Source organism: Corvus cornix, chromosome 20 (genome assembly GCF_000738735.6).
Source record: "Corvus cornix cornix isolate S_Up_H32 chromosome 20, ASM73873v5, whole genome shotgun sequence".
Taxonomy (NCBI): domain Eukaryota; kingdom Metazoa; phylum Chordata; class Aves; order Passeriformes; family Corvidae; genus Corvus; species Corvus cornix.
This window is the reverse complement of record NC_046349.1, coordinates 5,283,658-5,423,339: the sequence shown is the minus strand read 5'-3', so window position 1 is coordinate 5,423,339 and position 139,682 is coordinate 5,283,658. Positions and strand designations below refer to the sequence as shown.

The window sequence follows — 139,682 nt, the reverse complement described above, 5'->3', positions numbered from 1 at the left end:
ATTGCTTCTTGCTTACGAGGGACTGGCCCCTACTGCACATCCACAAGGAGGAATGCTGTCCCTGGGGAAGGATAAACTGGCACAAACACCCCTGTAACACCCATGGTGAGGGGAAGGCAGACCTTGAGGAGGTTTGGTCTTTGCAAAGCGGAGCAGGGACACTCACTAAAGTACTGTCAGCAGTTTCCCAGTGCTCCCAGCCAGGCTCAGGGGCCTGTGGAGTCCAGCTGCCTCTGTTACCTGGCTCAGGGAGCAGGGTGGCTTCCCACTGCCAGCACGGGCGGTGGGAGCAAAATTCAAGATGGCAAATGAAAAGAGGGCAGCTTTGGGCCCCCGGGAGCCTTGCTGGAGCTGGAGGCTCCCTAAGCCAGTCCATCTGGAGAGGAGAGAGCCAGGCTCTGTAGGGATAGCCGGAAATAACAGCAATTTATGCAGCTATGTTTCCAGATTTTTTTCTTCTAACCATCAAATAATACCGTAAGGAAAAAATAAAAAAAAAAAAAAAGGAGAAAGGAGAAAGGAAATAGAAAAAGCAATATAGCGACCAGAGCTTTTAATCCTCTCTGTGTTCCCAGAGAAATCCAGGGCCTCTTTCCACCCTTTAACTCACTCCTGCTCTCCATTAAAGCCTCCTCCAGTAGACCCAGGGAGAGGAGCCCAACTGTTCTGCGCACATTCTGGGACACCTTTTCCCTGTGCAAAACCTGATCCCTGCAGATTTTGGGGGTGACAATGGTGGCCCTTCTGTGGCAGGTGACATTTGCAGAGCCTCACATGCCTCCAGCCTGGCAGCCTTGGGAAAGCAGGAGCTGGTGCTGGGTGATCCGTGTGAGCCAAGCACCGCTCCTGGAGCAGCTCGGAGATCCAGGCCTCCCCCTGCCAGGAGGATGCTCACTCCCAGTCAGACGCGGCGTTTCCCCGGGTGTCTCCATCCCGACTCGCCGGTATCGCCACGGCCCCGCTGTGCTGCTGAGCCGCCGGTAGCTGCAGCTCTGCACGGCTGGGAATGGCAGGAAAACAGTTCAGAGAGGGAGGCAAAGCCTCCCAGCCCCTGCTGCAGAGCCGTGTGCTCGCCTCCGAGTCCTGCACAGCCTGGGAATGCTGCAGGCGCTCCAAGAGCTCGGGAGGTGTTTTGGCCCGGAGCAGAGCCCTGTTCTCTCTGTTCCCTGCGGTCACCCACCACCCAGCCCAGCCCAAGGGGTGTGCCCAGGTGCCGGGTGTGATGGCATGGAGCTGCCTGGACCTCCAGCATCCTGCTTGGAAGGAGAACACAGGGGAAGAGCAGCTGGGAAGGCAGCGAGGCGGAGAGCCCTGTGAGCGCAGAGCCCCTGCCGTGCCACACATTTGTTTTCCTTGATTTGGGGAGCAAAGGCCGGGGCAAAGGTGGGTTGTCCAGACCACCCACAGCCCCTGGTGGTGACAGGGAATGATGAGCCACGAGGGACACGCCATCGCCTCCAGAGCAGGGGACGCAGAGGGGATGAGCACAAGCTGCAGCACGGATGGATTCCTGTGATGGTGCTTGGCTGCTCCCAGCAGCCTGAGGATGGGTGAGGGCCTGGATTGCCTGGAGAGCAGGGTTAAATCCGATAAACAATAAACAGCACAGTCTGCTTTTCCTCTAGCATAGCATCTGGAAATGAGGTGAAGAAAGTATTTTTGGGTGGGTTGAGCATTCCCATTGCACCTATCAGATTGGGAATCAGGGAGAAGATGGATAACTGCATCCTCCCACTTGTCAGGCAGAAAATAAACGGTGCTCAGAGAGCTGCTGGGGCTCTTGCCTGTGACACAGATGGACCAGGGTATGGGTCCTCTTGCTCAAATCTCCTTTTTGGAGACTGGTGAGAGTATTTAAGTGAATGGAATATCCCAATGAAAGCCTTTTCCTAAGGCTTCTCTCTTGCTGGGGTAGGAGGATGTGGTACCCAACTAGACTGTCCTGATCAGTGAGGAGAGGAGGCCCTGGGAATGATGATTTCCTGCCTTAGCCCTGAATTAAGCAGCAAATAGTTTTTTTTCCTTTTCTTGGAACAAACTGGGAAGAGAGTTGTGCTGCTTCCAGGAGAGAGCAGAGCCTTTCAGCGTGCTCATGCATCAGTTGGACTCGATGCCCAAAGCACAGTGCAGGATTTCTGGCATCACCCAGGCCTGCTGGACGAGCTCCCCGAGGGACAGGCAGAGCTCAGGGTGAGCCAGCCCCTGTCAGCACAGACCCCCCTCGATGGGTGCAGGCAGAGGACATGCAGCCCTCACACTGTGCAAACAGAAGAGGATCTCTCTTGGCACTGGAGCTGTTTTCCCTTCCCAGAGTAAAATGCCCAAGTACTTGATATATTTAGACACTGGGGTTTTTTAGGAAACACAAAGAGGCTTGTGTGAAGCTCCATATTCACCTCTGGAGATGGCTCCTGGCCTCTTGACTAGGGCTGGCTCCAAAGCCCATCGTTGCATTGGTGCCAACCCCACATGTTCTTCCTGCCCCACCAGGCCTCCCACAGGCACTGGGGGTCTCTGAAATGCCCTTGCAAGCTCTGTGGGCTCTGACCAGCCCCCTTTTCACATGGGGAAAGGCTTAGGAAAGCTGGCAGAGGGCCAGAGCTGCAGTGGGAAAGAGCGACAGCGCCTGACTCCAGCTGTCACCCAGCCCTGGAAGCTGGACGGCAGAGGGCACTGAAGGTGGCAAAGCCATCCCGTAAGAAAAGCTTCTCCAGCTTTCAAAGTTTATACCTTGAGAGAAAAAGAAAAAGGTTGCATTTTTGACTAAGTTAAAGACCTGCCACCGCTCCTCGGGGTGCCCGGGCTGGGGTCCCCATCCCCATCACCCACCGCAGCTGCAGGGCAGCCCTCCCTCCAGCGCTCCCCTTTTCCAGCTGGATGGCTTCCCAGCAAGGAGCAGCAGGGGAAATCTTGGCTCCTGGAGGGGAAAGGCAGCCAGCGGCAGGGAAGGGCAGGGAGGGAAAGCGATGCATTTCCAGTGCTCGAGCGCACCATCCTCGCAAGCATCCCCGTAATTGCAGCCACATGCTGGCTCCCACAGCCCTCGCCTCCAAGCCCCAGATCCCCTTGTCCGCTCCTGGGGCTGCTGTACAGCCCTCCCCGACCCAGACATGCCTTTCATCTCCTGCTTTAGGCCAAGAGAAAGCTGCACCCGTTCTGCATCACGGACCTGTAAACCCAGAGGGGGCAGCGGGGAATTTCCAACACGCCCTTAAGCCACAGAGAAAAATGACGGACCCTGGATTATACCGGTCCCCAGGCCCTTCTGTCTCTTTCTTTCCTCCCTCTCTCCTCCAACATGAATATTTATCCCCTCGTCTGGGCTGTCTTCTCGCCTGCCGTCGCCATCGGCATTCCTGCAGGAATTCCTCCTTCTCCCGCCACCGAGTGCAGCCCGGGGCCGGGGCGAGGGGGAGGCAGCCCTTTTCATTTCCAATCCCCCCATCCTCGATGGAGAGTAAACATTGTTCCTCTCACAAAGGCGGGTATTGTGGCAGGGCGGGGGGGAAGGCGAGAGGGAGGAGGCGCGGGGGAGATGAAGTGCGAGCTGGAGGGAGGGAGGGCACGGGAGAGCCCCCTGAGAAGAGGGCGAACGGGATGTGAATATAAATTCTGTAAATATTTTCTTTAAGGTGCTGCGTGTAATCCCAGGAAATAGATCCAGTTTCACGGGAGAGTGGGGGGAAGCGGGACTGACTTTGCCACGGGTTTCTCCACGTCGATTGAAACCCTGATGGAGAGGTGGGGGGAGCACCCCAGGCAGCTCGGGAGAGCACCAGAACCTCCCTCTGCCACCGTCCTGCCTCCCCTCCATGCCCAGCCAGCAGCCAGCAGTGCCTTGCCCCGGTGCTGTCCCCACTTGCACTCTTCAGGCTCTTCTCCCTCAGGATAACACCTGGCCAGGCTGGTAAAGCACAGAAAAATGAGTTTTCCATCCTGCAGCAAAGGGTTTAGACTCCGTCAACCACCTCACCCTGAGCAGGGACGAGGTTCTGAGTCGAGGTGGAGGCACGTGGCACCCAAGGGAGGTGTAGGGACACCTCAGCCTGTCCATGACCCAATAAGTCAAGCACAAGGCTTGAGATTTGTCCAAAGAGGACAACCCTGGTGATGGTGTGCACTGGGCAGCAGCTGCAGCAGCCATGGGACAGCCCCACCATCCCCTTTCCTGCCCAGCAGCTGCTGTGCCCGTTCCTCACCCACCCGGACCTGCTGCCCTTTGCCAGGGAGAGGACAGGAGGTGGGATGCCCCAGACTGGCAGTGCTGGCCATACCAGAGGGGACGCTGCTGCCTGCCCGCCTCCCTCGATGGGGTAGCGGCTTTCCCAGCCCTCCCGCAGAGCTGCTCCGGGAGGATGAGCCTTTGCCCCGTTCCGGTCGGACGAGCCATTGAGTCTCCTTCAGAAAAGGATTACCAAAACATCCAATTATGCTTTCCTTTCTGCCTGTCTCCCCTCCTTTTGATGGTCTTTGTCATTGTATGAAACAACTGTGTCCAGAAGTCAGGCTTTCCACAGACACTTGCTTTAATGGTGATTCTTCACATGCCCAGGTCCTTCTCAGGAGCCCCATTTACCTTCCTGCAGGCACAGCTGCTCTCCCCACCCCACAACCCGCTTGCCTTAGGGCTCTGAGCAAAAGCACCCACTGCTGGGCTGGAGCCAGGACCATCTCTGCACCCCATCACTCATGTAGGAGCTCATCCACAGCCTCAGTTCAGGCCTCTGGGGCAGAGGACCTCCCAATGCCTTTGGCTATTCCACATCATCCCCCCACAAAGGGCAGAGGCTGGGACCCACCATGCTCCTACCTGCTCCCTGAGCCATGGGCAAGCACAGAAATCCCTGATTCTAAGGCATTTCTAGGAATTCAGCAGTTACTCTCTATAATTATTATTATCTCCCTTGATCACAAGGGATCCCTGCCACCACCAGCTGGTCCCCCACGGCCCCAGGGGAATGCACACCGTGGTTGCAGTCCCGTTTCACCCGGGGCACCATGAAATGTGACGTTTGTGGTGGGGCAGTGGGGAGGTCAGAAGTGTAACTGCATTGCAAAAGAGATTAGAGTGGTTCAGGGAGGTCTTGGGGGGCTGCAGGGGGCTGACCCGGAGCTGTGCCTCACCCTTTCACTGCCAGGAGCATCCTTGCACACTTACTTCATCCCTCCTTTCCCAGTTCCTGTTGCTGGCTCAGATTTGAGAGGCGATGTGGGGCTCCCCAGGCCTTTGATCTGCTCCAGCACAGCTGTTCCCAAACCTTTATGTAAGGGACAAGAAATGTGACTGAAATAACCAGCAGAGTGAACAGAAGCAAGTGTGAAGGGCTATAAATAAATATGACACAATAGCTGTGGTCACTGCTAAGTAAGTTTTAAATTGAATTGATGGTATAAATAGAGTTGAAAGCGAAGATGCCACCAGCAGGTGACATGGGTTTGAGGTGGGGAGCGACCAGGGTGATGCAAGTGCAAACACATGGAGGCACCATGAGTTCTCATTGCCCTGTCCATCCTTGCTGTCTGTCAGCCATGGAAATGGTTGTTTTGCCCTCTCCTGCTTTGCAGGGGATGTTCAGCAACAGCCAGTACTTGGCAGTGAGTCCTCCTGAGGGCATGAGTGCCCATGAGAGGGGTACAGTGGGATGGGGAAAAGCCCGTGGGACCCAGAGGCTCCTCCTTCCTTACCTCCCCTTGGCCATGCTGGACCTGGATGATCCAGACAGGGTGGGATGTGCCAGCCCAGCCCTTGAGGTACATGAAGAAGGATGAGCCCCTTTGAGGGATGTAGTAGCTCGGGTCCCTCTTGCCACCCTCCCAGAGCTCCCCTGGACAGCCGACAGTCTCACATGTGGCCTCCATGCAGCCATTAAATGGAGTTCACATTTCACTTTCTATGTTTAAAATCTCTTCTCCCTTTCCTTTCCCTTCCCCAGCAGATGTGCTATCCCTCACTCCAGCAGGTCCTGGCCCTTCACGGGGCTGCGACACTTGGCAACAAGACCTGTGCCTGCATTGACTCCCTTGCTGGCTGATGCAGAAGCCTTGTGAGCCCCTTAAACCAGTCATTTTGCACCTATCCCTCAAATTCCAGAGGCACAAATGCCCGGGACACCTCGATCTCAAACCCACATAAGAGTGCAAGGGCTGCATCTGGTATAAACACTGCAGCTCCCATGTAACCAGGGCACCATCCCATGTGCTTGGCCACAAAAAACAGACCAAGAAGCAGAGCCAGGGGCTTGCCTCCCCTTGGCTGACCTTACTCTTCTGGGCAAAGCAGTTCATCAACACCCCAGAGAGCTCAGCAAATGCTGAACACTGAGATCAGCCATGGGAGATCCTGGTGGGAACAGTGATGTGCTGCTGTCCAAGCCCTACCCCAAAGGGGCTCACACTGCCAACCTCCACCAGTGCCAGCACAGGATGCTGCCAGCTCCACAATGCTCAGCAGCACGTGGGAGAGGACATCCTGCCCGTGGCTGGTAGGGCAGAGACCTCTTCTGATTTCATCCATGGATGATTTGCCCAGCTCAGATTCACAGCAATCCTGGCAGGCTGGAAAACTTCCCCACTCTTTTCTCCCTCTTTTCCACCTTCCTTGTTGTGGGTCCAAACCAATCTCTCTCCCAATTAATATCTGGGCAAACACCCCCCTTGGTACAGAGCTCCGGGCTGGGTTCAGCTCCGTGCAAGGGCGCAGCGGGAGAACAGGGGGGAACGTGTGGGAAGGGGCGAGGGGCTGCAGATCAGGGCTGATATGGCCTGGCATTTTGGCAGAATTTTCTAGGACAGTTTGTACAGTGTCTTCCCCATACAATGGTTATGTCTAGCCGCCGCGCTGCAGCTCTGATTTCCATGAGCAAGGAATTCAACCGAAAAGTAAACAGGAAAAAACGTTACATCTCACAGTTTATAAATATATACGGAATTATTTAGGCAGTCAGGCCAATTTGCACAGATGCCGCATATATGCTGTGACAGATCTCTGTGTTGTTTTGGAGCCACCCCTTGTGAATGGGAAACAGGGCTGGTTTCTCGCCATGTCTGCATGAAATATCGGTATCCTCCTGCAAGCTGGCTGCCAGCAGCGAGTGCTGCGGCTCTTGGGAACAGCTCTGGGAGCTGATGTGAGCTATTTGCACGTAGTGCTCACAGACTCGAGCCCCCACGTTTCCAACTTGGGCTGCATAAGGCCTTGGGAAGAGGCAGGGGAGCTTTACCTGGGGATTGTGTTGGGGATTTCAGCCTGGGATCTGATGGGACAAGCCATGCCTTGGTGGGATGGGGGCAGGATTGCCCTGGCACACACATCTCCACAAGGGTGAGTCAGCATTCTGGAGTCCCAGTTCCCTGTGTCTGACAGGCTGGAGCCTCAGGCTCCCAGGGGGGCAGAGATGGGCACAGGCAGGGCAGATTTGCCCCCAACTCCACACTGCCCAGGGGAACACGGGACCTTAGCCCTCATCCCATCACCCTCCTCCACAGGGAGCATCCCACCATGCCTGAACCTGGAGCACAGTTCAGATCAAAATGATGGGACTGGGATTCTTCCCTTCCTCCCCCTCTCACACCCAGCCTGAGCCCAGGGGTTTATTCAACCTGACAGCCGAGTGACTTGATCGTTCAAAGCGATGTCTTAATTACAGGACATCCTCCATGGTGTTTTCTGGCTATGGCCAGTAAAAGAAACTTCTCTTTGCTGTCCTCCCTCTCTGCCCCAGCACCACTGGGTTGTGCCGAGCCATGAGAGCTGCTCAGACAGTGGGGATATTGTTTTGGCCATTGCCTGGATGGCCCAGCCTCCTCAGCTGTAAAATTACCTAGAGGATAACTAAACAAACCCCAGACAAACACTTCTTTAAAGGCACTGCTTACTTTGCAGCAGCCATTTCCCCCTGCCTGCCACATGTGCTCACGCTGGGTTTTCTTTTCCTCCCTCTCTCAAGGGTGACACGGTTGCAATTGCATGGGGAAGGAGGGACAGCGAGGCATGGGGAGAACATGGGGGATGCCACGGGCTCTTCTGGACCCGGCTGTGCTCAACCCAAACCCAGGAGATGGAGACCTCGCAATGCTGAGGCACTCAGAGCAAACAGGGAGGCAGAGAGCAGCTGCTTGGGCTGGTAGATGTTGGAGCTGGGAGGAGGATGGTGTTTCTAAGGATTCAGCTCTGACCCATTGCCTGCAGAGTCTGGGGTTTTTCCCAAAATAGCACTGCTGGTTCACAGGAATACTGGTCCAAAGTCCACTGAAGTCAATGGGAAAGCTGTCCCAGACTCCAGCACCATGCACGACCCTAGGGGGTTGCTGAGCTGCTGGGGACAAACCCAAGAGTTAAGGGATGATAAAACCCCTCTGGACTGTACTGGTTAAATGGGGAGCTCAACACAGGTCCCCTCTGGGAGGTTTTGCTGTTTTCCAACTATCCCTTATAAATAGGAGAAAAGTTCTGGCCAAATCCTCCTTCAGAGTCAATCTAAGAATTTCCTGAGTCGGTGTTGATTTCACAGATTAAAGCTGGTCAAAAACAACCTGGTTGCAATCCAGACAGCATTAATTTTTGGAAAAAGACCTTGAGGAATTTCATTCGAGTTTGTTCCGAGGGTAGGGGCTGCCCTCTTCCCACCCAGAACCTTGTTTGCTTTTGGAATACGTGCAATAAACACATGAATACCGAAAGCAGAAAGGCTGCCTTCTGCTGCAAAGGCATTATTAAATTTTTTTTTGGTAAAAAATATGAGTTACTAATCAAACTGAGGTTATGTCTTTAATTCCAGGTCTGCCAGTGAGCCACTAACCCAAAGTATTATAACTGCACCCAAGTTTCCATGTTCATGAGGGCTGCAGTAAAAGCCTGGGTTTTGGCATGGGGAAGCAAGAGGGGAGTTTAGGATCAAAAATCCCATTGATCCCAAAATAAAGGGATGTTAAATAAATCCCTCAGTATTCCTGCAGCCTGTCAGAGGGATACTTTCCTTTCTGGTGTAGTTGACCCATTCAGAGAGAGTGTGCCCTCACAAAGACAGGGCTGGAAACGTAAAACACAACACCACAGCGTGTGCTCTGGAAATATGCGCAGCCCAACTGAGGCAGATCCCAAATTTTGGCAGATTCCTAAGATCAGGAAATTCCTTGAGAGTTCGGGAAATTCTCCAAGACTGAACCCAAGCTATTTCACTTGCAGAAGATATCAAGTTCTCCTCCTGATTTTTTTTTTTTGTTGGTGATGGGTCAGTGGGACCTTGGCGAGCGCACGTTGCTGTACAGTGAGAAAGAGGATCAGCGAACGCTGCCGAGGGCCAAGCGCAGATGCAGGGCCTGCAGGAACAGCTGCTTGCAAAGGGAAGCGGGTGAAGCCAAATATCAGCCACGAGGTCCCAGCTCCAAGCAGGTCTGGAAGGAGTCCAAGCTGGTATCAGTTACGCTTTCTTCCCTGTGCATAAATAACCATCTGTTATTTACGGCCATTCTCATCGCACCCGCGTGCCTGCGGAGTCACCTCAGAGGATGGGGCAGAGCTGGCGGCAGCAACGGGACATGAAGGGCCCCTCTTTGAACCCAAAAATAACTGCCACTCATCCCCTTGCCTCATATGACGTGGATGATGGCAGGGTTTCAGCCCAGCTGTTCCCACATTTGGTATATTCAGGGTCGCCCAGTGCTTGGGGACATGTGGGAGCTGTGCTGCCTGTGGCTTGGAACAAGCAGGTCATGACCACAGCCAAGAAAAAGCAGGCCTCAGGTATGGGAACACTTCCTGCTCTCCCAGGACCCATCTCCAGGCAAAATGTCCATGGCTAGGCAAAAATATGCACAAAATAGAGGAGGAGATGTGCAGGATGACTTATCCCAGGTTGGCTGCTCTCCATCATTCACCACAGAAACACTCATTTGCCACTGGGAAAATCCTCATCCAAGCAGGCTGTTGGTGCATCCAGGGAAGTTCTCTGTGGCTTGTGCCTCTAAATGCAGGAGACAAGGGAGAGAGGACAACCCTCAGGCTGCTTCTTCAGAGAGCCCTGCAGCAGCCTCTGCACTCGGCCATCACCCCTGTGGGCCCACCAGTATCCACACCTGTCCCTCTCTCTTGCTGGAGTCACCCCAGCAGACCTGGCGCCCTGTCCTTCCCTTGCCTGCAGGAACCAGGTGACTGTGGGTGACTTTAAAAGAAAAAAATAACCTAGGAAGTCTGTTCGTATTATTGCCCTTCAATATTCCCCACATCCCAAAGGAAAAGTATTTTCTTTCCGCTCTTGTGGTGCTTTTCTTCCACTGTGTGCAGCAGTGAGGTCACTGAGGAGAGGTTTTGTGACTCAGTTGCTGGGTTGCTGCCATCATCTTGTTCCCAGGAAAGGCAGAAGGTGACTCAGCTGGACATACAGCTAAGGAAGAAGATGGATCTTCCTAAAATCCGAAGGCACAGCTCTGCAAAAGCTGAGCCATGGAGAAGCAATCAAACATATCAGCTGGTTTGGGTTAGAAGGCCCCTTAAAGATCATCTAATCAGTTCTGGGGCATTTCTTTAAATGAAAAGCAGTGAAATTGTTTCTTGCACCAGGGACAGTCCCTAGAGAAGGACATTGACACAGGATCCCCGAAGCCACGCAGTTCCCCAAAGCCAGGGCTCCTCAGGCACTGCAGACAGCAGAGTCTGTAGGATATGTTACTGTTGGAGATGAGCTGGCACCAAGCCCCTCTCCCAGATCCACAGGATGGGCAGCTGACACCTCATCTCATGGCTGATCCTCTGTGAGGGCATTGCACCAGGGAGTCCACAGTCTCAGCCAGGCTGAACAAGCCCGTGACCTGCTGCCAGAGCCCTCTCCAGCAAAGCCAGGATGGACAGGAATCTCCTTGCAAGGACCCCTCCTGCCAAAGCTCCCCAGCTGCACCTTCCCTCACAGACTGCTGGCTTCAGTCCTTCTGCCAGCACAGCTCTGTGCCTGACACAGCCTCAAGCCCTCACTCTGAAAGCATTTTCCTCTCCTACCACTTTCCTTTGGCTTCAGGGATATGCTTTCAGGTAGGCAGGAGCTGTCTAACTTTTTGCTTGCCATAGGGATCCCTCCCAGATCTTTACCTGCCCACAGAGCAACCTTTTCTCTCATACCCTAGATACAGGAAACAAAACCCCTACTCCTCCCTAGCCCTGGGCACCAGCCTTTTATAGCATTCCCAGACTCCTGCTCAGCTGAGCCCAATCTGATAGGAATCAGCTGAGACCAGGGCTGCTCCTCTTTGGGGCTCACAGGCCCAGCCACCCAGCCACCACAGGTCCCCAGTGCCCCACCATCAACATGCTGGGGTTTACTGGGAGTGTGTCACCTTCTCCTTTCCTCACTCTTCACCCTGACCTGTGTGCTGCTGAATCCTGGAGCTGCTCCATCTCCAAGGCCGTTGCCTGCTAATGCTCTCATCCCTGGAGTCCTGGCATAGCTGGGAAAAGTTTTTTAAGCACGTCACCTCCTGCCTGCCCCTCATCCTTGCTAAATCTCCCACTGCCAGTCTCCCTGCACATTTTTCTGAAGGAAAGACGCTAATGGATATATAAATAAAGCAACCTGTGTATTCTTTTCCCTGCTCAGAGCTTGTATAACCTGTGGTTGACCCCTCCTAGTCCTCCCCAAACCACAACCCCAGTATGTGCTGCCGCCGCTGCTGCTGCTCTGGCATTTTTATGAATGGCTGTGAGCCCAGGGAAGAGATGTGAGCATGGATTTGGAACTGCTCCATCTCTTCTACCGCACGCGCTAATCTTGACAAATGATCAGCGTGTGGCTTTCGAAACCAGAGATAAGGCTGTCTGACCACTTCAAGTCACTACACTTTCCCACGAAGAAAGGGATTTTGTTCTCAGCCCCCGGCCGCAGCTTCCTCCGGAGCCTGGGCAAGCCCCGGTGCCCCCACCCCGTAGTTTGGGGGACACACACTGCAATCACACCCCTGGGACTGTGGCCAGGGGCTGCTTCAGAACAAAACCTCGGCAACCTCCAAACAAGGCAGATGTTGTGACCTTGCCTGGGTTTCTGATGCACCAGGGATGCCTCCTGCCTGCACACCTGCATCCCCTTCCCATCGAGACCAATGGGAGAAGTGGCCCATGCCCAGCAAGGAGCGGGGATGCAGCAAAAACATGTGCTGGGAGCCAGAAAGAGCTTCCAGTCCTGCAGCTGAGCCATGAGCATGGTGGACTTCCTTGAGCTCAGTTTTAGCTGGGAACTGGAGCACCTGCAGAACTATCACTGTTCTCCTTGAACTCATATCCCACTGCACTGCTGTGGCATTTGGGATATGCATCCTGCCTGCCAGTTTGGACAACACAGTGTCCCCAGTCCTCCCTGGGGCTGGGGAAGCAGTGTGGGATAGCTGTGGGATCTTCCCAGGGATTATGAGCCCTGAGTGGGTCCCAATGGATGGGCACCTGGGAAATCCAGGCTGTCCAGAAGGCTCCCTCTCTCATACAGACACAGACCCGCTGCCAAGAGAAAAGGCCTCTGTGAGTGCCAGTTCAAGGAATGCCTTTGATCCAGTGGGAATCACTAGGGAGAAACTCTGCCTCTAAATAGAGCTGTTCTCTTGCCTTGCCACTTTGGGAAATGAATTTGTACTTGGAAAAACGCAGGCTGGGAGAGCTTTTGGGAAGCCATCCAATCCATTTCCCTAGCCCAAATTGGTCCTGACAGGTTTTTTTTTATCTAACCTTTCCTTTAAAATCTCCAGATGGCTCAATACAGTCTTCTCCGGGGCTATATTCTTTTTATTAGCAGATACTGTTTTATTATTAATATTCTACTTATATTTCCCTTGCTGCAATCTGCTCCTATCCCATGGCAACAGAGAGAGAAACTGCCCTCTTATTGCCCAGCATGGCCGGGGGTTTTCCACCCGTGGTACCTATTTAAAGCTCGGCATTAGGGTGGGCAAGGCTGGTCCTGGCCAAGATCAAGCTGAGTTGCAGAGTTCCTGGGCTGTGCTGTCACTTTTGCTGTCACTGTGCCGCCTGCTGAAAAGTCTGGTGGTACAAGAGTGCACACCCACTGCGCCCTGTGCAGGCACCAAACCTCGTACCCAGATGGGAACGGGAGGTCAGGGGCTGCTGGCTTGTTGACCCATGAAGGGAGGCAATTACTCAGCTGATGAGGCCATGCAAGTGTTAATTAAAAAGCATGGGAAGCAGAACAGGTCACTGTTTGGTGTCAGCCGCTCGTGAAATTAGCCTCGTGGTGGTTCCCCCAGCCCTCCCCAGGAGTCGGAGCAGGGGAGTAGCTGCCCGTAGTGCCTCTGCTCTTGCTCTCATCTCCTCCTGCTCAGCTCCTGCTTCTGGCTGCCTCCTGTGTCCTGCATAATGTCCTCTGCTGGATCCTTAGTAGGGAAAAACTTCTACCTGTTCATTCCTGGACTAGCTTGGGGCACAGCTGTGCAGGGGGGAGAGGTAGAACCAAAATAATCAGTTCCTGGCAGTCCAAGTGGAGAAAGGAGCTCCCTAGGCACATGCTGAGCCATTATAGGGTGTGCTCATATGGAATCACTGGTGGACACAGCCCTCCAGGTTAGGCACCCCTGCGGGCAGGGTTTCCCCAGCATCCAGATTTGAGCAGCAGCAGCAGCTCTGATCTGATCCCTTTTACTCTCCAGGTGAAGCCAGGGGAGAAAGCAGATCTTTCCTCTGGGAAGCACCAAAGGCTGGTGCTCCCTGACCAGACAGCAGCTCTGCAGAGCCTTTTGGCTGCAGTTCAGTGTGGCAAAGCCCTTCCATTCTACTGGAGAGCTCAGTGCTCAGCATGTGCTTCACAGCTCTGTGAGACGGGGCTTGGCATCCTCTCTATCAGCCCTGGGATGTGCCCACATTGGGAGGATGCCCTGGAAGGAAGGAGTCTCCTGTTTTTTCTCCACATGAGACCTCTCCAAAGCCAGGCTGCCATGCCCAGCTCCCCACAGGCACCCCCCTGTGCCCGGCCAGGGTTTGCAGTGTGGTGGGGACTGGCAGCAGCACAGCTGAGCACCAAGGAGTCCAACCTGAGCTGTTCCCTGAGAAGGGCAACTTAACAAATCCCAGTTTCCTGCTGCTCTGTGTCTCATGGCTGGATTAGCTCATGGCTAACGAGGCACATGAGAGGTTTTCCCATGGTTTGGGGCACTCATAATGGCTCTCTCCTGTATGGATTCCTTGATGTCTTATAAAAGAGTTGATGATGAATCCACTTCCTCAGTTGGGACCTAAGTTTGGCGCTCCCTTGTCTACTCAGATGTCTCTTTTCATAAACAATTAGACAATACAACAAGAAAATGGGATTCAGTCTCTCTGAGGATCCTGCCTCACTCTGAAATCTGACAGAAAGGGATCTGGTGCTTCCAAGGTGGGTTTAGAGTGCAGTGACAGGCAGACAGACAGACACATCCACCCAAGAGCAATGGCTCCCATCTCTTTCCCTTCCCCAGCCAAGCTGGTGAGAATGGATGGGCACTTTTAACTCAGCCCCGTTGTACCCACTCAGCACAGCACAGGCTCAAAGGCCGGGGCCAAGGGCTCTTTCTGAAGCTGTGCAACACCAGATGTTTTTTTCCGGAGGCCTCAGACACACACGTGCAGCATGCTGTTATTAGAACTGGCTCACACTCCCTGTGCACAGGGAAAAAAAATTAAGGCTGTGCTCAAGCTTCGTTCTCCACTTTGGCATCCAGCATTAAACCAGGCAGGCTCGGTCGGCTTTTGTTTGTTTTTATAGAGTTGCTTATGGACCGTCCCTCCTGCAGCATCCCAGCGGAGCGGAACAATTCCACGCACCAGCTGGATGAGGATTGCTTCATGTGCTGCCAAATATACCACGTACAAACCATGCTGCAGCACCTCTGGGGTGCAGCCTGACAGGCACATGGCAGCTCAGCAACACCCTGCAGCAGCTTGAACCGAGAGGATGCACTGCTTCATTGCTCAGGCTTCCTCCTCTTGGTTTTCCGCCTGGTCTGTCCAGCTCGCCTCTCCCAGCATGGCCCTCTGATGGATTTTTCTTCTCCTGATAATGTTTCCGTCCTCACCTCAGACTGAGCCAAAGACTCATTTTAACTGAAAAAAGGCCGTTTGTCTCAGTATCTTATCATCTCTGTCTCAGTGTCAGCCCAAGCCTTGATGCCTCCTTCCCCCAGCAGCAGGTTTCACTCCTTCATTTGGAATTTCACCCAGCCACCTTTTCTCAGCCACCTCTTGTTTTCCTCCAAGAGTTTCAGAGAAGCACTGCACACCTTGTCATGGTGCTTCCCTGATTTGAAGCTGGCTTCTGCCAGCCAAGACAGGAGCCTCATCAAACCCCTGGTAATGTTTTGGTGAGACTCCCAAGGGTGTAACTGTCCGCATATATCACAAAATTTCCTGCTCCCTGGCATGGCTTCACCTCTGCAGGGCTTCAAGAAGACCTCCACTGGGTAGCACCAGGGATGGTGCCCCCTCCCAAAATGCCCAGTGCCCCAGGTGGGGGTCCTTTCCCCCCCTACCCAAAAGCTGTGGGGTCTTGAACTGCTGTGGTTAATGGTGTGGAGCCTGGGGAGGGCTGGCAGGGCAGGACAGGGTGCTCAGGGCCCAGGTGGGTCACCTGTGGGTGGGGGCATCGGGGTGCAGGTTAGCAGGGGTCTCTGCAGGGCAGGATGGTGAGGACACACGGACATGCCTTCCAGAGCCACGGAAGATGAAATGTGCTTGGCTATGGGAGATCCAGGGAGCTGCAGGGAAAGGCAAGGGATTCCCCCCTCTCTCCTGGAGCCTGGATCCAAAGCCAAAATCTGAGGAGGACTCCAAAATAGCACCACATTCTTGTCCCCTCTTCCTGCAGGTTCTGGGTTCGCTGGGGGATGCTCGATGCACCAGGCTGGTGCCAGCCATATGATTGACAGCCGCCAATCTCCAGCAGCACAGATGTCCTCGGGGGCAGAGTTAGGGCCGCTTCAGCCTTTCTCTCCCCTGTACTCTGGGATGAAGCAGAGCAGAGCTGGGGACTGGGGGGAACCAGAAGCCAGAGGGCTCCAGACCCCGCTGCACCTGCTACCCCGTGGGGGCAAACGCCCGGTGCGCAGGGAGGGGGCATCGGGAGAAGGGGCGAAGAGGGGGCCGGGGCCGGGAGAGGGTGCGAGCCCCGTCCAGCCCCCGCCGGGGTCGGCAGCGCGCTCCGCCCGGACTGCGCCGGGGGCTGCAGCACCGCTGGCGGGGGCTGGACGGGGGGAGAAGGGGGGTCGGGGGGCTTCTCTTTGTCTCCCCGCCCGCGGGGCCGGGGTCGGCGGCCGTGGGAGGGCGGGAGGAGGAGCGCGGCCCGCCCCCGCCGCCGCCGTACAAAAGGGGACGGGCGGGCGGCGGAGCGGCGTGTGCCGCCGGGCAGGGGTAGGGACAAGGACAGGGACAGGCAGGGCAGGGGCCGGGCAGGGCGCAGCGGGCGGCGCTCCGGTCCCCTCCGCAGCGCTGTCCCGGCGGGGCCCCGCGGCCGCCCCGTCCCGCCCCGTCCTGTTCCATCCCATCCCATCCCGTCCCGTCCCATCCCGCTCCGCCGCCGCCGGGCCGGGACCATGCGGCGGGCGCGGGCGCTGCGCCGCCGCGGAGCGCTGCTCGCCTGCCTCTCCTTGGGGACGCTGCTGGCCCTCGCCGATGCCAAGGGTGCCTTCTACCCCCCCGCCGCCCCCCTGCCCTACGGCGGCAGGTACAGCCTCTACACGGCCGGCTCCAGCCCGCAACTCGGCCCCGGCAAGCCCGTGGGCAAGCACAAGTAAGCGACCCTCGGCCGCGGCCGCGCAACCCATGCGGAGGGCACCGGGAACCGCCGCCCCCGGGCACCGAGCCGGGTCTCCGTCGGGCATCCCTTACCGGGAACGGACCGCGGCCAGCGGGCACCGGCCACGCGTCTGGGCTCTACAGGCAGCATCCCCGGGGGATGGGCTGCCGCGGGTACCCAACCCCCGGTGCCGGCCATGGGTGTCTTCCCCAGGGTTCGCCTGCGGGCATTCCTGGCTGGGCAGGAGTCCCTGGGTACCGGCCGCGGGCATCCCTTGCTCCATATCGTGTGCCAGGTACTGAGCAAGGGCTGGCGGCAGCGTAGCAGTGTCCGTGTGTCTCGGTGCCCCCCCTCCATCTAGAGGAGGGTCCGGGAGTTGTGTTTCCAAGAGGGAACGGGCTGCGTGCGGTGGGGACATGTGTGCTACGGTTCCGTGCGGGACGGGGCTGCAGGAGGTGGGGATGCCCGTGTGTGGTTTTGGGGTAGGTGCATGTACCTGCTCTGCGTGACATGGGCGCGGGGGGTCAGGGGTGATGTGCAGGAGGGGAGGAGGGCAGTGCACAGACCTATGTGTGAAAACACAGGTTGGTTTGGAGGGAATTTGCTCATTTGCTTGTAAAATACATACATACTGGAGTTTAAGTATTTTCAAGAAACCTGGAAAGCTCAGGCAGTGAGGAATGTGGTTTTACACATACTGTAGACTTTTTCCGTTCAGTTGCATAAGAGCTGTTACATTGGGGGTGGAGAGGGGGGTGTCGCTTCCCTCTCTGCTTGTTTGCTGGAGCAGTTTCTGTCGGGCTCCTTTGAAAGAGGGAGGATGTGGGGCTATGAACAAGCTGAAATGAATAAAGTAACCCTCAGGACAAACAATACTGGCAGTGCCAGTGAGAGCTTTCAAAAACCCGTAACATTTTCCAGCTGCTCACTCTAAAAACATCAGGCTGGAGCTATAAAACTGCTTGCCACAGGTGAGCGAGAAGGGAAGGGGGTTCTGAGAGGGAGAGCGAGCCAGAACCACACTAACCCAAGCAGTCGCAGGTAGGCAGTGTTAATTAGCAGTGGCTAGTAGATCTGCCTGCACTGGCTACTAGCTAACTTAGGACAGTTGTGGTGTGTTTGTAAGCAGCTCCTGGATTTATGGATTGACGGTGATCCTAAGTTTCCACATGCACACATGAACTCCTTTGCCTCCAGCTAAGAGAAGTGGCTGCCCTTCCTTCTCCTGCGGTCCTGTGCACGGATGAATGACTCACTTGTGCAGGAGCAGGGAGCAGCACAGGGCCCTGCTCACGCTCTGAGCCTGGCAGCCCCTTGCCAGGGCAGAGCCACTCAGGTCTGGGCAGGCTGGAAATGCCAGTCACAGCTGGGAGGTGTGTGCCCATCCCAGGGGATCAAAGGGAGCCCTCGGTGAGGGGCTGGGGTGGATGTGCTGGTGCAGCTCCTGGGGGGAGCAAGTGGGATGTGCTGGGGGTGTGGGATCAGGGGAAGGGAGCAGAGAGAGGCTTGGAGGGAGGATGACCCTGCTCACACCTTGCTGCTTCACGGAGGGAGCTCCAGCCCCGGGTGGGCTGTTGGAGATTGAGTAGCCTGCTCAGGGCCTCTGGACAGGGGCACTGGGAGGCAGCTGGGGTTGCTGCTGCTCAGCTGCCTGGCCACAGGCTGGGATGCAGTCGGAGTTCCCTGGCATGGCCATAACATGGCTTGTGGAGAGCAGCCTCAGGGCTGAGCACAGAAAAGAGCTGCAGAGCCTCAGCCCAGCTCTCATGGGCTTGTCATGATGGTCTGGATGATGTTGAGACACCTCTGGCAGGTGGAGGCAGAGGAAAGGGACTGTGACAGTCAGGATGGAGCAGAAGGATTTGGTAAGAAGGGCTTACCAAAAGTAAGTGGTGTCTCCTGTTCGAATGTGTGTGTGTGCATGCACAGGGTGGGTGTGCACAGCCCTCCCCCAGCCCCACCATGTCACACTCAGGGGCCAGAGCAGCAGGTCTTTGGCTCGCCCTGAGTGGGGAAAGATTGATGAAGGAGGGACAAGAACTGATGGCAAACAGGTGAAGACAAAGTACATTCTCTACCCATTCACCCCAAGCCCCCCAGCTGGCACAGGGGAAGCCATGTCCTCCCGCCTCACTGAACACCTCCCTGCACCTGCAGCTTGCGCTGGCCCATCTGCTCCATCCCGCTGACCTCACGCCTCAGCTCTGCTCTGCATGGTGGGCCTGTGCCCTCCTCTCCTCCCGCTCTGCCGTCTGCCACATCCCCCTGTCCTTAATCCCTGCCTCACCACACATCCCTGCTGTCTCTGCCCCTGTGGACCAAGTCCATCTGCTCCTGCCGGCAGCCCTGCCTTCAGCTGGAACAGCCTTGGCCTCCATCTGTCCTACCAGCAGTCCTGCATCCTTCCCACATACCGCCTTCCTCCCAGCCAACTTATCCTCAGCACCTGGATCTGCTGCTTGGCTCAGGAGAGGTTCTGTGGCTGGAGCTGGCTGGTACCTGTGGCACCCAGCTGCAGGTGGATGGCAGGAGGGATAAAGCTCTCTGTATTGTCCCAGACATCTGAAGGGGTTTCCAGCCTCCATCACAGATCTGCTCCACATCCCTGCCTCCAGGGATCTGCTCCTCCATCCCTGCCCATGATGCTGCAGCCCTACAGAGCCACATCTCCTTTCTGTGCCTGTGGTGGCACCCAAAAGCACAGCAAGGGCTGAAGGCTTTGGGTTGGCCCCTGTGCTGGCAGCACTCCACGAGCTGCAGCAGGACAGACCACCCCTGCCAGGCACTGCTGGAGCTATTTCTGGGGTGCTATTCCCACAACTGCTGCTGTTGGGATTCTGATTGTCCTCACACAGTCTCACCACACAGTCCATGCTGTGCCAAGCACAGCCCAGCTCTGGTGACACCACTAGCAGTGGTGACGATGTGCCTGTGCCTGTGGCTGTGACAGGAACCCTGCTCCTGCAGCGTGGCTGTGATGCCCTTACCCAGCAGCTTCCCAGGCTGGGGGGGCTCCTTCCAGCTCCTGCCACCCAGACCTCGCTGGCAGTGTCCGGCAGTGCAGGCACTGCTGTCAGCTGGGCAGGGGGTGACAGTGTCTTGCTGTGTTTCCCCCCAGGAGCTACTGTGCCTACGTGGTGCAGCGCAACGTGACGTGCACGCTGCAGGACGGGGCCGAGAGCTACGTCAAGGCCGAGTACCACAAGTGCAGCTGGGGACCCAAGTGCCCGGGGAAAGTGCTGTGAGTATGGGGGACACTGGGGCATGCCTCCCTTCCCCTCCCAATGACCTCTCTCTCCTGAGACCCTGTGCCACCTTTCTGACCATGAACCCCCACTTTGCAGGGGCATGGAAAGGAGTTGAAGGACTTTTCCTGGATATGGGAGTTAGTGGCAGGGCCGTGGTGTTGGGAGGAGGCAAGGTGGGACCTGTCAGGAGGGAGAGGGAGCTCTATGCCTCCTCAGAAACTGTCAGGGGAGGTTTAGATTGGATAGCAGGGAAAGGTTTTCACCCAGAGGGCAGCTGAGCACTGGAAAAGGCTCCCCAGGGAAGCTGATCATGGCACCAAGCCTGACAGAGTTGAAGAAACCTTTGGACAATGCTCTCAGGCACATGGTGTGATTTTTGAGAGTGCCCTGTGCAGTTGTTGGGCACAATGATTCTTATGGGTCCCTTCAAACTCAGGATATTCTGTGATTCAGAAATCAATCAGGAAATCATGAGCAGTGGTCAGGTGCCTGTGCATGTGCGTAGGAAAGCAGCTTGTCACAGACCTGCAATGTGGCAGAATGACGGCAGCTCTGCGAGGACCTGACAGAGAGGATGAGGAAATGGAACCCGTGGCTGGGGATGGCTCAGTGCTTCCTGCTCCAGGAAAATACTTGCAAAACTCTTTGCCACCTCGTCAGTGCTGAAGGGAAACACTTTACTGTGCCACAGCCAGATGCGCTGGCGGCGAAGGGCAGACACTGGGGCTTTGTGCTTCACCACCCTCCAGGGATGCTGCTCCATGCGGAAAAGCCATTCTTCTGCATCCTCTCCAGGCCTGAGGAGTGGAGCAGAGCTGAGCACAGAGGAAAACTGGGATGAGGGAAGTTTCTGTCGGAGCCTGGTGCCCGTCCTATGGCAGCTGGCTGGGACTCTCCATGTGCCGGTGGTGCCACGGGCTCTGCTCGCAGCCTCTGCTGGCAGAGACGGGCAGTCAGACCCACTCGCTCACTTGTTCTTTCCATCACAAGTGTTCTAGCAGCATTCGGGGCCTTCAGGACATCCTGCAGCTGCTGGTATCCACGGAGGATATCCCCAAAGCCTCTCCCATCTCCACAGTGTCCTCTGCTTGTCTCCTTCAAGCAAAACCATGGTGAAACCAGAGTGTTTTCTGAGGGCAGATGGACCCACAGCTGAATTTTCTGCAGAGCCTCAGATGCTGCATCCGTGGACTAAAGGGAAACACGGGTTTTCCATGTGCTGGGGCTATCAACTAATGTTTGTGCAGCTGGCTGCAAATACTTCCCCTCGACATGGTTTGGAGCAGTGGAGAAGGAGTTGGAGGTGCCCAAGGGCTTTGAGCTCCTCTGCAGAGGCTGGGATGACACTGAGAAGGTGCTCTGCCTTTTGGAGGCCATCCTCATCCTTGCCTCACCCCCTGACTGTGGCTGGAGCAGCAATCTCCTGTGGTACACCTGGGCAGGTTTCTACACACTACAACAGAAGAAAAGATCATTGAAACTCTGCAGCACCTGTGAAGAGGAGTAACAAGAAGAGCTTGTTTTGAAACTGTCCCTTTGGGAAATTGGTGTTGAGAAATTTTGAAGAGATTCAAAGAGCAGAAGATTTGGGGTTGCTTTATCCCCCTGCCCTGTGGCGTGTATGGAGGTGGCTGTATCTCGCTGGGAGTCAGTGGAAGCAGCATTGCCGGGGGCTGCAGCCTGGGCTGGGGACTCTGTGGATTCGGACAAGGATGTGGATGACAGGGAATCAGCCCCACGTGCTGCCCTGACCAATGGATAAGTGCCTAATGCAGCCCCTCTGCCGCACAGGTGGCTGTGCTGCTCTTCCAAGACCTTCTGCTGAACGTGCTGGAGAAGAACAAGAGGTTGATTGTGTGTGTTGTTGCAAAACAGCAAACTTCAAGATGTTCAGGCCCTGGTAAATTCAGATTGGAAGTTTCCAAAAGACAGGCTTAAAGCACTGGTATTTAGAGGTGGTGAGAAAAGTGCCATCTTCAGCCCTGGATGGCTCAGCTCAGCTGGTGGGGGAGCACAGGTGCCAGCAGGGTCCTGTCCCATCCCTGCTACCCGACAGGGAAGTGCCACAGGAAAGCAGGGAGCAGCTGAATCCTCCCTCATGACTGGTGGGACCCCATTCAGAGCAAGAGCAGAGGGCAAGGTGTGAGGTGGGCTTGCACCTTGTGCGCTGGGTAAGGGAGGATCAGTGCTGTAGTGCCCAAATTCACGATGGAGGGCATCCCAGCTGGGGCAGGAGGCAGTGTAAGGAGCCATCCCTCTGTGCACATCACAGCATTACCCTGGGGACCCTCACCAGGCCAGCCTAAGACCCTTTAGGCTTCCCAGCAAACTGATGCCCTCCACACAGAGAGAAAACACATTTCCAAAAGTATTTCAACCCTCATGGGGGCTTCCAGACAGGATTACTGTTGAGAAGAGGATTTTTTGGATCCCACTAGGTCAATTCAAAGTGCAAAACACTTCTACAAGCAGTCCACTTCCCTCTTGGAAGTGATGTGAGCTTGCAGGGCTTTTGAAATCAGTTCCATCATTTCATCTTGTGCCCTGCTGGGCCAGAAGTCGCCAAACAGTGTGGCATCTGTCACAGTGGTCACCTATCAGGCCAGGGACTGCAGCAATACACTTAGAGCTGCAGTTCTAAATCAACAGCATCCTAGGTTAAAAAATACTCGACCAAAACCCCACTGTAATGCTACATTGAGCTATGGTGCAGCAAGAGCTCTTGGAGAAGGTGGGCCTTGGTCTGCAGGTGCAGCACAAGGGTTTCAGCCGGGCTTTCCCATGTGCCCAGATCTCCCACATCCAACGGGACCGTGACCCTGCTCTATTGCTTGATGTTGAGCTTGCTTCTCTAAACTGTCTTCTCCCTCCCTCCCCTCTCCTGGAAAGGTACCGCACCTTCTTCAGGCCCAAATACAAGATTGGATACAAGACAGTGACCGAGCTGTCCTGGAGGTGCTGCCCGGGCTTCATGGGAGAAGGGTGCCACGACAGCCCGACGGACCAGCCTGGCCTTCTGCCCCAGCATCCCAGCCCTAAAATGCCTCCCGGGCAAAAGATGTTCCCAATGCCCAGACTTCCTCCCTATCCCAAAAGCCACCCTGACCTGTTTCCAGGACCAAAGAAGAACCAATATGGTGAGATATCACTCCTGCTTCATGTCCCCAGGTCACCACTGTAATGCATTCAAACCTCCAGGTTCTCTCTGTTCCAGCAGAGAGCATGAATTTAGCAAAAATTCAGTGGGTGACGTTTTCTATCAGAGACATGACATTTGATTGCTTTGAGGACCACTTGCTTTTAAAATCTTGTTTCTTTCAAAACATGCAGCTTCAAAATTGCCTTTTCTCATTGCTTTAAAGCATTTTCCCATTAATTATGGAGTTGATAGGGTGCATCTCAAGATAAAGCACCCCTGGGATGTTATCACCACCTGCTGTTGAACTTGGGAGCAGAGGGCTGGATACCAAGAGGAAAGAGGGTTTCCTGATATCTTAAGGAGAGATGTGGGCTGAGATTTTGCTGAAATGACAATAACAGAGGGCAGGACACATGGTCATTATGGGAAAGGACTTGAAGGAGGGAAGTTAAAGGAGCACCAGCCCTTACTGTTCCCTCTCTATTTCTTTCCCTGTGCAGGCAGGAAGCTGCCCGGCCTCTTCGGGGACCGCCTGGATCGGCTGGAGGAGGAGGTGAGGCGCCTTTCCCAGTCCTACAACAGCCTGCACACCATGGTGAGTGGGCTGGGAGACCGCCTGCGGTTGGCCATCCAGGAGGACACCACCAAGATGATAGGCTCCCTGATGAACAGCCCAGGCACACCAGACTCATCCGTGGGCTTTGGCATCATCCCCGACGGCCTGGTGGATGTGGCGGACAAAGCTGACATCGCCACGTACCCTCCCGTGGGGGAGATCCTGACCAAAGTGATGGAGGTGAGCGACGTGCTGAAAACCAAGGCAGATCTGCTGCACGAGGTTCGGGGCATGGTCCTGGACCACGACGGGCAGATCAAGCACCTGCTGGAGTCTGCCCGGCCCTCGCCCCTCACCTCCATCGACCTGCTGGAGGAGTACGTGGACACGAGGCTGAGCAACCTGCGTGGAGAGCTGCTTGATGGCTTCGAGAAGAAGCTGGGCAAGATCCAGACCACATGTGATTTCCGCATCCAAGAGGTGCGGCAGCAGTGCGAGGAGGAGAAAGCTGCCAACCTGCGGCTGCAGCAGACGCTGGATGGGAAGGAGCTGGAGATTAAGAAAGAGATCTCCCAGCTGGAGACCCAGATCCAAGGGCTGACGGTGGTGGAAAGCTGCTGCAGCAACCTGGACTACCTCACTGAGCGCATGAACATCCTTGAGAAAGGCCTTCACAGCATCTCTGAGTCCCAGAAGAACCTGCACTCACGCCTGGATGGAGAAATCTCCACTGTCACCCTAGGGAACCTCTTTGAAGGGCGCTTTGAGGACCTGGAAGCCAGACTCAATGCTACAGAGAGGGAAACAGGGAGCTGCTGCTCTGGTATAGAGGACAGCATGAGAGGCACGGTGGTGGCAGAGGTGGATGGCATGAGGACTGCTTTTGAAGACAAAATGCAGACCCTGGAGGACAGGTTCATGACCATAGTGGGGGAGCTGAACAATGTCAGTTCTCCCATGGGAATGGACGGAGCAGTGGTGCCCGTGCTGGAAGGGGAGCTTGCCAGCATGAGGAAACGGACGGATGAGACACTGGAGGTGTTGCAGAATCGCCTCATCACGCTGGAGAGCACTTGCTCCCTGGGCTGTACCTCGGCCTCGAAAGATGTGGAGACCTTCCGGACAGAGATTGAGGATTGCCAGAACAAGAACCAGGACCTGCTCCTCCGGATGGACAGCAACTACGACCTCTTGCGCAAGCTGAACGCCACCATCCTGGAGATCCAGCGGCGAATCGAGGAGGAAGCATCGGGGGCTTTGCAAGGGGAGATCACCTTGCTAAAGATCAACCTGAACACCGTGAGCAAGTCTCTGACAGGGCTCAAGGACTCTGTCTCCCAGTACTCAGACACCGTGACGCATGTCAACTCCTCACTGGATGAGCACGAGCGGAAGATTGAGGATGAGGTCCACTCCATCCAGGAGAAAGTCAATGACCAAGGCTCTCAGCTTTTCTTCAGCAACCGCCGTGTCCTGAACCTCAAGGGAGAACTGGAGCGACTCAAAGCCAGGATTGTCAGCGACCTGAGCTCCTGCAAGAATGTGGCCCATGGCCTGCAGCAGGAGGTCTCTCACTTCGACGAGCGGGTGGCGCGGGTGGAGAGCGCCTGCAGCAGGCTGGGGGCCATCACCGGCAGCCTGGACGACATCAGGGAGGAACTGGAGAAACACACGGGCAGTCTGTGGGACTACATGGACCACATGAACGGGACACTGGCTGCCCACTCTCAGGAAATAACAGGACTGAAGGACAACCTCCTTGACTGCCAAGCCAAAGTCTCTGAGCTGGCAGAACAGGTCGGGCACTTGGAAGAGAAGGCGGAGAGGAGGCAGCATTAGCCACACTGCCATGCCATGTCTTCCTTCTCCTGCTGTGAAGGACAGGATTAACTTATATCACACAGACTTGCTCCAATGTGACAACAGTTCTTGGGATAATTTTTTTATGAAAAGCTGCTACATTTTTTTTTCCCTTACTCTTGTTGGCCCCAGTTCTCCTTAACTCTGCCATGCTGGTATTCCCTTCCTGATGCTCGGTAGCTGCCCTTACTCTGGTGCAGCAGTGTCACTGCCTCCTGGCCGGGGGTATTGCTTTGGCTCTGGGGCTGATGACCCCAGAAGGACAATTCAGGAATAAGCTGGAGGCGGGAACATTTTTTTCAATTTTATTTTTGTGGATTTATCATTTCTTGAAGAATAAAACCCTGTAGTTATCAGTTGAGGAATAGTTTCTCTGACCTAAAGACCACCTGCATCTTAATCCAGGGACTGAGCAGAGCCAGGGCTCCTTGCAGGGAACAAAACTCACCACAGGAATTGCAGATTTCAAAGAACACACGTATTCACACGTCCCTCCGGGAACTGGCTTCCCTTCTCTGAGATGGCAGCCCTCCTTGTGTATGGTAAATCCATTTATAATGCTCCCTCCTCCATGCAGATGCACATGCCTTATGGAGCTTATGAGGGTGTGCGTTGGGAAAACACACATATGCATATGTGTATATATATATACATGGTATGTGTATGTATATTTTTGAACAATCCTTATGTCATGGTGCTCATCCGATTTCAGTTTCCTAATGCTGCCCCCATGTCCTTTGCCATATCCCAAAGACCCACACTGAGTAGCTAAAACCTGTGGCAGCAGTGTTTGGGGAGAGCCCCACGGCCCCTGGGGCTGCTGTGCTTTGCAGTCCCACTTTGCTGGGCTTTCTGGTTACACCTGGGACTGACATGATGGGTTATGGAAAACACGTGTCTTCCCCGAGGAGAGGTGGGTCCGTAGGTGTCTGCAGAGACCAAGCTGGGCACAGAGCAGTCCTGTCCTCCAGTTCTGTTTTATTGAGCTGGACTGAGAGTCCTCATCCTCTCTCCTGTTTTATTGCTTAAACTGTGAATGCCATCATCTTGTCCCAGACAGGAGAGTTCCAGCTGCTCCAGGGTGTGAGTGCAGCAGTGGGGGAGCAGGAGCCTGTGTCCTCCTCATGCTCTTCTGATCCCACTGGGATGCCAGTAGCCGTGGGACCAACACCAATGTGGAACAAGGCAGGGCATCTGTGAGAAGACCTCTGGAGACCTCTCCTCAGCTCAGAATGAAAACCCCACATGATTTACCCAGCTTGACTCTGGTTTCCCACGAACAGGCAGGCCGGAAAATGTCCACGTTCCTGAGCAGCTCCAGCCTTACCCTACAGAGCTGTTGCACACAGAATCCACCTCTCCCTAGAGGTGGCATCCTCCCATGGGCACCCTCTGCTGATCAGCCAATGGTGACTTCATTACTAGGATGAGAAGGAAATTAAAGACCTCCATCCAAGCAATTCTGGCACTTTATAGCAGAGGAACATATTTTTCTATCAGTTCAGCACTGTAGCTCATGAACCCTTCCACACCAGCCAGCCTTTGGCTCTCACACAGTGCCCCTTACCCTCACCAGGCTGTCCCTGCTCTTCTGCAACACAATCCCCTCCCTGATTCCCCCTGATTGCATAAAGGAGCAGCTCTGTGCTCCGACCAGCACAAACCAGCAACAGCTCCCAGCAGAGATGCATCTGGGCACCTTTCCTCCCCCAGAAAAAACTGGGTGAGCTCCCTTAAACATGCTTCCAGGCTGGGGAGGACCACAGGGATCACTGAGTCCAGATGGCCACACCATGTTCCCCTCAGGCAGTAAAAGCTCGTTCCCCTGCCAGAGGAGCACAAGCTGTCAGCTGTGGGAGCATGGAGGGAACACGTGGCCCCCCACCACTTGCTCAGCCCTGCCAGATGCTCACAGCACCAGAATCCACTCTCACTGCTCTGGGCTTTGCTGATTTGGAGTTACCCTAAAGCTGCTGAGATGCTTCTCCAGCTGAGGAACGACCTCCAGCTGCTATTGGGCATCCTACAGAACCTGCTCTTAGACAACAAAAGCTATTTTTTCCCTCTAGCCTAAGGAAGGAGTCTCAAGCCAACTCTCAGTACTTTGTGATGGGCCAGGGGAACCCTCACCCCACAGGGGGAGTATCCTGCATAAGCACCCTTTCCATCCCCTCACACCAGGGAGAAAACCAAAGAGAAAAACAAGCCACGGGCCGGGTTCCCTGTTCCCCAGCCAGGGCTGGGTTAGAGTGGCTGAACAGCAACAGCTTTCCCAGCAAAGAGGGAGCCAGGACTGACCATAACAAAACTAGGACAAGGAAGAAGTCTGACCTTCCGGAAAATGGTGCTATGTTTGGACTATTCCTGACTAGTCACTTGAAGCTATGGACAGTTTGTTATTTCAGTTCTCAGCTATTCATGTTTTAAAAGTGAAAGGAACTTTGTACAAAACTGGGCATTTTTAAAAAGATTGCTTGCAGAGTAAGGAAATGGTGCCCATGGGGTTGTCCTTGCATGGGCAGCTTTCCGAGGCCGTTGATAACTGATCCTGTTAAAAGACTGTGCTCTATTGTTTTTAAAACCTTGTCTATTTGCTCAGATTTTAAAAGCTGAAAAACTGTTTGTACTGGAAAGGAAAAAAATAAAGTATTTCTTGCTGAGGTTTCCAGGATCAAAATGACTTGTGTGGCTTCCAGAAGTAGCAGACTAGGACATGACTTACACACAGGGGTCAGGAAAGGAGAAGGTAGATGCCAGACTGGAGGAAGGAGCCCAGCAGTGCTTTTGCCTGTTTTCTTTTACTTTATAACCTCCCATGAAGAGAGAGTTGGGGATGCTCAGCCTCGAGAAGAGAAGGGCCTGGGGAGGCCTCACTGCGGCCGTGCAGGACTTGAAGGGTCCAATTGGAAAGAGGGGGACAGAGTGTTCAACAGAGTCTGTGGTGGGAGGAGAAGGGGGGATGGCTTTCAACTGCAGCAGGTTGATTTGGGTTGCATTTAAGGAACCACTGAGGGTGGTGAGGCTCTGGCCCAGGCTGTGCACAGAGGCTGTGGATGCCCCATCCCTGGGAACATCCAAGGCCAGGGGGGACAGGACTCTGAGCAACCTGGTCTGGTGGGAGGAAGCTCAGGTTTGAATGAGATGATCTTCAGGGTCCTTTCCAAGGCAAACCATTCAGGGATTCCTTCATTCTACGGTCCCCATTGCCCACAGCAGAGTGTGCCTTGAATCCTGTGAGTCACAATGGAACATAGCAAGTGTTTCAGCTGCAACTTATCCAGAAAAGAGCACAATAAAACCATGCGCCCTACAGCCACCATACCCTTCACCTGCTCAAAGTGCATCTGTCTCTGTCCCAGGAGAGTGCCATCCCTGACCCTGCTGTCAGTCCTGAACGGTCCCTGCTGCCTGGATCTTGCCATCCATCCCTGCAGGATGATCACTTTTGTCCCAATGAAGGTACAGTGCCACTCCATTGAGGTGGACACCCCTGGACTTCCAGGGTGGGCTGGGGGGGTGGTGTGGGACTGGGACCCCACTCTGAGCTTTTGCTCCCTGTGCAGGCTGTCACAGACACTGAGGAGGAGTTGGAAATCAATATTGATATAGAAGATTGATATAGAGGAGAGTATGGATATAGATGTAGAAGAGAACGGAGAGGAAGAGATGGAGGTGGACGTGGAGGAGATGGAAGAAGAGATGGAGGTGGAAATGGAAGATTACGTTGAAGACACAGAAGTGGATGAGAAAGGTGAGGAGGAGGACATGGTCCTGGGACGAAGACCGACCCCAGCAGCAGGACAGGCAGGTGCTCCCCATGCCCTGCCCACAGGCAGAGTGGGTCCCCTGCTGCCAGGCCGGGGCTGGGCTGGGTGCCCCGCTCGGGGACACGGTGCCCCGGGGGGCTCTGGATTCTGGAGGCACAAGCAGCACCCCAGCCTGCCCTGCCCTTGCTTTGGGCCATGCCAGCCCTGTCCCAGTGCCTGGGGCCCGGCTCCCAGCCCCAGCTGGGCTCAGTTCTGGCAGCAGAGTCCTGCTCTGCCAGCGTGTCCCAGCCTGGGGGCACAGGGAACAGCCCTCAGGGCCGCACTGGAGTGACGGTGCCACTTGCTTTTCTTCCAGGACTGACTGAGATGCCAGGCAGGGATGCCACCCTTCTGTAATATGTTTTAGAGTTTGTTGTTTTCACCTGTAAATATGTTTTAGAGTTTGTTATTCTCTTCTGTACATACGTTTCATACATTGCTATATAGGTTTTTATAATGTAAATACGTTTTATAGATTGTTGTTGTTATAAAGATTCTTACATTGAAAATACGTTGTGCAGTTTGTTTTGTTGCTGCTCTTCTGTAAATAAACAATCTTTATTTTTCACACCCCAGCTCTATTTGCATTTGCTTTGGGCACAGGGAGCATTTGCAGGGTTGTGGTTCCCAGTTGGTCTGGGTTCCTGGGGCTGGAGGTCCCTGAGGCTGGTGGCATGGCCAACCTTGGGCTGGGGGTACCTGTGCACAGAGGGGTCCCACTGACAGAGGTCACACTCTCCTTGCAGTTGCTTTGGACGTGCACGGGAGCTGTAGGGGCAAATCCCAACAGGCCCTGGCCCATGGGACCCCCCTGTTGGAGCAGGGCTGAGCCTGAGTGGTCCTGCAGAGCCTCATCCAGGGCTCTTTCCTGGCTGGCTCTGGGGCTACCGAGGCTGCACTGGGCTGCGGGCACCCCGTGATCCCGGGCAACCTGAGGGGCTGGAGCTGGCCTGGAGGGAGCCTCAGTGCAGGAGCCTCTGGCTTTTGCAAGGTCTCCTGTCCTCATTGTCCAAAATCAGGCCCATGTACATGCAGAATAAGCCTGGATTTGTCTTCTGTTTTTAATTAATTTTGCTATGTTAGCTAAAGGAACTACGTTTTTTAAAAAAAAAAAAAAGCCATTTTCTAGAAGGTGGTCCCATCTCCACCAGGACCCACTTGGTAGAATGCTTCAGCAAAATGAGCCCAGTCACATTTTAAAAGGTCTGGGAGCCTGGCTCCCACTTCTATGCACAGGGTTAAAGCAGACAAGAGGCAGCCTTGTGTGTGTGCCTAACAGGGTTAAGGCACTATTTATTAGTCCAGAACATTCAAAACCCCAACATCTTCCATTGCCCTTTACAAATTGGTGGGCAGCTTCAGCTACCAAAATGCAGGGAGCTGGACTGTCTGGAACACTGGTCACACCAGAGGTAGTAACAGCTATGCCAGAGGCTCAGCAATAAATACAACAGTGAACAACCACCACCTTTAAAAGAGCCAGGCTTTAGAGGAGCTACAAACACTAGAAGAGACCCAGCTTTCAGGAATTTGTGTTTAGCAACTGGAGCTTTTGTAGAGTCAGAGCTCCCTCTTACCCCCTTTGGCTGCCTGCTAAGGGGTGTCATGACCTCTATTACAAGTGCAAGATGCCCGAGCAGCAAACAGGGAGGACAAGGTGCATCTGGAGCATTTAGTCCTGGCAAAGAACATGCAGGAGAGCCCTGGGTCAGGTCTCCACAGGGATAGGGTCAGGGCAAGCCATCTAAGCCATCTAAGTCAACATCAGGCACTGGAGGTCTCCAGCAGGCACAGTGGCTGCAGTCTGGGGACACCAGACTAGCGCTCCTCCTCTGCCCCACAGGAGGGAAGAAGACCTCCACCAGCTCTGACAGCCGCTCGAAGCTGTGGGGGTAAGAAAGAAGTTACATTGGGGTCATTCAGCATTTGTTTGATGCTTCTCTGCATCAAAGCCAGGCTATCCCAAAGATGCTGAGGAAGAAACACATTGCTTACGTTGACTTTTGGTTCTTTGCGAGCTCCTGGATCAGCTCTCCCTTGGGGTTTACTGTGAATATGCGGCTCTCTGGCAGCCCTACTTGCTTGTAAGCGTAGACATCCTGCCCAAGGAAGGCCAGCACGGCATGAGAGCTGCAGGAAGGGACCAGCACCCAGCCTGAGCCCTCCCTCCACCCCAGGAGACCCACTCACATTGGGTCTGTTCCCAAAACCCGCATAGAAGGGACACTTTGTGGCAAACAGTTTTCGGATGTCTGTCAAACAGGTGACCTTGAACACCTCTGGCTTCTTCTCAATCACCTCCCTGCAGCACAAGAGACATGACCACAGTGGCATCACCTGGCCAGGACTGTGGGCACCAAACCTGTCTGGGGCTCAGGGTAAGAGGTTTTGTGCATCAGAAGCTTCACCGTGAAGCTCCAGCAAGGCCAGGCAGCTCCCCTGCTGCCTCCCACAAAAGGCACTGTGCACCAAGGAGGGCAGAGCAGCTTAAGGCTGGGACATTCCTCAGGATCAAGCTGGGGAAGGGGGTTCTGTCCCCAGGGATACAGGAAGTGCAGGAAAGGACAGTACCTGTGGAAGGCAGACAAGAGGCTACTGGGGGAAAGCAGCATGGGGCCCATCGGGAGGCCACAGCCTTGCTCACTGACCCATTTGAGGTAGCCTTTGGTGATGTGGGCCATGCCAATAGCCCTGGCTGAGCAGTAGAGGAACTTGTAGCCGTTCCTAGAGAGAACACAGGGAGCCCCTCTGAGCTGTGACCTGGGCAAGGCATTCTCCTGCTCCGATGAGGAAGATGTAGCCGAGTACCTGGCCTAAGCCCAAACCTTACTCCAGTAAGCAAGGTGGTTCCACAAACAACATGAATCCCTTATCTGGAAACCCAGACTAAGCCCAATCCCCACCTGCCTCACACTGGGAGTCCCTGGAGCACCCTCCACACTCTCCCCAGCAGCCACCCACCCACCCAGCTCAGCTGCGCAGCACCCATTGCTGCTCAGCACCCTCACACGGCACTTTCATCCCACGGCACTGCCTGTCAATTGTGGAGGGCTGCACCCAGCCCTTGCAGACGCCCGGGCGGGGGACAGCTCGGCAGAGGTGGTACCGGGGTGGCCGCTGAGAGGCAGCCGAGGCGCCGGTCCCGTCCCTGCAATTCCCGGGAGCGCATCCCTCCCGTGTTCCTCCCGGGGCCGGAACGAGCCATCCACGGGCTCACAGTGCCTCTCAGTGGCCACAGGGGCCAGGGACCAAGCTGGAGGCTCCGCGGGGAGTCACTGCTGGTGTCACCCCTCGCAGGTGAGTCCCCTGGGCTGTGGGAAGTCATTGCTGGGTGCCCAGAGAGCTACCAGCACCACAGTGCTGGGCACCACCACTCTCAGGCATGACCTTGGGTGGTCTTGTCTGCTTCGGTGCTCAGCTATCCTCCCCAGCAAAGCCTCCACTGACACACACTCCTCCAGGGAAGGTAATGCTAGCATCTGCTCCCAGGGGCCCTCTGCTTTCACCCCTCAACATCACGTAGGCAGCACAGCCAGCACCAGCCACAACTGACAGCAGACAGTGCAGCTGCCTGGGCCTGCATCAGCGAGTAAGAAGCCCTGACTCCGACTCCATCAGCTTCCCACTTCCCCTTGGCCTCAGCTGATCCAATACCTACAGGTGGATTTTGTGGAAGAGTTTAACAATCCCACGATGAGTCCAGTCTTTACCCAGTTGCGGCAAGATCTGTCCAAGAGCATCTGATCTAAAAGGAAAGGTCACCGGGTTAGTGCGATCCAACATGGTAAATATCCACTCCCACCCCAATGGGGTTTGTGGTCCCTCCTGCCTGCTTATGCAAGCCTTTAAAGGAGACTTTCCCCTAACAGGGGAAAACAAGGATTCTGGGGTGGGAGAAAGGCCTTTTACTTGGTGATGGTGCCATCGATGTCTGAGATCACCACTTTTTCATTCCAGTTCCACAGGTAGATGGTGGCCTCACAGCGGCATGTGCCCTGGTACTGAGTTGTCACGCTGAATGCCACCTCGTTGGGGCCATCCTGCAGATTCAACCTTCCCTGGGCAGAGGGGCAGCAAAAGTGTTACACCAGCACCAATTCACACCAGTCCAAGGCTTGCCAGAGGCCAGACTTCCACCCAGCCAGGCCAGAGACCCCAAGCCTCTACAGGGTTTTCAACCAGGGCAAAATAGTTGGATATCCTATGAAAACACGAGGTCAGGAGTAGAGAAATGCCTGTTTAAGTGTTGTCTCACCCCTACACACACAGACAGTGAAGGTGGAGGAATAAATGCATACAATTTGTTCGGAGGAGAGCCGCAGGGATTTCTTGTAGGTTGGCAGATGTTTCTGAGCAGGGGTCTCCACTGCCAACACATCCTCAGGGTGCAGGAGATGACTGTCACTGGATGACTCCTTTTCCTCCTGCCTACACAAAGTAGGAAAGGGGTCGGCCAGAGTCTTAACAAAGCTTTCTACCCTCTTTCATTAGGTAAACTTGGGAATAACTAGTGATGTAGGAGAAGAGACCAGGAGCATCCAGACTCCTGAAGATGGCCTGGGAGAGAGGCACTCACCTCTGCTGAGCAGGGTCAGGCTGCAGCATTCCCATGTTGGCTTTCCCTGTCTTGTAGAATGGCAGAGGTTTCTGAGTAGGGGCCTCCACTGCCAACACATCCCCAGGGTGCTGGGACTCATTGTCACTGGATGACTCCTTTTCCTCCTGCCTACACAAAGTAGGAAAGGGGTCGGCCAGAGTCTTAACAAAGCTTTCTACCCTCTTTCATTAGGTAAACTTGGGAATAACTAGTGATGTAGGAGAAGAGACCAGGAGCATCCAGACTCCTGAAGATGGCCTGGGAGAGAGGCACTCACCTCTGCTGAGCAGGGTCAGGCTGCAGCATTCCCATGTTGGCTTTCCCTGTCTTGTAGAATGGCAGAGGTTTCTGAGTAGGGGCCTCCACTGCCAACACATCCCCAGGGTGCTGGGACTCATTGTCACTGGATGACTCCTTTTCCTCCTGCCTACACAAAGAAGGGAAGGGGTCAGCCAGAGTCTTAACAAAGCTTTCTGCCCTCTTTCATCAGGCAAAGTTAGGAATAACTAGTGATGTAGGAGAGGAGACCAGGAGCATCCAGACTCCTGAAGATGGCCTGGGAGGGAGGCACTCACCTCTGCTGAGCAGGGTCAGGCTGCAATGTTCCCACGCTGGCTTTCCCTGGCCTCGGCTGCTGCTGCAGGCAGAGAGGTGTGTGCTGGTTTTGGCTGAGGTAGAGTTAATTTTCTTCACAGTGACTGGTATGGGGCTGTGTTCTGGATTTGGGCTCAACACAGTGTTGACAACAGAAATGTTTCTTTTATTGCTGAGCAGTGCTTGCACAGAGCCAAGAGCAAGAGCAGGGGCTGCTTTGCTTTTCTTCCAGTTGGAACAGCAACGCCAAAAGAGGTGTCACAGCAGTCCCTGCCTTCACAGGGACACTGCTTGTGGAAGAGTAAGCACAGCCTGGTGCTATGGTGGGGCAGGGAGACCAGCAAGCACATGTGGTGCCCAGGGATCTGGCATGACGGGCACATGGCAGGAGGTCTCACCACTACAAGGTCCACATTACTGCATTACCAGGTGTTGCTCTGCTGCTCAGGCATTAGGAGACCAAAGGGGACAGCTAGAAACCTTAAGAAGTCACCTCATCAGGTCCTGGATGTCCTCATAGCCAACCTCAGGCCATCTCCAGGACCCTGCTCCCACCCCTGCCAGTCAGCAGAATGATGCCTGTCCCCTGGGGACATGGTTGTCATATCCACTGCTGCAAACATACCCCGTCTGTTGGGAATTCTCTCCTCCAGGAGAACCACCACCTTCTGTCTTTCTTGGGCGTCTTCTCCTTCACCAGTTCGTCGATGATGCTCTGTGAACATGGCAGAACATGGCGTGAGGTCAGTCCTCAGCCCAGGCCCTGCTAAGAATCACAGCCAGTAAATCTTTTACACCACTGACCTCAGGAATGTTCCTCTGGAAAGCCTGCAGGGACAGGACTATGGGACCAGCCACTGCCCAGCTGTAATACCTAGAAAAAACAAGAGGGATGGGCACATCACCATCCTGCAGCATGGCCAGGTCCCACAGCTACTTTGGTACAGTCATGGGCTGGCATGGAGTCACATTTCTACAGGAGGGTTTCCATAGGGACAAAGGGGCCGTGCTGTCCATTGTGGAACAAAGCAGCAGGAAGAGCCATCCACTCACTTGTTGTTGATCATTATCACCAGGTTCGGGTCACTGATGAGCCTTGGATTCTCAGCAAACCGCTGGTAGGAAACCATGTGCTCCATGAACTTCTCTGGTGGGACAGAGGCTGTGTTATGCCATTGGGGGATAAAAAGGGTTTCAGGGCTGCAGATTCCCCTCCCCTCCCACCTACCATGAGAGATCTGCCTGTTGCCCCTGAGGCCCCCGCACAGTGACAGGGCAACTGTAGGCATCGAGTCAGAGTCCGTGGGGTGGTTGGCAGGCAAGGTGGATGGCAGCTGGACACACAGAGGGTTGCTGGGCTCTGTCATAGGCCTCAAAGTCTGCTCTGTGTCACTGCCAGCAAGGGAAGAAATGGTGGTGACATCAGAGAATAGCTTTAAACACACCTCCATCTTTTGCACCAAGGGAATTGCTCAAAAATATCTGAGGTTGGCCAGCTGGGGCAAGTCATACCTCCTGGGGAAATAGAGAGCCACCTGCTTCTTGTCCAGCTTGGAGAGGTCTTCCAGGCAAATGTTACTGGGACTCAAGTGAGGACTTATTTTGGTGGATCCTCAATGCACAGACAGAAGAGAGCTTAGCTGAATCACCTTTCCAACCACCCCACCATCTATCGAGAAAGCCAACAGCATCATCTTCCATCATATCCATGTACCATACAAATGGGGCAGCCATTTTCCTACTGGAAAAGTTGCTGTAAGTCAACAGCAACAGAAGTGCCTCAAGACACCTGCACTAGCATGATCCTTAAATACACCCTCAAGTGGGGCACATAAATGCTTCTCTGTGATTTTCCCTGACTTGGCATGCTCAGCATGAAGCCACAAGTCAGGCCAGGTGCTGTCAGACACTTGAAGTTAAGGTATGGCCTGTACTGCTGAGAAATCTTCTAAGTATGCAAAAGCAGAGACATTCAGGGATGGACTTCAGGGAACACAAGGCAAGAAAGCCTTCCTGGGAGCTGGGTGGTCACTGAAAAATGGACACCTAAGGGATGTCTCTTCAAAGCAAAGGAGCTGGTAGCACACAGAGAAGGCAAAGTAAACACACCACACTTGGAAGTCAAGGAGTTACACTAAATGGACAACCCAGGAGGTCATCTGAATCAGACACATCGGCAGGCTCAAACACCACTTCAAGCAGCACCAGTCACCCTCTCACCTTGCTTCCTCTGCCTCTCCAGCTGGGACTTGGGGTCTTCTGAGCCTGACTGCCTAGGAGCAGTGGCTCCCTCACAGGGCTCCACATCTTGCTGAACCTCTGGCACAACACTAACATCTCCCTTCTGCTTCTCTTGTGGGTTTGAGTAGGTCCCCAAAAATCTCTTTGCCCTGACAGCACGGAAGATGTCCTTCAGCCTGAAGATTCTGTTCCCAGCCTGGGGTGCAAGCGTTGGCTCAGTAACAGACACAGCCAAGGAATGGGGTATGCCCTTTGCTCCTGCTGGGCTTGAATCCCTTCCTGGGTATTCAGAGGTGGCAACAAGAGGGGTTGCCTTATCCACTGGGACTAGTGTTGCAGAGATGGTGGGTGCTGCAGCAATCTTTTGCAGCAGCATCTTTGTGGACTTGGCTGGTTTAACTCGCACCAATTTATTCACCTCAAGGAAAGCAGAGGAACAGGTTTGAGGATGGGAAGTTGCCCAAAGCATCACACAGAAAAGGACAACTTTCTTAAGGCTGCCTGGCCACAGCCTCCTCTGCTTTCTGTAGGTCTTTTGAACACCCATTCCCAGCAAAAGAGCAAGAGCAGGGACTCACCTGAGGGAGCTTTCCCCAGGTCCACTTCACATGGGATTCAGCCCCTAGAGCAAAATTCTCCTGTGGTCTGACCTCCAGTTCAGAATCACTTTTGGGAGAAGATGGATGGCTCAGCATGAAGCTGCAGGAAGAGAAGGTGATGTGGGGCCTCACCTATACTGCAGCCCCATGCTCTCCTATCAGTGCAAGGACATTTGGGGCCAAGAACCCTGTAAGGCTAGTTTTCCATGAAGTCACTTCTACCCTATGAGATTGTCACTCCCAAAGGACCAAGACCTATGGAAGCTGAGACCTGAGGATGCAAAGTGCTATGCCAGCAGTTGCCCAGAGCAGCTCAGCAGCAGAGAGACCTCTGCACGTAGGCTTCTCACACCTGTGACCATGGCCACAAGTGTCCCTTGTGGTCTCTGAGCTTTCTTCCAGCCACACTGTATCAGGCTAGGAAAACCCTCCTCTCCTGACACCTCCAAGTCACTTTTCCATACCACCTTCCCTGCCATGAGGAACATGCCCTGCTCTCACCAGAGCTGAGCAGAACACCTTGGCTCTGTGCGTTACCTGTCCACTCTGAGCAGCTCCCCATCAGAGTATGGGTATATCTCTTGGGGCTGCAATGACTCGGTTTCTTCAAGGAGATCAGCAAAGGATGAACATGCTGCATCACTGCAAAGGAGGAAAGAGAGAGCACTTGTGCTGCTCTCAAGCAGCAGCCTCCTCTCCAGAAAGCTGGCAATACCCAGCTTCACCCTTCCCCCTGGCTCTCTACCCCACAGGAGACTGGGCTCCAACTTGCAAACACTTTCCCCCTGTTTCAGTACTGATGGGCATCGCCAAATGAACCCACAGGCTTGACCCCCTGTACCACCCTGCCCATGCCAAGCAGCTCACCTTGGGGCTGGCAGCTCGCATGGCTTCTTCGTGGACACGTCACTTTTGGCCTCATCAGAGCTGTCAGAACCCAACTCCGACACCTCCTTCCTCTGGGGCCTTCTCTTGCGTCGCCTCCTCTTGCGCAGGATCAGTCCAGCGCTGGTAGCCTCCAGCTCACAGGAGGGCTGAACACCATCCTTTGGGCTCCGTGCCTTGTAGATGGGGGATGTGCGGAGGAAGTAGGGGATGCTGCCCTGAAACAGGGATGGGGAAGAGCCTATCAGCTCCCTCCAGCACCCTCCTTTCCAGCCTAGCAGGGCATTGCTCTCTGTGGAGCATACTATGGAACAGCACAACCAACACCACTGAGCCCTCAGCTCAGGGGTGGTTTTGTGGCCTGGCCTAAAAGGAAAGGATTTTTACCTACAACATGTGAATAAAAGAACATTAGGGTGATCCAGCCACAAGCTAAAGACATCTTTAACACAGGCAAGGAAAGACAGGCAGGAGATGGCACCACAAGACCAGAATTACCAAGGCTGAAATGGGATTTTACCCCAGAGCCCCTTCCTACTCCCAAACCTAGCCCAAGCCAACAGTGACCACAAGTCTGCCTGAGAGTAGAGCTGCCAGGATTTCTGGAAGCCACAACTAGTCTCATCCCACTTCCCACTGGAGCAGGCAGCCTGCCACAGCATCTGTCTCATTCTCATCCCTGTCACAAGATCCCCTGAGAGGCCAAGCTCCAAGATATCCGCCTGTCTGGCCAGTAGCCATGCCCACTGATGGAGACCAGTCTGGGATGCAGATATTTGGTCTAATACTCCCCTCAGGGTGCTCCACCACGCAGGTTGCAAGGTCCTTTGAGCAGGAACCTTTCCAGACACAGAAAACATCAGACGGGACAATGGAGTCACTCTGGGGAAGAGCAGCATTCCAAACCTGGTCATTCCACCTCAACCCCACACTTCCAGGTAGTCACAGTGGGACACAGACGTGTAGCACCTACTCATCACCCACCTCATGCTCTTCTGACTCCTCAACAAAGAAGGCCTCTCCATTGTCTCCCAGCTTCATGTGCAGATCCACAGGCTCCCCATTGATTTCAATGTCAACCTAGCAAGGGACAGAAGCAGGGGCACTTCCTGAGGGAGGGGATGGGTAGAAATTGCTCACAGGGCTGACAGCCGCACAGCCTTTGAGGCAAGGGACCTCTCCCAATTTTCCTGGAGAGAACATTCCTCCCTGGAAATGGATGGGTTCCATTTGGGGGCATCCCTTTAAAAACTTGGCAAGCATCCCTTTCAGTGGGCTCCCATTTCCCTCAAACAAGGTCTTTCCATAACCTGTGGGTTATAGAAGATCCTGGGTCTGGAGACACTGGAAAGGAAGCATAGCCCCAGGGCAGGCACCACTTACCACCTTCTCCTTGGAGCGCAGCACTCCCAGCTTCCCAAAGCGCACGTGAAATGGGGAGCACTTGAAGGAGTTGTCAGGCTGCCTCACCACGACCACATCGATGCAGCCTGACAGGGTGGCGGGGTTCAGATCCCGGTACAGCTCCTTCACTGTGACAAAGACGCTCTCAGCCAGCTGCCCCATGTAGTTCATGGTTTGAGACTGCAAGGGAGAGACAGGAAGAGATTCAGGTGGGGGAAGAGAACTCCAGCAGCTAAAAGCAATGTGAGTTTACTGTAGGAGAGTCATGCCATGGCTGCAAACACAGCTCCATCACGGGGATAGGTAAGCCTCTAGAAAAACTGAGGCAAACACCTGAAGAGCCTTGATGAAGATTAGCCACGGCCTCTGTGAGCACCACAAAACCATGAGTTATTGCATCCAGCTTGGAGGAGAGATGCCCTTGCCATTGGGATACACCGTCACATTTGCCCCTTGGGAGGGCAAATACAACCTCACAACAACACTGCACAGTCAAGCTGTCAACATCCCATTCAAACAAGAACTGGGCTGGCAGGAGACCTCCTGTCCTGTGCTGTCCTTAGAAATTCCCAGACAACTCAGGGCAGAGAGGTGGGAAGTCCAAGCTGCTCCATACACCACACATTCACTTTGAACGAAGTCCAAACCTAACATTTCTCACTCGGAGGGAAAGGCATCCCACATAGGCATTGCAGAATTGGCCAAACATGGCTCTTGTACAAGCCAGAACTTGTGCTGGCAGAACAGCCAGGAGATGGTGTGGTGTCCTCGGGGACTCACCACAGCCCCCAGTTCACACTCAATCCCAAGGGCGGCTGGGGGGAGTTGGTTCCTTACCCAAAGGGATGATGACAAGCATGTACCACACGACAAGCCGTCTGCCCCAGCAGGTACCTAGCCTCTCCGATCCGTTTTGCACAAGCTCAGCCCTGTCCCATTCCCAGACATCCCTCCTGGAAGGCAGTCTGAGGGAGCAGACATGGTTCCCGCTCCATGCCCCGTCCCCCACCTCTCCCTGGCAGCCGGGAGTAAGCTCAAATCCCAGATCCTCTCCGGGGGATGATAGCAGGGAAGTCCTAGCCAGCTCCCGAAGCTTCGGTGCCTCCATCAGCTCTGCTGTGAGCGGGGCCAGGGTCACAGGGCCAATCACCAACCTGCTGAGCCCAGCTTTCCCAGGCATTGCTGCTGGGGTGGGCAGCCCTCCAACTGCCTTCCCTGCTGTGCCGCAGGGCCGGGCAGCAAACGGGAGAGAGCTCCTCGCTGCACATGGGGGAGGTTTTGGAGAGGAGGAATGATCACACTGACTGATACTCCCAGGGCAGCAGTGATGAGCTCCCAGTTCAGATATACACTGACACAGGCCTGAAAAGTGCATAGGGAATGTCCTGAGCAGAGAAATCCCATAGCATTTGGGGTGGGAGCTTGGAAATTATCCCCACATAAGATGCACTGAGCACCACCTTCATGGTGAATGCAGGGTGCAAGAGCTCAACATAGCACTGCAGCCACACAGCAAAACAAGTGCCAGGGCCATGTCCCCTCTTCAGAGCCACTGTCCCACCCTTCCCTCAATGGGCAGCTGCCCCCTCCCCAAGCATCTTGTTGCTGGGGTCTGCTTGGAATGGCTCTGGTACAGTTTTCAGCTCTCTGAATTTATTCCCTGTTGGCCTCACCCAAAACAGCTGGAGATAGTCAGGGGATGCAGAGAAGAGGCTTCTCCCTGCAGGCCTCGGCCCTACCATGGATGGAGCAGGCCCATTGGGGAGGTGAAGGGTAGACTATAGTCTGGAGACAGATTAATAGGCAGACAGAGCAAGAGTAAAAGTCTTCAAGTCACATTCAATAAATAAACAAACCCCCTTGAGGAATGGGGCATCTCCAGCCCTCAGCCCCCAAACCAGCAAGGATCACAGCCCTCCACCGCACAGCTCTTGTGGAGGATGAAGGGGACAGTCCTCCCCTGCAGACAGCTCACATCGACCTCCAGAGCCAAAGAGCAGCCCAAAATAAACCAGAACTTTGCTGACACCAGTCTGCCTTGCTCCTGGGCCACCCTGCCCACATCCACGCTCCCATCCATCGCACGCTGCCAACCAACAGGACCTTCCCCATTACCTGGGCAGCTGCTGAGCCTCAGCACCTCCTCGGCTTCTGCGCAAAACTAAACCCCGTGGGTTGCTCTGTGCCGGCAGCAGCACTCACCCTCAGCTCCTCCTCCTCCCTGCTGCTTCCTTGCTCTCACCTGAGCGAGGGGAAGGCCCAGGCTCCACACGGGGCCTCCTGCTGAGGGTCCTGCCAGGCTGGGGGTGGCTCTGGGGTGGCAGCTGACATCTGGGGCTCACCCAACAGTCCCGTTTGCTCCAGCAGCCCCACCCGCAGCTGCCTTGTGCCCGTGGAGACCCTTCCTTCTCCAACCCACCGTCCCACAAGGGCACGGTGAAGTCTTAATGAGACATAAAGGGTGGCCAAACCCCAGGGGCTCGTCTGCCCTGCATCATCTCCAGGGGGATGGGAAGAGGGCATGGTGAAAGGAAAGCACAAAAAAGCAGACACTTTAAGAAAACTGGTGGTCTCCAGATCTCAGGGAGCCTGACAGCAGTGGGGAAGTGATGGGGAATAGCAGGGTGGACTCGGGTGAGCAACTGAGGTGATGGGGATTTTTTGTACCCCCCAAAAAGTGCATTGACTGCCACCATACTATAACTACAGGGCAGTGATGTGGCTGGTGTGGGCTCTGTCCTGTATTTACCCAACCTTTGTGCTTCCCCAGCAGCCTCTCTGCTGGCTTTTGGAGTGATGGGGATTGAGTGGTGGCACTTTAGGGACAAAGGCTCTCCAACACATCACTCATGGAGCTGACATTGTGCCGTGACAGCAGGGAAGTGCCAGAGCTGGAGGGTGGCTGCTTAGGACATCTTTAGCCCCTGAGAAGAAGGATCCAAAGATGATGCGTTGATCTGCAGAAATGCCACAGCTCATTCCTAGGCAAGCCCTGTTAGCTCACAGTACCTCACTTTCCTCAGCTATGCTGATGGCAATTGGAGGCACAGAGATCCCCCCTGTGCCTGTCCAGTGCCAAGCAGGGCCTGGTATACAAGATCCCAGTCCCAACACAGGAACTTTCCTGAAGGCTGTGACAGATCTGCTGAGGAAGGAAGCGTATTTTCCAGCAGCTTAGTGTTCTGAGAGCTCTGCCCCTTGGTGAAATTGGACTGAAAGCAGCTATTGTGAGTGGCTGGGCATGGCTAAGGTCCCTGAGGAGCGTGGGCTGACACTGAGGTGTAGGTGGCTGCCACCAAACCCCACAGCCCATGGCAAGGTCACTGGGCACTTGTGGCCAGCAGGGAAGGAGCCTGCTTGAACCTACATCAAAACACCTCAGATGTGACACTTCAGGTGTTGTCCTTGGACCAGTGCTCGCTGATGCCACTGGAGCCAGTCTCATCCAGGGCAGGGGGTTACACCCTGCAAGCCCTGAGGCCATAACACAAACCCCAAGCCTGGAAGACAAAAGCAAGGACAGATCTGGGCTGCAGATGCCTGGTAACTGGTAAATAATGCTGCAGAGGTCATTCAACAGAGCACATTCCAGTGCAGGACACCATTTCTTCCTCAGCCAGCTGAGTGGATCCTCAGGTGTGCATGGAGAAGGAAAAGAATGCCAGCAGGAGCATGCAGGCAGCTCAGCCTTGCTGTGGCTCCAAGCCCCCACCCTCTGGACATGGGGATGAGCTCCTGGCACTTGGGCACCCTGCAGCAGTACAGTCCCCACCACTTACTTCCAAGGCTCCTTGCCCCACTGGTTTTCCCCACCAGTCCTTACCCCTGGTTCCTGACACACCAATCTTTGCTTGTGCCCCCATGCTCCTGCAGCAGATCCCCAGATGTGCCATGGCTGTTCTGGGTGATGGCCGTTCCTCCCGGCATCCTACCCTGCAGTCCAACCTTTCACTTTCTTCTTCTTTCCTTCTTTCTCCTCCAAAAAGCTTAGAGCACTTTAATTGCCATGGTAATTTTTTGCAAAGCCATAAAATCATCCTTGGTTCCTGCTAGCTGCTTTTCATACTTCCTCTTAACTCCCCTTTCCTCTTTTTTGGAAGGTGAGCCTTGCAGATCCATCCCTCCCTGTGCTTGTAACCCTGCACACCCCAATTTCAATGTGTATCTTGTTCATCCTCCCCCAGGAGCTGCTCCAACAGGGAGAGGTTTCTTCCCCTTTTTGGGGAACAGATGTTTGCAACGAGCCTTTGCAAAACAAGACAGATATTTTTATTAGTCAACTGAAATGCAATATTTTCACCTCCTTGGATTCCAAAAAGCTCACAGCCACATCCATCTTGGCAGCTCTTGTCCTGCATCCCAGCACTCCCCATCCTTCCCAGATTGCAGCCTTCACCCATAACAGGGCACCTCTGCCTTCTGGGCTGCCCATACCTCCGCTGACTGTCGTGCTGAAAGCCCTACATCCTGAGATCCTGGGCCTCTCTAGAAAAACTCCATCCATCCATCCATCCATCCATCCATCCACTTGGCAGCTGGGAGCACCCCCAAACTGCCCAGAAGCCTCCTAAATTTTCCTCTTCCCAAAAAGCAAGTTGTGTCTTCAGTCACAGGGTGAGAGAGTGGACAAGCTGTGTCAAAAAGTTGGGCTTCTTCTTCCCCCTCTTTGCATTTTGACAGCTGCTGTAGCCCAGCCAGGCCACAGCCAATTCTCCAGCTGCCTCCAAGGCGGGAGTTGATGAGGAGTTTGCCTCTTCCCTTGACCAATACATTATTTCTCTGGGATTTTCCCAGCTGTTCGATCTCATATTTGAGTTGCTTGGCAGTCCCTTGGGACGCATCTCCTTGGATCCTGCCTTGCTCCCTGCCTCTTCAAGGGCCTGAAATGTCTGGAGGGAGGTCAGACAATCCAGCAGTGAGACAGACTCGAGGAGCTGGCCAACCCACCTGCCTTCGTGCTGGCTGAGACCTGACACAGCTCAGGTCCGCAGAGATGCTGCAGAGGACAGGAAGGGAACCAAGTTGACTAAAAAGGGTCTTATTTTGCTTTGCAGACAAGCAAAGCTGGGGCTGGAACAGGAGAAATCCCTCCAGCTGTGGGGCTCAGCTAGTAGCTGGGGACACCAGCACTGTTTGATGGCTGGAAGCCCACGTTGCAAACCCCTGCGGCATCCGAACCCTCTTATCACCCCAGAGTCAGGAAGCCGTGTTCTCCTGTTCCCTTTCCCACACCAGAAGGATGCTCCAGGACCTCACTGTTCTGTGGCACAACCCTATGATGATGACTAGCCTGGCTCCTTTCTCCCTGGCTCTGCTCTGTCTTTACTGTCCCCTTTACATGGGGGTTTCCTGAGATGCTTACAAAATCCAGGCAGCAGCCAGGCAGGCTGAGGCATGGCTGTAAAGATGCCTTTTCCTGAACGCTGTGCACTGAGCAGGATGCTGCAGACACCACAGGTCTGGTGAGGGATGGCCAGAGCCATCGGGCTGGGTGACAGCAGTCAATCAACACATCAGGTTCAAGGTCCCTGTGCCGGGCAGCTCCCTGGAGCAGCTGCCTGCTGCTGGCAGGGCTGTCATCCCTGACTGACATTCCTCTGCTGTGACCCTCCAGGGAATGCCTGCCAGAGGCTGGCATGTGAAAGGGCTTTCTCATTATCATGGCCCCTTCTCTCAGCAGAGAGAAACAGTGTTTTAAGAGGAAGGGGAGCTTGGGGAAGGCTGGCAGAGTTTCCTGACCCTCAGCTGACTGGGCTGGAGCTCCCATTTCCTCTCCTGGATCAACAAAGAGCTCCAGAAGCTTGTGAAAGGGGTGATTCAGCAAAACAGGATGAGAGGAGAGGCAGAAACACCAAGTCAGCACAGCTGGATGGGATCAAATTCCCATCCTGTGAAAGCCATGGGGAGCAAGGCTCAGGTGTCCTACTCCCTCAGGCACAGGGACAACTCCTGAAAGTCCAGCTGTTCTGCGTACCAGCCCTGGAGTCAGGAATACAACAGGAAAACAGCGTTGTTGGTTTTGTTTTTTCTTTCCCATTCCCAGAAAGATCAAGTCAGACTGGCCTGGCATGTGATGGAGTGGGTGGGAAAACCATTTTGCCTGAAAAGGAGGAAATGCCATCCTCAGTCCCCAATCACAAGCATTGAAAAAGCTGAATTACAGCCGCAGGACTGGTTGAAACCATCCATTCTGGTTTAAAAACATACTCTGCTGATTTGGCTCCTAGTTTCTGACCTGTTGGAAGTTCACATTTCTTCTGTAAACACAAAGGGTTCAAGTTTATTTAAAAAGAAAAACCAGAAAGCTGCAATTCCCACACAGTTGTGTGGCTCCAAGAGCCAGGGCTTGCAGAGAAATCCAGCCCTACACTCAAACCGGGAGAGCTGAGAGCCCTGAGCAAAACATGGTCCTGAAAAATGAAGTCTCTGAACTGAGAGCCCTCAGTTTTTTCGTCCCAGCTGCCGACAATCCAGCCAGGACTGCACTCTAAAGCCAACAGCTTTAGATAAGTGACATATTTACATCAATATAACTGTGAGCAGAGCCTGACCATCAGCCCCGAATTCAGGAAAAGTGGGATTATGCGCACATTTAGGCAGCTGGGAAATCTTTTCTCTTTTGTCCAAAGCCGGTATCTGATTTCAAGACAAGATCTTTCCAAGCCACGCTTTATTTAAAAGAAATAGTTGCTGCTCGGTTCGATTCCTGACCGGCTCACAGCAGGCTGGGAGTGACGCTGCCAAAGCCTTGGGGTGCAGCAGTTTGGGCACCCCAAGCACCTCTCCAGCCCGGGGAATGCCGGGGGGGGGGGCACAGAGGAGCTCTGGGGTCCAGCCCCCGAGCGCAGCTCACCCCATGGCTGAACCCCCGAGCCCCCCGCCCGCAGCAGCCCCCCTCCTGCACCGGGTCCCGCCTCCCCGGGGGACAGCGGCTGGGAAAGGGAAGGGGCTGGGGGCTTCCAGCCACCCAACCATCCATGCCTGGTCCAGCCGTGCAGGGCTGCCCGCCCCGAGCCGCCCGCGGGTCTTGACAGCGCTGATGGAGATCACGGACCGTGAGCCCGTTCCACCGCGAGCCCAGCGCCGCCGGACCGGTTCAGCTCCCTGCGGGGAGCGGCACAGGCAGCGGGGGCGGCGGGGTCCGGGGCGCACCGCTCCGTGCCCGGCGCCCGGCGGTGGCCGCACGCTCCTCGTCACCCTCCCCGTGCTCGGTGCTGCTCCCCGGTACGCGCACCCCACGGGCTGCTACGAGCACCTGGGGCAAACCCCCGGTGCAGGCGCTCGCCGCGCTCCCCGGTGTCGGTCCATATCCCAGTCCCGGTGCCCGATCCCGGTCCCTGTCCATATCCCAGTCCCGGTGCCCGATCCCGGTCCCTGTCCATATCCCAACTCCGGTGCCCGATCCCGGTGCCCAGTCCCTGTCCCTGTCCATATCCCAGTCCCGGTGCCCGATCCCGGTCCCTGTCCATATCCCAACTCCGGTGCCCGACCCCGGTGCCCAGTCCCTGTCCCTGTCCATATCCCAGTCCCGGTGACCGATCCCGGTCCCTGTCCATATCCCAACTCCGGTGCCCGACCCCGGTGCCCAGTCCCTGTCCCTGTCCATATCCCAGTCCCGGTGACCGATCCCGGTCCCTGTCCATATCCCAACTCCGGTGCCCGACCCCGGTGCCCAGTCCCTGTCCCTGTCCATATCCCAGTCCCGGTGACCGATCCCGGTCCTGGTTCATATGCCAGCCCCGGTGCCCGGTCCCTGTCCCGGTCCATATCCCAGTCCTGGTCCCGGTCCCTGTCCATATCCCAGTCCCGGTGACCGATCCCTGTCCATATCCCAGCCCCGGTGCCCGGTCCCTGTCCCGGTCCATATCCCAGTCCCGGTGACCGATCCCGGTCCCTGTCCATATCCCAGTCCCGGTCCCGGTCCTGGTCCCTGTCCATATCCCAACTCCGGTGCCCAGTCCCTGTCCCGGTCCATGTCCCGGTCCCGATCCCGGTCCCTGTCCATATCCCAGCCCCGGTCCCGGTCCCTGTCCATATCCCAGCCCCGGTGCCCGATCCCAGTCCCGGTCCATATCCCAGTCCCGGTGCCCGATCCCGGTCCCGATCCCGGTCCCATCCCGACCCACCCGGTGTCCCCGCGCGCACGCGCGCTCCGGCCGGCTGCGGTGACGTCACGCCCCCCCCGCCCGGCGATGGAGGCCGGCTGATGCCGGTGTGTGTCGCGCCCGCCCGCCCCGCGCTCCCCCCGCCGATGCCTGGGCTCGGTGGCGCCCGCCCGCCCCGCTGCGCCGCCCGCCCCGCGCTCGGGGCCGGGGCCTCCGCCGGACCGCACCGGACCGGACCGCCCCGCACCGAGCCCCGCCGAGCCGCCACGGACCTGCCGCGGGTGAGTGCCCAGCGCGCGGCGCGGCGGGGCGGGGAGGGTCCCGCGCCCCGCGCTTCGCTGCCGCCCGCGCCCGCTGTCCCCGGTACCGCAGACCCCCGGCAGGTGCGGGGCAGCGGGACCGAGGCGGTCTCATGCCCCCCGTCCCCGTGCGGGGCGCCCACCCGAGGGTCGGGACACGTGTGGACCCCCCCCGCCCCGCCGCCGCCCCGGTGCGCCCAGCCCTGCCCTGCCGCTGGCCGGGGAGCGGCGGGGCTGCGCTGCCGTGGGCTCGCCAGCAATTAAAATTGAAATAAATCCAGTTAAAAATCCGGTCCCGCCGCTGTGGGAGCTTTGCGTGAGCACCCGGCTGCGTGGGGCGGCCCGGGACCCACCCGGCTGCGTGGGGCGGCTCGGGACCCCTCTCCCCCGGGGTGGTCTGGGTTGTTTTTCTTTTAGTCTGTGTTTTTAGAGGAAGAAAAGTGCTTTTTCCCAGCTCTCGTTAGCTGCTCGCTGCCTGGACAGCAGCGGGGCAGCAGACCCCACTCGTGTCGCAGCTGGGGGGTCGGAGGGTTGGGCACGGTGGGGGTTTTTTGGAGCCCTCGGTGTTGTGGCAGTGCCAGGTTTAAAGCGGCGGTGCTTGGGACAAACCGGGATGTGAGCAGACGGCATCTCCCAGTTCTCCCAGGTAGGAAAACTGAGCGGCCGCTAAGTGACGAGCCCGAGGCCGCACAGGAAATCTGTGGCGGAGCTGGGGCCAAACCCCAGCTTTGCCGTTCGCTGCTCTCCTTGCCTGGCTGGGGACAGTGGTTTAACCTCACGCTCTCGGGCTGCCGGGGTAAAGTCCTGCCTGGGCTATGCCGGCTCCTATCCAGGGCTCCTGCGGTGGCAGCCGGGCGTGTGGCCAGGTGCCAGCAGACCGAGGCCTCTCTGCTGCGAGAGGTGGATTTGGAGAGCAGAGATGTCCCTTTGGATGGATGTGGGTCCAAGGTGGAGAGTGGGGGTGTGCTGCTCGGGTGTCACAGTTGCTTGGCAAGCTGGCCTGTGTGAGAGTGGCCCCATCCTGCTGCTCAGAGCATGCTTTGTGCCCTCAAATCTCAGAAAATACGTTTTTTCAAAGGAGTTCTCTGCTATTCTGATTACGTGATGGGAAACTTTTAGGGGAGAGGTAGGTGATGTGCCTCGTCAGGCCATGTGACATACCTGGAAAAGCTTATATACAAGCCTTTCTTGATCTCATTTTTCCCATTTCTGCCCCACTAAAGGGCACAAACTCTGCCCAGCCATGGGCTTTTGCCATAGGGTGGCTTCAGTTGAACAGGGAGGGTTTCCCTGCTCTTCTTCCTGACCACCTACTCTGGCTGCAGTCCCCAAACAAGGATCATAGTGTCCTGAGGAACGCTTCTCCATGGATAGGAAGCCAGAAGTTTACTTCATTGTCTGGAACAGCTTATTCTAAACTAATCTCTCTTTAAGAGATGAGGAGGAAGGGAAAAACACCCAGATGCTTAGAAGCATTTTATTTACCGTAAAAGAAAACAGCAATTTAATGATAACTTCTATTAACTAGGTTGGGTCTGTGACCTTGATGTATTTTACAACATAGCTGAGAAGAGGGAGCAGACTGTTCCAGTCTGTTTATTGTTTCCTCTTAGTGCATCCCAGTAACTCGCAGCACACGGATGCCCACACAGTTCTGGAGTCCTGACCCACCTTTGGGGGTGGGAAAGAGGAGGCTGTTGGATCCGATTTGCTTCAGATACAGCCTAATCTGTAGCTGGTGTTAATTATATTGTAGATGGGTTGGGGTTTAGCATAGGTTTTTCTGACAGGGCTCAGCCTCCGCAATTCATGCTGCTGTAGAAAAGCTGTAGTAACTTGAAGCCCTGAAGTCACTCGTGGGAGCACATCCCTATCAATAAATTCCTTGTTGTAACGCCAAGTGAAACCAGCCCAGTGGGGACTGCTGGCTTTCATCGGGGAGGTGCAGGGATGGATGCAGGCAGTGCTGACAGCCTGGAGCGGGGAAGCCTGGAGCAGGTGAGCCAGGCTGGTAGTGAGAGCCATCTGGATTGTCAGAGGAGAGATTTAAACAGCAGTGTGGCTCCAGTTCTCCTTTATATATAAGTGTGTCTCCTTGCTCTGCAGGGTTTTCCTTCTATTTAGATCTCCTGTTCCTCCCCTCCAAAAATGCGGTCCCCTTGTGTATGTGAGCTTTTCCCTCCGCCTTGGTTACTATGGTGTTACTATGTAAAAACAGCTCATCTTGTAGCTCCTTGAATTATCTGCACCTTGGTTTGCAGTCCCGCCCTGGGACATGGGCCTGTGTCCATCCCTTATCCAGCCTTTCCCTGTCTGTGTGATGGGACAGCTCTGGAGGCAGCATTGTCTGCAGGGCACAGCTTTGTCTTGGTCCCACGGGACTTCCTCCAGGTTTCTGGCCACCAGGATCTTGCTGCTCTGTGCAAGGCTGTCACACAGGTGCATCTCTTGCTATTCCTGAATGTGGGAGTGTATCTGGGCAGGGATGAGCCCTGCAAGACCTGCTCAGATTCATCCCCTCCAGAGACTGAGCTGACTGCAGGCAGGGCATCAGTTCCCCCTGAAAACTGTTGGGAACGGAGACAAACAACTGGGAGTCTCTAGAAATCTGTGCATACAAAAAGCAGAAGGTGGGAGCAGACATCTCCCCCCCCATCCTGCTCAGCCCCCCCAGCTTGTGCAAGTTAACCCCCATGGGCTGGCTCGTTGCTGCCCACTTTGATGCAATAGGTCCCTGGCTTCCCATCGCTGGTATTATTATTCCTTTCTGTCTTTTCCAACTGATTTGCATGTAAAAAAGCATGAGGGAGGTTCACCCCACGGAGAGGTCCTTGGTTTGCTCACAGCTAATGTAAATTATTGCCACCCTCATCATTCTTGCAGGGGACTGGTGTCACCCTGGAATAGAGGGATTTTGTTGGGAGAGCAGGAACCCAGAGCCAGGTCCAGGTTCCCCCCACCCTGCTCATCCTAAGGGTGATTTGCCCCATGCAGGCACAGAATCGCGCTGAGTTGCCTCTTCCTTTGCATTAACTACAGAGGAGACCAGGAGGATTATGTTTGTAACTTAGGTACCTGTTCCAGGTGGAATGAGTCTAGTCCTGCTATGGAGGCTAATTTGGAGAAGATCCTGCTTACTGGTGCCTCACGGTCTTTGTGGTGAAGGTCAGCAGCCTCTCTCCCTCTAGCAGCTGTGATGGATGGCTCTTCTGCTTTATTAAGTAGGAGCGGGGTGATGTTTCTAATTATAAAGGAAAAAGTCTTGTACTTCTCCCCTCCTTTGTTTGTTTGCTTTTTCTCTCTTTTTTTTTTTTTTTTCCTCTTGACAAATGTTCTAAATAACAATGCTTAAAATGCAAATGGACTGAGCTTGGTGAAGTGACTGGGAAGGCCTGGTTGTCGAGGACTGTGGTGGAGCTCGAGGAGCTGGTGATGACACATGGCACAAGAGCAGAGCCGAGGCGATTGGGTTGTCACCAGAGCAGTCACAGCCGTGGCTCATCTCCACGTGGAGGACAGTCTCATGAGCTTCAAAGGCTTTGTGGTTTCTCTTTCACCATTCAGAGGCACAGTGTGTGAGGGTGCCCTCTCCTTGTTCTACAGGCACAATAAGGGGACATTTAACTGAACTCCCTTTTATCTGCGTGCTCTTCATTCCTTATTCCTGCTTTTTTTAAAATTAGAAATAGAAAAATTGGAGAATGAGCCTTCTAAACTGTGTGTCCAGGTGCAGTCATGGCATCTGTATGGTTCCTCCTACTGCAGGCGAGTGCTGCCCTTGCTGTTCCAGCCAGGCCCCTCATGTGTTTTAGCACTTGCTTGGGGGAAAAAATGAAACAAAATAACATGGTGTTGAGGTTGCAAAAGTTTCCATTATAGCTCCACCCAAACACTCCTGCCCAGTAATGCTCAGAAAATTCAGTCTGGGTGATGGAGCTTCCCTGCCTGCCTTGCTGTTGGGCTGCTTGGGCCTGGGGGAAGGGGAACAGCTTTTGGTTTTGTTTTGGTTTTTTTTTTCTTTTAATATGGAGATGCTTGAGAGCCATGTCAGGAATAGGGTGGGGAATGAGCTCTGGCTCCTTAATAAAAAGCCTGAGTGGCACAGGTTTAAATTGCGAGCACTCAAAAATTCACTGAGCCAGAGGCAGATGGATCAGTAGAAAGGGGGGCAAGGTCGCTCTTTGCTATTTGTGTTGGTGTTGTTTAACTCTTCTTCTCCTGAGTAAGTGCCTTGATGTTGTTTTCAGGCTGATTTTGTCCCGCTGGTGTAAAGGCATCAGTTTGCTCCTGTGGGAAGGATAAGAAGGGAGTTAGTTGCTCCTGGATCATGGCTTGGTGTGCGGGATGCCTGCAAATGCTCTGCTCTCATGCCTCAGTAAATAAAGAGGTTATCATGGAACTTATAAAAAACTTCTCTTTTGGAAATAGGTCAAGCAAATATTTATTTCCCTAAGGTGTCATGCCAGTGTTGTACAAATACTTGAATGGGTACTCACTTTATTTTTCACTGCTTTGTTTCTTCTTAAGCACATTCAGGTGGTGTGGGGACACCCATTAATAATTTTATGTAATCAGTCCTGTCCCTCTCTCCATCTGGAAGTCTGTGCATCTTCTGTGGGCTTGTGCTCTACTATTGCAGTGCTGTAAATAGGAAGCTGTGACACTTTTTTTTTTACATCCAGGTTCTTTTCAGCTGTGGGGATATTTTTTGTTCTCCAGAAGAGTTTCAGGCCACTGGTGGGTCAGCTGCCGCAATGAATTTAAAAACAAAACCCCCAGGATACAGCAAAGCTCAACAAAATGACCACACTAGTGTCTTGCTTTCCTGACCTAAAGCCTCAGCTGTGGTGTTGCTGGTGTCCCTTTGGAAAGCAATGCCTGGGTTATCCCACAGATGGAAAGTGCAATTACTGCCAAAAGCTTGTGCCCTGCTGTCTGGTGGAGCTCCTGTCTTCCCCAAATAATCAGGGATCAGTTGGTGTCTGTCTTTAAAGAGGGATTGAAACTTCTTGTCTGTTCTTAAAATGGTAAAAATGAAGAGTTTAATTAAGAGGACCAAAATTAGGCTTGAAGTCTTGGATACTTGATCTTGCAGCTCTTCATCTCCAGATGTCCTCAGTTAGGAGTAGCAAGGGCCTGTGCTGGAGTGCACTGGAGTACTTGGAGTACACTTTGTGTAAGAGGATGTTTGAGATGGGGTTGTCTTGGATGCTTTTTGATGTGTAGCATATTTAACGAACTGAAGTCTTGGGTCTCTGTGTGAAGGATCCAGATGTATTCCTAGCTCCTCGTGCTTGTACTCAGGGCAGGCTGCAGTGGCTGGAGACCTTCCTGGTGGCTCAAGGTCCTGCCTTGGGGCATGAGTAGCACAAGGATCATTCCAGCTTCCAGTGATAGAAAGCACTGGGCTTTCTCTTACAGCCTGCAGCCTCCAGGCTCTGGTCAGCCTTGCAGACCAGCACCTTGAGCAGGTGGCTTTGGAGGCCTCAAAGGGTTGAATGTGATGTCATTTTTCATAGCCCTGGTAAGACAGGTGTTTACACTTTGCATTGAAGGTTAATTGGCTCTTACATAGGTTCCTGGGTGTGGGGTGGCCCTTAGAGACAGATCACCCTGACACCTGTGCCGGAGGCTGTGCAAGCCTGGTGTGTGTTGGGCTTTGATTTGTTAAACAGGACGTAAAAACAGGCTCCCCTTCTCAAATGTATCCTGTTCTTTCTTTGCTATGAATCATTTCCACATCACAAAATATTTAAGAGAAGGGGAGTGTCTCTGTTTCATAGAGGCAGAGCTGATTGAAACCCAAAAATCCAAGCGCAGAACCCCTCAGCTGTGCTGGCACAGGGGAGACAGGCTGTGAGCAAGCAAATGATGTGAATATTTCATTTAGATCATAATCCACCTGTTGGGCTTTGCTCCCCCAGCCCTGCAAGCCCTGGGAAGTGTAGCAGATGTTTTAAATGGCAGCCAGCACTCCCTGCTCCAGTGTCTGGCATCTCCATGTTGCTTTACAGGCAGGAAAGACGGAGACTGAGGATGATGTAGCAACTGCTGCAGGTTTGCAGGTCCTTTGTTTTTAGTTGTTTTCCCTCTGTTGTTGTGTCTGTCTCAGTGATGTGGTGTTGTCCTGCTCTCCCAGTCTGTGCTGAGCTGTGCTTGTTCTCCCATGTACCAGCATAATTTCTGGAGGTTGGAAGTTTGGCCCTGGGAACGCAGTAGTGCTTGTTAGAGCACTAGAAATGAAGGTGCTTTGGAGGAGGTATCTGGAGGTGTGCTGGGGGTTAATTTTGCAGTACCCCTCTCCTGTGAGCCGTCACTGTGTGTCCACCTGCTCCTAACCCTTTTCCAAGCTCTTTTTGCTACTTTATGCTATCCTAATTTTCCTGGCATCCTTCTCTTGCTTTGTCAGTTTTTTAGATGTGGGTTTTCAATCTTATTTTCTGCTGTGGTGTCACCTGTGTGTTTCCCTTTGGTGTTGCAGGACATTGCTTTTCTTGTTTCCTTCAGGGTAGGTCTCAGAGCAGCTTGTGGGTGCCCAGCAGTTTGTGGCAAGCAGGAGATTGGAGTGTTTAAAGGAATTTTAAAGGCTTTGTGCTCCTACTTTGATCTTCTCTGGCACCTAGGATAGGTTTTGATTGGGTTTTTTTGGGGTTTCTTTTTTTTGATTGTGGTTTTCAAGGGGATGGTTGGAACAGAGAGGGTGGGGGTGAGAACCAGTCCTTGCTTTGAGGGGTAACCACAAATAAACAGTGCTGCAAGGCAAACACTACATCCCTTGTGTGCTCAAAGCACTGCTGTTGACAGTATTGTTGTGCCTGTCCAGGTGAAATGAGGTGGTAAATAGTGTTTGAGATTCAGTAGTGAAATAAGGCGTCTCTCTGCTGAGTATCTCTGAAGAAAGGGTTTCCATAAGGAAGACCTGATGGCAGAATAAAGTGGTCCTTGCTGCTGGATGTTGTGGGCTGGTGTTGCTCTGTCCCTTGCGCTCTTCTGGTGTGAGGATGAAGCCATCCCAGTCTGCCAGAGCTGCTCATGGGGCAGGGAACACCGTTCTTGCCTCTGCACAGGTGTTTTGGCATCGCTGGAGACTTGGCCTTGGAAATGGGGGCTCATTTCCCACACGTGGGGAGGTTTCCCTCCTTAATTGCAAATGTCAGCCAAGTGGAAAAGGGTATGGTTGGTGTGAGGCAGTGGATATGGGGGAGAACAGCAGAGGTGTTGATGAACATGGGAGGGTTGCATTGCCTTCCCAAAATATCTGCTCTGTGGATTTCATTTCTGCTCCACTCCTTAATGCTGGGAAACACTGCCCTGGGCATCTGCTCTGCTGGGGCTGAGTTTTTCAGGGTATTGTAGTCATGAGGCCGGGAAGAAAATGGAAAAAAACCCCAACATGTTGAATGTAAAATGTCATTGATTTCTTTCTCTATTTTTTTGTATTTTTCTTCTAATTTAATAAATTCCCTACTGTGTTGTAAATTCCAAATGTGAATGGGAAATAATCTCACCAGTACAATAATTAGCATGTAACCAGCAGATGAAGAAAACCCAAACTGCTGAGCTGATTGGTGAATGCTGACTGTTTTCCGAATTAATTTCAATAATCACATCTCCCATTAAAAAGAAGATGGGGCGGGGAGGAAGTCTTAAATTTTTGTCAAGCTCAATGTAGCGAAAAATGGTATGTGCAGTGTAGCTGTTCTGCATGTGATTAGAAAAAAGAACTGAGGGAGATTCTTGGAACTGAATTAGCAACAAAGTATTGCTAATTCTGCAACTGAGAAGCTCAATTTCACCTGCTTTTTTTGGGAAGAGAAATAGAATTGTAAGTTAAATAGCCATAATTTTATGTAGGTGTCTAACAGTAAATAGTCTACTGAAAGAGGAAAGCATTCCCTCGCAGTCGTGCTTTGCTGCAAGATGCAAAAACAAGTCCACTGGAGACCATTAGTAGTGAAATATGTTTACTGTGCATCCATCCAGCTCCCAAATATTTTGTTGTTGTGCTTTGAAGGGAGAGATGAAAATTGGTGTTTGGGAAGGGGTGATTTCAGACCATCCAGGAGCTGCACACCCTCTTGGCACAGGGATCTGCAGCCCTGCCCTGCTCTGCCTTCCTCTCCTGCTCTTTTTTTAAGCTGGTTCTGCCCCAAAGGTGGGTGGTATTTGGAGAAGGGAGAAATCCACTCTCAGCCTTGGTACCTCCATGGTGTCACATCCAGACAGCACCAGGAAAGGTCACCTCTGCAGAGCTGTACCTGGCAGCTGGTCTAATTACGCACCTGAATTCACAGTCAGGATTAGCAGGGATGATTTTATCTCCTAATGATATTTTTCCCCTCATGGCCATGACCACCTCACCCTCAGGGCTTATTTTCCAACAGCAAAGCAGAGGTGATGCTGCTACCAGCTGTTGGACCAGAGCATCACTTCAGAGATGCTTTTTCATTCCAGTTTACACTCAATTTTAGGAACATTTGCGAAGTTGTGATAGAGCTTGGTGCTTGTATGCTGAAAATTTTTCACTTAGAAGTGCAGGGATGGTCTGCTGAAACCCTGGGCATACAAGAGGTGGGTCCACGCTGTGCTGCAGTGTGAGAAATCCTGGAGTGTGTGCTGGAGCCACCTTTTAATTAATGCAAAATGCTCACTCTGACATGAAGCTGCTGATCCCATGTGCTCCCTGTTTTCAGTGTGGGGAATGACACCTGCCCAGAGGCACCTGTAGTGTGACAGCCAGCAGGGAGACCGGGCCCCAGAGAGCATCTCTGGTGTGTGGCACTCGGGTCCTCTCCCTCCCAAAGCCTCAGGATACGGTGGCATATGACAATATTGTCATATATTATTTAAAAAACAATTTGAAAAAGCCAGGACAGCCCAAATGCTTTGACACAAAATTTGTTATTTTATCAATTCGAGCCTGGTGCACTGTGGGAAGGTCTGCAAGTGGATCACTCTGGGATTTTCTTTGCATGTTTTCCTAATGTTAGAGACAGTCTCAAAGAAGTACCACATTGTTTCATTTCCTCTCCACGCTTGATGTTTTTTTTAAAAAATAAAAGCTAATGTCAACAACCCTACAATAACCAGTGAGTGAATATGCACGTTCTGCACCCAGTTAGTGGCTTTTTTTGGTGATAAGCAAGATTTAACTGGCAATCATGTTACGAGCGATGGATAAAAATGTATGTTTTAAACCACCTCACTGATGGCTTTTTCTTTTTGCCTTTTTAAAATGCCATTAATCAAGTTAGAGACTGAAAAAAAACCAAAGCAGAGACTGAGAAAAGTCATCTGAGGTGAATAAACAAGTTGGCTTTTTTTGTTTAATGAAAGCCCAAAGAATGGCCCACTGCCACTGTATATGTTAAGAGTACCTTAAATCCAGAGTGTCCTTCAGTGCTGACAGGCATCCCAAACACCTTTTGTAATAAACCTCTAATTATAGCTTAGTGACTTTGTAGGTTCCCTGAATCAGCTTGGGAATATGACACTGAAATCAGGGAGAATATTTATATTTCATGTGACTTATGGGTGAACCAGATTTAGAGCTGGACTTGGTGATTGTGGTACAGAATGATGTGTTTATGGTGTGTTAGAGAGTTGTGCTTGCTGCTTCACGATACAATTTTGGGGTTAAACTCTGAGTTTTGGGAAATACTTCCTGAATGCAGCAGGGTGGATTCCCAAATCCAGACCCCAGCTGAGCTGGTTGGAAAAGGGTTCGGCTGGTGGCCAGCGCCTGCAGCCCATCGCTACCTCCTGATGTCTGGCTCTTGGGGCTCTTGGGTTAAAGCCCAGCACTCAGAACCAGGGACTTCAGTGAAAATCTCAGCTTCTTAAAGGGAAACAAAACCTCCAGGGCTTTGTGGTTATGGAGAAAAGCTGGAAAATGGGAATTCTTGGGCAGAGAGTGGTAGGGAGATGCATTAGCCTGATTGTTTCCCAGTATCCCAGACTGGGAGCAGTGCCATGGGGTCCTGGACTTGACTTCTGGCTTTAGAAGTTGGCATGGCAGACACTGCTAGGTTGATTCTTTTCTCCTCTGTTTATTTGTTTCTTCCCTCCTTCATTTTAATACTGTCTCCTGGGAGATTCCAGCTGAAGTCTATTAATTGCTGAGATGTTTCTTTTCCCCCATGTCATGGATGCTGGGTCCAGTTTGGCTGTGGGTTGTTTCTGGCACGAAGGGAGGAGCAGCAGGACAGCAGAGCTGTGCTTGTGTTGGGTGTGTGTTTGTGTGTCCTGCAGAGGTGCCCCATAGGTGTTGCACACTCGTATTTGGGCTCAGCCACACTCTGTGCCACCGAGGCTCATCCTCCATCAGGAGCTCTGTGTCCCCCCCAGACTTCGATGGAGCTTGCTGAGTCAGCGTGGGATTTTATTTCAATTTATATTTCTCTTGCAAGCTTAAGTTGGAGGTTTGTGAGGTGGCTAATCTGATGCTAAGGGATAACTTTGAACAGCTTTCTGTTGGTCCAGAAACTCTTGGAGTGGTCTGGTAAGTTCCCCCCAAAAGGTAGTCACCAGTGGGGCACTGCAAAATCCTAAGGATGGATCAAATCAAGTGATAATTCATCAAAGGTTCCTTCTGCTTGGCCATCAGTCCATGAAAATCTGGATGACTTTGCCCTCCTGCTTGAGAATTTTTCTCCAGAATTGTGTCTAGACACTTGTCTTTTTTTTCCCCATCCTGATCAAATCTGAGGTCCTCATGACCCCAGGAGATGAGGCTTCTCTTTATGCTGATGTTCCCTGCAAGGGCATCTTTTCTCTCTCCAAGTATTTTGGAGCTTGTGATAAAATTGCAAGGCTTTGGCAGTGCCCATTTGGGTGCTATCTGTGTGCCAAACCCTGCTGAATACATCTTTTATCACAGATTTGTAACAGTAGCTGTTGGAGGGGAGCTTCACGGGAGAAGTGCTTTCAGAAGAATGCTTTTGTAAGGGAATACTGTCCTGAAAAGAAAAGAAAAAAAAAGACCTTGCAGGCAAAAATAACCAAAACCAAGCCCAACCATTTTCATGTGTTCATGTTGTAAAATTTGCTCATTAATTTGGGTGAATCAGGTTTGCTTCCATTTCTAGACAATTTTGTCTGTCCTCTTTGTACAAACAAGCACTGTTATGCCCCAGGCATTTTTTAGGGAAGAAAAAAAAAAAAAAAAAAAAAAGACATTTAGGTTCAGCTAAGAAATGCCAGAATCCTTGTTTTGTGTAACTCCCCAGGCTGAGGCCCAGCCAGGTCCCTGCAGGAGCTGGGATTGGGACCCAGCTGGCACTTTGCTCAGACTGGCCTCGTTCGTGGTGTGGAGTGCAAACTCAGAAGATGGGGCTGCTCATCTGGTCCATCTTAATAGGAGAATTTAAGGAGAAGAAAAGGCAGGAGGGTTTCTGAGCAGTAGATGGAGCAGCGCTGGAGGATGTGCAGCCTCTGGGACAGGGCTCTGGTGTGCTCAGCTCTTGTCTCTGCTCGGGATCTCACTGATGGTCCCTTTGTGGCCACTGCTGCGCTGAGCTGTGTCCAGTCTCTGCAAGAGCCTGGTATTTCTCAATGGCAGAAACATAAAGCTTGTCCTCCCACATGTTTGCCTCACAATTATCAGTGCTTTTCCTGGAATAAAAGGATTTTTCGTGGGAAAACTTGCTTTAAAATCACACTAGTGTCTGAAAGTGTTCTGGCTGCTGAGCATCCCCACTCCAAGGAGGGGGAACATGGCACTGTGCTCCATTTTTGGTTTGGATCATCATACATTGTTCTTAAGTAGCCATTTATTCTCCTTTTCATCTCTCTGGCACAGGAGCAAGAGAATAAAACATTAAAAGAGGAATGTGATTATAATCCTGTAAAAACTGTCAGAGGAATTTGGCAGTGGTTGCAGCCTGTGAGTGTAATACATAATATTATATTCATTTTTAAAAATTATGAGATTTCAAGCTGACAGTTTAAATGACAAGTCACCTTAAAAAGATATTATGGACAGTGTAAAGACTGTCAGTGTGGTTTTTTCTTTGCTAACTGTGGAGTTTTCAAGGCTTGTGCACCCAAAAAAAAAAAAAAGGAACCTTTGGCTTTTGGCAGGCTGCATGTGGAAGCTGAAAGCAATGAGGTCGCTTGTATTAATAATTTGTATTATAATAGCATTGTCACTGCTGGCTCCCAGGCTTTTTTAATCCCTGAGTTAATGGCAGGGCTGCCTGTCAAAGGGAACTTTTTGCTGGAAAAAACTTATTTTTGCTTTTGTTGTCTCTTTGCTCCCACAAAACTGTGTGTGAATGGCACCAGTAATGGCAGCTGGGAGAGGCTGGAGGTAGGGGCAGAGGAACTGTTCAGCCATGTTATTGAATGTATTGACAGTTTAAATATGGTATTCAGCATGGAAAGCAGATCCATGGGGACTGACAGAGTTCCCCATCCCAAAATATCCCAGCTCACAGCAGGAGCTGAAGCTAAAGATGCCAAAACCTCCAGGCAGTGCAGGAACGGAGCCGCAGCTTCCCATGTCCTGCTGTAGGCCTGGGATTTTTGGATGAAAGGGAAACCAGTGCTCGTCTGTTTCCTTGCACTGGATAATCACACGGATGATCAGAGCCCCATCAGGCCATGAATGAAACATTGAACAAAGTCATGATTTCTGCTCTCAAATAATAGATAGTTGCATTTAGCTCTTTGTGTCCTCTGTGGTCCTCAGAGCATCCTTTGGGCAGTGAGATGAAAATGCTAGGAGTGGGAGTCCGTTGTTTCCTTTTCTTGGATGAGAAGCTGACTATCATTTGCTAACTTTTAATGCTTCATGTTGTATGTACCTGTTCGGTTGTTTTCAAATCCAACCTGAATAGCATTTGAAATTTTTAGAACTCTGCAATAGGAATTTTTAGCGTCATGGGAATATTCCATAATTCCTTCTCTTTGCAATGGAAAAAATTATTCCCGGTAGACCTGGATTGGACCATGGTCTGCTTGTAAATTCTTGGAGGTTGGGCATAAAACTCAGCTGAAAATAAACATCAGCATCGGGAATAGTATAGTGCAGAAGGATGGGGGAAAGTGTCCTCTTCTGGCTTTGGGAGGAGAGGGGAAAAGAGTTTGGCTGGAGGAGATCCAGAGAGGTGTAAGGAGATTGACTGGAAGTCTAGAAATCCCTGGGCTGAATAAACCTGAGCTGTTTGGCTCTAGATGGGAGAAGAGCAAGGCAGGAAATATATCTTCAGGTGCCTAAAAGGGAATGTGATGGTTGCTCTCTGTGTACACAGTGGGAAGAGCAAGAGGTCATGGTCCTAAAATTGTAGAGAAAAAAGTTCAGATTAAATACTGGGCAAAATCAGGGCAGTACTTTCCCTGAAAGTAACAACAGGATTTGATGGTCTGAAGAGCTTGTGGAGCATCAGTTGTTGGAGGTTAAAATGGCTTGGAAATCTCTTTCTGATATTTCTTGATGGTCACTGTTGCATGAGGAAGATGCAGTTTATTCCCCTGCAGTGGGAATTGTCTCACTGCTGTCCTGTGCTCCCTTCATACAATGCTGGCCTGGAGTGGTGAGACTGGAGAGGGTTGGTTTTGGTCTAAAATAAGCAAGAGAAGAGAAATGATGTTCTGTGGCTTAAATTTTCAGGCACTTAGGAAGATTGAAGTGACTAAACATAATGTAAGTTTGCATGCCTCCCTCCAAAAGCAGATGTTGCCTAGAAATATTTTATGCTCTTTGGTTCTGAAATTGAATGTTATGGACATTAAACTGTACGACTTGCCTGTCTCAATGGTGCAGCTTTTCCAGGATGCTGGTTCACTTGAGTGGAAGAGACAGAGAGGGGAGTGAATGATGTTGCCTTTAGTACAGCTATTTCTCTTTAAAGAAATTTCAGCGAAGTTAAGTTCCCAGCTCTGTAAATACTGGAGAAATAGAAACAGCCACTTTAGAGATCCTGAATGGTAACTTGTCAGTCCTTTAATTGTTCCTTGGGAATGGTAATTTTTAAAATCAGTGTTCCACAAGCAGCAGAGGCTGCAGGGCCGGACAGTCTCTGCTGGGCAGTGTCAGAAGGTCCCACATGTCTGAGAAGTTTCCTTCAGGTCCATGTGGACACCTCAGGAAGGTGCCCATCTCTGCCAAAGCTGGGGTCTTGCAAAGTGCCATCACAGCTCAGCTATTTCCTAGTTCTGGGAACAGCAAGAAGAGGTTAATCATTCTTCAAAGCATCCCCTTTGGAGACTGGTGGGCAGGGGAATTTTTTTTGTCTTCTTCTGTATCATTTTGTTCTTCCTCAGCCCAGCCTCTGTTGGGACAGAGAGGTGGGCTTGGAGACTGCTGTGTCTGCTTGTGTGAGTCTCAGGTTGAACCAGACTTTGCTCTGCAAGGAGGCTTTAATCTGGCACAGCCTAGTTCCCTTTTCAGCCACATAAAAAAAAAAAATCCCAAAAGAGAGCAAGAAGATCTGTTAAAATCCCAAAAGGGAGCTGACAGCTGTTAAAAAATATATAAATCTGAGGTGGGGTTGTCAGGTAAAACAGAATAATCTCTATTTTTGAGCCTTTGCAGTGGATTTGATTTTGAAACGTTCAGACCCTCAGTGGATCTCACACAGGGGTGCTGCTGGGAGGCTGGTGTTTCTCTCTCCCTTTTCATGAGCCCACTGTACAGCTGGTTCAGACATTGCAGTGTTAACCCTCTAGGTATAGGAGGATGCTTACTCTGTGTGTTGAATTTGGGGAAGATATTCTCCATTCTGGAACTGTTTGCAGGTTTTGAGCTGCTCAGTCAAGCCTTAGGAAGCTGTAAGGACAGCAGTGGGATGGTAATGATGGCTGTGGTTCTGGCAGACAGTGCGAATAACTGAGACAGAAGGACCTCAGTGTATCTTGGCTGTTGGATGCTGGGATTTTAATATCTGAAAGAAGTTAGGGAAAAAAGCATGCCTTGGTTGTCCTTGTTGCTGTTCCAGTTTCAATGATAAGCAGCTGAGCTGTTTGCATGTTCTGCTCTGAGGAAACCCCAGTCCCTGCCCCCTCGCCCCAGCTCTCTCTGTGTTATTCTTCTTGAAGCAGCAATTCCAGGGAATTCAAGGAGGAGCTGCCAGGATAATCATGGCTCATGGTGCCAAATTTTCAGGGGCTTTACTCCATATTTCAGAACAAGGTTTTGGGAGACTCAGATTTATCTCTGCCTCCAGCTTAAGTTTCTATTTAAGCCATCTTTAATTTCTAGAAGCGCGAAGCTGTTCTGACTGCTGTGATCGAGGTCACTCTTTAGTTTAGGTACTCCAAGGAATGCAAAATCTTGTTTCTTAAAGTCTTGGGCATATGCTGAATCCCTAAAGGAGTGTGTGAATGATATTAAATGTACCGTGGCAGAGGGAGAGGGGCAGCAGTGTTGCAGCAGGAGGAATGGCAGATAAGCAGTGGGGCCATGCTGTTATCGCTCTGTTTGGGAGGTGCTGGGGTTGTGCAAGTCAATATAGGACATTGACACAAATTGCTGGAATAAAAACCCACTCCATCAGCAGTCTACTATTTGTTTCTTATTATATGTTAAATTTTTTCTGGCGTAGCAGAGTTTGTCACCTGTTATGTCAAGGTCTCGGCATTCAGCGCTGGGATCTTTCCAAGTGTGCTGAAACCTAATTGGTTAGGGATAAGCCTTCCCTTCATTTTAGGGGAGGAAAAAAAGAAAAGCAAGGAAAAAAGAAAAAGCTGTGGCATCTAGCAGGCATTTAAAGCATTTTTTCTTGTTCTCTCAACTCTTGTGATTTGCCAGACTTAGGCCTCCTGATTTTTTTACCCCCCTGGTTCTGGGATTGCTTTGCTTTTCCTGTGAATTAAACTGGGAAAATAACATACAGCAAATAACATAAAGCAGCCAGCACTGAGGGTCTGGGGAAAGCTTTCTCCAAGCATGACTCTGCAGCAGGCAGCATCGAGACACCTGAGTGCTTGGAGAGGAAAAACCTTTGTGTCCTTCTACCCTTGTCCAATTGCTTTGCCTTTTTTTAAGTTACTCTCTTTTCTTTTTAAATGCTGCTAAGTTTGGTCTGTGCAATTACAGCCAGAGGGGAAATTTCTTTTCTCCAGGATTCTGGATGGGTTTGGGGAGCCCTTTCCTGGGTTGTAATGCATCCGTGCCAGTTATTTGGTGAAATCTCTCTGTGCCACTTACTTATTTAATCCAAGTTGTGTGCAAAGCGTATGGTCAGCAGGATCCAACTTGAGAAGCAGATCAGTGGGGCTCTGGCAGGGAACTTTAGGGACTGGAGCTGGCTGAAGCACAGGGACACTTCACAAAATCATAGACTCACAGAATGGTTTGGATTGGAAGGGACCTTAAAGATCCTGTAGTTCCAGCCCTCCTGCCATTGGGCAGGGAATACCTGGGACATGCTGCTGGGAGAGGAGGGCCTGTCACTGCCCATGCTCGTGCAGGAGCAACAAACAGGTGTAAATTTTCCTTTACTTGGGTAATCACAACCTAATTTTCCTGTTTTTCATCCTCATTACAAGCTCTGGCTCACCTTTTTCCAGGGTGACTCTTTGTTTTTCAATATGCTGTTTTCTCCCCTGGTCTGAGCTTAATCCCAGAAATCCACTTGGCTGGTTATTGCTTTAGACAGTAAAATTTAGAAATTAGGGAATACATGGAGCTGGCTCTGCTGCTTCTCCAGCAGTAATGGAGCAGGTATTGGATGCCAGTGGGGGAAAATGAAGGGGAGAAAAGAAGGCCACAGCTACGAGCAGAGCTGCAGGTTATATTTAGCTGCTGCTGTGGTGGTGGCAGTCAGGGTGCTGTGGTGGCTGCTCTAAATATGTTCTGGCCAGTTGAGGTTTCCAGCCCTGTAATGGATCAGGTCCATAGAGAGCCAGGCAGCAGCGTCACTGGTTTCCAGAACACTGCAGCTGGGATTTGCTTTCACTGGGTTGAGGGCTTGGTGATTAGTTCAGCAAACTTGGTTAACTTCTGATAAATAATGTCTTTACTAATTGAGAGGGGGAAAAAGCCCCAAAGGTGGGTGTTTGGGGTGCTTCAGCAGGGATGTACTGTGGAAGCATGGCAGGGTGGGACAGCATGAGCTGGGAGACACCTCAAACTGATCAGTGTTTTATTTTTGCTTTTAGCCTTTGCTAACCAAGGGCTGTGCCTTCTCCTGCAGGGGTGCAGCAGTAATTTTTGGTCTAATGTCTTCTCTTCCAGCCCTGAATCCTGGTGCAGCTGGAGCAACTGTGAGCACTTTAAAGATGTGGGTGAGCATGGAGGAGGGGCAGGAGAACGACAGGCTCAGGTCATGGTCCCTCGTGCAGGTAGGACACTGCTGGCACCTCCGGCGCTGTGAGTGATGGGGACCTTTCTGTCCTGTGCAGGCTGGACAGGGAAATGTGCTGTATTCCAGTGTATCCCAGGGATCTCTGTGCAGGCTGGTGGAGCCTGATGGCTGAAGGAAATGATTGTGGAGTGGTTGGCTCTGTTGCTTTGAGAACAGGGTCAGATCAAGCTTGGCTTATGGTTCCAGGTGTCCCTGAGAAGGGGGCAATTGGTTCTTTTTCTTTTTTTTTTTTCTTTTGGACATCACTCCTTGAACAAAACAGAGTTCAGATAGCCTGTATGTTTGTACTTTTCTCCTGGCTGGGGCTCCTCTGTGTGCTAGTTGCTGATTTACTTTATTTCCATGTAACTTAATAAATACCCATCTGTCCCATGGTGTGGATGAGGGGTCAGGAGAGCGATGCTTTTTCTCTTTGGCTTCTGTGGATGGAAGAAGTGTGCTTGGAAATAACACTCCACTTTTCCATTACACTGTTCCAGACTTTTGAAGAAGAAATTGGGTCTCATAGCAGAGCCAAGCCATTTTATTTGTACAAAAAGTAAGCTCCATGGCTGAACATTAGTGAGCTGAGTGGCAGGGAATTTGTTCACCCAGTTCATGGCTGTGTGATAAATGACAATGTCCCCACGGAAATGGGGATTTTCAAACCCTAGAGTTGTTTCTACCCAGCTTGTGCCGCATCTGGAGACTGCTTGTTTCTAGACTTTATTAAATAATCAGTGTTGGGAGTACAGTGACTGGACTGATGCTGTTTGCTGCCACTTTCCTGACACACTTCCAGTTCTGCAGCCTGTTAAACTGGTAGGAATAAACTAAGGCACCCTGCTGAAGCATGTCATGTGCTGGGATCCACGTGCACCCTCAGCCCCCTGAGAGCTGTCCTCCTTGAAGTTCCCTCCATTAATTGCATCTACGTGGGTCCTCAATACCTTATGGCAGTAATTGTGCAAATGCAGGGAGCACTGTGGCTCTCACTGTCTGGCTGTTACGAACAGAGAGAATTTTGTAGGAGGAAGAGGGTGAAGGTTTTGTAGCTTCGCTCTGCCTTTGTAAACAGAGTCAGGGCCTCTTAGGAGGGAAAGCAGGGAGAAGGGAATTAAATTTTACATCCCTTGGTATCTGCCATGGAAAGACAGCAATAATGGATGTGGATGGTTTGTGTGGAAGGTCTCTGGGCAAATAAGAAGGATTCCTTTGTGTTCCATCTGCAGAAAAGGATGTTGTTCGTTACTGAAGGGCCAGCACCCAGAGATGGATTGTGGCCTTGTAGCAAAGTGTGCCATCCTCCCTGCAAGCTCACGGTCCTGTGCTGGCCCATGAAGGCTTTTCAGTATCTTCTGAGGGAGCTTTAAGAACCAAACTGAGGATCCCTGCTCCAGAACTTGGCCCCTTTCTCTCTGCTCCTCCTTTTCCCCCACCCTGCTGTGGTGTCCTCTCCCTCCAATTCATTTGTTTTTAAAACGATTGTGCCATTGTGTGCATCAATACACGCATGGCCTCTCTTGTTTTTCTCTTGGCCTGAAAGTGCAAAGCAAATCTGTTTATGGTTTTGGTGAGCTAATTCTTCCCCACCCTAGATTTTTAAATAGACTCTTTCTTTACCAAGCTTACAGAGCTTGCAGGATGTATTGGAGTAATGGGAAAAATATGTTGTGTGTTAACCTTCCCTTTTTGTAAAACTTTATTTACAAGACCCTATTCCTAGCAGTGCATCTGGGAGGTGAATATCTGGATGCTGGAGGAAGTAGAAGGCTTTGAAATAGCAAAATGGGAGTTTAATGCATTCAGGGAGGAAATGTTTTGAGTTTTCCATGTTCAGCGCTTGCATTGTGGGAGCAAGGTCTAGTGAGCTGTGCTCAGTTGTCCCTTTAATTATTTATCTTCTCCTGCAAATCTCAGTTTCTGGGCCTGGCTGTTCCCTGGGCTGTTTGTTACCTTCAAACTGGCTCTTCCAAGGCAGCTGCTGACCCAGACCTTGCAGCTGAAGGTAAGAGCAGCAAGGAATGCTCTTGCCCTGTAAATAGTGCCTTGGATTAAGGGCTTGGTATGTTACTAGTGTGTTGGAAATGTTATTTTTGCCTCTTGATTTCATCCTTCCTGCGAATCAATCTCAGACCTGTCTGTTTAGGTTAACAGCCTTCTCTGCATCCTTGTGGAGGTTGCAGAGCTCCCTGTGCGGCGTTTTCACCAGGGTGTTCTGGCTGCTGGAGGCAGAGCTCAGCTCTGCTGTGGGAGCACTGAAGAAGCCCCAGGGACACCCCCTGTCCATGCTGCCTGGCTGCTGGCTTGCTTCCCAGCCCTTGTGCTGGATCTCTCCTGTAGCCTGACCTGCCACGGCACCTCCTTACCTCCAACCTGGCTGTGAGTTATTTCCAGTGAAAGCTGTGAGCTGCCTGTGGCTGGCCACGAGGCTGGAGCTCTCTGGAGATGTGGGGCTTTGTGCAGCCTGGTGTAGTGGATGGTGTCCCTGCCCGTGGCAGCAGGGCTGGACTAGATGATCTTTAAGGTCCCTTCCAAAGCAAACCATTCTGTGATTCTATGGCCATTACATGTGCAAATGCACTGCTCCAGCCCCCGCTCTGTAGGGCTTGGCTGAGGCCTCTGGGTACTCCTGTAACATAAATAAGCAGGAGTAGGATTTCAAAGCAAGCAAATTTTTGACATAGTTGATGTCATGCCTCTTCAGCCCTGTGTTTAGGGCCCAAGGATCTGGAGGCCCACAGCTGCTAGTTTGGTCTTGTTGCTAACAACCCTCTGGAGGTGTTTCTGCTGAGCTGGTTCTTGCAGAGGGCTGAGGGGTTCACCCTCATCTGATGCTGTTAGGGAAAACAGGACCCGTGGGAAAAATGTGGTGCTTTCACAAAACTGGGTGCCCTGCATGAAGCTACAGCTGCAGCACTGGACGTGCTCCTCACTGGGGTTTGTGGTGTGGAGTGACAGCAAGGACTTCTGGTGAGTAGCCTTAAAGCAGAATGGGCTGGGGCAGGGTTATCCCACTTGTACAGCCCTTCCACCCAGAGCCTCTGCTCTGCCAGTGAAGAACAGGTGGGGAAAAGAGATTTCGTTTCCTCACCCTGAGAGGTAAATTTTTCACAAGAGTTTTGTTTGTCTGCTAATCTGCAGCAGAGCTCAAAGCAAAGAATTCCCCACACAAAGGCTTTGCAAAACAGGATTGTCCTTCATCCATGTAATTTGGTAGCACGTGGAGTTTCTTTCCGTAACAGAGTCTTAGAAGAGGTGAAGTTCTCTCTCTTTTTTCCTTTTGTTCTCTGCTTCTGTTAAGCTGGAAGTGTTTGCTCCCTCAGAAGGTGATGGCTGGGGGTTGGCACTGACCTCAGTGCTCCTCATTCCCCAGGCAGGTGGCTGTAGCCCTGAGCATGGAGCTGTAAAGCCTCTCTTACCCCTCCCTTTTTCCTGTCTCCTCAGTCCGTATTTATAACTGTAATGTTGCCCAACTTGGAGCTCAGATGGAGTTTTCCAGATGCTCCTTGCATCCTTTTCCCTCATTCCTCCTTTCCTACTCTTACTTCTTACTGACCTATTTGCTCAGGACATGTGTACAATATCAGTGTGACAAATTAAGTTGCTTGTACTCAGAAGGATGAGGCCACTGGATGCCTAAATGCTGCATAAACTTCTTGGCTAGCCCCACACTAACAGTTTTGACTCCTGCCCCTCACACTGTATTTTGTGAAAGGCAAATTCCATCCTGCGTGTCCCTTTCCAAGCCTATTGCCCAACACTTCCACTATTTGTCATCAGCTGAAAAGGATCTGAGCACTGCAGATATCTGCAGATGTGGTTTGATTGTCTGTTGTGTGCATCAGGAGGGTTTGGGTTTGCTGTTGCTCTTTGCGGGGCTTCTCCCCATGCTGGAGTTTGGAGGGGTTTGGGATGTGTGGTGGTGCTGCAGTGGCTCTGCTGTTCCTCTGGTGAGGTGAGCAGTGCCCCAGGAAGGCACTGGGCTCCAGCAGCAGGAGACTCCCAGGAGCAGGCAGGTTGGACGCTCCCGGGATGCCTTCAACCAGCCCTGTCTGGCAGGGGTGCCCTGAGGCTGTGGAAGGCTCCAGTGAGGGCTGGAGTCTCTGTGAATGGACTGGGGTATGCTGAGAGGTGCTTGAACAGGTTTTCTTTAGGAAGGGAAAGAACTGTGCCTGTGGCCTGTGAAAGTCTGGATAAAGTCCATTCTATTGTTTTGTACCAACACAAACCGGTGGCACATCAGGTTCAAGGAGAAGCCTGCTGCCAAGGGAGAGGCTTTGGGATGTCTGGCTCGGAGCTAAGGCTGCAATATTCTGTGTCATCTGAGGTATTTGTGAAAGGAGATGCAAATCCAGAGTGAAATGGTGAGATCTTACTCACCACCCTTCAAACTGTGGACTGGAGGCCACCCTTCAAAACAAAGTGATTCACTGCAGAGGAAAAACAGCTTATTTCCCAGCTTGATCTGGAGCCTTGTAATCACTTTGGTGGTTCAGCTCTCTGCAGCACTGAGGAGTTGTCTGTTCCAGCACACTGAGCATGCTGCAAGTTTTATTTTATTTCCAAAACAGCCCTTTAAGCATGTTGGGCTGTAAGGGAAACGTGTAATAATTCCCTCTGCCAGTATAATTCACTGGCAGTGCAAAATAGGAGGGTGTCTGGCTAAAGGTGACCCATTAAAGGGTGATTTCTGATAAATAACTAGACTGGGGACTTGCAAGTCCTGAGTTCAATTACTGACTTTGCTAGAAGCTTCCTGTGACCTTGGGCGAGTTATTTAAAATTGCTTTGTGCCTCATTTCCCTTTCTGTAACACACTGGTGACAGCATTTCCCTTCCAGCCAGGAGCTGTGTCAGTGGGAAGGTGTCCATACTCTTTTCCATAGCTGCTGCATGAAGAACGTGGATGGAGTAGGAAGCATGACCATCTCATGGGCCTCTCTTCTATTTTCCTGGGGAAGGCAGAACAGGATGATCCATTTAAAGGGTTTTACAGGTACCCAGAGAATATGTTCCATGAGGTCCTGGGGCTCCTGGCATAACTGCACTAGCCAGGTGGTTGCTCCTTGAGCTGTAAAGTCTCCTTAGCACTGCTCTCAGTTCTTGAGCTTGAAATTGATGGCCAATTTGGGGCAGAGCAGGTTTCTGGTGCTGCTGTGCTGCCTTTCTGCTTTGAACCCGGGTGGATGCTCAGGAGAGGTGATGGCTTTGGGAATAAAGATGATGGCACATGGCCCTGCTCCCCATGGCAGCGTGTGGCCAGACCTCGGGCTGATCACTTCATCTCTCCCTACTTCTTCCCTGTCTGCTCCTTCCCAGTGGGGGGTAACAGCACTGACCACCCCTTTTACCACCCCCTAAATGCCAGGAGACGCTTTCCAGCATCCCCGAAATGTGCTAAAACCTCCTGGCTGTAATAGGAAACATCTGGGGGGAACAGGGGGCTGGCTGGCTCCTGTGTGGTGCTGTGAAGGCTCCCTGCCATTCCCACGGGATAAGCCATGGGAAGCCTCCACGTGACAGCTGTCCAGGGAGGAGCTGCCTCCGGCTGCCTCTGCTTCAGGTACAGCCAAGTTGCAGGAGTGATGCTGAGCTTCCTTTGTCCTGGGGGCATGCAGCCCCTCTTCCCTTTGCCAGAGCCTGGTGGTCCAGAGGTGGGTCTGGGAGAGCCACTGGCCTGAGATGCCCACCCTGTGGCAGTGAGTGAGCTCCAGCTGCTGTGGGATGCTGTGGTTGGATGGAAATGATCATCTTTGGGATGTGGCAGAAAATCAGGCCTCGTGGTGGTTGTGGGTGGGAAAATGCTCCTGGGGAGTATCTGACTATCCAGAAATATTAAAGATACTGTTATCTGTATTTCCCTCTGGTCACACAGCTGCTCCAGTGGCTTGTGCAGGCTGTTGAGAACCAGCAGTTGAGAACCATGGGCCACTCTTTCATCCTTGGTGTGAACATATCTTACGAAATTTCTATTTCTGTGCTAGAGGCATGGCCCAGCAGCTGGAAAAGTCCATCCTTTGTGGACAGAAGCTTTGCTTTCATCTCCATCCTGCTCTTTCCAAGAGCCAAAATCCCAAACCCCTTCTCCTTCAAGGGTATCCTTGAAGTATCCTGAGTTACTGACTGACCTGCTGGGTGTGATGCTGTAAGGCTGGGCAGCTGGCAGCATGGGGCCTCCAGGGCACGGCCACAGGTTGGGGCTGCTTCTAGACCAGGGATTGTAACTCTCAGGCTACAGGTAGGTCTGGCTGTTCCCCCAGACTGTGCCTGTAACTAGGAGTAAAACTGTCTTGAACAGCAGTCGTGACACTGGTGAAAGGGAAGAAATTAAATTCTTAATGTACAGGATGTGGTATCTTCAAGCACTTCTGCTGTCTAACCCTCTTGTTTTTCCCTTTTGTGGTTTGTGTGATCTTCATGCTGGGCCAACAAACATTTAAGGCTGTGGATTTTCCCCCAAGTTGTGAGACTTTTAGTTGTTCAAGGCACTTTGTGTGTGGGGGGAGGGTGAGCTCCAGGCTGGTGTGTGTGGAAGATCACATGGATGTGTGACTTCTGAAAGTCTTCAAGGTTGTCTGTGGGAGGATCTTGGAGCTCTGGGTAGAGGCTTTACACATGTTTCTGGGGAAATTCTAAAATGCCATGGAAATAACTACTGACCGAGGAAGGAAGGGATGTGGGGAAGATGCCAGGCAACAAGGAGGGGGCTGGCAGCAATTTCCCAATGGAACTGAACCCTGGTGAATGGTTTCAGAACACTGATGTGCTCTGGGGGATGGCAAGTGACTGTAACCTGAATATCCCACAGACAGGGAGCTGCCATCCCGTGGGACCTTGCCCAAGGTGTCTCCTGCACTAGCAGCTTCTCAGCACTCACCAGCGCTTGCCAGGTGATGATGAGACTTGTGCCCAATTTTAGAAGGGTGGAGAGGATGAAGGGTATGGATAGGAGCAGCTGGCCCTGAATTTTGGGTGCTGCCCCTGCGATTGCTGATTGCTTTAGATGTGAAAACAGATGGTCCAGAAGAACCCCAGACGCAGTGGCAGCGTAGCTCTCCAGTGCTTTGGACAGTGCTGCAAACCACTTTCCCAGCTCTCCCTGGAAGGTTTGTGTGCAGTGTTACAGCAATAATCCATGGAGAGCTCATGGCAGGAGCCCTCCTGCTCGCTGCTCTGCCCAGTCCGGCCCTTTGGGAAGCAGCTCAATGTGATGACTCGTGGGACTGACCACAAGGGTGTTGCTCTCGTGGGGTTTCCCTGCAGAGCTGCCCTGTCTGCTCCTGATGGGATCAGGGATGAGTCCTGCAGCGTGTGAGCACTGTCCCCCGGCTGCCCTGCTGTGGGAGGCATCTATTCCCTTAATCCTCTGCCGGCGGGTGATTATGGGCTGTGCATGGAGGGAGTTCCCGCTGTCCTGAGCTCTATCCGGTGTGACATGCTGTCGTTCTGGTGCAGTATCATGAAGATGCTCCTCAGTCTGTTCACTCCTAGCCCAAAGAAGAGGGCAGGTGCCTGGAGGACCATGTTCTCCTGACCTGACTGTGATTTGGGCTGCTGGCCTAGAAATTAAATGCTCCATCATGGCATTGCCAGGCAGTCATCCCCATTCCTGTGTTTGCAGGCTGCCTGCTGACACAGCTTGAACATTTTAACCTTACTGTCCCCCTGTGCTGACTCCTGCAGTTTACTGTATCCTGCTGCGAAACAGAGTTAATAGTGTTGCTGTGCCCTTCACCCTAATGATGATGATGAATGTTTTAGACTGGTGTAATGAGATCACCCTTCATTTTTTTCTAAAAAGCGAGGAGGAATTCTTGATTTCTGTCTATTTGAGGTTATACCATAGTCTGCGATGCCTTCAGTGTAAACCAGGAATATTTCTGTTATCCATGGGACACTTTGCAATGAGAACTTTTCCATGTTCATTTGAAGGGCTGGGAAATTTTAAATTTGCAACAGATGGACTTTCTCCAAAGGCTTCAGATTAAGTCAGCTCTAAGGAAATGACAGTCTTCGTATGGCACACTGATTTATTTTGTTTAAATTAGCTCTTATTTCCTTTCATTCCCTCATTTCCATGGAAGGATATTGTTCCCCTCTGCTCATCCTGCACCCAGTCTAATCTAAGTTCATGCAATTGTTTGTGACGAGTGGGATGGTTTCAGGAGAGCAAAATGCAGCAGTCAGCTCTCCTGTGAGTACTGTAATGATAGAAAACAGGCACAAATCCTTTTTGTTTTCTTTCATCACTCCATTTTTCCACCTGTCTGCAGGCTTCATTTGGCAAATAGAGCAGCTATTAGTGAACTCTCCACTGCAAGCTGGGGTGGTGAGGTGGTAACAAAGTCTCTTTGCACTTATATGAGCATATGAAATATTTAGGAAAGTCATCGAATACAGCTACTGGGGATGTGCTAGTAGGTTCACACCTGGCTGCATGCACAGAAGGTGAAGATTTCCTTGGGTTGTCATTTCTAGGGGTGGAGTTTTGAAGCCTGTGGCCAAGACCTGAAGGTAGGTTTGGTATCGGTTGGTGGTAATTGGGCTGTACTTGCATAATCATAGTAATTTCCTTCTTATATCTTAAATTTGATTTATAAGACCATGCTCCAGTGTGACTTAAAGCTTTAAGTGTTTGTCTCTGCTGGCAGTTGGCTGTGTATTAGCTGTGATTCTTTACAGAAATAAATGCTCAGTGTTGGAGCTAAATTGAATAATATGGTGGTGTGGTGTTTGTGTCTTAATCTTCCAAATAGCTCTCTTAACTTTGCTACATTGATGTCTGAAAGGCTTAAAGATAATAAAGTCCATTGCAGAGAGCTTTGAATACAGAGTGGAAGCTCAGTAATTGCTGGCAGTTCATGGGCAGACTCACTAAAACATGGAAAGGAGGCAATTCTCCCAGCATGCCTGAATTTTTTAAAAGAATCTCCTTGTATCAAGGCCTTGTGATCCACAAGGTACAAAGTGCATCAGTATGAATTCAGGCTTGTGGGACTCAGTCCAAAACCCCAAACCCTTTAGCTGCTCTGTCATACCAATTTAAAGCACCTTTTGTCTTCCTCATCCGTCTGCTGGGAGCTGTTTGCATCCCCAGCTTTTGGGCAGGGTAGGTGGAGTGGGCTCATCTTCCAACCAGCTCCACTGGCTGGTTGTCAGCAGAGAGCTGAAGTCCTGAGCCCCCATCCCAGCTCCCAACCTTTTGCTCTTCATAGGAAGGGGACAAAAATCCTAAATACATGGATTGTGTTTGTTTCTTTTTAATGTTGTTCTCAGGGAATCAAGTATCAAAGGGAAAGCTCTGAAATCAGGGATCTGGCTTTGCTGATTTTTCTCAGATGTTTATAGTTCCCCTGCTTCCCTGTGAATGAGTTTTTAAATGAGGATTTGCAAAGGGCAGCTAAGGAAAAGGCTGATTGGACCAGCAGGAATGATTTAAAAAACAAACAACAAACAAAAAACCCCAACCAAACAAAAAAACCCACAAACACACCCCCAAAACAAACAAACAACCCCCGCCCCCCCAAAACTCAAACAAAACAAAAAACCAGAACAGGAGAGGGAAAGGAGGAGAATGTGATTTGTTTATCACAACTGAACTTGAAACTAATTTTAAATGTCTGTCTTCTGAGAGTAAGGAAATTCCTTTAGCTTGCAGCAGTAAATAACTGGGATACTTTCAGCTCACAGCTGATCTAGAGGATGGTGAGTTTTCAACTAAAAAAATACACTCTCCAGTAAGGCCAGTCCAATCCAAGTGTCACTAAACAGCTGGAGGAAGAGGAGGGTCCTGACTGGCATGGTTCATATCACAAATAACCCTTGAATGTTGTTCTGTGTCTCTGCATTCTGTCTGGAGTGTCTTGACAAATGGTTTTGAACAAATACAGTTTCAAACCAGGGAGCAAATGACCAGGATTGCATCTGGCTGGCAGGTGTGCAGTCCAGATGCCTGGATTTTGCCCAGCAAGATCTCAAATCAAGTCCCAAATCCATTTTTCTCTTGCTATCAATCTTAAAAGACATGGTGAGTATTTCAGAGAAAGGGAGAAGGTTTTCCTGTGGGAACTCTTGGGGGTCAGTGAATGAGGGTGTGGTGGTGGGGATGATGTTGTTTTCCATGCCAAGCTCTTCTTGGCAGCTGAGTGGTGAAGGATCTAATGGTGTCTGTGGTGAGCAGGATTTCTGAAACTCAGCTTCTCCTCAGGCTCATCTCAGCAAAGGGTTTGGCTGTTAGGATACTGAGCTCTCTTAATGGTCTGCCCTTCTCTGTGCCAGCAGGGCCTGTCCTGTCCAGTGCAATTGGGACTTCTGGAAGTCTGTCACTTATGTAGGTGCTAAAAGGGAACGGAACTTATTTGGGAGCTGGTGTTCCAGCTGAAAGAGCTGAGCACTTGCCAGTCTGACCACTTGCTTCTGAAGTCCTTGTGGTTCAGTGCTTTAGTCCAGGATATTGCCTATTTAAGGCAATGGCAGAAAACCCTGTGCCACTCTTGCAGAGTAGATATGTGAACTTTAAGCATCAGGACCAAATGGTAGTTCTGGAATTAGATGGTGTCCCTAATTCCCCTCTTCAGTTTTAAGTGGATGCAGCATTCTTCACTTACAGCTTCAACTGTTGTGTTGCATTGTTGTATGGGGTTGAACATCTGCCCCTTCTAGCCACAAAAGTGGCTGTGTTCCAGTGGTGGGTGCTTTCTTTCTATTCAGGGATCCTCTGAGGCCTGGAAAAGCTTGAGTATTAGGCATGACATACTGCGAACTGCTGCAGATCCACTTGGCCCCCTCCTCCCAACATCTGCAAGGCCAGAGTTGTCCATCTTGGCTCGTCCATGTACAGTGCGTAAGAGCAGAAAGACCCATCCCTGCCAGCTGCTGCTGAGCAGTGAGAGGGGCCTCACCAGGAACCTGCCCATCCCATGCAGAAAACATTTGTGGTCCCAGCCTGTAGCAGAGGGAAGAGCTATCACCAGCTCCCTCAGGAGGGCTGTGTTGCTGGCACCACAGTGCCGGGGTCTTTCCCCACTCGCAGCACCCTGGCTCGGGATGCTCATCCTCCATCCAGCAGCTCTGCTGTAGCCGTGCTGTCCTGTGGGGTGGCAGGGGATGGAGCAGGCAGAGCAGCACCTTGCCCCACATTAAAGGTTTGGATGCTAAAGCAGAGCCGTGGTGAGGGCCGAGGTGCCGTCTCACACAGGTCTCGCAGCCCAGCGTTTCTTTCCCTGCAGCATTGTTTCAGTGATTGACTGGCGCTGGCTTGGCAAAAGCCTTTTGAATATTCATTTGGCTGACGGGAGATGAGAGTGTGGTAGCTCCTTGAAATCAGCTTGGGGAGGGGAAGCAAATAAGACTGCCTTTTTCTCACTCCTAGTGCTACTTGAACTCTCTCAAATGCATGCTTCACATGGATAAATGATTGCAGAGACCTCAGCCTACCTAACAAGCCTGCTGTTGTACAGCAAAAATTATAGTGCCTGCATACTTGCCATCTTCATTTAAAAACCCATTCCTCATTAATATCACTTTATACATATTATTGCAGCTCAAACTGCCATTCCTCTTCTCCCCACCCATTTCCTTGTCTGGCTGTGACATACAGGAACTACACCCAGTGCTTGACTCGCCTCTCCTGACCTTTTGTAACTTGGCTCCAAACTCCTTTTTTTGGGTCTTTTGCAAAACACTGTCAGAAGGGAAAAATCCTTTGTTAAAACACAGCCAACTCCTGCCTCAACGTGGAACAGTTTGTTCTGCTGAAAGAATGAGCCAGTTCAGTGAGCAGAAAAACATTGCCATAAACCAGCGGGCTCAATAAGCTGCAAAAGCCATCGGCTGCGCGCAAGGTCTGAAAGGACAATTCTGAAGCAGAATCCATGGGGATGGAAAAAAATAATCCGTGATCCCAACCTGCCAGACCCCATTTCTTTGCTTTCAGACAAAGTATTTTGCAGTTGTCTTTTTGGTTATAGCAACTGTAAGTGGGGGAATGGGAGCTGAGGCCGAGCCAGGACGTAACGCAGCTCTCGAAGCTGCATATTGCAAAAGGGCACAGGGGATGAAGTAATCCAAAAATGCTCAGCTGGGAAGGGGCTGCAGCACTTGTAGTCATCAGGCTGTGCTGCAGATGATCAGCTCCAGCGCCTCTGGTACTATTTAGTAGATTGGTTTAGTCCTTCCCACCCACATCTTGTTTTAAAGCTCTGGGCACTCTCTATTTCCCTGGAATTGCTGCGAGTCTGTCCCTTACGTGGCTGCTTGGTAACTGGTGATCAGCCTGGCTTCAGCAAACGGTTCTTCATTCCGCAGGGGACTTGGATGCTTGGTGAGAAACCTGTGTGACAGGCTTTTGGGTTTGTGTCTGCAGTGGGATCGTTGTGGTGCTGGTACAAAAGCTGGCACTGGTTTTCTTTTAACAGTAAATGTTGTGCTGGCATTAGAGCTGCGGTTCCCAAATTTGGGGTGATGGCCCCTTGATTAAGGTCACCCGTTTGGAGGTGGATGTGCAAACCTGGCAGTGGGGTTGTGAGCAGAGGTACATCAGAAAGGTGGGCTCCAAGCCTTCCCCAAGATGATTCCTTGGGATGGGGCAGGCTGTAGCAGCACTGAGAGCACAGCGGGGCTGTGCCACTGTGGGTGCTCTGTTGCCATTGGGTGCTCACACCTGTGAGCTCCTCACCAGCTCAGCCAAACATTCCCTGCTGATGTAAAAGTCTCAAATATCCTTGTCAGAAATTTGGCGTGGACTAAGATCTACCTCTGGTGCTTAATTCATTACTCTGAGCTCCCTGGTGGATTTTTGGCTTGGAGCCAGTTCAGCAATTTCAGATAATAAAAACACAAAGAAGTGTGTTTTAGGTGTAACCTCTTCATCTTCACATACGTTCCGAAGGGCTGCATCTGCCAAAGCTGGGCTTGCCCCACACAAATGGTGATGCTTGACAATGAGCTCTAAGGGTGGGATCACAAGGTGTGTGGCACATCTGAAGGCGGTGTGGCAGGATATTACTGACATGTGAGGGGCTGTTTGAGGTGCCTGTGTTTAAGATGAAATCACAAACAAAGCCCTGGCAATGCAAGCAAAGATGAAACGTCCTAGAGAAAGCACAAGGGGCTTTTGCGTTCACAAGCATGGCTGTACTGTCCTGTTCAGGCACAAACCAACCTGCTGGCAGTCACCAGCTGAGTATGAGGTGAGGGGGACACTGATACAGATGAGCTGAGGGACTTCTTGAAGCTCCGTTGTGCTATCTGGTGTCCTCTGCTGGTAGTGCTAACCTCGGAACTGGCTCTGTTGAGATGTGATTATTGGTCTGCTGGGCCTTTTGCTTTGGGGAAATGCCGGGAATGTTTTGCAGAATGGACAAAATCTGAGGATTGAAGCTATGGAGGTGGGTCCCTTGGATGCTGGAACTGTGAACCCTGCTAAGGTAGTGCAATGCGGAGCAAATCTGTAATGAAGCCTCTGTGCCAAGAGAGATTATTACTCTTTTGGAAGATGTTAATGGTATGATTGCATAACATTTATTTTGTGCTCAATCAAATGGATGAGGGCAGAGGAAAAGGAGTGAATTAATGTTAGTGATGTTCAAACAGAAGCACGCAAAGCTCCGAGGGATGATCAGTGGTTTTGTTTTGATGTGTATCGTGGTGGTTGTTTTTTATTCCTCACATTCTCCTGAAATACAGCACACGGGCTTGTCTCTAAGGGGGGCACACTGCCAATAGTCTAAAGGTTATATTATCCCAGTGACCTATTTTTATACTCTAATCGCATTCTGTTTCAGCCGGCTCTTTCTAACCTTCCATCTTGCTCAGTTTTGTGCCTGTCTGGGGAAAAAAAAAAGCAGAGATAATTGCCATTAGTCCCTGAGTGCTGAGGCAGCCTCTGCCCAGATACCATCACACAGGCGAGGTGCTGCTCTTACAGCACAAGAGCAATCCAAAAACACAGCTCGGAAATGGGTGACTACTTGAGACGGAGGGATGAGGAGTACTGTGGGGCAGAGGAGAGAGGGCTTCTCTTAAAGGCAGATTTTAAATGGAGAAGTCCAGCAGTTTGGAGAAGGGTGAAATTTTAATGAATAGCTCTGTTTAACTGGTCTAAATGGAAAAGACGCTTTTCTGCTCTAGGCCTGCCAAGGAATGGAGAATGAATACGATTGTTCGGTCAACCGGCTCCCACTGCATTTAGACTGTACCCGCGGTTTCAAAGCCAGGCTTAAGCTACAAAGCACCCTGACCAGTTGGCATAAAGAGAAATTGTTCCTTAGTACAAATGTTGACTGTGATGCTGCTTGAAGCTCAAAGCTGCTGAAGTTTGTGCGTGTGTTTGTACATTCGTGCAGTGTGAAATAATAAGATGTGAAGAGCCTTTCTTGCCTACGTGACTTCTCTGGGGCTGTGGTTATTGTATTGCTGGTGGCTCTGCTTGTTCATGTTGAGATCACCTGAGGTTTGAGTGCCTGCAGAGTTAAGTGTGGTACCAATCTGCTCTGGAGGGGAAAATCTCATTAACTGCTCGTTGATGGGAACTTGCAGTCCTGAATGGGGTTAAACCCCAAAAGAATTAAGTGTGTCATGACCTTGGCCTGGGTTATGAACCAGGCTTTGGGTGGCAGATGCTACCTCCAGGTGCCAGCCCTGGGCAAGGGCATGGCATGTGCTGGGAGCCAGGGTGATGCTGTGCTGCTGGCATTTTTAGGCTGCTGGAGATGTTCCCATCCTGTGACTTCCTCCCAGCTGCAGCCTTTGCAGAGTTACTCAGGGAGGATTCTGGACTCCAGCTAGCTGGGATGTACAACTGCAGACTGGGAACAGAGGGGCTCAGCCCTGCCAAATCTTGCCCTTTCTTCTTCACAGAGGTGTGCTGGCACAGCTGGCAGGGAGGTCCCATCCACACCTTGGAAGTTTCTCTGGAGAGGTGATCTGTCCCCTCTGGCCATGTCTGTCCATATCGAGTGACAGGGATGTGGCCTGGAGGGGTCTTTGCTGAGGTGTCCATCCACACAGTATGTCCCTGGGATGGATTAGCAATAGCCCCCACTGGGCATGTTTTGGCAAAAAATAATTCAAACTGGTGAAATTCCTACATGACTTCCCATGAACAGATTGCAAAAGCAGAAGGAACATTAATGTCCAGCCAAAGAGGAAGAATCCCAGGACTGCCATGGCTGGCAGCAGGATGGCCATGGGCCTGTAGCCCACATACATGGACCTGTTTTTCCTCCCTTCCCCAGCACTGGGTAAATGCACCCAGTCCCAGGCTGCTGAGCTGCCTCCCAGTGCTGCCCAGGGCAAACTGGGTGTCTGTCATGTGGGGGGGACCTGCTGTCAACCATGGTGGGAGTTTGGGCTGGTGGGAAGGGGAAGGGGGCTCAGCCCTCAGGTTTGGGTCAATGGTGCTGGCTACAGGGATCTTTTAGTTAATGCCCTTACTAATTACAGTGTGATTGGGAAGTCCTCTGGAACTCCCAGAGACAGCACTTTATCTTTGGACCCTGGCTGGAGGTAGAGCCTGAAGGGGAGAGACAAAAACTCCAAAACGTCAACTTTTTTTCCTGCTTTGATTTTTTCCTCTTTTCCCCTCATATGATGCTATCAGCTGGGGCCTGCGGAGTTTCAACTTAAAAACAAACCACTTTTATTTAAAGTGCCAATATTGTGCTTGGCTCCATATGAGACAGAAACATTAACTTTGTCTCTGACCTGGGGAGTGTGTCTGCCTGCCTGGTAGGCTCTGAAAGTGTTGAGAAAACTGTCATTTTACTTCTACTTTGGTGCTTATTTTTAAAAATCTAATTTTTTATTAATTTCATTTTATTTTAACGGAGCATTCCCTCTTCAGCAGAGCACCAAAGCCCACAGAGCATGTAGCCACCCTTTGTGTCCCCATGGAGCCCTGTCCCTGGTGTCAGCATTGGCACCCAGGAGCTGGCAGGGCTGGGGGCAGGAGAAGGCAGCTGTCCCTGTATTCCCGTGCCTGGGCAGTGGGACTGGAGCTGCTGTGTCCTGGCTGGTGCTGCTGCCTGGTGGGTTTTCTGGTTGTTGTTTCTAGGCGAGGTTTGCAAAAGGTCACAAAAAATTAATCTTCTAACTGGGGACCTTGGCACTGTGCGCAGTGAATGTTTTGCATTAACAACCTAACTCGTTAATTCAGTGAAACATTTAAAACCAAACCAGTTATATCCAGCCAAGCTGGAAAAAGCTGAAAGTTCATACTCAGCAGTGCAGATTTCGAAACCTCCCTTTGTTAATCTCTGCAGAAGTAAATTTTCTGCTATTGCAGAGCTCACTGTGACCAGTCTGGGCATTGTTTCCCGCAGTGGAGGCAAAGCTGCTCTGCAGAGGGTTGGTTTTGTACCTGGAACTGCCACCTTTCCCTCCAGCATGATTTTCTCTGTGAGCATCACTGGGACAGAATTGGTTTGGCTCTGCTTTAAGTCACTTTTCCCTCAAATTTCCAGCAGCAGAGATGGTTTAGGTGCACTGGACATTTGTCCTCCTTACTCTGCTACCTCACTATGAAATTAGCAGGTATAAATTAAATAGGAACCATGAATTTAAGTACAATAACTTTGTCTTCCTGGCTGCCAGGTAGCTCTTCCTTTCAGCTAATGTCTCTTTGCTCCAGTTAATCATAAAATAATATGTAGGAAATAGAGTTCTTCACTCATGGTTGTGCAGATGGGTCTGAGGCATCTACAGTGGTGGTATATACACTGAGATCAGTTGTAAGGATGTTTTTCAATTGAATAATTTTTCTGCCATTAATCTACCCTATCCATTAGAACAGCCCTTCTTTAATAAGGGAGAAATGAGTGAATTATCCATTCTGTTTTATATTAGTGGTGTATTAAAGTATTAAGTGCATTCCAGAAGGTGAGCAGTGAATAAAACATGCTCCCAACATGTGGTTATGCAACTGTTCCATGGAAATTAAATGGACAAACAGTACACTTGATTAATTTTTTTTTCCCCAGTAAATTGCCACTATGATTCACTTCCAGCTAAAATTTGCAATCTGTGTTCTCAGGTGGCATTAATATTGGAGCCCCGCAGGAGACCAGTGGTGGCTGGGGCTGCTTTGATTGCATTTTTAAGGAAAGTTGTTGGAGAGAGCACAGAGTTTGATGCAAATGTGCTGGTAAATGAAATGCAGAGCTTTTAGGTTCTCTGTAGGTGGGTCAGGCCATTCACATTTACCCAAAATAATAGCGATGGAGTGCTCGGGAGAGGCACTTTGTTAACGTGGCACAATGGGGGTCTTTGTGTGTCGCCATTGCTTTGTATCAAATTTATCTGTTGACAGATAAAAATCATCTTTTTGATATCTGGAGACCCCATAAACACTGGGTCATCTCTGTCAGGGACTGGAGCTGTCTCAGTAATGGAGACTCTGGAACTGAATCTCTGGAGTTTGCTGGAAAGAAAAAAGCTTGCAGAGCGCCCAGCAGCTTCTCCCTGTGTTAAAGCTGCAGGATAAAATGAAATAAGTATTCCCTTTTACCATTGCTTGCCTGAAATGAAACTCCTCTCAGCCTTTAAAGCTGTATTTTGTAGCCTTCAGGCTGATCTTACTGGTTTTTCCCTAATTGATTCGACTTGGAAAGGTCATTGCAGCCTGCTAGACTGTGTAATATTTAACTTAGCATCAAAAATGAGGATCTTGGGATTGGTGTCAAATGGATGCTGTTCCCCTCTGAATAGCACAGCCCATTCATACTCATCCAAATATTCCTCTTGCTAATGCTAATGAAAAACTTTCTGGCCCTCTGCAGAGGGCAGGACTAACCATGGGAAGGTGGGATGAGAGTGGCATAAAGCAAGTATTGAGATGTGCAATCCCCACAGTCTAAATCCAGCTCACAGCTTTAATACCTGTTTTATTTATAGATTATTTTTAAGTTATAATTTCTAGCTCTTCACGATGCTTTAGCATAGCAAGCAGTCTTTTCTGATGCCAAGTTCAGTGATGACTAACACTATTTACAGGACTGTTTTGTAATCTCAGATCAGCCCACATTAACGGGAAGTTACGTTTTCCCGTCAGTCTTTCAAACGGTGCCTGAGAGTTGCTGAGGCCAGAGCCAGCCATCCACGCTCTCCCATTTGGAAAAAATGATGTCAGCTTTCAGAACAAGCTTTTTAAAAAAAAAAAATCTCATAAAGTTAAGGAGGTCATTTGAAATTGAACTTCCTCCACTTGATTTTTTTTTTTTTTTTGCATGAGGATCTTTCATTCCTCTGTTCTAAAAACTATCAACAAAACTAAGCACGGGAGGTATTGCATAAGCACCACCAAGCCATTTGCCTGATCTGCATTTCTCAGTGCATGAGATCAGCTCCAAATATCTGACCTGAGAAAGCTGCTTGTGCACAACTGCTGTAACTGATAGGAGTTACCTCTGTGAGTCATCTCATAGGATGGTAAGTATTTTTTTTTTTCTTAAAGTTCAAGTTTTTGTGAGTGTTTTTATAAAGCTCAGTTGCTGTTACTGTAAATCCCAGGGAAATCTGGCACAGAGTCTTTGTAATATGAATCAGTGTGTCCATATGTTTCCAAGTGACCTTGCAGTCTGGAAAAATACCATTCTATCCCTCTGTTGAAGAGAAAAAAAAGCAGAGTTGCTGTAGAAAAGGTTGACAGAGGGGTGGCACCAGGCAGATGACTGCTGGTGCCAGCTACAGCAGCTTTACTGCCCTGGGGTCATGATCTCAGGCACAGAGCATTTGCTGTGCACGTGGGAATGCTACATCAGGCCAGGAATAAGGTTGTGGCTAATAAGGTTGTCCCTCAGCCAGCCCTGGCCTTCCACAGGCTGGAGCACTTCAGGGTCTGCTTCAGCTTCAGAGGAGAAAATAAAAAAGGAAAAATTATTGTTGGTTGGTTGGGTTTTGCTTATTTTTGTTCGGTTTTGGTTTTAAATGTAACAAATCTCTGGTTAGCCCAAGCAAGATGGGCTTGCACTGATGAGAAATTACACTTTGTTAGGGAATACCCCGGTGCATTGGGTGGTGTGACTGCCAAAAGCTGCAGAGGTGGTGGGAGGGGAAGGCTGGGAGCCAGGAACATTGTGATGCTGCTCTTGAGCTTTGGGGCCTTTACCTTCTCTTGCGGCTCGAGACGAGGACTCGCAGATGCTGTTGGAACAGTGGTGAAGTGAACACAGGATGGGAGGGGCATCTCCCAAGTGCTTTGCAGACTTGCTGAGCAAGGAGGGCTAAAATACTGCAGCCCACTCGCTCCCGGCAGCAGCTCTGGGTGTCTGCAGAGACTCTTGGCACGGGCACAGGGCTCTGAGCTGGCAAGAAACTTCCCGATGGGATGGATGGAAAACGCTGATTTTGAAGAAATTGAAATGTTTTGCGCAGAATGTGGATTTTTCATCGTTTTTTGTGATGGAAAGCAGGTGGCTTTCCCAGGTGACCCTGCCTGGTGTCACCTTCTGTGTGAGGCTGAGCTGGGACCTGGGGCACACTGGGAGCCCAGGCAGTGCTCTCCCTGCTGAAACACCAAAAATGGGTCTTCACAGGGCAGAATGAGGGAAAAATTCAGTGGTTTTCCTCCTTAAATGAGAATTTGATGTGGGCTGTAAAAGTGGCATATTTGTGCGTTTGTTTTGAAACAGATAGTTCATAGGGTTAGGTGTGAAAATACAGCAAACCCAAGGTCAAGTTAGATTTTTCCAATGAAAGAGGAAAAATTATTTATTGAGTGAAGCAGTTAAATACCAGGGCAGTTGTGCTTTGTCTAATACCAAGGGAACTAACCCCTCCTCCCTCTCCTTATCCTCAGGTTCAGTGGCAAATATGAACATTTGTCAACATTTGACAACAACTCCTCGGGACATCATGAGTTTGCTGGAATTTGGACCACAGAGCACTTGCAACAGCGCTTTCTAAATTTGAATTTAATTTAAATGAAAGAAAAATAGTCCTCTGGATCAATTGTAGCCATGGCTAGCAAAAGGAAATCCACAACTCCCTGCATGATACCAGTAAAAACACTGGTGCTTCAGGAGACTGAACAGGATGCTGGAGAAGATGATCATGAAGGAACACAACCAGAGGCTCCTGCAGAAGGACCAGCAGCGAGTGATGCTGGGGCCAGCAACAGTAATAATGGAGCTTTGTCCAACGGGCACCGCGGCATTGCCGATGGTGACACTTATATCTGCAAGTCTTGTGACTTTGGGTCTCAAGACCTTCACCAGTTCTTTGGGCACTTGGACTCTGAGCACTCAGACTTCAGCAAAGACCCCGCGTTTGCCTGCGTCGGGTGCAGCTTCCTGGCCAACAGCCACGAAGGGCTCTTGCACCACAACACGGAGTCTCACGCCGGTGAGACGAGCTTTGTCTGGAGGGTGGTGAAGCAGGACAGTCGTACAGCCGTGGAGCAAAGTCTCTGTGAGGCCACCAGCAGCCATGACCTGCCGGGAGAGGTCCCTGAAGAAGGGGCAGATGGCCAGTCTGAAATTATCATTACCAAAACCCCCATCATGAAGATAATGAAGGGTAAACCCGAGGCCAAAAAAATCCACACGCTGAAGGAGAATGTGTCAAGTCAGTTGGGCGGTGAGTCAGAGGTGAAGGATGGAGAGCATTCATTCCCAAATGGGTCTGTGCCAGTCAGCCAGCCCACTGCAAGTTCAACAAAGTCATCCCACATAGTGAATGGCTCCATCATAGGAAACGTGCCTGTTCTGCAGGCCGGTGTTGCACAGCTTGTGTCGCTGCAGCAGCAGCCCCCGTTGCATCAGCAGCTCCCCACATCCAAGTCCCTTCCCAAGGTGATGATCCCACTGAGCAGCATTCCCACGTACAATGCTGCCATGGACTCCAACAGCTTCCTGAAAAACTCTTTCAACAAGTTCCCCTACCCCACCAAAGCTGAGCTCTGCTACTTGACCGTGGTGACCAAGTACCCAGAAGAGCAGCTGAAGATCTGGTTCACTGCGCAGAGGCTGAAGCAGGGCATCAGCTGGTCACCGGAGGAGATCGAAGATGCCAGGAAAAAGATGTTCAACACTGTTATTCAGTCTGTGCCACAACCCACCATTACGGTGTTGAACACACCCCTGGTTGCAAATCCTGGGACTGTTCCCCATCTTATCCAGGCAACTTTACCAGGCCACGTGGTAGGGCAGCCAGAGGGGACAGGGGGGCTGCTGGTCACGCAGCCCATCATGGCAAACGGGTTGAAGGGCACCAGCTCCTCCTTCACCTTGGCAGTGACTTCTGTCCCCAAGCCGCAGCCGGCGGCGCAGCACAGCACCGTGAGCTCCAGCAACACATCCGGGGTCAAGGTGGTCAACAGCGCCCAGTCACTGCTCACCGCCTGCCCTGCCATCTCCTCGCAGACCTTCCTGGATCCCAACGTCTACAAAAACAAGAAGTCCCATGAGCAGCTCTCAGCCCTCAAAGGCAGCTTCTGCAGAAACCAGTTCCCTGGCCAGGCTGAAGTCGAGCGGCTGACAAAGATCACAGGCTTGTCCACCAAGGAGATCCGAAAATGGTTCAGCGACAGGAGGTACCACTACAGGAATGTGAGAGGCGGCCGGGCCGTGTTCCCTGGGGACAGTGCTCTTGATTCCCTGCCCGAAATCACCTTCGACGTCCCACCCAGAGGAGCCGAGCTGAGCCCTGCGGCAGCGGCGGCCACACCAGCCCCTCACCACCCGCCACGGCGGCAGTCGTGGCACCAGGCGCCCGACTTCACCCCGACCAAGTACAAGGAGCGAGCGCCGGAGCAGCTGAAAGCCCTGGAGAGCAGTTTTGCCCAAAATCCCCTTCCTGCGGAGGAAGAGGTGAACCGCCTGAGGGGGGAAACAAAAATGACACGGAGGGAGATTGACAGCTGGTTCTCGGAGAGGAGGAAGAAGAAGGTGGCGGAGGAAAATAAGAAAGTGGAAGAGGTGGCTCAACAGGAGGAGGAGGAGGCAGAGAATGGAGGCGGGGAAGGGGAAGACTCCTCGGATGAGCAGAGGGCCACGAGTGAAAACGGCTCAGTCGACGCCTCCAGCAGCAACCCGAACTCGGCGGAGCGGAAGGTGAGTCCCATCAAAATCAACCTGAAAAACCTGCGAGTGACCGAGTCCAACGGCAAAAACGAGGTACCGGGGACCGGCGCAAATGAAAAGGGGGATGGCAGCTCCAGCCGGCCGCCCACCCCTCCCAAAACCAAACTGAACTTCAAAAAAACAGCCCAGCAGCGGCATCTGCTGAAGCAAATGTTCGTGCAGACCCAGCGCCCCACGAACCAGGAGTATGACGCCATCGTGTCCCAGACGGGCCTGCCGCGGGCCGAGGTCATTCGCTGGTTCGGGGACAGCCGGTATGGCTACAAGAACGGGCAGCTGAAGTGGTATGAGAACTACCGGCGGGGGGTCTTCCCCCCGGGGCTGGTGGAGGTCAGCCCCGCCGGCCGGGAGGTGCTCGAGGACTACTACGAGAAGCACAAGGGGCTGCGGGAGGAGGACGTGCCCGGCCTCTGCGAGCGCGCCCGCCTCGGCGCCCAGCAGCTCAAGGTGTGGTTTGCGGTGAAGGCGGAGGAGGAGGGCAGGGGCTCCGGCCCCGAGGCGGCCAGGAGCCGGAAAGGGCCATGCGAAGCCGGCGCGGAGGCGTCGGAGAGCAGCGAGGCGTGGGAGCCGGGCGGCCAGGAGGGCAGCGCTGGGACCCCCGACGCCCCCGGCCCACCGCCCGCCACAAGGCTGGGTAAGGCCCCTGCCTCGGCGTGGGAGGGCTTGGGGTGGCACGGGGCGCTGGGCCTCTCCTGTTTGGGACACGGGTTCAGCGGAGGGGTTAGTGTTTGAGGTTTAACTGAGGAAATGGTGAGGAGCTCGCTCTGTGAAAGAAGGGCATAAAGGAAAGGAGGGTGAGGAGGGTCTGACAGGATGATGCAAGTGCCACTGCCTGCCTGCCCCTTCCTGCCTTGGTCACTGGGTGCTGGCACCATTCGGAAGCCAAATCCTGGCTTTATTTCAAGCTGGAATAAAACATCAGGAGTGTCCGATCCTTTTACCTGCCCTGTGGGAAGATGGCCTATGGATTTATTTATTTATTTGGGAAGAAAGGGGCCTGGCTGCTTGTCCTATGCCACTGGTTCCTTCCATGTCCCCACCTGGAGTCCAGCAGCAGACATACCCCCTGCCTGCCTTTCTCTCTCCTGCTGCCAGCTTTCCAGATGTGAACATCCTTGTTCGGCATGGAGCAAGGCTCAGGTGGTGGAGGTGGGGGCTGCAAAGGAAGGAGGGGACATGGAGTCTCCAGGCCTCACTTTTGGAAGGCGTGTGTCTGTGTGTGCATGTGTGTGTGGAGGAGAGGAGAGGTGCTTTCCAAGCCCTCTGGGGGTTTTTCCGTGGTGTAGCTGGGGACTGTTTCCTCCCTGGCCTGGGGACTGTTTCCTCCCTGGCAGGGTTCCCACCAGGGGATGGCCAAGTGCTGGCCCTGTCCCACGATGGTCCATGCACGCAGACCCTTGCTGGCAAGCTGGGATCTTCTCCAGTCCCACTGCCGTGCTTTGGAGCTTCTCACACATTTCTGCCATGGCTGCAGGCCTTAACAAAATAATTATAAAACTCAAGTAAAATTCTTTGCTTCCCTTCCCATCTAATCTGGAGGATTTTGGAGCATGGGTTTGGATGGGCCCTACCCTTGCTGCACACCTTGTGTGCTTTGCAGGGGAGTGGTGGGTTTGGGGACTGCTGGGGGGCCAGCTTTTGTGCCTGTGCTGGGGAGGGGGCTGTGCCCCTGCTAGTGCTCTCTGAGCTTTATGCCACCCAGAGCAATGGGGTCCTGTTGACCCTCGTTGTGCAGAGGCAGGAGGTGCTTAGCAAGGGTGCTTCCCTCCTTAGGGATGCAAAGCCAACTCCACTCCCTCAAGGATTTTGGGTTTCCCGGCTCCTCTGAATGGTGCTAGCCCTTCATTGTGGCCAACTCTGTCAAGGCTCCTGATTTTGCCTATCCTGAGGCACTCCTGTATCCCCTCCTCCCCACCCAGCACCCCATCTGGAGCAAGGCCAGGAGCATCTCTGACACCCCTGTTCTTTTTCAGAAACAGACTGAACTCAAACCACCAGCCCCGGAGGATCCGCTCTTACCCTTGAGAAGAAATTTGTGATCTTTAAGAAACCCATGGGCCGGCCTGATCCAAACCTGAGGAGCAGAACGTGGTGATGAAGCACTGCCATACGTGAGACCTTTGAGCACAGCACACGAGGCAGTACATGCAAAAACTGGGCACTCGGTGCTGAGCTCTCGGTGGCCCAGCCGAGGAGACAGCTGGGAGCTGGCGGAGGCAGGGGCTCAGCTCGCACCCAGGAAATAGGATGCTCCTGTTTGCTTTCCAGTGACAGACTTTCAGATTTCATATTCATATACCGATGCCTACAGCTGCCTATACAAGCATAACAAATCTCAGACATTGTGTAAACAAGGTCATTGCTTAGATATGGACTATCATGGCATAGTACTTGTTTCTTTTTTCTTTTTTTATTTTTTCATCTGTCCGTTAAGGTGTTTGTTCTCTAAAGGTTGGCTTGGCTGCATATATCCTCTCTGCCTTTTCTGGTCCTTAAGCCCTGGCAGTGAAGGGCTTTGTGGGCACACAAGTGTGAGTGTAGTAGGAAAGGGAAGGTATTTGAGAAGAAAACTGCCAGTCTTGAATTTGAGTGAGATTCTCATCCCTCCAGATGAGGTTAGAGTGAGCACTGCATACTCTCTGATAAGCAGCAGGTATCCAGACCTGGGCAGCCCAGGAGATGGAGTTTGGCATCATCTGTCCCTTGCTGGCTAGAACACTTTCCCCTGTGCTCCTGGAGACTGACTGTAACAGGCCGTTAAATCTCCAAGTCTCTCTTTAGTCTCTGAGAACTAGCACATAATAATTTTTGCATCCTGACCTGGAATCCTTTTCATTGTTTGGAGAGAACAGTCTGTTCTTCAAAGAGCAAACGTGGAGAGTCACAGTGTGGCTGTGAGTGGTTCAAGTCATTGTTGTCTCCAAGGCAGCGGCTCTGCTGCCATCAGGAAGTTTCTTTCTTGCAGCCCTACATGGCAGATCCTCCTGCAGCACTGCTGGTGATTTCAAGTGTTTGTTCCAGCCTTTTTATTTTTTTCCTTTTCTTTTTTTTCCCCCCCTTTTTTCCCCAGGCCATGTGCAATAGTTCTAGCAAAAGAGCAAAATAAATTTCCCAGTTTTCCCGCCTGCTGCCTGATACCTGTAAATTTTTAATGTGTGTTGTCTTGGGTGGTTGCTGTGTGATGCAACTGCTTGAACATTTTTGCTTTAAATATTCTTTTCTAATAGAAAACAAAGTCTAGAAGGGAAGGAAACTCTTGAGCTGAATAGTCCAGCCAAATGCTGTGTCAGATCATTCTGTCACAAACTAATCAAAACCCAACTCCAAATTGGTTCCATGTTTTGCCTTCACTTTTGCTCTTGGAAGGCTGTTCCAGAAATTGACTGCCTTTGAGTGGTTAGAAACTTTATTTAAGTTTCTAGTTTGAATTAATTCGTGGCTGGTTCATTCCTGGTTTGTTTTGGAGCCAACATTGTCCTTTAACTTAAATAGTTTTTGGTGTTTATCTGCTGATGTATTTATGGAGAGTAGTCATAGCTCCTTATTTTTTGCCAAGCCAACTCAGCCAAGCTTTTTCAGTAGAAGGTTTTTATTTAGTGAGAGCTTTTTAATGTGGGAGACTTTATTGTTGGTGGTAAATGATATTTATTAGGAGGGTGGGTAGCAAACCCCAAAGGATCGGATCCAGAGATTTACAAAAAAATCTGGTTTAAAAACAAAAAAGCTCTTTCAGAAGCTCTTCCAAAGATGGTGTCTGATTTCTACCTTTAATTGCCCTTGCTTTTGCAATTCTTTCTTCGCCCCCTCTTCAAGAGGCCGCCTTGCTTAGCTGCTGGAAGGGGCTGTGGCTGCTCAGTGCTTTGGCAGAGGCTTCCCCTGGCCCGGTGGGACGTGCTGGGTGCCTGTGCCTGAGCTCACAGGGCTTCCCTGGCACACGGTGTGAGACCGTGGCCAAGTGTGACCACAGTCTGCTCCAGACAGAGGTGACCTGCACCCCACAGAGAGCCGGGGCGATGCCCTGGACGTGGCCGCTTGCACCGTGCACCCCATAGCCAGACCAGCCATCCCACCACGCTGTCAGCAGGGGTGGCACCGACCTGGAGCAGCCCGTGTGGCACCAGGCTCCCTAAATTTCTCTTTGGATGCGCTATTGGTGGTCGTGACACCAGTATTGGAGGCATGACCAGCAGCCATCCCACACTGGCTGGTGACAGCTCAGCCAGTGGCATCCCCGTGGCTCTCTTGGGGCATTAGGGGTTCACCCTCGTGGGTGCAATCCTGTGGACCCCAAAATACCAGAGAGGGTGGGAGAATCTGGGTGGTTTTAGAGCTGAAAGCAGATCTGGGAGTCGTGCAGCCTGAGAATATGGATGTATGTACAGTGTCACCTTCAGAGAACAAATACAGGTAGGTCAATTTACTCTGTAGTGTCTATGTACATGCAGGTTTATTTAACTACACATATATACAGTTCAAATATGCCATTGATTCTTTATTGCATTAAGATGTACATTAAAAATGTACACTTTTACTAACTACTTGCTATATAAATATGTTGGAAGTGTAGTTTGCCCATTCAAGGTGATTTTCTGTGGGATTTTTGATGTACACTTAAGGGCCTATGGCTGATTGGAAGAGTGATCCCCGCTCCATCTACAGGAATGCTTAAGGACTATGGTATGAACTGGTCCCTTCAAACCATGTTTTGATGCACTAGCTGAAATATTTTGCACTTGGATTGTATTCAGCCAGTTTTCCAGAAAAATCGAAAAGAAGTCTTGTGAGCTAGAGGGAGAATTTCCCGGTGTACACAGAAAAACCAGCCTTGAGGGTTGGAAGCTGCTGAGGTTTTTGAGCTTTGTCTCCATGCATTCATACAAGCACAGCAGGAGTTTTCTTTCTTTTGGGTCGGAGGAATTTTAAAAAGTTGTTCCATGCAGGCTCCCCTCGGACATGGCGACGGGGCTGGCAAACGCCATTGCGTGGGGAGGGTAAGATTTAGAGGCAAAAAAGAAATCAAAAAATGATCGAGTTCCCTTTCTAACTCCTACATTCCTTGTTATCTGCATTTTTAGTTGACTTGAAATCTCCATAAAAATATAAGCTGAAGATTTTTGAGGGTTTAAGCTCTGTGGTCTTCTGTTTCTCTGCTGAGGAGGAGAAACAGGTGCCATCTCCAAACAGACTCGGGTTTTGGTGCAGGACATTGGAAAAGTGTGTGCATCCAAAACTGAAAAGAAAAACTGAGAGGTGGCTTGACAGTCCCAACAGCAGCTCTTGTGGTGTTAAGAGGAAGTGTCACCACAATTCTTCACAGTGTGTGAATATTTATCATCATCTAATCAAAGATGACTATCTTGACTTGAAAGGGGTGTAAGATCGAGGTGATGTAGCCAGCATCAGTAAGGAAGGGAAATTAAATTCTCCACCTCCATCCCCTGTGCCTGAGCTTGGGCTTGGCAGGCACAGCAGAAACCATCAATTTTAATCCGTGTGAATCTTGTTACTTATGTCTCTGAGGCTGCTTAGATTAAGGGCACAATCCAATTGCTTAATAACCCGAAACCCTGATTTGTGCTGGCCCTGGCTTGCTCATGGAAAGGGCTGCTGGTTCTCCTGGTGCAAGGAACTGAGTTTATTTATTCATTGATGTCAGCAGCCCCTGCCATGAGATTTCTAGACATTTTTCCATGTTTCATTTGGGTTCCTTATTTTTCAGCTCTGTAATTAGCTTCCTAGAAATTATTCTTTTTGGGCTTTTTTGTTTTTTTTTTAGCAGAACACTAAACAAACCATGATCTACAGGCTCCTATCTCCACTTGCCTGAGACCTGAGTGCTGCTGCAGCGTGGTGGGAGGATGGGCACAGGTGCTTGCAGGTACTTAGTGTGATTTCATGTCCCCTCCCTGAGTTGGTCACCAGGAGAAGCCACCAGCAGAAGCAGGAGCTGCTGGCAGAGAAATGCTGTAGTCCTTAACCTGGCTGGGGGATGCTCACACAGGAGCTGGAAGATACCTGCTGGGTTAATTTTTGTTACGTGTCCCTGACAGTTCAAGAGAAGGAAGCTGTAGAAGGCTGGTTTTGCTTTTAGGGTTTTGGGTATTTTATTTTTTGTAATTGGAAAGCAACAGATTTTGGTCACATGCAGAAGTGTTGTACTGTTTTCCCTGCAGCCCCTCTCTTAGAGACATAACAGAAGCAACCCGATCAGAAGCTGGCTCACTGGAAATCAGAAGAAAAAGGTGATTTTCAGCACTTGGGCACAAATTACAAAGTGAATGTGATGCTGCACATTCCTATCATGGTGACAGTATTTAAAATGCTTGCAAACTTCTCCCCCCTGTTGCCCAGATAATTTTGGCTTCGCTCTTTTCAAATCAGTCAGGGTCCTGATGTGATTCAGCTCACCTATAAACCTCTGGTGTCATTTCTCAGCTGCTCCCAAAACCAGCAGGGTGAGATTGGGCAACAAAACACATGGAGGGGAATGAGCCACTTGCAGGCTATCCCTGTTCTTCTTTTTATTGGGAAATTTAGTTTCTGCTGTATGTTTTCCTGGCAGTGGTCTGTGCCAGGAATGTTGGATTGGCATCACAAAACTTTAATGCAGAGCAAGGGAGCTCTGTTATGTAAGCAGTGAATTATTTTTTTTTTTTTTTTAAATTTTGGGGTTTGTTGTTATGGCCCAAGTGCTCTGTTGGCTGATGTTTGGCATATTCTGATGGCACAGTTAAAGCCCCTTTTTCCCTGTCCTGATGGAAGGTGGTATTAGGAAGACTCTTGCTTACTGGTGCTAGTGAAGGTTGGGCTAGGAATCCATGGCATAGAAAATTTCTAGCTAAAATTGCACTTTCTCTCTGCCCTATCTGGCTCGTGGTGGTGTTATGGGTACGTGGCTGTGATTCCCCTTGCACATACTAACATTGCACTAAAAGAGAGACTTTGGGAACAGCGTGTTGATCACTTTGTTTCTCAGCAGACCACAAAGTCAGCCTAACGGGGTCTCTTTTTTTTTTTTTTTTTTTAATTATTATTATATAGAAATCACGCTGGTGCTGAATGACCTGGAATTTTGCTTGGATTTATCCAAAGGAAAATGTAATTGTAGCTGCAACGGGACCTTTCATAAGGGTGGCCGTGCAGTGAGGGAGCAGGGCAAGGGCCCTGCTGGATAAAGCTGTCTTTGTACCGGGGAGGTGTGGGGGGCTCCAGGGGGGTTGGTACTTTGGATTTTTTTTTTTCAAGACCACAATTTTAAATGGTCACCTTGGCAATCGTGTGAAACAGGGAATAGTTTTTACTTTTGGTAAAGGTTTTAAAGAGAAAAAAGAAGCTGCCTGTGATTGTGGGCTGTAGCTATTATTAGGGCTAGGGTAGCTTGTATGTGCTATGGACTTTACCTGCTCTTATTCTGAGGGCAAGAACTCCCTGTAGCAACAATGCCACTTCTGAGAAGTGAATGGCAAGTTTCCCTTCCTTTTGTATATGTGGATGTGAGGGTGGGCAAGGGGAAGAGCTTGCTTGTACAGTTTGTTGAAATGAAACCAGACATTTTTGGTTGTTCCTAAATAAAGAGCGTAAAAGACAAAAGTGAGTTGACTAGTGCTTGCACTGGGTTTTGGGAGGGCCCAGAGTGGTGCCCTTAAGCCTGAGAATGGCTGTGCCTGCCTTCCAGCTGCTGGGCTGGGAGTGCTCCATCACAACCTCCTCATTTATTTTAAAAGCACTACAACTTTTCCCTGGGGTAAGGCCATGAGTGAGTGCCCCAGCAGCATCCTGAGCCTTGACACCTCCATCCTAGGGGTGCTTTTTCCTCTCAGAGTGCTGTCCCCAGGCTGCCTCAGAACAGCATGGGCAGCTCCTGGTTATTCTTCCTCCCCATAGCTGCAAACCTCCTAAAGCCAGGAGGAAGGAGGGAGCAGTGCAACCTCTTCTCAGGAACTGCTGCACCTCAGCTCTGCCCTGGTCTGCAGGGCACAGAGCACCAGACACCTGAGCCAGCACACACGTAATACTGACACTTTTATTGTCGTTTAAAGCTAGCACAGCCCTGTACATGGAGACTTTCACTACTGGACCCTTTGGCAGTGGCTGTACAGGTCAGATCTGGTGGCACCAGCACAGACGGAGGTGCTGCCGTGGTCGCTGCAGTCACGCCTGGCCCGGATGGCTGGGAATGGACACAGCACAGGATGCTCCGGCAGCTGCACAGGATCTCTGGATTACAGGCACAGCAGTGACGCAGAGGCTGCACGGGGATTGTTTAGGTCTCTTCTTGTGATTATAGGCAGTTTGGTCCCTCACCTCTGGCAGCCTGTCTGCACCGACGTGCTTCTTAAGGGCTTCGTGGTGAAGGTTGGTGGGTGCTTGGGGTTGGTTAGGGGTGGGCTTTACTTCCAATATTTATTTTTTTTTTAGTTCTCCACTTGAACACACTTCAGCAGAGAAACTGGAAAAGCTGCCTGAAAGTAGGCCATAGCAGTGCCGTTTCCATAGAAACCAGTTCACAGCGTGCTGTGAGATTCACAAGCACTGGAGGTGCTTTCGCCCGCCGGGATGGGCTACAGCCGGTTGTCCCCGTTGACCCGGGTCCTCCGCAGTACCCTGGAAGAGGGGGCACAGAGAGGGGACAGAGCTCAGCCTCACCCCAGCATGACCAAGGCCAATGCTCTGGTGTCTCAAGTTGCCCACTGGGAGAAAGTGGGGGCTCAGCCCCATCCCCCATGGCTGGGGATGATGCCACCAGCTCTGGGGCGGCAGCCCCTTGTCCCACCCTACTCCCACAGCAGTGACTCCCGCAAGCACTGGCACAACTTCCAGCTCAAATTTAGGGCTGCCACGCAGCAAACAAGGCTGCAGCTCTGCTCTGGGTTGTGGGGAGGCTGCATTCATCTGCCTCCACCCAGACTAAATGCAGAGGGGCACCTTGTGCTGGGAAGAGCTGAATGAGCAGTGGCCTCACCTTCGCTCCCGGCTCTCGAAGTGGTCAGCGAGCTGCTCTGGGGACACACGGAAATCATCAAAAGGCTGCTGGTACCGTGACTCAAAGGACCCCTCTCTGCCTCTGCTTGCCAGCAGCTGGCTGGAGCCATCCCCTGCTCGTTCCCGTAGGGATGAAGCATTGAAGAGGTTTATTTCACCATTTTCCTGCTTGAATCAGGGGAAAAAAAAATGTTGTAGTCAAGGGCTTGTGATTTCAAAGAGTAGATCCTGTAGTAAGGGCAGTTATGGTGCAGGGCCCTGGCTGCCCTGCAGGGTGTCCAAGGCTCACAGGGGCTCAGGGTTTGCAATGTGCAGCTGCTCTAACAGCAATCGCTGCCTCCCACCAGCATAATTTTAAATTGAAGAAATAAAAGAACCATCTGTCTCAGAAGGAGCCTTGCCCTCTACTTGTGCCAACAGGGACAGCCCCAGGCCAGCCAGCTCCATGATCCCGAGCTGCAATGGCCTTGGAGCACAGACAGGCACTGGGATAGAGCAAATCCGCCTCCTCCAGCTTTTGCTGAAGGGATTTCCAGACAAGTCAAACACAGCAGAGGCAGGACCCTGCCTGAAACACCCTGACTACTGCAGGAGGCAAACCCAGTGCTTGCTCTCCTGCTGGGCATCACTATGGAGCAGCACTGGGAATTCAGCCATCCACAGGCACTCAGGCCAGGCACCACTGAGACTTACTGCCCCGACTGGAGCAGGAGAGTGGGCAGGGCCAGGCTGGGCTCGCTGGCTCTGCTCCTCAACCCTGCAGCATGGTCACCTCCTCGTGTGTGCAGCCAGTCTCACCTTGCAAGGGAAAATGTCTATCTTGACAAGCAGAGAAGCCAGCTCCAGGTTCTCGCTGTAGTTGTTCTTCAGGGGAACAGCTCGGAAACCTACAGCAGAGACAGCCCTGGTATCACTCGCTGCTCAGGAGCTGAGGTGTCAGTGCCCTGGCACAGAACTCAAGGGCGTTCTTCTCCTGCAAGACCCTTTTTCTCTTCTGCCCAGAGACGCTGTGGCTGCCCCAGCCCTGGAAGTGCCCAAGGCCAGGCTGGATGGGGCTCGGAGCAACCTGGGATAGTGGAAGGTGTCCCTGCCCATGGCAGTGGGGCTGAAACAAGATGGTCTTTTGGGTCCCTTCTAATCCACACCATTCTACGATTCCATGATTCTCCAAACCCCCCAGTTTCTCTCAAGTGGCAGTCAGCCCCAAGGGCTGTTAGCAAATGGCTCTGCCTTCCTTTACCTGGCTGAGGATGTGACCTGGCATGGGGACAGGAGGGACTGAGCCAGCCTGGGGCCCAATGACATTCTCCCATGAAACTCAGCATCTCACTGGCTAACAATGTGAACTGGTGAAGACCACCATGACCCCCTCCTTGCTGCCCCAAGTGCTTTACCCGTCTTCAAGCCTTTCACCAGGAAGGTGGCCTGAGCCAGGAAGTTCTCGTCGCTGAACATGTCCTCCTCATACACCACGAAGCGGAGGAAGGCGAAGTCAGGGTTGCTGACCTGAAAGTGGAACTGCTTCGGGGTCCAGAGAGGGTTCAGGCCATTGTCAGCTGCTCACAAAACACAGCTGTCAGTGGGCAGCCCTGCTGAGTCCCCCCACCGCCCCCATGGCTGATGCTGTGCTCGGGGGCAGCACAAGGGCAGCTCCCAGCTCAGGGCCAGGCTTGGCTGCAGAGCCCATGGCTCAGACCAGGATCAAGAGTGCTGGTGCATCCCTCTCCCTTCCCTTCACCACCCCACTCACCCACGATCTCTGTTTTCTGCTTGGCATTGTCATACTCAGCACCAGACACCTCCACCTCCACGAAAGGACAAACGATTCCCCTTCCATTTTTGGGAAGGTGCCGGGCCCCCAGGACCTGAGCAGAGAGCAGGAGAGACTTGGTGAGAGACAGGAACAAAGGGGAAAAAAAATGTGTTTGCATACCAAGACATTTTCTTTCCAAATAAATCACCCTGGTTCTGCTAATTGGAGAGAGAAGTGGCACTGACAGCCAGCACTGGAGAGAAATAGCTCCCACCCCTGGAAGCTGATATGGTGTTCCTGATCCCCAGTTTGACTTGCAAGCCATAAAAAAAAGCAGCTGAAGTGCCCCAGGTTCCTGCCTGCTACCGGCACAGCCAGGCCTGGGCCACAGTGTCCCTCCCCCAGCCTGCCAAGCTGGAGCTGGGCTCCCAGCCGAGCACTGTTCCCTGCTGGGAGCACTACATTGGACACCCTCGTCTCTGCCGAAACTTCTTGGCCCTCCTGCCTTGGTGCAAGGAGAAAAAGGAGCTGTGCTCCACCACTGCTCTGCCTCGTGTTTGCAGCACAGTCTGTGCTCTGCTCCAATGACAACCTGCCTCCTCGCAGGAGAAAGCACTCGCAGCTCCCTCCTTGCCCATGGCCATATGTCACTCTGCCGTGCTGTCGGCACGCTGCTGTTGCAGGGGAAGGACCTGCTGCCAGCACTGGATCATGTGCTTTGAGTCATGCTGGGCTCGAGATGGCTTCTCCATCCATGAAAGCTGGCTTTGGTGGGGACAGCAGGCAGTTCTGCCAGAGAACAGGAGGCTAAGCCTGTCTCTTAAAGGCGACAGTGACTGGCTATGGCACAATGACTCTTGACACTTGGTGGTGTCAGCCGCATCCTGGGGTGCAGGAAGAGCTTGGAAAACAGATGGGGCAGGGAATTTTTATGTGGACATGGGGTCAATGGTGCAGAGGCTACATGATGAGGTGTCCTCATGGAGAAGGGCTATGGCTTTTCTAGGTGGAATCACTCCAAAACAGAGGTGGCTGCAGAGGAAATCTGTGAGCACCTACAGGCAGGATCTCCACTGCATCCTCCCCAAGGTCTGCATGAGCTGAGGAGACTGGCAAAGGAGACTGCTGACCCACAGCTCGGCTCTGAGACCACAAGGAATGGCTGTACAGGCTACTGAACCCTGCTAGTCTAAACATGAGAGCCACCTGGTTTGGCACAGCCCTCCAAGAGCGTTGCCTGGCAAGCTATCCCATGTCCCTGCAGAGCCTCTGCTGTGCAGCTCTGAGAGCTGACACAGGAACAATCCAGCCTCGGTCTCACCATCAGGGAAGTAAAAATAATTCATCAAGCATCCACAGCCCATCCTCTGGCACCCCCCACCCTCAGCCCCCCTCCTCTTATCATCACCAGGAGCACAACACAGAAATGGCCTGAAAAGTCTGCCCTGACCTCGAGTATCTCCCCAGGAGGGGCCATGAGCAAGGGGAAATGGAAACATCGAGCCTGGAGCAAGTGAGTGACAAGGAGGGGACAAGGCACAGCTCTTGTGGTGTTAGCCTGTGGATGCGCTCGGCAGTCCTGGCCAGGCTCTGGGGACAGGGATGCCACCTCTGTGGCTCGTGGATGCCACCTGCTGGCACTGGGACCTGGACAGGAGGAGTCCCGGGGAGAGCACCCGGGGATGCTCCTGCTGCTCCTCTCCAGGCGCCCTCGGCAGCACCCCTGAGTGTCCCTCTTCAGCGAGGGCTCTCCCAGTCTGTGCTGCGGGACAGGGGCTGAGGGGGGTTGGTGAGGAGCAGCTGCAGGCAGAGCCAGGAGCCCAGAAAAAACATTTTCTCACCCCAAATCTGGTATAACCACCGGAGTGTGACCCTGCATTCATTCCCCCACAGCAGGAGGAGGTACTGACCTCAATGGAGATGGAGAGTGGTTCTGTGCCCCGCAACGTGCTCTTGTCAAAGGGGTCAAAGATGTCGTCCCTCATGTTGGCCGGCTGCAGGACGTACCCACACTGGCCACTGGACATGAACAAGGCCTGGTTCATCTGCATGGGCTTGTCTGGAGAGCACAGGCAGGAGATACAGGAGATGAAGGAGACCCTGTGCACTTTTCCCAAGCTGGATCATCACCCCCCACCGTTGATGCCTCACAGGAAGCCCTTGGCAAGAGGACCTGGCTCACCCCTTGGCAATGCCTGTGCAATGTGGCCCCACTGCAGCCTGTGCACGTGTTGGGGCCATGACGTGACTCTCATGCACAATCTGCCCAACTACCCAGTGCTCCATGGGTCACCTCCCTCTTTTCCTCCTGCTTTTTTCAGCTTTCCTTGTGCTGACTGTAGCATTTGCCAAACCCCCTGTGAGATGCTTGAATTCACAGAAGGAATGAAAAAGCCGGCAGGAAAAAAGAGGCAGGTCGTTTGCTGGTGTGCTGGTGAGCTGAACAGGCTCACAGCAGGGTTTGGCAAGGGCCAGGGAAAGAGGAAGGCTGGACTGCACGGCAGGAGCAGGAATGGAAGCTGGGGAAAGGCAAGAAGAGCAGCCAGCTGGACTCAGACCATGCAACCAGCTGGTGTCCCCAGCCTGGGGCTGCACCGTCCCCTTTGGCACCTTCCCTGCCTGCCCTGCTTGTCACCAGGGACCTGGGGGAACTCCCTGCCTCCTCTCCATTTCATCTTGCTCTCATGGCACAATCCCCAGCCCCAGTCCAGCTCCTTGGCTCAATCCAGCCCTCTGGAGCACATTTACCCGTGTCTCACTGCCTGCAGAGCCCTTCCCAGACCTAGAGCCCCTCCCAGCCCCCCATTTGCCAGGAGCAGGGTGGCTCGGATGCGGCACAGGGCACCCCAGGAGCCCACACCCTCCCTGCTGCCCTCACCTGGGGTCTGGAAGTTGAGTGCCACCAGCTGGCTGCCACAGATCCACATGGGCAGGGGGTCGTAGTTGGAGGAGTCGAGGCGCTGGCCCTTGGGGTAGATGCGGGAGAGCTGCAGGCGGTTGTACTGCAGGAACTTCTTGCCTTTGATCTTGTTGACGTACTTTTCTGCCTTGGTCTCGGGAAAGGAGGACATGTCTCGGTAGCAGGCCCTCTCTGTGCCGATCTCTAGGAGGGGACAGCACTGTGTAAGCCAGGAGCACACTCCCTTTCCTGACATTTAACCATCCCTAACACCATCCTCTCACCCCTGGTGCAGCCACCAGGGCTGTGCAGACCCTGCTCTGCCCCAGGGGGTGTTTGCCAGGTGCCCAACACCAATGGCTGAGAGCACCAACACAGCTCCTGGTGACCGGGCACGATGCTCCCCAGCCCCCTCCCTCAGCAGCTGCTCCGGGTGGTGACAGACCCCAGCAACAGAGGGATAGGGAAGGGAACTTGTACCCTCTGGAGGTACCCAGAGCTCCAAGGTAAGCTGGTGATTTGGACACCTTGGACACCTGGCCTCTGCTAGGATCCAGCCAAAGCAGGGTCTGTAATGCTAAAGTGACTGCCTGTGATGGCCACCAGCCCAGCAGATGCTCACTCTCTTCATCGAAGGGCACAGGTCGGCAATAGACCACCAGTTCTGAAAGCTCCAGAGCAATCTTCTTTCTCCTCTCCATCATCTTCCCTTCAGAGAGCTGCCAAGAGAGGGTGAGAGGTGTCAGGCCAGGTAGGAGCAGTGGTGAGTGATGGATGACCCAGCTCATAAACTGACCCTCACTGCTTGGTGTGGCTCCTGCCTACACTGAGGGGACCACCAGCAGATCTGCCAGGTCTGCATGGAGGGACATCACACAGGTAGGGCCTGGGTAGGTCCTACCTCCTGCCCAGAGCAGGACTGGCACTGGTACCAGCACAGGGCATCTGTGGCCTTGCCTCCCTCCACAGATGGAGATCCCCCATCTCCTGAGGCTGCAGCACCCACCCAGTTGTCCAATCCTCCCAGATATCCAGCCTGGACCTCTCAAGACATGTGGCCACCACCCCTTGCCACATTGTCCAAGATTGCTCTGGCTTTACCATCTCTGTAACTGCTCTGCCAGCCGTCACAGGCTGTCACCTCACTGCCCCCTGCCAGCCTCCACCTGCTCCTCGGCTCCTGGAAAGCCCAGGACTTGGCCAGGAGATGCCTCCTCCCCTGCCACGGGCTCCCCAGGCTCACCCTGGCATCAGCTGTCTGAGCTGCCTCCCGGATCTTCTTCACCCAGTCCAGCAGGTCCTCGTGGGTGTCGGCTGCCACGTCCAGGGACAGGCGCGACACCGAGGACATGCTGATGGAGAAGACGAAGAGACGATTGTTCTTCCCCTCGGGGCGGATGGCTGTGGGGACAGGGAGCAGAGGGCAAGGTCACAGCAGGTGCTGAGCCAAGCCCTTCACAGGGAGGAAGGGAGAAGACAGACACAGAGGATCCATGTGACTCTACAATAGGAAATTCCCATTTCTGGCCACTGGAGACAACAGATGGAGCCCAGGAAGCAATAAGTGAGGAAGCAGAGTGTATCCTGAGGGGCTGAGAAGCCTCAAGGGGCCTTTGCAATGCTCCCTCCCTGGCACTCACCGATCTGGCAGGAGGGCACGTCCAGGACGCCTCCCAGCAGGTCTCCCAGGGGGCTGTTCTCATCCAGCTGCTGCTAGGAAGGAAGCACAGCAGGATGGTGCTGGGCATGGTGCTGGGCACGGCACTGGGCAGAGCAGGCAAGCTCGGGGGCTCGAACCCTCCTTGCCCCACTCATGCCCATACTCACCTCCTGCTCAGGCTCCAGGCTACTGGGACTGGTAATTTCCTCAACATAGTTAGAAGGGAACCACAGCTGCTTTTTGCCACCATAATCTCCTCTCCACCTGGAAGGGAGGGAAGGGGCAATGTCAGCACCCACCACAGGACCCCAGAGTATCCTGAGTGGGGGTGAGGGGAACAGGCAGCTCTTCCATCATCTGCTTTCAGGGTTTGTGAGGTTTTGGGACTGTGCAGCTCATAGGCAATCCCCAGACACACCCCCCCCTCCCTCCTAGAGTGGGCACACCTCTGTGTGGATGATGACAGCAAGGTTTGGCCATATTCCCTAGGGAAAAGGGAGGCTCAGGACCAACTCACCAGCCTCCTTCCTGTTTCTCCACATTCTGGATGATGGCATTTTTAGTGAAGGTGAGCTCATCTTCCCTCTGTGCCTTGTAGTCAAACAGGGCTTTGACTGCACACTGCAATGAGGAGGGGTCCCATGAGGCTGGGCAGGGGATGGACACATGGACAACGAGCCCACAGGATGAGAGATCACCTCCCACCACAGATGTGTTTGTTGAGGGGCTGTGAGGCACATCATGTGCATGCAGGCAGCATCCAGCCCTGCTGTCAGACCCTAGTGACATCTTGCAGAGCAAATCAAGGCCCCCATTTATGCCAAAGCAGAGCTCACAAGTCTAGTATGGCCCCACACAGGCACTTTCCTCTGTCCCAAGAGCCACTGATGGGTTTAGTGTGGAGAGCTCAGAACAACAGCCAGCCCAACCTGGGAACCTGGATGTTCAACCTTCATTGTCTCTCCATGGTCTAGAAATGAGTGTGCAAACTAACACAGCTCTTGGAAAACAAAAAGACCTTTGCTAAACCTTCCAGCCCTGCCGGTTGTTTTGTGCCAAAGAGTGAGAGTGTACCTTGAAAGTGGGCATGGGGTTGGCTTCCACATAGAACCCGGGGTGGCGTCCCTCGTACAGGGCTCCATAGTCCGGCTCCTGTGGAAGCAAAGGGACAGTGGTTACAGCAATGACTGCAGGAGAACAGGTCCCCTACCTTGGGGTAGGTGGGAGAGTGCCCCAGGAAGGCACAAGACCAAAGATGATGCTGCAAACAGCAAACAGCAGCCCAAGCCTGGCTCAGAGGGGCAACACCAAACCCCACTCAAGTGTCAGGAAGCCCCAAGAGGTGTGGGCTGCAAAGCACAGAGACAGCTCCCACACCACCACTTCAAGGCACCAGCTCAAAAATGACCTGTCCATCATTCTGTGGCTCCTGCACTCACCGCTGTCCCGATCTTCTCCAGGGTCTCCTCGTTGATGGGGTAGCGCAGCTTCATCTTGCGGTACAGCGGGTGCTTCTCGTGGTAGCTGATCAAGTCCACCAGGCTGTCGAACTCAGTGTTGCCCAGAAGCACAGTCTGGCCCTCCTGCTGCACCCGGCAGTGCTTGATCTTCCCTTCTGCCCTGAAGGGAGGAAAGACAGGGAGAAGCCACTTGGCACCTGGCAAAAGAAGGTCTCTGCCAAAATAAAGACACCCAAGGAAAAGGTGCCCCTGGTCTGGTGGCTGAGCACAGCCATCTCCCACTGGAAGATGGGAGAAAGAGCAGAATCTCAAGGACTTATTCAGGACCACCCCAGAGCAAGAGGAGCTCTGGGAGGGCTCACGTCAGGCTGATGGCACCTCTCATGCTCTCTCACACACCGCAGCACCCCAGCTCCACCTCCAGCACCCACCACCCTCGTCCCAGGGACACACCTGAAGGAGATGGCGTAGGAGCTGGGCTCGCTCCTCTTGCGCACCAGGAAGGCTCCGTCGCGGGGCACCCGCATCAGCATGTGCTCGGCTTGGGCCCGCGTCAGGTTGGCGTGGTACCACCTGCCAGGGGAGACACATCACTGTGCACAGGTCACACTCACCCAGCCCGACCCACACCTCTGCCATGGCACAGCGCTTCCCCTCAAGCCCCTAAAAGGCTCCTGGAATCCTCCAGAGGAAGATGGGGACTGCAACGGGGCAGGAAGGATCAGAGCCCTTTGGTGAGGCATGGCATGGGCGAGGGCATCCCAACCAAACCCGGCAGCTCTGTGCTCTGCACTGAGCCTCCGTGACGTTCAGCTCCATGAACAATGAAGCTGGCCAGTGTGGCTGCTGTGACAGAGCTCCACAGGGAAAAAGTGGGGACCAGAAAGCCCCAGCAAGGGAGGAATGGCTGAGGAGAGATCTGGGAGAGCTTCCTACAGTGTCCCAGCTGCCCAATGGACACAAACACGCACTCACTCTTTGCTCTCGTGGGCATTGGTCTGTGGCACTGGCTCCGTGAGCCTCATCTCGAACTCGTTGCACCTCAGTGGTACCTCCTGGTAGTGGGTGATGAGGTCGTAGAGGCTGTCAAACACCAGGTTGTCCGTCAGGAAGAACTTGGGGCTGCCGGCGTCCTGCCGCGAGTGGATCCGGCAGTGCTGCACCTTCCCGTTGCGCCTGAGGAACAGGGACAGAGGGAAGGGGGTAAGCCAAGGCTGTCCATGGAGATTTTGCACCTGCCTCAGGCACAGCTCCAGCCTGACATGGCATTCCTGCCCCACAGGAGAGTGGCTGCATAAGGATCCCAAGGGACTTGACCCTTCTGCACTGGGACAGAGAGCTGACATGATGCTGGGGCACAGAAATAGGGGAGAAACTGCTCACAGGCCACTGGGGAACGGGACCCCCCCACTGAAGGAAATGTCAAGAGGAAACAACCCCTGGAGCGACACAGAGCAGTAGGCTGGGGCCGGGGCCCTCACCAGAAGGAGAGGGTGTAGTCTCCTACAAAGGTCTCGCTCTCTCTGACGAGGAAGGAGCCGTCGGGGCCCCTGTCTCGATGCAATATTCCGTCAGCAGCCGCTCCGCGATGTGCCGCCCGTCACGTCCCGCTCCCAGCTTCCCGTGGAACCACTTCTCCGTGGAGTGCAGCTCGGTGCTGTTGCTCACCTGGCAGGGGGAAAAGCCATCGTCGTGGGTTACTGAGGGAAGGCTTGTGCTGCTGGACTCTGCTTTGTTCAGGGGTCTTCCAGCCAGGACCAGGGAGCTCCTGAAGCAGCTCCCATTCTTCCCTCCACAGGGTCTCCCCCTGAAGTCAGCTGGCAATGGCAGCGCTCAGCCCCTTGGGCAGTCAAGTCTTTTCCTTAGGGAACAACTCACAGTCACACAGGGGAGCCCTCACCTCCTTTTGCTCTTCCTCATCCTCATTTCCTTGGTCATTGGTTGTCTCCCCAGAGTAATAGATCTTGCTGCTGGTCAGCACAAAGTAATGTGGGTTCCACTCCTGCAAGGAAACAAACTCTGGCAAAGAGACCCTCGGGGAAGCACCAAACTGCCCACCACCCACCCATGGGATCATCTCTTCCTGACCAGCACAAGAGGGGTTAGTGAAGGACAGTCACCAACACTGATTCCAGTGAGTCACAGGAGCTTCCAAGACATCCCCCAGATCTGAAGCATGGATTTACCAGTAGCAAAAAAACCCAGCATGTGACAGATCACACTGCAAACACCCCAACACATATTAAAAGGAGATGACCAAATGAAGAGCAAATCAATGCAAAAAGAAAACAGTCTGCAGGGACTCAGCACAGGGGCAATCTGAGGTAAAGACATCAGAGACAGTAATGTGGATTTACCATTGCGTGTATTTTAAAAAAACCCATTTCATTTGCATGTGGCTTTGCCAGACAGACCCTCAGCAGAGTAAAGCTGCTGAAGGTGGGCTGTGTGTGAGTAAATGCACACAGTAATGAGCACTCAGTGCTTTACAAAGCTAAACTTGTGCTTAGGTGTGTCAGGTGTGCAGGCACTTGGCAGGAGGCAGGGCTGGAAGTGCAGCCTTTGAAATTCCTGCAGCACAAATCACAGGCTGCAGTGCCTTGGCCCAGAGCTCCCTCTAGCTCAGCCTTCTGCCTCTAGCAAAGGCCCACAGGAGATTCCTAGGGAAGAGCACAGAGAGAGCCAGCATAAAATGCCCCCAGCCTTCAGGGATGCCTGAGGAACCAGACAAACCAAGAGCCTCTTCAATCGTTCGCACCACAGCCCTTCCTTCCAGCACACACAGCGCCTGACAGAGCCACCATGTCGTTGATGGAGCCCTCAGAGCAGGGACAGGGTGACCATGGCACAGACATACATGATTGATGGGGTCTTCCAGGTAGAGGATCCCATTCTTGATGGAGTTGCTGATGTCATTCTCTGAGTACATCACGGATGTGGGCAGCTCCTCGTAAGCGCTTCCCTCTGCCAGCTTCTTGTGCTGTGGGACGAGAGGGAGAATCAGGCACCTTGAAGGGAGCAGACACCCAAAAAGCATGGATTTCCTGGTGAACAGCCCTAAACCACCAGGTCTGCTGCAGTGGGGTCCTCCAGATTTGAAGAACCAAGACCCACGCCACAGGGATCATCAAATAGCACTGAAGTCCCATCCTTTCTTCCCAAAGGTGATTCCCGAAGCTGAAATACCAACAGCCCCCATGCCCTCAAAGAAAGGCAGCACCCAGCTGCTGAGCTCATTTCCCAGCAGATTCTCTGAAGCAAGAGAGCTTTTTGTCTCCAGTTGTTCTTAGCATCAGGTCTCCACTTCCACTGCCAACCAGCCCCATCCAAAGGCAGCTGCCCTCAGTCCCACACCCTCACCCCATTCTGCCCTCGTTCCCTCACTTAGGAGCCGTGCTGGGCAAGGGAGTTCACCTTGATGAGAATCTTCCTCTTGAGCTGGTTTGGAGAGGGAAGGCCATCAGCAGAAATATCGACTGGTTTGGTCAAGAGCATGTCCCCAAAGACCTTCTTGAAATTCTGAGCCATGTTCCTCTGCTGAGCAATGCTGCAGTGGTCCTCAATGGACAGAATGACGGGGAAACTGGGAGAAGGAGAAGAGCCATTAAAGCCAGCACGGGCTCTGGATGGAACCAAGGACTTCTGAGCTCTGTCTCATAGCCTGGCCTCTGTGCCCTCCAGGAGCAGCTCGCATCAACAGCAACCTGTGCTGCCTTGAGCACCCAGTATAGCCACCCTACAGGAGTGCACAGGGGGGAGAAGGACTGGCAAGCTACTGGGGCTTACCCAAAGCCCGCCCTCCCTCCCACAACATTTTTCTGGGGAAAATCTCCCTTTGGCTGGGAGACGTGACACGCTTTCTTCCCACCACATCCCAGGCCTTGCGCTGCAGCTCTGCATAAAGGTGAGCTTCACTTTGCTACAGCCTTGGCTCCACCCTCTCTCTGCTCTGCCAGCTGGAGTTCTGCTGTACTCACTCAGAGGTGACAAAGGCATGCTCCTTGATAGTGACCAAGACATCAGAGAACTTGATCTTGGTGGTTAAGGTGTGTCCGTGGTAGATGACCGGCATGCCATCTGGACCGTCCCAGCAATCCACTGAAAGAGACCCACAGGGGAAGCTTAGCCCACAGGCTGGAATACAGGCAAGACACGGACACGAGATGGACTGAGCCAAGTGCTGCTGTGAAATGTACTGGAAGGCAATAAAGGAATGAGGTGATCAGTGAAAGCCCTGATCTTTCTGTGGGACCAAAACCTTGGGCACAGATCCCCCAGTCCCACAAAGCAAACAACCTCAGCTCTCTCTGCACATGATGGTGTTAATATTTCCACCGGCCATGCCAGCTTTCAGCTCTGCCTTGCAAAGCCTCCCCTGAGCACCACAAGCTGCCGCGATGACGGAGACAGAAGGGCCAGCGCGGGGTACTCACGTTCGATGCAGCGGCAGCCCATGCGCAGGCAGCGGGCGTAGGCCTCCAGCGAGGACTCGCTCGAGAACTGATCCCCCGTCAGGTACCTTCCAGGTGAGACAACACATCAGCACAGTGACAAGAGAGACAGCACAGTGCCACAGCCCCCGCTGTGGGCACAGGCATCTGCTGGGACACTGTGGACCTGCCTCTGCCACGAGGGAATGACGGGAGTGGCGTTTCTCCACAGCCGCCGCCTTCCCCGGGCAAGGGGTTCAGCTCTGCCCCTGCTGCAGCGGGCTGCCAGCACCTCTCTGAGGCCCAGCCTCTGCTCCTGAGATAATATCGGCATTGGTGCCACAAAGAGCCCCCAGTAGCCTGAGAGCAGGGTTAGACCAGCTCTCACAGGCTGACAGGATCTCACTGCCTGCCCTCGGGGTGCTCAGCTGGCTTAGGCTCTCAGATCTTTAAATTTGGGTTAGCATGAACACAGAGCACAGACAGAGCCTGTCTGCACAGAAAGCAGTTCCTGCAAAATTATTCTAGCAGCAGAGAGCAGAAAATGGCCAATTTCAGCCTGACGGGGTTTATCACAGCTGTCCTGAGGGGCTCTGAAGAATGACATTGCTGATGGTGAGAAACTACCAGAGTGACAGCTCAGGATGTGAAGGCCTGAAGGTCTGTGCAGATGTGTGCTGCTGGCAACAGCTGAGCAAAACATTTATGGCTAAATGACAGAAGGGAGGAGTGGGGCACCAAGAGGAAGGTCTCTGGTGTTCTGGCTTTGGTTTGGAAAAGCCTATTTGACCCATCACTGGAATCAGGCCAAATCAGGAGACTCCCACCCTGGCATGAGAAAAGGATGCTGACAGCAGCTGGGTGGAGAGAGCCCTGCTCTAGTCCTTACGTGTTGTGTGAGGAGGAGATCCAGTAATGGGAGAGAGGGTTGTTCATGTTCTCCAGACACACCATGTCCAGCTGTGAGTTCCAGATGCTGTTCTCTTTGGAAAACAGGAAGGTGAGAAACTGCTCAGGAAGAAACAGAAATGTGTTAATGATGCAGAGGAGCCGGGTGCTGTGGTTGAGCTTCACACGCATCTCCCATTCTGTGCCAGCAGAATCCAGCACAGACTGACCAGGGCTGCCCAACAGCACAGCAGCTACCTGAGCCAGGGTGCTCCAGTGACCACAGCTTGGGCACTGCCACCTACCCACTAAGCTGTGCCAGATATCTGTGTGCCAGATCCTCTGGCGCAGCTGGAGACAAATTAATGGCTCTGCATTTTATTTTGCAGCTCACATGGCAAGCAATAGCTTACTAAGGCCATGTGGGTCAAGGGACCTTGGCTTAGTCCAGAGTGCCAGTGACATGGTCATCTCTAGCTGTTTTTATTCTTTTTTCAGCTCTTCTTGCTTTGAAGAGATCCTTACATACCCCAAGGCAGCCCCTCCCCTCCTCCAGATGAACTGCCTGGTGAGCACTCCCAGCTGCACAAACTCAGCACAAAAGGACAGCCCAGAAGCCATTCCCTTTGCCAACCACGTCCATCTACCAGGGCCACGCAGCTCACAGGAGCTGTGACCCTTCCAGCACCCCCACCCTGCAGCAAAGGCACAGACAGCAGAGCTGTCACAGCACAGCACACATCACACCAGGGAGGTCACCCCCTGCCTCACCCCACTCCACACACACCACCTTCAAGGTGTCTTACTTCGTCCAGGGAGAAATAAGGCTCGTCAATCTCCCTCAAAGGGTCTCTCAGGAAGTTGAACATGAATTCCTGTACCTGAAGGGTATCTGCAGCCCAGAGCTCCTGCAAAGCCCAGGGGAGACATAAAAAAAGCCATTTCAGAATGTATTACTGCAAACCACATGCAGCTCATCCAGTTAGAAGCTTTAACCATTAAGGAGGCGGTTTTTGATGCAAGACCATCTCTGCCAGGAACTCAACTGTCAGCACAAATGCTGGATAGCACACAAGGAGGAAATCTGCCCTGCTTCTGAGTGGGCTTCATTTTCTCAATGCTGTGCATTTTTCTCTCTGATAGCTCCTCTGAACACATCTGCCATCCCTCCTCCCTCGGCAGCAGAAGCCAACCCAGCTTCCTTTGGCTCTCTCTCCCTGGGTTTGTTCTGTTAGCCACCAAAACACTGCATCTCCCCACTGGTTAACTCCCTGCTGGCTGCAGACCACAGGCAGGGAGGTGGCAGTGGGGGGGCAGGGCAGAGCAGGAGCCACGAGCCATGGCAGTGCTTTTGCCAGCCAGCCCTGCCCTCCTGGAGGAGACAGGAGCCTGGCAAGAGCCAAGGGGTCTGTGCTGCCCACAACTGCACTGCTGGTGCCTGTGTGTGTGCCTGCACCTGCATGTCGTGCTTGCTGAATGACCCAAGATTGCTTTTAAATTGAAAGATCAGCAGCTGAATCCATCAGGTACTCCTCAGGAACTGCTGACACCTCCTGAGCAACAGGATGGACAGGACCTCTTGGCTGCAGCAAACCTTTGGTAACCGGCCAAGGTCACAGGCACTGGGTCAACCTCCACTGATCAGTTCCTGCCTCCTGGGACCCCCACTCCTCCCAGATCTCCTGGTTCCTTTCAGGCCAGGGTGCCCGGCTGAGTTCAGGTTTGCCCTCCCCAGCGCTTCCCCTGCAACACCTCCCACTCCAGACAGATGTGCTGTGCCAGGCAGAGCAGCCCACAGCCAAATCATCCCAGCTCCACAGCAAGGCTGCCCTTGGAGCACTGGATCCCTAATGTCACCAGTGCCTGCCCCGTTGTCCCTCCCCACTGCCTGTGTTGAGCTCACCCTCTGGTACTCCAGCAAAAACTTCTGCAGCTCCAGCAGCGACACCCTGAAGTGCTCAGACCTTTCTCCACCCCTGAGTCAAGCAGAGAGAGAGAAGCTTCAGTCACTCGTGCAGCACATCACGTGAGATGCCATCTGCCACCTCCCTGGCACGTGCAGCCAGATGTGCCCCGAGCATGCAGCACTGAAGGAGTGGAGTGGGATGAGCTGAGGAGAGCAAACACATGTCCACCTCTCAGAACCAGGGACTGCTCCAGGAGCAGTACAGGATTCACATAGATGAGGGCATGGTAGCATGAAACTCTGGTGAAGGGCAGCAAAAACCATTAGAAGGACTGATTTGTAAAAAAAAAGAAATAAAAAAATAGAGGGGTCTGGCTTGTACCTGAGTGTAAAGAACTAAATAGGGGCAGGGTAGTTAAGGGGTGACTGCACAGGACAGACCTACAGGTATGCAGAGAATATGGACTCAGGAAGGCAAGCTGATAATCTCAAAAGACTGGTCCATGACTGCTGTGAGCCACAATGGACAGCCAAGAGCCATGCTGGGCACTAACACCACAAAACCCAAAGTGGACTGGGCAGCACTGGCTGCCCTGGGCAGAGGGATGAGCCAGACAGTCTGCGGAGGGTCCTGACAACTCTTTTCTATGGTTAGAGGGAAAAAAGGAAGGAAACCATTGGGAACGACCTGGACAAGTCAGTAAGTCTTTCACTCTTTAGCGCCAGTGTCTAAATTCAAGCTCTTTCTATCACAGCCTGGGTGGGGAGGGCTCTGCAGCCACCATGAGCATAATCCCTGGGAGATGGCTCAAGGTCTGATCACTTCACATCAACCAATTGACCTGAGCTGGATCTCACTGGGATGTCTGGGAGGGAGGGAGCCTTTCCTGCCCTGAGCTGAAATGTCTACAGCAAAGATGCTTGTTCAGAGCACAGAACCACAGGCAGCACAGGAGCAGGAGGAGTGCATAATGCCTCATCCCAACATCCTGCTGCAGGCCCCAAAGCATGTTATGGAGCAAAAGGAAACAGCCCCTTCCCCAGCAAACACAGAGAATTATCCACCTTTCCAAGAACGGGACATCCATCTGCAAAAGAAGAAGCACAAGCATTAGGTTTGCACTCAGTAACTCCTTTACTCCCAGGAGACGAGCTCACCCCGAGGGTTAAGAAGTCAATTAACAGGGAATGCCCAGTAAGAAATATGCTTTCTCCCTTCCCTCTCCTCCCCTGGAGAATTCAGCTCTTACTGTTTTCTGGGCGCTGAACATCAGGCTGCGGTAGAGCTGCGCAAACTGCCCGTACGTGATATCCCCGTTCCTCTGCTCCACATCCTGAAAAAGAAATCAAAGCCAGAGGTTTTACAGGGGCCACAGGTAACTCTGCATGGCTGAAGGAGTGTCTCCTCCCACCAGTATCCCCAGGGAAAAAAAGAGGAAAAGGCCAAAACCTGTCCAGACCTTGCCTCCTGCGCAATGGCCTCAAGTTATGCCAGGTTCAGAATGGATAATATGAAAAATTCATGAAAACAGTGGTCAGACATTGGAACAGGCTGCCCAGGCAGTGGTGGAGTCACTATCCCTGCACGTGTTCAAAAAGCATGTGGCTGTGGCACTTGGGGACATGGTTTAGTGGTGGACATGGCAGGGTAACAGTTGGACTCAATAATTTTAGAGGGTTTTTCCAACCTTAACAAATCTGCCACAGTCTCTGCTGGGGCCAGTGGGACCCTGCAGTGCCCAGTGGGACCCTGCAGTGCCCAGGACACAGGCACATCCCAAAATGAGTTCCACGATTCCCCAGGCCCACCCACATGAAGGCATCACCATGATGATAAAGTGTCACCACTTACCTGAACAGTTACAAAAGGATAACTTGATTTTTTGTTTGCCCAGAATATCTGAAGTGTCTGGAAACTGCAAGACCCAAAGTGTGTGCTCTCCTTCGGATACACCACTCTTTGGCCTCAGAGTTCTGTGCTGGTGGGAACAGCTGGTCATCTGGTCATCACGAGATGACCCTTCATCCCCAGGTCAGTGGTGATGCTGGCAGAGCATCACTTGGTGGCAGTGGGTTGCAAGAGCCAGGATGCAGGACCTGGTAGCTGGTCTGCACTCTACCCCACCAGCACCAAGCCCATGACTGGATCCAGGAGCAATGAGGGGAGTGTGGGAGGCAGGGTGGGGTAAGAAGAGGGTGCTGGCCACAAATGGGCCAGGGTGTGGCACCCAGTGGGAGCTGGCACCTCTTCAGTCACCACCGTGGGTGGGGGCCCTCCCAGGAAAGGCTGGGAGGCTCTGCAATATGCAAACACTCCCTGGGAGCTTAACCACCAGCAGGTTTTGCTCAAAGGCAGACAATGGAGTGCCGAGGGTCCCCAGAGCGGAGGGGTCACGCACTCACCGTGAGTCTCTCCCGCAGGAACCTCATGTTGGGGACGCGGTAGTTGACCTGAGACAACATGTTCTTCAGATCCTTGGCAGAGATCCTGGCTCGGCAGGGGAAAGAGGAGACACATGTTCAGGAGGTCTGGGGGGGAGGGGTCTCACCCGGGGCTGGAACACCACGTGCACGGAGAGGCTGTGCCCAAAGGGACATCAGCTGTGACACAAGGACGGATGTGTGACCCCAGAATGATGCTGAGGCTGAGACCAAAGGCAGAACGGTGGGGAGGATGTGGGGAGCAAAGAGACATGTCTGCATTGTCAGTGGGGACTGCAAACTCTGCTCCTACAAGCTTCTGACAGAGCAGGGCGAGCCCAGCACCCTCAGCCCACTCAAGCTGATGCCACAGCTGACAGGCAGCACCCACTGCTTTAAAGGAATGACAAGAAAAGAAGCATTTTTCAAGGATCTGTGCCCCAACATGGATGCTGGGTGACCAATCCCCTTCCAAAACCCACTCCCTGGCCTGCTGGAGGAGGACAGGCTCTCTAAGTGGTTAGGACTCAGCTAATTTTATCTTAAGGAGAGGAAAAAAGCCATTTTCAGTCCCCAGCCACAGCACTGCCACGTCATGTCCAGCTGGGCTCTCCCAGCCACACACACCGCAGGCACAGAGCAGCCAGTGTGGCTGTGCTTCCCAAGGCCCTTCACACCAAATGTGCTGGTTCCTGGACCAGGGAAAGCTCCAGTGTCAACACTGAGCAGGATCCCACACCCCAGCAAGCAGAGACAGGCAGGAAGGAGCTCTGGGCTGCCCTTGCCTGTTCTGGAGCTGTTCCCACATGGGGCAACAGCCCTGCAGCAAGGAAAAACGAGGATGCCTCCCATCTGCAGGATTTAGTAGCAGAGGGGTCTGTGTCCAATCATTTTCTGGCAGCTCCTGCCTTAAAAGCAAGTCCTGGGAGTCCACCCCTGCAATCACAGATGGTGCTTTTGTCCCCCACTGAGCACGTGGGAATGCAGGATGCTCCCCATCCCACAAAGCAGGGCAAGTCTGACCCTGGAAATCCTTATGGCTTTGGGGTGCAAATATACAAATACCGGGGAAGATGTCCTGCACAGGGGATTTAACCCGGGTGGTGCACGCTGGCACTGACATGTACACCACATCTCTTTTACGCTCTCCCCTGAAAGCAGGGTCATCTCAAACAGCACAGGAAGGAGGAGGGATGGAGGGAGCTCCATGGAGAGGGAGAAACCGGCTGGTGTCAGGCGCTGCAGAGGCGAGGGCTCGGCAGCCAGCGGGACACAGAGAGCCCTTGTTCCTGGGCTCAGAGCCCTGGGGACCCGGACACACACGGCCAGAGCAGGACCTGGCCCAGCTCCTGTGCCGTGCTCAAGGCCAGCACCCGGCCATCCCAGGACGTTGCAGGGTCCTGCCACTCACTGGTAGAACAGGAAAAGAAAAGAAGAAAAAAAAAGCTGGGAAATGGCCTCAGCCTCCCCATCCCTCACAGCTGTACAGTCAGCAACACACTTGGCGCCGGTATCTCCCCCTGCACCTCCACCTCCCTGGGCAGGTGAAGTCACCCTGGGGACTCAGAGTGAGTGCTCTGGGGAGGAGATCCTGCTCCTTCCCTTCTCCAACACACCCAGCAGCCATGGTCATGTGCAGGGTGCTGTGTGACACCCCCCAGGCAGGGGGTCCCAGCTATGGGTGACAGGGAAATGTGTGGAGCAAGCCAGGAGTACAATGAGAGATGCCCTCATGTGTCAGGAACCACAGCACGTAACAGTTGTCATGGGACCCCCAACAGGACACCCAGACTCCCCAGGGCCATTCTGCAGCAATCCCTTCTTGGTGAGAGCATGAGACTGCAAAAAAGCTCATGGAAAAAGAGCAGGAGGGGCTGGAAGAGCAGAACCAGCAGCAGACATCCCTGGAGACCTGCTGGGGCTGACACTCAGCTCTGGTGATGCTGAGCTGTTTCACAGGAGGTGCTGGAGCACAGCACTGCTCGTTGATGTGACAAGAGCAAGTCCTGTCAAAGCTGTGACCAGCATTTCCCTCTCAGCTTCAGGAGGAGGACAGGGTATGGAAGGATTTTATTTACTGTGTGTTATTCATGGTGTTAAAGTGTTGGAGACCTTGCATTAACAGCTCGGTAGTATTTTCAGACTGGAAAGTAAAAACAAAATAAACGAACTGATTTTTTCTACGGAACTTTTTTAAGGTTTCATGACAAACAGGCCAGAGGCCCAACCCTCTCACAGGGAATGGAAATATTCCCCTGCCAGCCCTCAGTGCTGTAAATGCTGCTCCCAGCCATGGGCAGCTCTCCTGGCCAGAGGTGAAACAGTCTCCTCCACAGCAGTTAGGAAAAAAACCCCAGCATCCTGTTATCCTCCTCTTTCCACCTAACCTCCCTTGGAAAAACAAATACCCAAAGGCCCAGCAGCCAGCGAAAACAGCCACCATCTGCAGTGTGCTGGAAGGGACATCCCGGCACCCAGCCGGGGAAGGCGGAAAGAAGAGGAAAGGGCTCTGGCACAAGAGGCTGAGGCATGGGGTACACAAATGTTGGGAATGATTTCTGCAGCTGCCAAAACCCTGCCTGTTCTGGAAAGGATCAAGGATGGTGTGCAAGTGGTTTTTGTTTTTTCTTTTTTTAAAAAAAAAAAACCCAAAAAATCACAACTCACTGTTCCCTTTGAAAACCCACTTCCAGGCTGAGGAGCAAAGGCAAAGAGCCCAGTGATATTAAATTTAATGCTGAAACGCCTCACAAGGGCCACAATTTAATCCAGGAGATGTGTATGTCCCATAACTGTAGCCTCTACCTTGTGGAAAACACATGGATGCTTGTAAAATGTTTGTAAAATGGGAAGACCCCAAAATCTTTCTACATCCCCTCTGTTGCTGTTTTGTTCCTCTCACTGCCTGGGCTGGAGCAGCAGCTCTCCTAATTAGGGAGAGGTTTCAGTGCAAAACCCTTGCGGTTGACAGGGAAGGAATATATTGGATTTTGCTGCCTTAATTCTAAATGCTAATAGAAAGGTGATATCAATGGAAACAGCAGGGATGCAACAAGCTGGCTGTCAGCTCTGCTGACCTGCCTTGGCCAGACAGATCTGTACATGCAATTGCTTTTTGTACTGTTGGGATGCCATTTCATCAGTTTTACAGTTTTTAGAGGGAAAAAAGGACCAATTATTTTCACTTTTCCTGCACTCCTCCTCCAAAACCTCCACACAGCTACTCCTGCACCTGCCTCAGTGCTCTCCACTGCAGAATTATTATAAATAAATAAAATATTTATTTATAAATATTATGCCCAGCCACCACTGTGCATACAACCCAAGCCTGGATCTGAAAGGTGTGTAGCATATGCAGAGCAGCTGCAACAGATTAAAGCTCCTCTCCTTCCCTTTCTGCCTCGGAGAGGATTTATCCCTCCTCCGCAAAATCCCCGTGCACCCAGCAGTCCTCTCGTCACGCCACAGTATAAATCACTGCAAAGGCAAAAATGTCCAGTGCAGCAGGATTTTCCCCATGCAACACACTCCTGCCCTGCTCCCGGACAGGCTGAATTTATCCCCTGGCAGGCTGGTCAGGGCTGGCTGGCTGTCCTGGGAGGGACACAGCAAGGACAAAGCAGAGGATGCTCTGGACCCCAGTGTTCTGCAGCAAGCCCTGTCCAGACATCGGAGCATGGAAAGGGGGCAGGTGGGGCCCACGTGCTCCACAGCAGCCGGGGGGCAAGGGCTGATGCCCCCAGGGGAGCACATTAACATGGAGATCAATGCTGAAAGGTTAATGGGCTCAGTTAACATCACAGGGGAAAAGCTGTCCCAGGGATGAAAGGAGGCAAACAGCAGCAGCTCAGTAAGAGCAGAAAGGCAGCCAGCATGGGGACTGTAAAGCTGGTGATGGCAGTGGGACTGAGAACAGAGCGTGGTGGAACTCACCTCCCCAGCAGGAAAATGTCTCCTCCCTTATCTCATGGTGAATCATGACCCAGTTCCCTTCTCTCACCTCCTCATGACAGGTACAAGCATGACATTTTACTTGCTAGGACATCACTAAGCATTCACACACCCAAGAGCCCCACAAAGCCAAGCTACGGGATGATCCATGGCCTCGTGGGCCTCAGAAAATGAGAACAGACCAAAGAGGGTGGAGAGGAATAAACACAACCCAGTTCAGCCCTGATGGGGTGCCCTGAACTGTCTCTTGGCTCTTTGATGTCTACTTCCTTGGGTGGTGCCAGCTGGGGAGAAGGTGTTTCACAGCTGTGGGCTCCCAAGGTGTTACTGGGTCTAAACAGCTGAGAAACAGGTCAGGGAAACAAGACAGCTTCTTAATGATTTTTAAAAATTCAGTTAAAATCAACCAGGGAAGTTTGGGACTTGGATTTAAGGCTCCTTAGAAATGAACATTAAAAGCCTAAAGAACCCAACAAAAAATCCAAACGAAGGCTGGGGTTTCAAGTCAAAGGTGAACCCACCCAGCTCAAACCCTTCCCTGAACACGACTGCAAGTTTCTCCCTCCTTACCTGTCTTCCCGATTGCGATCCAGGGAGTAGAACTGCTTCCGGAGCCACCTGGGCAGGAAGGCACAAACAGGTACACGCTCAGCCCCAGCTCCTCAACAACCAGCCCATGTTCCAATCTGCGTCTGGAAGATGCTCAGTGCCACACCATCCACTCCCACATCCCTCCTTCCCACCAGAGAGCCCAGCTCTGTCCCCTTTCCAGGGGCAGCCTACCCTGTTTTCATACAGGTGACATGCTCTGCTTTAAAAATGCCTCTGCACTGAAGCGCTACAGATAATACAGGCTGTGCACACGGGGAAACATCAATTTCATGGTAAAACTCCTTCTCCCTGATGCATGAGATCAAACTCTGGGGTCAACAGGATGAAGCCTCTGGAGTGCAGAGGCAGAAGTGCCGGGTCTGTGCAGCTCAGAGAGGGTCACTGTGCTCACCTTTTTCTGTCAAAACAGACAGAAAAGGGAAAAAAGCAAACAAGTACAGGGAAAGGACAAGTTTTCCTCACCTTTCAATCTGCAGGGGGGTGGGTGCCCTCAGAGTGTCTGCCACCAGCCAGTTCAGCCCCTTGATCCACATATTGACCTCATCCTCAGAAGTGGCTGTGGGAAGTGCACAGGAGAAGTGGGAAGAAGGGACACAGAGGCTGATCACCAACCCAAACCTCTTGGGACTATCCCCAGCACTTTATATCCCCTATTCCTTGCTTCATCCCCCTTCTGCTAACATTGCCCCACCACGCAGTTGCTCTGGCTGGCTCCTCTCCCTGGCAAGCTCCTGCTCCTCTCCTCTGGGATGAATGTGGCTGGCTGAACCTCTTGCCCCTGCTCCTTCAGCTCCCCAGAGCTGGGAGTTATCTTTGTCCCCAAGCAACAAGGCTGTTTAGGTCCTGTGAGGATGACGTTCTGCCTCAGCCCTGTGCTGGCACAACCCCAGGGCCACGAGAGCTCTACCTTGCAAGCTGAGGGTCTTCAGCCGGAATTCTGTGCCATAGAGGACAACAAAGCAGTGAGAGTGGTCTGGTCGGAAACATGGATCCTCCTGGTACCGGTCAAAATCGCGGGAGTTCTTTCCTGGACGAATCTCTTTGATTTCACGAATGTCCACTGAGAGAAAGGGAAAACAAAGGGGATGTTCAGTGAATAGCTTGGAATTCCCTTGGCACTGGAGAAGGAAGGGCACAGATGAAGTGGATTTAGTCATCTGAAGAGCTGGGTTACCACCTATTACATGATGGCAGCCCCAGGCCTGCAGCCTGTAAGCACAGCCCCCTCTTACTGCTTCCCTAGGAGGTTCCCCCCAGCCACCATCTCCCATTTTCCTCTGTGTTCCCCAAAAGTGGCTGAATGTCTTCCCCACAGGGATCCCCAGGACGGGGCAGCTGTGAGCATGCTGGAGCATTAGTGCCAAGCAAGGAGAAGGAGCTGAAGAGACACCGGTAAGGGAGCATCTCACAGCCTCCCTCCCCAGAGGAAATTCTGGGAAAGGACTCCTATTGCCATAGAACAAAGAGAAAACAACAACAGCAGCAAGGCAAAAAAAAAAAAAGAAAAAAAAACCCAACAAAAACCAAAACCCAACCCAAACCCAAGAATCTTTGCTTCCTGGAAAAATAATTTCTTAAATACTCGTGGGAATCAAATAACAACATTTCTGAGTCACGTTTCCAAAGCAGATGATGCTTCTGAGCAATGCAGGACGGAGATTACTGCAAACCTGGCATGTAATTCATCCCAATTAAACTCCACTTACTGTGCTCACTGTGGATCGTGTTGCCTTTCATTTCTATTTACTGCAGTTCAAAACCAGGCAGAAATGTGACCTGCTCATCACCCGCAGCAGCCACCGACAGCACTAAACTGCATCATGAGAGATGATGCTCTCTCCAAACCCCAGGGCAAGGCAGACACAGGGATTGACTTTGGGAGGACTTGTAAAGCACAAAGAATGTGGGATCCTCTCTTGGATCCTGCTCTTGTGCAGCACTGTGGGTGTCTCTGGAGACAATGGCAGCCTGCTCATTGCCTGGCACAGGATATATCCAGACTGATCACTGTATGAATTTTGGGGATGTCCTGTGCAGAGCCAGGAGTCGGACTTGATGATCCTTGTCAGGATATTCTGTGAATCTAATAACCCTCCAAAGCTCACCAAGTTGTGACAAGAGCAGAGAAAGATCCAGTTCCTTGGGGCTGCAAAGGAAGGACAGACAAGCTTCCTAGACTAAGCAGGAGTTTTTGAGGCATCACCTACCCTTTGGAAAGGAGCTGGTTGGCAGTTCAAATGTTAGCATGCCCTGCCATAACCTTGCCCATGTGCTCACATCCATAGTGACACAGAGGGTTATTTTAGCCCATAAAACCCCATATCACAGTTCAGGTCTTTGCATCCAGGACATGCACGGGGAGGTTGAAGGCCAATCCTGTCCTCGGAGGACACAGGGTTTGACCAACACAGTGGGGAAAAACCTGGCAGATGGGTTTTCATAGTAATTTACCAGGCAATAACTAACTACCAAAGGAAGGTGCTGCAATATTCCTGGCCTGCCTTTGCACCAGACTGCAAGCATCCTGTCTGCACTTTGGGATGCTGCAGTGTTGGCCGTGTGCTCACCCCTCCCTGCACAGAGCACCAACAGGTTACTAAGCAGTGAGGCAGAGCTGTCGTTACAAAGTGCATACCTAAAATCCACGCAGTGGAGAGAGCCCTGGAGCAAGTGAGGTGCTTATCAAGGCCAAAAGCACGCAGGGAATTCCTAGGGCAAAGGGCAGCCTCCGTGAGGATCGGGCAGGAACCTGCAGCCCACGCATGCTTGCAGCTGCTTGCTCCTCTCTCTCGTCCTCCCAAACCTGCCCGAGAGTGCCGGGGAAGGCGGCTTTGGGGTTTGGTTTGTGCAGCCCTCTTCTCACCACAGAGCAGCACAGAGCCTCTCCCACCCGCTGCCTCCAACACCTTCCTGGCCCCCTCACAGCTGCAAGGAAGTGACTCTGAGCAGGAAGCACAGCAAGCACAAATGCCACCATCCTGAACCAGCGAGGGCTGAAGCGATGCTGCCCTGCACCAAGCCTCCCTCCGGCAGCGCAGGACCGGGAGCCACCAGGGAAAGGAGGGGTGGAGGGATTTGGCTCCAGCTCAGGTCTCCCAGAGACACTCTGGAGGCTCTGCCATGCTCAGCACCAGCGAGTTTCCCAATCAGCGGTGGTGTGGGCTCCGTGACACAACCCACGTGTCCCACCACGGGGCTGCACCTTGAGCCCTTGCTGGGAAAGGCCTGCCAAGGATGTGGGCAAAGACACGGGGTCAAGCACCTGGTGAGGTCCCAGCTCCACAGGCCACACGCACACCTGGGCAGGGGAACAAGGACAGGTGACCAGGGGTAAGCCCTCCAAAGACAAGTCCTCTGTCACCAAGGTGAGCCTCCCCAAGCTGCCCTCTCCCAGAGCGTGCTGAGAGACAGAGTGCACAAACTGGTCCTTATCCCATCTGGGATGTGGCGAGAGAGGAAGAACCTGGTCCCACAGTGATGGCAGAAGGAAGCTCTCTGATGGAATATAAGCCCTGCTGCAGCCTGGCAGAGCTGGATGCCCCAGAGAAGAACCAGCAGCAGGCAGGGACGGATGAGCAGCGGATGAGATGGGAGGCCTGGAGTGGGCTGGCTCCTCTCCAGCCCTGCCGGGTGGGTGTGCAGACAGGAGCCAGGAGAGGCTCCAGGAAGGAGGCAGCAAAGCCCATCCAGCCCAGAGATGCTCTGAGCTCCCCACATAGTTCCACATTGCACACTGAGCTGTGCCACGGCTGTACAAACAGTTGTGCCCTTCACAGCCTCCCAAACTTCCCTCCAGCCCACTGCCAGAAGAAACAGCCTGGCCCCCTTTGCCTCCAGCACTGAAGGAAAAAAAACAAAACAAAACAAAAAAAAGGGTCACATTTCTGGGCAAAGAGCCATCCTTTCAGCAGGAGTGGGTTGCATCAGAAAGAAAAAGCTGACCCCAGATCCACCTCCCTCATCATGTAAGAAAAAAACCCACCAAATTACCCTCTGGTTACATGAAAACCAGATCCACCCTTGAAGTCATTTAAAACTGAAACTTCATCCAAGGCTCATTTACCCGCTGATGGATAGGGTGTTGTAACATGTAAGGATAAGGACAGCCTGGAACAGGCTCTGAGGGTTGCAAAATCGCCACCTCCAGAGGATTTTTGGAAAGATGGAAAACTGATTCAATTTTAAAAAATAAAAAAATAAAAAAAGCCAACAAAAAGAACGTTTAGCCAGATTACTTTCCAGGATGGGTTTATCAGGGACAGCCTCCAAGCAAACACCCACCCCCTCAACAGGCACTGCTGGGTCTGTGTCTCCCTGGGGAGAACTGGTGCAGTGAGAGCCACAGGGTCACTGCCAGCCCAGCCTGACCTCAGCTGGCCGGCATGGACCGATCCTGCCCGGGGGCAGCAGAAAAGCCTCCAGCCTACTCACTCTGGCAAAGAAAAAGAGATTTACAAAAAGAGTCTTCCTGCTATTTAGCACTGTGGATCCCACTGAGCACAGCCATGTGGTCATCCCCAGGCTTCCCATCACTGGAAGGGGCACCGGGGGGTCAGGCGGCCCCCAGGGAGAAAGAGGAAAAAGACACGTATGTGTGTGTGAGTAGAAAACAAGAAAAATCTATTATGCAACAGCGTGGAGAGCAAAGCAGTGCCAGCTCCCTTATCTCAGAGGGAGCCCCCTGAAGGGGATACTCGGGCCAGCAGTGGGCATTAGGAGCTGCAGGAGCCTGGAGGAGGATCCCGGCTCACCGGAGCTCCTGCGGGCACCCACAGCCGCCGATCGCCCCGGGCAGCCCTGCCCAGCCGGGGCTGCTCCGCACCCGCTCAGCGCCTCGGCTCTGCCGCTGCAACCCAACACCGCCTGCAAGAACAACAAAAACCCCACCAGAACTCCCCCGTGAGCTCGGGAACGGCCGGAGAGCTCTAAGTGCTTCTCTGGCCGGGGGCCAGAGCCCTCAGGCACCTCGCAGTCTGGAGCCCGTCGCCTGCCCTTCGCTGTTTATCGAGCCCATCCACCTGCCGAGCCCCGGGTTTGTCCCTGCACAGCCCCATCCCCGGGCCGGGCTGCGAGAGGAATGGGGCAGATGGCAACCACCTGAGCTGGGATTCGGCTGCAGGGTAGAAACTGAGGTGGCTCCGTGTCACCCCCGTAATGAGCGCAAAAAGTGGGGTCCTGCCCTTTGTACCCCTTCGCAAGAAGCCAAGCAGTCAGCCCAACCAATTAGGAGTGCATCTCACATTAGTATTGGTGTTCAGAGTGGTAACAGCTCAACCTCTCAAGCCCACAAGCTTCCCTTCATCGACAAGCCTAAAGCAGACAGAGGAATGGTGAATTTGACATCCCTGCTCAGAGACGAGGTTACCGCACCCCCCCGCGCTGCTCAGCATCGGCTATCAGGTTTCCAGAGGAAGAGCCAGTGCCATTAACAGATGGCTTATCCAGACAGGACAACAAGAAACCAGCTGAGGCCTCTCATTTGACCTTAACTGGTTTTTCAGAGGGCAGAGAGCATGGCTGAGGCATCCACGGAGGCCAACAATCACCAAACCAGCAGCACCCTGTGCCCCAGTGCATCCCTCACCCCCTATGAACTAAAAAGGCCTTTGAGTTAGGCACCAAAATCCCTGTAAAATGTTCTGTCACTTCCTTTGCTGTCCCATGGAGGAGCCATCCTGGTGCCCAGGGGGCCACTGGATCCCACTGCTCCTGTTGCTACAACATGCAGGTGGTACTTCTGCCTCAGGAAAAGATGGAAAGTTATTTTCCCCTCCAGACTCAGCTCAGCTGTGTCTCAGGTTGTTCTAACAAGGTACTTCATCTCACCTGCATCAGCAAACTGGATTTTTTCTCCAAGCCACTGGATTTTGCTACGAAGCAACTGTCTCAATAGCACTACCCCAGAGCCAGCAACATCCATGCAGAAAGCACCTTGGGAGAGGAGATGCTGGGGGAAAAAACAGCTCAGTGGGCTGGAGATGGGACACGGGGAGCTCCCGATTAGCCAGGGTGACTGGGGCTAGCCTGGATCCCAACTCAGATCCTGGCTCACCTCTCAACAATCTCCGTCACTCAACATGGAATGAGTGGATCTGGCAGAGAGCTTAAACACCACCTGGGAAGTGGCACCTGGGCAGCAGTGGCGGCCCTGTGCAGCCCACGCAGGGCACACGGGGATGCGCTGGCTGCTCTGTGGGCACCGGGGCTTCCTGCCTGAGCCTCTGCCTGCCACTGCCTCTGCTGTGCCCCCCCAGTCACATGTGCTGTGGCTTCTGAGCTCCTGTTCCTCCCTCCCCTGTCCCCCCTCCAAAATCCTTATCACCTGCAGAGGAAGCTACAGGAGATGAGCCCGGAGATTAGGACATGCTGCGCTGCTGCATCGCTCTGCGGGCTGGAGGAGAGGATGTGAGGAAGAAACTTTCCCTCCTCCACCCCACACATATCCCACCTTAGGGGTTGGAACAGGGAGACAGAGGGACAGACATTGCTTCTACAGGGCATGGTGGCCTCTTCCCAGGCAGCCTTGCCAGCATCAGCCTCACACAGGTGGCCTTCAAGAGCTCTTGAACATCCTCTTGATGTGAGAACCAGAGGCAGCTGTGGGCTGGCAGCTGCCTGACCTGTTATCGTCAGCACATCTCTCCCGCTCCCCCTCAGCTGCAAGAAAATATGGGTAAAAAACCAAAGCTGATCCTCCAAGTGAGTGAAGCAGGATGCTGCTACCTCACAGCCTCTGCCCACAGGCAGTGGTGGGGAGCTCAAGGAGACAGGCAGCAGATGGCAGATGCCAGGAGAGGGCTCCAGCAATCCTCCTTCTGGAATGCACTGGGGATCCCTCTTGTCCGCCATGGAAATTTTGTCTTTGTGAAGCTGTGGGGTTTTATACCAAATCCCAAGACGGGCATCCAGGGCTGCTGCTTGTACCCACTCCCACACACAAGGCTGGCACCTGTGAGAGCCCTGGACTTGTTGCACTGTCACCACACAGGACATGGGAGCACATCTCCACCCCAAAGAGAGGCAGAGCTGCTCCAGCTGAGGCAAAGCCCCAGATCTTGCTTGCACAGATGCTGCTCTGAAGATGTTGGTGTCCCTGTCCCAGATGAAATCAGGCTGGTGGCAGCCAGCGGAGAGACCCTTCAGTCATCGCTCTGTCTGAGAGGCACAAAGTTCCACTGACTCATCTGGAAAGGGGAAGCTCAGCACTGGTGCTCTGGACAGCCTGTTTAGGAAAGGCTCCACAATCCACCCCCAAGGTGACCTTTATTCTGCACAGCATCGCGGGTTCCATCCCCCTCAGCCCTGCCTGGGAGAGAAATGCAATGACCTTAAAGGAGCAGAATGAACCGGAGGGAGGATGGGATGAAGATCTGTGAGCACAGCTCCTGCCTCTGCCACTCTTCCTCCCTCCAGGGAAGCTGATCTCTGTACAGCTGTAAGGAGATCCACGGGTGGACAGGGACAGATCGAGGAGGCACCAAAACATGCTGTGTCTCAGCATGGAACGGGGTGAGAGGCTCAAGGAAGCCGCTCTCTGGGCAGGTGTCCTTCATGGAAGGGCTGAACAGGGAGCCCTTCTGTGCAACATCTCTGCATCCCTCTCCTGGACCTTAGAGGGTCACTGATGTCCCCAGGCTCTCAGCCAGCCAGAGTGCTCCCTGCCAGTCAGGGGAAGGGGATGGGACCAAGCAGGACAGAAGGGCAGATATGGCAACCCAGCAGTTCCAAATGCACAGCTCACCAGCTCACAGCCTGACAGCCGGGAGCCTGCCAGGGCCAGTGAGGAAGCCCTGGCAGAGGTGGATCTGGGGACCCAAGTGTCCAACAGGACAGGAGAGCAGGAAGCTCTCCTTGGAGCATTTTGGGGATTTCTGCACCCAACAAAGGTGCCTTCTCAACTTTCATGCCCAGGGATTATGCCCTGTCACAAAGCAACTGGAGACAAGAGAGACCACACACTGTCCCCAGGACGGGGCACAAAGGCAAGGAGTGAAAACCAAAGGACAGAAAAGATTTGTCACAGTGGCAGCAAATGTCAGCCATGTTCAGATGCTGTGACTCAGTTTTCATCCATCCCACCAGACGAGGCAATCACGTTTCCGTGACAGCGATTTAACAACAGAGGTGCCTGTAGGCCAGGACCCTCAGTGGGCAAGAGAAGTGGCTTGTCCCTGTCCCTACCAGGGCTTGAACTCTGCAGTGTGAGGGACATGTTGGGAAGAGAAGGATTGGATAAAGATCCCATCTGCTGCTGAGCTGTTCGAGGTCACCACAACAGCCTGACCTCTTCCTACCCCGTGCTCAACTCAAAAGCTGTTCTGAGACTGGCAGGGTTGAGTATTTGCCAGAGCACAGATGTGACTCCAGATGTGTGCCCTCCCCTCGATCTGCCTCCGTGCCAACTGTGTGTGGAGAGGCCCAAGGGCAGGACCAGCTCAACCAATAAATGCAGGAGGCACCTCCTCCTGGCACCTCCTTCCTCCCTGGATTCTCCGCAAGAGTCCCTTCCACCCACCCCAACATGAACCAGAGCAGCTGCTGGTGAAATCAAACCTGTCCCAACGTGGCTGGAAATGGAAACAGTGACTCTCCCTTCCCTTTCCACCAGATTTGCTTTACCGGCACTAACCACAATGGGACTCCCCTGGGCTGGCTTCACCTGCCAACGCCAAGGCAAGATTTTGGGGGATAACCAGCCAAGGGCACCTCCTTACAGCACCATCCACTGAAGATGTCCAGGCACTGAGCAGACACTATCCAAGCCACACACTGCCCCAGCAGGCCAACAGCATTTTCAGTTTATGGGGAAGAAGCAGAAGCTCATGGTGATGGTGTGAAACCACCTGGGATTGTTTTTTTTTTAAATGACCTCCCAGAACTGGAGACCTCTTCCTGCTTGTACTCCAACCTGCTCCATGGTTCATATCAAACCTGATGTATCAATGCTCCAAAAATTTCACGCCCTCACCTCTAGAGGTGAGGTGCCCCAGAGCCAGAGCTGCTGGGGATTACAGGGGCAATACTCCAACCAGCAGCAAGACCTTGAGAACAGGCTGACGCAAGGCACTACAGGACATGTGAGATGTGGAAGAGAAAAAAAATCCAACAAAAATCAATTTCTGCTGCTTTGCTGGGACACAGAGACAAGCAGAGCCAACTCCCCACTGCCCCGGCACTGCTTGGGGCCTGCTCTGGAACCAGGGACACAGCTTTTGGGTTTTCTGAAGCTGAGGAGGGCTGTGAGCTGGCAGGGACAAGGACTTAACAGGACAAGGACTGCAAGCTCAGGAGAGAAGGGGGGTATCCAGAGTGCCCTGGAATCCTGGCAAGAGGAGCCAGAGGTGGATGAGTGATGTCTAAGGGACAAGTACCCAAGCACAGGAGCTTGGAGAGACAAGGCAGCAGGCTCTGTGTCCTGCTCTGATGAGCCCAGGGGCACGAGAGCCTCACACCAAGAAGGACCTTGACAGGCAGTGTCCAAATGCTCAGCAAACAAACCCAGCCAGTCCCTGCCCCACCTCCCGCCAGCTGGGAAGCAGATCTATGGGGCGCAGATTTCCAGGGCAGGGAGCCAAGGGGGTGAAAGTCCTCTCGGACATTCCCTGCTCCCAACACGGCCAAGCCCCCACCTGCAGCCAGCCCTGTTATCTGACCTGAGCTGAGGATTACACCCCCGGAGGTGAGGAGGAGGAGGAGGAGGGATGAAGGATGCACCAGCACATGCAGGGGGGATGTCCCTTAATCACCACACCATCAGCACTTCTGGGAGCAAGTAAACAGGAAAAAGACTCTCAAGCAGCTGTTCTACCCAGCGTCCCTGCGGAGCACAGCCTGCAGTGACAGCCTTCCTTGATGTGGCGATTTCCAGCCCTGCCTGGCCTGGCCCTACCACGGGGTGATGCTCAAAGGGAGCAGGATGGGGCTCTGCACGGGGCAATCCCAGGAGGAGAGGAGCACAGGATGCCATAGAGGGAATCAGAGGAGCTCCAGCAGAGATGGAGAGGAGGACAGTTGGAACAGCTCCTGGAGTCAGGAGGCAGCAGAGCAGCCACAGCATTACTGTGTGTCACCCAGAGCACAGTGGCCCTCCTGCAGCCATCCCTCCAGGCACTGGGATCCCGGCAGGGCAGGAGGGGACACACCCCACATCCAGCTCCTGAGGTAGGGAGTTTGGAGCTAGCAGAAAAGGCAACCCTTGTCCCTAAGACAATTCAGTCAGTAGGTCACTTCCTGAAGGTCCATGACTGGGAAGGCAGGAATCCTGCACACCCCACATGGATAAAAGGGTGAGCTCCAAACACAAGGCAGCACAGGTCTGGGATTCCATATGTCAAGGCAGGAAAAAAAAAAAGAGTAATATTCCAAGAAAAAGAAAAGAAATGCATTTGTAATGGGTTGGGGAGAAAACACGACCTGTGAGTCACAGTCCTGCCCCTTCTGCTGTGGCTTTTGGCCATTGTGTCCTTAAAGCCAGTGGGCAAACAGCTCAGCACAGCATCCCACATCACAGGAGATCATGTGCCAGACCATGACCTTCCCTGGGAAGACTTTAAACCAGCACCATGGGTTTGCCTGGCTTGGGCAGCCAGGAACGCTCTAGGGCACCCTACTGACAGTACAAGAGGGCACTGACCAAAACCTCAGAACCACAAATGTTTGCAAATAGAAGGGAGGAGGTGCAAATGAAAACAAGGGAGAGGTCCACCCCAGACTCTAGAAGGCTTTCCACAGCTCCCCAGCCAGCCAAGTTCAGGACGCCCCATTCCAATCAGGCTAAAGAGCCACCAGACCACAGGGACAGCAGAGCTCGAGCTAAAAAGTAGTTTGAAAAATCACAAAGACTTTCAGAGTATGGGCTGGCAGCATCCTAAAGCTCTGACTTGTACAGATTTAGAGTGGCCAGCTTCTGCTAGAAACACCAGCCCGTGGCTGTTTGGGTGCTCAGGGTGCTCCACAATCCCAAATCCTCCTGCCATCCAGCGTATCAAGGTGTTCAATAGATGACAAGGACAGATCGAGAGGCAGCAAGGTGCTCAGAGATATGGACACCTGGGACAGGAGGGATGAGCCTGGCAGATCAGAAGCAGACAGCCCTGGCCTAGAGTTCCGAGTGCTGGGGAACCTTCAGAAAGGCTGAAAATTCTCAGAAATGAGGAAGTTTCTCATTGGAGTCAAGCTTTTTCCATGTAAAACAGCACTTTGTGCAAAATAGGAATACTCAAAACTTAAAAGATTAAAACCATTTAGAAGGACAGCTTTTTCCGGCACTACAGAGTCCCTTTAGGAATGGCTCCTGTCACCATGTCCCTTCCTAAGGGCTCTCCCCAGTCTGGAAGATACCCTCCCACCACTGTCTGATGTAACACCTCCGGCAGCGAAACCACGCTTGGCGGAACAGATGAGCAGGGAAAAGCCATGAGATCACCCACCCACCCCCGTGCAAGCAGGATACAGTCACTGGCAGGGGTTGTGATAGATGTTAAACTGATCTCATATGGGACCCCAGCAGCACAGCCAGCAGCAGCAAACACCATGACCAAGTGAGCTCACAGGTTTGCTGGGACAGACACAGGTTTCTGTGAGCATCCCCAGACGTCAGGCACCACACAGCTCTCTCCATACAGCTGCTGTACATCTGTTGGATACTCAGACCTGTCTCCTTTTATCCTTCTCTAGACAGGTATCCCTGCAGTTGCTCTACTCCAGCATCATCGTCCACCATCCACTCTCCAAGCCTGTTTGGCCAAGGGGAAGAAGGGAGGATGTGGGGGGGAACTTTTCAAAAGCATTGTAAGAGCTTCAAAATTTTCTGATTTCTACTGCCCTTAAACCTCAGAGAACACTAGAAAAGTAAAAAGTCTTCTCCACTGACTTCAGACATTTCCTTTTAGGTTCAGACAGTGGCTTTTAAACTCAGAGCTGCTCGGGTTTTCTGTGCTCAAAGGCCCACACCTCCTCACCACACGCTGCAAGTTCTTCCTGGACTCCCCACACCCTCCTTCGCTGTGAGCTTTACACTGGGTCTCACCAAACGTGCAACAGCTTGGGAGCAGGGACACAGCACAGGGGCTGGCTGCAGCCCTGCCAGGCCACACAGCTCCTAGAGCCAGTGTCACACACCTCTGAGCCCAAAACCACCAGCCCAGCTCTTGGCTGACCCTGCATAAAGCACAGACTGTCACTGTCGGCCAGTCACTACCAGACCACAGCCCAGCACCAGTGTAGTGCTGGGGTATTCCCACAGTCCTGCAGGACAGCAATCACAGGCTCATGTGGAAGAGAGCTCACAGCTCCTGCCATTCAGTCCCACGGCCTGGATGAGATGCTCAGCATGAAATGTCTGTCAAGCCAACTCCAGCAGGACCCCACTTTGGCAGAGACAGAGAAGTTGGACACGCAGTCAAACATGCTCCACTTCCAGCAGCTTCTGAAGTTGCCATCCATGGGCTGAGCTGCTGCAGCTCATCAATAAGTCTGCAACTCGAGAAGTTTGTGTGATGTAGCCAAAACTGTAAGGCAAGTCACAACTGAGGGTCTGTTCTGAGAGCTCCTGCTCCATTCCAAGTGTTGCCAAGTTTTACATCCTGGCCAGGCACACTGGTTTGATCTGGGTCAGTTCCAAAGGGACACAACAGCCCCAGTGCTCTCTGGAGGGGAAGGTCCCAGCCCAAGAGCAGTGCCCAGGTTCCCAGGAACACAAAATTTACACAAAGTCTGCACTCCTGAGCAACTCAGTGGCCGAGCCTGCTCTGCCACAAGCAGCACTTGGGGACTGGGACCTCAGGACTGCTCAGGGCTGGGGACTTTAGCCCTGACTCCTGCCGAGGCTGCAGAGCCCTTCCTCCTGTGTCTGCAATCTGTAAGATATGCAGGCGGTCACAGGCCTGCTCACAGGGGGACAGGCCACGGGCACAGCTGACAGTCGGCATGTCCTGGGGATGTTCACAGTGCAGCCACTGCCATCAGATAACGGAGCCGAGCAAATGCTTTGAGATAAGGATGGCCATCGACGCTGTGCAGCCAAGGCAGCTCAAACAGAGCAGCAGAGAGATCACAGACGGGGTTGGGCAACTGCTGGCTCAGCCCCTCAGCTTGGAGATGGGGCACATTAAAGTCCTGTACGAAATCCCACAACAGAACTGTGCCAGGTGACGGAGCTGAGCGTGGCACCTCTTTGCACGCTCTCTGCAAGGCCAGATGTTCAGATCCAGCTCACTCAGGTGCTCCTGTCGCCACACATGGTGTCCAGCCAACAGGCGAGGAGAAAGCCAAGCCCTGAAAAACTCAGGCCCTTGATGTAGTTGAGAAATAATCAGTCCAACACTATGCAAAACCTCTCCAGCACATTCTAATTAGTGGGCTTGAACCCCACAAGCCAATTCCTTCCACGTGGCTGACTGGCAGAGGAAGCAACCAGATGGACGGATGACGTGGGTGCAGGTACTAGAGGAAACACTGCCCTCCCAGCCAGCCAACTTCCAGCTGCTCCCCAGGTTGCAGAGAAGCTTTTGAGATGCCAAAGGAGGAGGTAATGCATCTTACTGCAAGAGCAGGGGTCTTTTAACCTGCTCCTCCTGGAAGATGCTACCAAGAATAAAACTGGGATGACAAAGGGATGTGAAGTGAGGGGAGAGGCTGTTTCAGTTTGGAGGTGAAGGCAGAGCAGAGCTCACTTGCTTTGTGTGTAGCACAAATGCCCATCGTAAGCAGGAAGGGGACTGGTAACAACACAAAAAACCTGCCCTTGAGAAACTCCCACGGCAGAGTGTCAGCAAGGGAAGCTTCAACCACTCTGACAGTCACAAGCCACACTCCCCCCTTCCCACCCCGGCCATTCTGCAGCCCCCTGCTCCAGGCACCTCAAGGTGAGTTCCCTCCTCCATTCCTGCCCACAGCAGGGGCAGCATCCTGCATCCGTGGGTGGTGGAGCAGGAGGGGACCCTCCAGTGCAGAAGCCATCCTGCACCCCAAGAGGAGCCCACTCTGAAGTTATTTCATCCTTGAAAACCATTTCTGGCTTGCTCGCTTCTTAAGAGCTCCAAGCTCCTCAGCTTAAGCCAACGGCCCCAAAAAAAACATAATTAAGAAAGAAAACGCTGTGCCCCAGTGGACTAATGAAAGAGGCTGGTGCTTGAAACGGCTGAGGCGAGTACGAGCCACACTTCAGAGCCACTTTGCATTAATATTTTACAGCTCATTTCTTTTCTTTCACACAGGCAATGGCTTTTCTCCACCTCCAAGGGACTGAGCTCATTTCACTGAAAGCAAGAATGCAACCAGGGTTTTTTTGAGGTAGTTTTTTTTCTCCTCTCTCTCTCCTATAAAACAAACATCTGCTCCAAATTTTCAGCTCACTCTCTGAGCAAACTCTCTGAATTTTCTGACGTGTTTCAAGGCAAACAGTTTAATTTGAAGCTGGCCTATAAGCCCCCAGCATATGAAGGTAAGAATGCAAGACCCTTTTTTATTAAAAATAAAGAATCAGTTAACACAGGAAGTTTAGGAAAAAAAAAAACATAAAAGACAACTGACTTGAGAGATTAGCTCTACTTTGCTCTGGGTGATTAACAAAAAGAATAGAAAATTATTAGCACTCTTCTATTGTAGCAGCCAGGCCCTCTGCAGAGTTGATTAGCAAGAAAGCAATGCATTGGTAATTAAACCTAGCTGGAACCCTATGGATAAAAACAAGTATTAATTGAAAAAAACCGCCTTTTTCTTTTCTTTTTTTTTTTTTTTGTTGGCACAAACCAGGATTGCATTTTGCACAGTTTTGAAAAAGTTACAGGACAAGAAAGCAACTGCTTTGGAAGGGGAAAGGCTTCCTGCCCAGGAGAGCTTCCCCCTCCTCCCAGCCCTCAGCTCACAGAGATTCTCAGCACTCTGGAGTGAGCTGAAGAGCTCAGCGAAGAGCAGGGTCCTGTCCAAGAGAAGAGGCTCTTCCTGTGGCAGCCCAGCTGGCTGCAGGCCCTGCTCTGCCCGCTGCCCAGCCGGAGCTGCTCACGGAGGGCAGACGTGGGGGACACACACAGTGACAGTCAGCACACAAGGTCACTCTTTATGCAGCGCTCACAAAGCCCTACACAAGGCAGGGGATGAGGAGAGGGCTCTCACACCAGCAAGGGCTCCTCGCTCGTGGTCTCCCAGCACCTCCCGGCTCACGGGCAGGCAAAGCTGGGCAGCTCCAGTGATGCCACCCAACCTTTCACAGAATCACAGAATCATTAGGGTTGGAAAAGTCCTCTAAGACCATCCAGTCCAACCATTAACCCAGCACTGCCAGGTCCACACCATGTCCCCAGGTGCCACATCTACACAGGCTCCTCCCCAGCCAGCATCTCCCTGGTCCAACCTCCCTGCTGTTAGGAGATGCTGAAGCACACAGAAGCCTTTGTCCTTAAGTGCCAAAAGTTCCTTGCAGAGGTTAGTCAGACTCTGCTTGCTTCAGTAAGTAACTTGAAACAAAGGGTGGCACATCACCTCTGGGCAGGGCAGCGTGGCAGGGTGAGGGAACTCAGAATGACAGCCCCATGCTGTTGAGGCACCACAGGCACAAGGGACAGGGGTTCTCTGGGCCTCTCTCCAGCACTGGGGTGACTTTCAGCCTGCTCAGGCTCTGCTCCCCTCTAAGCTCCACATCTGTGCACAGAAAGCCAAGCACCACCCAAACATTGTTTTTAAGGCAAAGAACTGGTTGCCTGTTGCAAGCCCCCAGAGTTCAGCAGAGATCAGAAGTACTGACAGACCAGCCCCCGCAGATCCTGGGGCAGCAGCGGCTCCAAGACACCTCTGACAGTGATGGCAAAGCTGTGAAATCAGCAGCACCACACCAAGGCACGATGGCAGTGGCTGTGCCCAGAGCCCTCTCCTCCTGGCACACTGCAGCTTTAACCCGCGTGCTTGAGGCCACCTGCAGATGAGCCAGCTGACCCTTTGTCCCTTCGTGCACTGCCCACCATGCAACAGGAGCTTCCCAAGCTGCAGCAACGGGGGCTGTGCTCTCCCCAACACTGTCAGGCATGGAGCCAGGTCCCCCATCTTTGCCCACCCCTCCCTGGGACAAATACACATCTCCTTTCTGCACAACCCACCAGGAGCAGAGACAGGAGTACAGATCATCTATACTTGGTGTCCATGGAGACAAACCTCTCCAAGACATGGCCATCCACACAGGCATGCCCTAAGCCCAAAACCTCCACAGTATGTGATATACTGTGGATATTCACCTGTTCTGAAATGGACAAAACCCCAGAATCATTCCTACTTAGACAATTAACTCATATCCAGGGTGGTCTAAAGCTCCCTGGTGGTCTCCAGCTCTAGAGAAACACAAGAACATCCATTACTGACCCATGAACACAGCAATCTTTGACCTGTAGGCCCCCAGACATTGTTTGGTGGGGATACTGTTCCATGGGAAGGAACATCTCACCTCCTGACAGCTGGCTACTCTCACAGTGCAAGCTGGGGCCAAACCAGTACCACCATTAAAAGCAAAATCCAACCTTCCTACCAGCCCCAACCTACTGCTCCTGATGCTGGCATGGCTTGTCTTCATGGGTAGAACTGGATCAGTCATTGCTCACAGCTGGAACTACCCTGCACTGGAAGTGATGAGCTCAGCTCCAGATTACTTCCCCCTCTGGTTCCCACCATGGCCATGTCAATGTTGGCCTCAAGGGGATGAGCCAGGAGGGGAATTGTGTGTTTGCCAGGAGCTGTCACACACCTGGCTTTTCCCAGGCATCCTTTTTCTGCCCAGAAAGCACATCCAGATAAAAATAGGGAAGCTGGCCAAGAACCTAGTACTGCTGGCCATCGATCCCGTGGCTCTGCCTTGCCTGCCTAGAAACCTAGTCACTATTTGTGTACACAGGCTGATATTTCCACCTGGAGCTCCCACAGTTCTGTCCAGGAAGTGTTAAAGCAAAGCTCTGCTCCTCAGCCCTGCGAGCTCAGGGTGCTGGGTGACACCAGAGGAGGGGACCGAGGACAGGGCGAGATGCTCAGGTGAGAGAGGAGGCCATGGGGGAAGCATCCAGCATCAGAGAGATGGGGCTGAAGATACAGCAGCTCTTCAGTCTGATGTCCTCTGTGTCCAGTGAAGTCCACCTTGCCCCTTGGGAGGGTCACACGTGAGCGTTGGGAGGCACCTGGAGAGCCCAGAGCCCGAACCCACCAGCCAGACAACTCGCCTGTGGCACAGTAGAGAAGCCTCAAGGAATTTTCCACTGTGACATTAAAAGAAACACGATCATCTCAGTCCCTGGGACACTCTCTTTGCTTTCACTGGTCTGCTCTTGGATGTCTGCACAGCACAATAATTCCTTGCAGCCATGGCTTTAGCATCGTTACGCCCACAGTTCTGGTACAGAAGCTAAAGTTCTCTAGATTTCCCCCAAGTGAAGGTCCCAGGTTACAGGGGTACACCTAGGTCTGTCCCCAGGAACAATCACCTGTGCAGACACCAGTGGGGACCTCTGTCCCATCATGGGCACACGTGGTCTGTAGGCTCTGCCCAAGACCAGAGTCTCCCCAGCAAAACCAATGTTTGCTGTGCCTTAGTTTAAGAACAACTTAATCCCAGGGTCAATAGAGTGCTGCTCTCTCCTCCCTCTCACACTGCCTCATCACTCCCAGAGGCTATTCTGGGAAAGAGATCGGGGAGCTTCACATTCTCATGATGCTAAAAGAGCCCAAGGCTCCCCCCAGACTTGCTTGGAGACACCACAAGGCAGAAGGTAGAGGACTCGAAGGGTCTTAGGGCAAACCAAAGCCCCATTTTGTGGCATTTTGTGGACCTGCCAGAGATGCGGCCACCATGCCCTTTCCTCATCTGAGCCCCTGGTACTGACAGCATCCCACCTTTCCACCCTGGGCCAGCAGCACTTGTCAGGAGAGATGACCACTCCTCCCTGGCCTTGGTGGGCCTCAGTTGCATCCCTCAGCATGGGGAAGGCCAGTGCCACAGCCTGCAGCACCAGCTCTCCCACCACCTGGCCTTCGTGCACATCCCCTTTTTCTCACGTCCAGCACAGGACAGAGACCCTGGCCTCGTACTGGTGCACACAGGGGTGGGAAAGATAATTTAAGAGAACCTGGGAAACCAACACCGAGGATAAGAGTGCAGGGCATGCCAGATCTCACCCCGTTCCCACACATCTTTGTGGTTTGACGCTCAGGTTTCCTATGCATCCTTTCCTCTGTCCTCCTCGTCCCCATCCAGCACAGGAACCGGTGCTGTTACAGCAGCACTCGCCTGACCCTGTGCCATAACTCTCTGGCTGATATGCAGAGGACAACGGGGAAGAGGACGGAACTACAGTACAACATTCTGGGTTGGTTTTCCTACTCTTTGCGTTTTCCGTCTGGTCTCATCTGTTGCTCCGACGTGCAACCGCGAAAGGGCTCACACTAATCCTGCCTCCTTCTGAGGCTCCCTACGGCCCTTAGGTGCTGCTCGCCAAGGCACCACCCGGGAAAACACCTCGTTTATCCCAGGGGAAGTTTGGTGCCGATCAGGGATGCGGAAAGTTGGGAGGCGGCGCTGGGCGGCGGCAGTGGCGGCACCAGCCCGCGCATCCCCCGTGCACAGGGTGGTCGGGGCCGGCCCCGCGCTGGGACCCGGACCCCCCTCCGCCCCCCAGGCTGCTCGCGGGGAAATGCCGGGCACGGACAGCCTGGGGGTTCATTATTTTTCATTTTTTCCCCTTCCTCCTCGCCACCCAGCCCCCGGCGCTCCCCGAACGGCGGCTCCCGGGAGGGCTCCGGCCCCGCACCCCCGCCCGAAGGAGCGCAGCCCCTCTGCCGCCCCTCTCCGCCGGGGTCCCCCCGCCGCGCACTCACCGGCCCCCTCGACCTTCTCGGAGCCGCGGCTCCAGGTGACCTGCCGCGTCTCCAGCTTCACCTGGAAAGTTTTCCGCTCGGGTCGCTGCGACTTTTTGGAGTAGAAGAGGGTCATGACGGTGCCCACCTCCAGGCTGCGGCAGAGCTGCGCCGCCTCCGCCTCGCTGGGGGCCCCGGGGCCGCCACCCGGCCCGGCCGCCATCGGCGCAGCGAACAAAGGGGAGCGGGAGCGCCCGAGCCCCGCCGCGCCCCGCGCCGCCGCCGCGGGAGGGGAGCAGAGCAGGAGGAGGAGGAGGAGGAGGAGGAGGAGGCGAGGGAGAAGGAGGAGAAGGAGGAGGAGGAGGAGCGAGGAAGGAGGAGGGAGGAGGGAGGGGAAGGGGCGGAGCGATTCCGGCGCGGAGGCGGGAGCGGGGCGCGCAGCGCGGGGGGTCCGCGGGGGGGACACGCACCCCGGTGCTGCCGGCCGGGGGGCTCGGGGGCCGGAGCATCCCCGCGGGGGAACACGCACCCCGGTGCTGCCGGCCGGGGGGCTCGGGGGCTGGAGCATCCCCGCGGGGGAACACGCACCCCGGTGCTCCCGGCCGGGGGGCTCGGGGGCCGGAGCATCCCGGGGGGGGACACGCACCCCGGTGCTGCCGGCCGGGGGGCTCGGGGGCCGGAGCATCCCCACCGAGCGGCCCGCGGGGCAGCGGGGCAGGCGGAGCCCTGGCGTGGTGCGGGATGCCAGTGCCACAGGCCACCCAGCCCACCTGGGCACCGCGCGACCCTCCACACCACGGCACGCCTGGGGGAGCGGGGGACTCTGCACCCCATGGAACGCCTGGGAGACCACCCTGCACCCCATAGGTACCCCATGTGCCACACACCCCACAGCACAGGACACCTCGGGGCCCCGGCACCCACAGCAGGGTTTGCGTGGGATCCTGGCGTGGCACATGTGGGGTCCCGACACTGCATCCCACGGTGGCTTTTCCTGGGGACAGACCCCTCCGTGTGGCTGCCGCTGGCACCATGGTGTGGCTCCCTGATGAAGCCAGGTCTGCATTTGTTGTTTCTGCCACACAGATCCCAGCTGGATCTGTGCTGGCATGGAAAGCAGGATGGGGCTTGCAGGGTGGCCTGTGGCATCCTGCCCCTGGGGGACGTGTAGGGAGCCGGGGGTCACTGGAAGCTCTCCAGCTGCTCTCCGGCCCCACAAAAAAACAGGGTTAGAGACCACACAAAAGCAGGGTTAGTGAGGGGATAAGTGGTTGAATTGGGATGCGTTTCAGTGCAGTTTGCTCCATTCATGTGGTTAAAGCCTGCAATTTCCCTTTCTGTGTGCCACTGACCTTCTTCCCCGTGCCCCCCTCTCCATCAGGGCATGCCAGGACACACTGGGTGCTCAGGCTGTCTCAGGCTGGGCACAATGTCCTGGGTCCAGTGGCCAGTGTGTCCCCCAACCTGGCCAGTGACAGTCTGCCCAAGTTGAGCACATCTCTGCTGCAGGAGAGCAGGGAAAGGGACAGGTTGGAGGCACAGCCTATAAATGCACATATATATATATATGTGGGGGTGTGTATGGATGGATGGATGGATGGATGTGAAAATATGGGTTAATTGTTGGACTTGATGATCTCAGAGGACTTTTCCAACTTCAATGATCCTGTGATTTTTTTCCTTTCTTCCAAACTTAATGATTCTGTGAATACACACACACACATACGCACGTGTCCACAGGCCCATGGCAAGGCAGCCTGTGCTCAGCAGTCCTTATCTCACCCCCCCAGCTCATGGCTGGGACTGGGAAGGACGTCACAGTCTAAGTGAGGGGCCCATCCCTGAGTGGATCCCACATGTGAGCATGTCCCTCTGTCCTACTGCTTCATCTGCCTCCAAAGGGACATTCCCCAGCACACACAGTAGGAACCCTAGGAGGTTGTTTAGGATTCCACCCAGCATCTGGGCATCAAACGGGCAAGGACAGGCACACTGGAGTAAGAGCCCAAACCTGCCCCAGTGGAAATGGGCAGTGTACGACAGCACTGTAAGGATGCTGGGGATGTGCTCGGCTGAGCCAGTGCCACTGGAGCCTGTCCTTGGCGTTGGCACAGCACTCTGGGCCTCATTCTCTCTGGGGTGAGCTGCCGTGGCCGCCGGGGAAGTTGCTCCTGGCTTGTGTAATGGCCTTGCTTGGGACCGGCAGGAAGCAGCCGGCTCCCAGTGGTCTTAAAATAGCTGAGCATTATGGGCACACCCTTGTTTTTGAGGGCGGGCAAAACCTGGGGAGTGTGGCCATCGAAGAAGCAGGAAAGGTGACCCCCTCTCTCCCAAACACTGCCTGTTTGTGCTGATGGAGAGCACCTGGCAAGGTGTGTCCTCAGCTCTGGAGCTCAGGGTGGCTGGGGCCAGCACGAGGAGGATGTGGTTTACAATGAGCT

General features: G+C 52.8%; 4 protein-coding genes across 10 annotated transcripts; 2 read left to right on the top strand and 2 right to left on the bottom strand.

Moving 5' to 3' along the window:
- Positions 1-16,547: 16,547 nt before the first annotated feature.
- Positions 16,548-25,910, top strand: EMILIN3 (elastin microfibril interfacer 3). The gene is made up of 4 exons (XM_039563728.1): positions 16,548-16,745; positions 19,870-19,992; positions 22,889-23,136; positions 23,639-25,910. The coding sequence occupies exons 1-4, from the start codon at positions 16,549-16,551 to the stop codon at positions 25,531-25,533; spliced, it is 2,463 nt and encodes an 820-aa protein (XP_039419662.1). The 5' UTR covers position 16,548; the 3' UTR covers positions 25,534-25,910.
- Positions 25,911-30,685: 4,775 nt separating this feature from the next.
- On the bottom strand, positions 30,686-39,851 carry LPIN3 (lipin 3). The gene is made up of 21 exons (XM_039563500.1): positions 39,660-39,851; positions 39,261-39,356; positions 38,259-38,494; positions 37,929-38,033; positions 37,371-37,491; positions 36,772-37,210; positions 36,064-36,163; positions 35,780-35,943; positions 35,605-35,698; positions 35,356-35,425; positions 35,177-35,266; positions 34,533-34,594; positions 34,235-34,384; positions 33,937-34,086; positions 33,659-33,788; positions 33,270-33,418; positions 33,019-33,105; positions 31,932-32,084; positions 31,551-31,662; positions 31,356-31,459; positions 30,686-31,244 (listed from the first exon to the last, which is right to left on the bottom strand). Exons 1-21 carry the CDS (start codon positions 39,849-39,851, stop codon positions 31,091-31,093), a joined length of 2,958 nt encoding a protein of 985 aa, XP_039419434.1. The 3' UTR covers positions 30,686-31,090.
- An 8,140-nt stretch (positions 39,852-47,991) lies between these two features.
- Positions 47,992-95,044, top strand: ZHX3 (zinc fingers and homeoboxes 3). 7 transcript variants are annotated; one of them, XM_039563177.1, is made up of 4 exons: positions 47,992-48,066; positions 65,264-65,370; positions 85,171-88,088; positions 89,428-95,044. In XM_039563177.1, the coding sequence occupies exons 3-4, from the start codon at positions 85,331-85,333 to the stop codon at positions 89,436-89,438; spliced, it is 2,769 nt and encodes a 922-aa protein (XP_039419111.1). In that variant the 5' UTR covers positions 47,992-48,066; positions 65,264-65,370; positions 85,171-85,330; the 3' UTR covers positions 89,439-95,044. The 7 variants fall into 7 exon arrangements, with proteins under 7 accessions (XP_039419111.1, XP_039419113.1, XP_039419112.1 ...); XM_039563178.1 differs by lacking the exon at positions 47,992-48,066 and adding an exon at positions 48,635-48,730; XM_039563179.1 differs by lacking the exon at positions 65,264-65,370 and having other exon boundaries at positions 48,007-48,066.
- A 415-nt stretch (positions 95,045-95,459) lies between these two features.
- Positions 95,460-137,528, bottom strand: PLCG1 (phospholipase C gamma 1). The gene is given in 33 exon segments (XM_039563176.1): positions 95,460-96,058; positions 96,417-96,604; positions 97,235-97,323; positions 97,831-97,992; positions 98,187-98,301; positions 100,100-100,248; positions 101,068-101,292; positions 101,711-101,807; positions 102,332-102,489; positions 102,729-102,798; positions 102,916-103,012; positions 103,266-103,369; positions 103,823-103,900; positions 104,188-104,368; positions 104,662-104,781; positions 105,184-105,384; positions 105,690-105,756; positions 105,759-105,876; positions 106,109-106,210; positions 107,066-107,188; positions 107,623-107,791; positions 108,186-108,306; positions 108,642-108,727; positions 109,528-109,646; positions 110,333-110,434; positions 111,430-111,502; positions 112,498-112,520; positions 112,683-112,766; positions 113,836-113,920; positions 118,375-118,422; positions 118,879-118,972; positions 119,324-119,476; positions 137,263-137,528. Coding segments are annotated over 33 exon segments (3,846 nt in total). The 5' UTR covers positions 137,465-137,528; the 3' UTR covers positions 95,460-96,015.
- Positions 137,529-139,682: the final 2,154 nt, after the last annotated feature.

What these genes read in the sequence shown, in the direction of transcription:
- EMILIN3 (XM_039563728.1), top strand. Translation starts at nt 16,549, where the DNA reads ATGCGGCGGGCGCGGGCGCTGCGCCGCCGCGGAGCGCTGCTCGCCTGC. An exon ending in AAGCCCGTGGGCAAGCACAA is followed by an intron (nt 16,746 to 19,869) that starts GTAAGCGACCCT and finishes GTTTCCCCCCAG; the next exon opens with GAGCTACTGTGCCTACGTGG. An exon ending in AAGTGCCCGGGGAAAGTGCT is followed by an intron (nt 19,993 to 22,888) that starts GTGAGTATGGGG and finishes TCTCCTGGAAAG; the next exon opens with GTACCGCACCTTCTTCAGGC.
- LPIN3 (XM_039563500.1), bottom strand. Translation starts at nt 39,851, where the DNA reads ATGAACTACATGGGGCAGCTGGCTGAGAGCGTCTTTGTCACAGTGAAG. An exon ending in ATCGATGGCACCATCACCAA is followed by an intron (nt 33,106 to 33,269) that starts GTAAAAGGCCTT and finishes CTTTCCTTTTAG; the next exon opens with ATCAGATGCTCTTGGACAGA. An exon ending in GCAAAGAACCAAAAGTCAAC is followed by an intron (nt 31,245 to 31,355) that starts GTAAGCAATGTG and finishes TTACCCCCACAG; the next exon opens with CTTCGAGCGGCTGTCAGAGC.
- ZHX3 (XM_039563177.1), top strand. Translation starts at nt 85,331, where the DNA reads ATGGCTAGCAAAAGGAAATCCACAACTCCCTGCATGATACCAGTAAAA.